The 144,179-nt window shown below is 40.4% G+C and overlaps 2 protein-coding genes, 1 long non-coding RNA gene, 1 other non-coding gene and 1 pseudogene across 4 annotated transcripts; 2 read left to right on the forward strand and 3 right to left on the reverse strand.

Annotated features, from left to right (window-relative positions):
- Nucleotides 1–6,799: 6,799 nt before the first annotated feature.
- MSH2 (mutS homolog 2) lies at nt 6,800–80,155 on the reverse strand. Its single transcript, XM_004264976.3, has 16 exons — nt 79,851–80,155; nt 74,828–74,982; nt 71,643–71,921; nt 70,250–70,396; nt 67,803–67,952; nt 67,003–67,136; nt 54,297–54,496; nt 35,793–35,902; nt 21,433–21,556; nt 19,824–19,974; nt 17,318–17,415; nt 14,029–14,274; nt 12,732–12,936; nt 11,247–11,494; nt 9,240–9,415; nt 6,800–7,252 (listed from the first exon to the last, which is right to left on the reverse strand). Exons 1-16 carry the CDS (start codon nt 80,059–80,061, stop codon nt 7,082–7,084), a joined length of 2,805 nt encoding a protein of 934 aa, XP_004265024.1. The 5' UTR covers nt 80,062–80,155; the 3' UTR covers nt 6,800–7,081.
- LOC125960886 (uncharacterized) lies at nt 9,987–17,189 on the forward strand. The gene is made up of 2 exons (XR_007471005.1): nt 9,987–10,289; nt 16,896–17,189. It is a non-coding gene; the product is annotated as an uncharacterized LOC125960886 (long non-coding RNA).
- Nucleotides 38,360–38,466, reverse strand: LOC117199514 (U6 spliceosomal RNA). Its single transcript, XR_004480762.1, has one exon. It is a non-coding gene; the product is annotated as a U6 spliceosomal RNA (small nuclear RNA).
- A 9,088-nt stretch (nt 80,156–89,243) lies between the features above and the next one.
- EPCAM (epithelial cell adhesion molecule) lies at nt 89,244–100,967 on the reverse strand. Its single transcript, XM_004264979.4, has 9 exons — nt 100,615–100,967; nt 97,400–97,507; nt 96,880–97,120; nt 95,887–95,952; nt 94,787–94,850; nt 93,853–93,954; nt 92,249–92,449; nt 90,484–90,528; nt 89,244–89,709 (listed from the first exon to the last, which is right to left on the reverse strand). The coding sequence occupies exons 1-9, from the start codon at nt 100,688–100,690 to the stop codon at nt 89,668–89,670; spliced, it is 945 nt and encodes a 314-aa protein (XP_004265027.1). The 5' UTR covers nt 100,691–100,967; the 3' UTR covers nt 89,244–89,667.
- Nucleotides 100,968–101,263: 296 nt separating this feature from the next.
- On the forward strand, nt 101,264–112,863 carry LOC101278292 (40S ribosomal protein S20-like; annotated as a pseudogene).
- Nucleotides 112,864–144,179: the final 31,316 nt, after the last annotated feature.

Genomic DNA, 144,179 nt, shown 5'->3' on the forward strand with positions numbered 1-144,179 from the left:
TCCTTTGGGGTATCAAGCCCCAGAGAGCAGCCATGTAGTTGCCATGAACCAGACGGGTGGCAGGGCCCCTGGTGGATGCTTCCTGCTGTGTCCACAGCCCCGAGAGAGAAGCCTTCCACGGGAGAACCAGCTTCCACAAGAGAACAGAAACAGTACTGCTTAATGTCTGCACCACAGCTCCCGTCTTCCTTAACTCCTGTTGCACTGCCGACATCACTCATTCTGACACTAAATAATATTTAGAAAGATTAAATTTGTCACATGCGCATCTCAGATTCCTAACAATATTTTAAGCCTTTAAATGCAAAGGAAAAAGGTACGGATTTTGGAGACACACTGCTTGGGGTTCAGACCCCAGCGCTGCCACTTACTGGCTGGGTGCCCGGGGCAAGTTACTCAACCTCTGGGCCTCGACGTTCTCATCTGTGAAGCGCAGGTAATAGAAGTACCCACCTTTCAGTATTGCTGAAGAGGACGGGTCTTTTGAGGAGCCCAGCACAGCACCTTGCCATTTTCAGATATTCACAAAGTATTTAATGTTGCCAAATCGCGCATCTACTTTGTAATATTAAGGATTCAATGCGGAAAGTCATTTTCATGATGGATTTGGCTGAGCCAAACAATGTTTAGCAACAAAACATCACATTAGAATTGATAATAAACATGAAGTCCTGATCATTATGTGAAGAAAAAACTGATAAAACACATCTTGCTAGATGGGCAATGCACCATAAAATTTCAGATTAGTGGCTGAACTGAAAGTAGTTGCACTGCCTTAATTAGATTTAACTATACTTAATCTGGTTTTTAAAACGTATTAAGATTATTCATAAAATTAAACTGCTAATTATAACAGATAAGTGTCAACAAAATTCTAGGAAATAAATGCAATAGTAATATTGTGATAATACAGTTTAATCCCTATGGTCTCATTTACTGGTTGATTCTGAACACTGAGGAATTCACTGCCATTGTTCTTTTGCTAGAATAAGAAATTGTCCACTGACAGAATTATCCTTTCTTCTAAATTTAACAAGTTTAGGGAGTTTATAATTTTCTCTCTTTGAGGTGAAGCAAAGGCAGCAGCAGTCTGGTCTTCTATTTACCAAGTCTAGAAATAGGATGGGAATGGTCCAGTGAAGGCCACCCAGCATCCAGTATCATTCATGCCACTCCTGAGTTCCCCACATAGCTGGATGAAAGATGTGTGTGGGCACTTGTTTGGACAAACCACACGCCAAAGCAAAAATATGCTAACATACATTGAATTTGGATCATGTTCTGAATGTGGTCTGACACAGGAAACACTGTTGCTTCCAGGACCGTGGGAAAGCTGCTGTGTCAAAGGCAAGGCGAGGGCTCCCCATTTTCCTCCTCAAAGAACAGGAGGCATTGCTACCTGCAATGAGACAGTGTCTGCAAGGGACTACTTCCTCTGGATACCCTGGCTCTGTACCACAATGTTCACAGACACCTGAAAGCTGGCCAAATAGGTAAATTCTGGAGCAGAATAATAAGAGAAAGCAGTGGCTCTGTCTGTCAAGGGAAGCGGAGTGGGGAGAACATCAGGCAGGAAACTATTATTTTAAGTTGGGCTCCACTTCCAGTTTTAGTCAGAAAATATGTGCAGCATTCTGGGCACTTTCGTCATCTCTCCCAGCCACACCCTATCTCCTTATCCCAAACACACTGACCGACCCTAGGAAGGCAATAATAGAGATTTCCTTTGTATATGAAAATTCTCTTTACTCATTTGTTCTTCCCCATAAGCTGATTAACACGGTTTAATTTATTTCAGACCAGACACTGGTTTTCCTTCTGACTATTCTGCACACCATCTTAATCAACAGAATATAACTAACAAGCTTAAAGAACCGCTCAGCACTGAATCAGCAGCTCATACCATATGCTGTGGGTAAAAACATACTTCCCAAAAAAGCTAAATGCAGAAAGACTAAGGATAGAAGATGCATTTAATACTCATGAAGTCTAACAGGATGTGCTTAGTATGTGGAACACTGAGATTTTACAGGGAAAAAGTTATTCTTTAAATATATCCTAAAACATCTTCCTTCTGTTCTAATTTTTACCCTCAAAAGAGTATTTTAAGGAAAAAAAATCTAACTACAAAAACAATTGCATCTTGGATGGATTCTTAGTGCTAACTTTTTTAAAATGCAAAAACGCCATGTATTTTCTCAGAAACGTGGTTATGTGGCCAACAGATTTCATGGTAACAGTATGGCTGAGTTCTAAATCTTGGATAATATTTTCGGCTTTATTCTGGTATTATCCAAGTTCGTGTTTGAGTGGAGAAGGAAAACCAAGCCACACTGCAATTAGAATTTTAAAATGCAACTGTCTTTTGACAGGTCAGAAATTAGTTTATCTTTTGCTTTACATCTACCATTCCAAAAGGAAGGAGGCCGGTTGCTTCATTAGCATATTCATGTAATAAGCACAGTTTAAGTCTGAAACATCTTAAACAACGGGTCTATTATGTTTTTTTCACTTTCAAAAACATCTTAGAACTAAACATTAAGTCTCTTTTAGAGAAATGAAAGCAGCCTGATTTATCAGAGCTTGAGAGACTACATGTTTTCTTAGAATCAACAGCTCCCCCCCCCTCCATTTCTCGTAGCCCTAACAACTAAAACCATGGGCTGATCTCCATTTTATACATGCTTTTGTACAGCAATCTAAAAACACGCGCTCATAGCTAACCAGGGGATAAAATATTTCACTAGAATTTTAAAATTGCCTTTTAAATTATATTAAAAAGTCTTCCGCTTATAAGCAGCTACATGATTTTGTTAAACCAATAAAAATGTCCACATTTAAATTTTTTCTCTGTTAAGTCTGCCTTCTACCCAAGCATTCGATAGCCAGAAAAGAAAAGCTGATGTATCTTACTCTAAATTATCAGTGATGAAAAACAGTGTGGTAAATCAAGATGAGCATTTTAAAGGGTTTACTGGCATTAAATTTTCATTTGTTCTCAAACCAAATTAAGCGCTTAACACATAATTGCAGAGTTTAGCAATAATCATAAAGCAAGCACCTGCATAACCACCACTCAGGTCAATAACCAGAATGCTGTAGCACCCCAGAAGCCCTCTAGAAGCCCCTCCCCATCAGCACCGCCACCACTCTCCCGACTTACATAGTCAAGTTCTTGCTTTTCTTTATCGTCTCACCCCCATGAATGCACCATTAAACAGTATTTTACCTATTCTTCAACTTCATATGATTGGGAGAAAAATGGTATTATTTGTTATGTGTCATTTCTTTTGCTTACTGTTTTTAAGACTCCATCTATGTTATTTTGTGTAGCTATAGTTTGGGTTGTTTCCAGTTTGGGTCTATCACAAATATTCTCGTATACCATCATCGTACAGTGTGTATACGTATCTCCACAGTATGCACCTAGGAGCAAAACTGCTGGGTCATATGTCTGTTTTCAACTTTACGAGCTAATTATTCTCACCAGCAGTGTTGTGCCACATCAACAAATACCACCAATAGTTGGTATTGTCACATTTTAAAGGACTGTCAATCTGATGGGGAGGGCAGAGTCAGGAAGATGTAACCCAGAATAGTTTTCATTTTCATTTTTCTGACTGGTGATTGAAGACCTTTTCATGTGTATGGATCATTTATATTTCTTCTCGGGTAAAGTGCCTGAACTTCTTTTAAAACAAGTTTTGTTGGAGAAAAGGGAACTCTTCCCTACACTGTTGGTGGGAATGTAAATTGGTACAACCATTAAGGAAAACAGTACGGAGATTCCTTAAAAAGCTAAAAATAGAGTTGCCATATGATCCAGCAATCCCACTCCTGGGCATATATCCAGAGAAAAATAATTCAAAAAGATACATGCACTCCAATGTTCATAGCAGCACTACTTACAAGTGCCAAGACATGGAAACAACCTAAATGTCCAACGACAGATGAATGGATAAAGGTGTTGTATATACAATGGAATACTACCTAACCATAAAAAAGAATGAAATAATGTCATTTGCAGCAATATGGATGGACCTAGAGATTATCATACTAAGTGAAGTCAGAGAAAGACAAATATCATATATCACTTACATGTAAAATCTAAAATATGATACAAATGAAATTATTTACAAAACAGAAACAGACTCACAGACACAGAAAACAAACTTATGGTTACCAGAGGGGAAAGGGCATGGGGGAGGGGTAAATTAGGAGTTTGGGATTAGCAGTTACAAACTACTGTATATAAAATACACAAACAACAAGGCCCCTACTGTATAGCACAGGGAACTAAATTCAATATCCTGTAATAAACCATAATGGAAAAGAATATAAAACAGAATATATAAATATTCTGTTTGAGTGGAGATATATATATATAAAAAACTCAATCACTTTGCTGTATACTAGAAACTAACACAACATTATAAATCAACTATACTTCAATAAAAATTTTAAAATTAAAAAATGTTTGAAATATAATTTACATTGTACAGTGCACCCATTTAAAGTGTATACTTCAATGGTTTTTAGGTATATTCACAGATATGTGCAACCATCACCAATTTTACAACATTTTCATCTGAAAAAGAAACCCCATATCCTTTAGCTATCACCTCCCTAGCCATCCATGCCCTGCCTGCCAGCCCTATGCTAATCTACCTTGTTTCTATACCTTTTCCTATTCTGGACTTTCACAAGAACGGAATTATATATTACGTCGGCTCTTGTGCCTGGCTTCTTCACTAATGTTTCCAAGGCTCATCCTAGCTTTAGCATATATCAGTCCTTCGTTCCTTTTATGGCCAATTAATAGTTTATTGTATGTGGCTTCCCTGGTGGCACAGGGGTTAAGAATCCACCTGCCAATGCAGGGGACACGGGTTCAAGCCCTGGTCTGGGAAGATCCGACATGTTGTGGAGCAACTGAGCCCGGGTGCCGCAACTAAGGGGTCCTCGTGCCTAAGAGCCCGTGCTCTGCAACAAAAGAAGCCACTGCAATGAGAAGCCCGCCCACCACAACAGAGTAGCCCCCGCTCGCCGCAATTAGAGAAAGCCCGCGCACAGCAACGAAGACCCAACACAGCCAAAGTAAAAATTAATTTAAAAAATAATAATTCTGCTATAAACATTTGTGCATACGTTTCTGTGTAAACATGTTTCTCTTGGATATATATCTAGGAATGGAAATACTGGGTCATCTGGTAACTCATATGTTTAACTGAGGAAATGCCAGACTTTTCCAAAAGTGACTGCACCATTTTACGTTTTCATAGCAGTGTAGGAGAGTTCCAATTCCTCCATATCCTCAATACTGGTTTATCTGATTTGATTTTAGTATCCTAATGGGTGTGAAGTAGTAGCTCACTGTGGTTTTTATGTGCATTTCCCTGATAACATCTTGCATCTTTTCATTTGCCTATTTGCATATGCAAATTTTCCTTGGAAAATTATCTATTCAGATCCTTTGCCTTTTAACTGGGTTGTCTTTTTGTTAATGAGTTGTATTAAGAATCGTGTCTGTTTAGTGATTTTTATAGTTCTTTCTATATCATGGATATAAATTCTTTGATATTTTATGTGGTACCAATATGTTCTCCCATTATGGATCTACAGTTGACCCTTGACCAACACTGGTCTGAACTCTGTGGGTCCATTTATACTTGGATTTTTTTCAATACATACTGCAATACTGCATGATCCACATTTGTTTTGAATCTATAGATGCAGAACTGTGTATATGAAGAGACTGTAAAGTTATATGTGGATTTTTGACTGTGCAGGGGGTCAGTGCCCCAGACCACTCGCTGTTCAAGGGTCAACCGTACTCTTAGAACTTTGTGATGCCTTTTTATGAAAATAGGTTCCTAATTTCAATATTGCTAAGTGTGTCAAACTTTATGAATGGTGTTTGTGACTTAAGAACTATCCTTCCCAAAACCAACTTCATATTTCCTATATTTTTATAGTCGTAAAAATATTTCTCTATTTTATTTTCTACAGAACTACAAACACTAAAACCTTGGTAGTGTTGCTTTGTACATTTAGGTAAAAAATTCACTGGAGTTGATTTTTCGTATAGAAAAATATGGATATGGAATAGGGATCCAATCTCATTTTGTTCCTATATGAATACCCTATCATCCCATCACCATTTATTAAAAAGGCTATCCTTTTCCTCCCATGTTCAGCAGGACCAGCCACTATACTCTTAACCTCTCCATCTCCCTGTAAAATACAAGTAGACTAAATCAGGGCTTCCCTGGTGGCGTAGTGGTTGAGAGTCCGCCTGCCGATGCAGGGGACACAGGTTCGTGCCCCAGTCCGGGAAGATCCCACATGCCGCGGAGCGGCTGGGCCCGTGAGCCATGGCTGCTGAGCCTGCACGTCAGAGCCTGTGCTCCGCAACGGGAGAGGCCACAACAGTGAGAGGCCCGCGTACCGCAAAAAAAAAAAAAAAAAGGTAGACTAAATCAGCATTCTCAATCTGAAAGATTTTGTTAAAACCCAGATTTCTAAATCTCATCACAAACTTGGGGTGGGAGAATGGCAGATGGGCTGGAAGATCACACTAGGACCCTGGATCTATAGTAAGTTCCTTGGCTAACGCATATGCAGCCAACCTGGCTCGTGCCAACAGATGGACACTGTGGGGAATCACTGGAAATGGGTTCCATGCTTCCTTCTAGCTTTAAGACCCCTTACTTTTTTACAAAGTCTCTGGGCTACTTGTTTCTTCCACACCATTCGGGAATATGTGTAAAAGTCTTATCACAAAGAAATACAACACATATCAAATTCTAAAAACTACATGATTTTATTTGTAAAATTCAACATATTGCCTACTATTGCCCATGTCCATTTAAGTATTCCTCAGTTACAGCTCTCATTTTTCAAAATAAAGATCTTTGAAAATATACTCAGGTAGAGCAAGGTATACTAAGTATTTTATTAACTTGATATCCCATGGACATCAATTGCTAACACTATGGAAAAAGGGTTAATATAAAACAGTACAAAAGCATTACAGACAACAGCTTATCAATACTATCTTCATTCCATTAGTGGAATTTACTCATGTAGTTACCTTTATTCTTGAAATTATTTCATTTACAAAACAATTATTCTTTGCTATCACTTCAGCTTTCAGCTGTTTTAACTTCATTACGATGTTTTCTTCTGACATTTCAGTAAAGGGCACTTGCTTCACCTTGGATAAAAACTCTTGAATAATTTTTTCACCTTGCTGAAAAACATGTGAACGTTTCATTAGTCTTTAAAATGACTTTTCTAAAAGTCACATTAAATAGTAATGAATTGTCCCATTATAATTTCAATCTAAACACTCCACCCAATATTTAAACAACATTCTTTAAGTTTTAAGTGTGCACCATCTAGAATTTATAGCAAAGACCTTAGTTGACTGTATTTCTTCATAGCAAGTCATTAAAAAGATATTTATAAATATATTTTCAGCTGCTAATGCCAAAGAAACTGAATATTTTAGTAGTTCCCAAATCCCTCAGCTTTTATAACTGATATATAAACTTAACCTTCTGGGGGAAAAAGAACTCAAGGTTTACAAACACTATAAGGTATAAACAGTCACTGAAAATTTAATACTCATACACACATGAGATGTTTCTTCTTTGTTTATTTTACTGCCTAGTTATTGCCATTCTAAAGAACGTGGTTATTGCTTGCTATGTGACCCGTGGGCTAATTCCTTAACACACATTCCTCATCCGTAAAATGGGGACAATAATATTACCAACCACACAGGGCTGTTGTGAGAATTAAAGAGTTAAAGCATGCAAAGTGCTAAGAACAGTGCCTGACAAAGGATATAATGTTTATTACTGCATGTGAAGCTGAACTGAAAAGTCTGCTTTTTACCAGGGAGCCAGTTAGTAATATGTACCTTAGAGGTGAAAGGTAGATAATCCAAATGATAAGATAGAGAAGAAACACATCTCTATTAAATAACAAGTGCCTCTTTTTCCCAAAAAATAAAATCTAGATTGAGTAACATCGATAATTCTGTTACATGTCTCCCTTAGCTTAAAATTTTTAAAAAATTCATTGTAATTAATATTATCAATGGTATATGACTTCTATTCTAATTGGGAATCATTTACATAAAGGAGCCTACCTAATCCTGGATCATGGATAGCTGTGGGGCTGATACCAAGACCGTTTCATATCCAGATGGCAACCTTCCCTACTTAAAACTAATAACAAGTTATAATACATATCTCCTGCTTGTATAGGTACAACAGATAAAACCTTACCTTTTAAGCCCCAAAATCATACACATCATCTATTATTGTAACATCATCTATCCTTCAAGTAAGAACAACAAAAAATTCACCAGGTAAAAGCTAACAATGTGGGCTTCCCTGGTGGCACAGTGGTTGAGAGTCCACCTGATGATGCAGGGGACACGGGTTGCTGCCCTGGTCCGGGAAGATCCCACATGCCGCGGAGCGGCTAGGCCCGTGAGCCATGGCCACTGAGCCTGCGCTCCACAATGGGAGAGGCCACAACAGTGAGAGGACTGCGTACAGCAAAAAAAAAAAAAGCTAACAATGTGACAAGAGGTTGTCACAATGCATAATCACAGTAAGTGTTGCCAGGACCTAGATGTAAATTAAGATTCTTTAATTTTTAAAAAATCCACTGGGCATATGCTTATACCTTTCTGTGTGAACATCTAAATTTCACCCACCACTCAGAAGGCCTAACTTAAGATCCACTGCTCCCACAAGAACTGAAACATCCTGCCCACAGAGAGCTTTCCTGAGTAAACATTTGTCATAATTCTCTATGACATGCTCACTATTACTACCTCCCCAACTAGTTTCTAAACAACTGGAGGGAAGGAACTGTGTTCATTTCTTCATCATCTTAGCTAAGCACTGAGTAAATATGTGATTTAACTGAACTCGATCTATTTGTTTACAAGTAATCAAAGATATGCGCATGGACCTCTATAACTCCTTTGAATTATGTATTTTAACCTATACTAATATTCCTATCCTCCTACTTTTGAAATCTGGTACTTGAGATGCTATCTTTCAATTGTACAGATGTGTGCAGTGGTGAAACCAAAATGATACAGACGGATTCTTTACAGTGCAAAGAAATGTAAGTGGAAACCAATAATGAATGTTCAATAAGTAAACAATAGAATCATACAGGAAAAAAACAACTACAAAAATAATTTGACAAACCTCTCTTTCCAGATAGCACCTCTTTGCGGCTGGTTCCATTTCATCATATTCCTGTGGTTTCCCAATATTCTGAAATTCCTCTAGTTCCAGGGCTTTTTGTTTAGCACACTCTATTACATGCCTGGGGAAATTAGCAAGCTCGGCAACATGAATCCCAAAACTCTGATCACAGACACCTGTAAGAAATTTGAGGCATGTGAGGGGCAGGGTAGGAAGAGACAGCAATTTATGCAAATGGAACTTACTTTCTCACTTTGTCATTAGGAAACTTAACTTTGTATTATTTCAAATACATTAGCCAAATGTTTCAGAGTAACTTAAGAAAATTTTAATTAAGCCTCCAGTGAAAAGTGGTTATGACTTGGCACACAGTGCTATATTTTATCCTCGACAAATGTAGTAGGAAAAACAAAAATAGCAGAGAAAAGCCTTGACAGATAGTCCTCAAAAGCCTAGACAAATATCTGAATCGGAAGAAAAATTAATCAACACAGTATCTCTGAGGTTTTCTCATTTCATAAGGGAGGAACTAAAGTACTGTGGGGAAAAAAAAGATAAATGTAAAGTGTCACTAATTAGAAGGAGTATTTAGTTCAAAATGTATTTCAAATGACAATGAAATTTTTGACCCAAATCTAGTCTAGTAAATTTTTAGACTAGGTATGTTAACTTCACCCACATTTGCAGAAAATAAACTGACTTAAGACATTCCTTCCAAATGTTAAATACCAGTGATGCTCACAGTGTTATCATGGAGCTCCCATTTTTGCCTCAACCGTAAATTTTCCTTTAGCCTAGTTATATATCCCATGCATTCTGGAGCTGGATATTCCGCACAGCTTAGAGAAACAAAAATAAAATAGAAGCAAGTGCTTGATAAACATCCACAGTGAAGGAGGAACCTGTTCCTATCGACTCCTAATTTCACCTGGTCTTTTTTAATACTTTGAACCCATTTCTTTTTTCTTTCTTTTTTTTTTTTTTTGTGGTATGCGGGCCTCTCACTGTTGTGGCCTCTCCCGTTGTGGAGCACAGGCTCCGGACGCGCAGGTGCAGCGGCCATGACTCACGGGCCCAGCCGCTCTGCGGCATGTGGGATCCTCCCGGACCAGGGCACGAACCCGTGTCCCCCGCATCGGCAGGCGGACTCCCAACCACTGTGCCACCAGGGAAGCCCTGAACCCATTTCTTTCTCACACAAAACACCTTTTAAAAGCAAAACCTCAACTTCATGCTAAATGCCATGTCCAACCAAGAGTATCTATATTCTCTATCAACAACAATGCAAACAGTAACTCAGAAGGATTCCTAAGAAGCATAAGCAACAAAGAATCAAAAATAATCTCATTTATCTGCAACCAACTGATGCAGAAAAATGCGTTCATGGAAAATCAGAGAGCCATCTGAAAAAGCTATTCTGATGACTGGTGAAATGTTAAAGCAATAAAAACTTTACAGTATGTTAATCTCATCAACGCAGTCATCTGATTAGCTGCCAGGTCCACTAATGACAAACTTTTCTCAAAGGATGAAATGCCAACAAATAAGTCATTCCTTACCTGATAACTACTAACAATTTCAAGGTTTCTGGAGACCCCAGCTTTAAATGAACCTGTTCTATAACACATTCTTAAAAATATAATCAGATGATTATGACAGTTTATTAAACAGTAACAGCTAGAGCCTCAGAACTTCAAAGCTTATTGTTACTATCAAGTAGCTAATTTGACAAGAAAACATGCTGCCATGGGAGGTAGAACAAAACCCCTGTGACGATGTTCAAAAGTGCAGATCATTCTTTCTGTGACCTTTTTAAAATGAGTGGTTCTACCATGACACATAGAAATATAGATAACACACCACGTCCCTGTCCCCAGTCTGTAAATTAAGAGGTAAATGTGTTCTGTAAAGACATCAATAATTCATCCTAATGCAGAATAAGGCAATTACTAATGATTCCAAGGATAGGAACACCAAATTTACAGTACACCAGTGGTATGCACTCACCTTTCTTCACCTGATAAAGCATAGTTAAGGTCTCTTCAGTAGTTAGTGCTGTGACATGTAGATTATTAACAGTTGGTATCTGATTGGCCAAGGCAGTAAGTTCATGAAAATGGGTTGCAAACATGCAAAAAGCACGGATCCTTGTTGCAATGTACTCTGATATAGCCCACGCTAACCCAAATCCGTCATAGGTAGAGGTTCCTCTTCCCAATTCATCTATGATTATTAAAGAATCTTTGGTTGCAGACCTGAAACACGTAATTATATGAAAATTTCCCATGATATAGCATGTGGTAATGCAAACAACAAAATTAAGGCAATACAATGGGAAAGATGTGCCACAAATGTAACAGATTAATTATCTTAATATATACAAAAATTCAATGAGGTCAATGAAAAGCACTAAAACTTCAGTAAGAAAATGGGCATGGACATGAACAAACAACTAACATAAGAGGAAACAAATGGTGAATAAATATTTTTTAAATTACCAATCTCATTAGCTGTAATCTAAGAATTTCCAAATAAAGCAGCTATCATTCATTTCTTAACAATCAAATCAGTCAAGATTAAAAAAAATAATTCCACAAGAAGATGGGACAAGGGTGTGGTGACACGAACACTCGCATACACGGCTGGTGGTCACGTGAATCTGTGTGCCTGCCACAGCCCTACCAGCACCAGATATTAGCATTTTATTTTCTCTTTAACCAAATGAAAGGAGGGGAACTTTTTTTTAATTAGAGAATTTGACAGTTCTTCATGTGCTTATTGGTCATTTCTTTCTTTCTCCATGAAATGCCACTGACACCTTTTGCTTATTTCTTTAATTTTTTAAGTTATGCATATTAACTTATTGACTAATTACTGAACATTTGTATTGCTTCTATAATTCCCCACAAACAATAATCAAAGCATAATTTATTAAGGATCTACTATATGCAAAGTACTTTAGAAGACTCCAAGAAATAGAAGGCATAGCCTCCCTGTCTTCAAAGAAGCTCCTAAAAATGAAATAAAGACAAGAGATTTCATAAACTCTAAAATTAAAAGCTAATAAATTACAGGCATGTCAAAGAGTTTGAAGAAACACCCATGACCTTAGGCACATGTGACAAGGAAAGTCATCAGAGAAGTAGAATTTCTGTCATTACGGGCCTGTAAAGAATAGAAAGGACTTGGGTAAACAGCAGGGAAGGACCATTCCGGGTAGTGTGAACAGCGTAAGCAAAAGCATGGCAGTGGGGAGATTCATAAGGTGAACAACTACCAGAAACCTTAAGAAGACAACATTAAAAATCAAAGAAGCTTTCCACAACTATCGCCAGTCACCCTTTTAAAATAATATAAAGTGCATAAAGCTCACAGGAAAACTATTAAACTAGATAAAAGATCACAGATGTTTTATAGATGAACCTGCAAATTTACTTTTCAAAGGACAGAGACATCCATTTCCATTTTCAGGAGACTGGGAAATGAACTCACCTGAGAATAGAAGCAGTTTCTAACATTTCAGCCATGAATGTGGAGACTCCTTTCAACTGACTGTCACCAGCCCCTACCCGGGCCAAGATACAGTCCACGATGGACACTTCTGCTGACTCACATGGCACAAAACACCCAATCTGGGCCATGAGAACTACCACCCCAGTCTGGCGAATATATGTTGATTTACCTCCCATGTTGGGACCTACAAAACATGATATCAACAAGCAAGATTATTAACTTATTTTTGCAACTAATAAATTGAATATTACTCCTAAATTGCACATCGGTGACTAATTACCTAGGTCATGTGATATGACATACAAGAAGCAGACCACAGGCTGCCCAAAGGCATGAACAGAGTTCCTGCCTTATACTAGTCCCTGAAACAATGCTATTTTCTCTTCAGACAAGCCTATGCTGTGCCCTTCTTCAAGAGGACCCATGAAAAATATATCTTACCTGTAATTTGACTATGGTCTAGAAAGAACATACAGACCACTTCCCCACAGCTCACAAAGCTGCCTGCAGGATAATTTTATGACATTCAGAAAACAGTACAGGCCTAACTGATTAATTAACTAAACACTATAATTCATTAATAAATGCATCTATCAGAGAATGAATCAGTATGATCAAGTCCTTCAAATCAAGTAAATTCCACACTAAAACCCAAAGACATGACCCTACTTTTGGAAAATGTGCAATTTACCAACTAATGGTGTTAGATTATATGAACAACTTGAAAATCCATTTGGGGAAATAAAATACAATCACTGACTGTTTCCCAAACACATTTGCCCAAAGACTCCTATCACCCCTGCACCCTAACACTTTTATTTTCTAGAATCTCGTTAAGATCTCTCAAAACCCTTTAGTTTGAGACAAGCTACCTTAGTCTATATACAAGTCTACTTTTTTCGAGTTTCACATGAATATAGTATCATGTCTTTTAAAGAATTGCTACCCTAAGCTGAGGTCATTCCAGCACCTAATTCTGTTTGACTTTCAATGACCTCACTATTGAAAGGTTTGGCCCAAAGGTAAGCTTGGAGGATGAAGAGATGTTCATTTTTAAATGCACTGAACCCCTGGAACAGAGGTTTCATTCTGTTCACATATATTCATTCATTCATTCATTCATATATTATTAATATACTACTAACTAGAATGAACAACGTTCTTTTTCTATCATCAAGGACTAGGATTTTCTTCATCAACTTAAAATATATTTCCACTCCAACATAATAAATGGGAAACATTACCCACAAAAAGCCCATAAACTAGGTTTTTTTACCAGTAATGATGTGGAACACCTGTTTATCTTTTTCAAAGTGAACATCATTAGGAATAAATGCAACTTCATCTTGAACTTCAACACAAGCATGTCTGGATGCTTTCAGTATAATTCTCCCTTGTCCTTTCTCCAAAATGACCGGCCGTACATATGGAACAGGTGCTCCATTGGACACGTGAGCAAAGCTGACAACAGCATCTAGCTGAGCTAACACATCATTTAGTGTCTGCATCGGTTCTACATAGCCTATATAAAAACAGAAAAGGTACACAGGAATATTGGATAAGAAAAAATACATATAAGCAGCTGTAAGAATAAATTCAACCCTCCTCCATTTGGGAATTCAAAAACCATTTCCTAATTTATATAATTTTTAAAAACTAACCGAGGTTTGCCATAACTAAACATGAAAGGAACACCTAAAACTTAACATGAGGTTAAAATGTGTTGTCACATTTTCCCTTACTATGAACAGATTTCAAAAATAGAGTATGATGCCCTCCCTTACCAAGATCCATTAAAATATAAAAGGTGCATAGACGCTTGGACTTCCCTGGTGGTGCAGTGGTTAAGAAACGGCCTGCCAATGCCGGGACACCGTTCAATCCCTGGTCCAGGAAGATCCCACATGCCGCAGAGCAACTAAGCCCATGTTCCACAACTACTAAAGGCGGCGTGCCTAGAGCCCGTGCTCCGCAACAAGAGAAGCCACCACAACGAGAAGGCTGCACACTGCAACGAAGAGTAGCCCCCAGCTCACGGCAACCAGAGAAACCCACACGCAGCAAAAGTTAACATCACCAATGATACGGCAAAAGACATCATGTGCCCCTTAATATGAATCCACAGACAACAGTAACTTCTGCGTATTCCAGACAAAACTGTATCACCTGAAAACAATCATGAGGAAACATCAGACAAACTCAAACTGAGAAATGTTCTACAAAATAAATGGCCTGTTCTCAAAAAAAAAAAAAAAAATGTGCATAGCTGCTTATATAAGGAAATGAGGTAGAGGTTAAAAAAAAAAACTAACAAGAAAAAGCTTCTATGGAAAAGCTTTCATGATATATTGATAAGGTAAGAAAAGCAGAGTGCAGTGATATGTGAGGCACAATTCTAAATTTTAAGAGTCTGAAACCAGGATGGCATTTCACAATTATCCTAAGAAACGTGCAAACACTAGGTAATAAGATATAATGTGACTGTCAAGATTGTCACTTGAGGTTTTTCTCCCATGCAGTTAAATTTTAGCATAAATTTAGTTCCATAACTGTTTCTTAAAACACTTTCAACAAGATTCCACTCTGCTAGAGCAGTAAAACTAAAAGCTATTACATACATTAAACAGTCCCTGACACATGCTAGGCAAAGCATGATTAGGCAATAAAAACGGTCAAAATTTTCAGAATAGATTCTAAAATTTTAATAGGTTGGAGGGGCTGGTATAACAGACACATGGCTCACACGGAACTATCACATGGACATCAATGTGTCAAAAGCTTCAAAAGACAATCAAGAGAACACTGTTTAGTTTTAGAAAAATACAACACTATCAGTTTAATCAAATGGCAGAAAATCTGACTAATCTCTGATTCCCTTGTTCCCCATAAAAGTGATAAAATATTTTTTGAAAATAAAAATTAACTTATGAATTTAAACCACTTTTAAATTTATTCCTGTTTTACCTAACATATTAAAAAGGGGGGGAGGGGGAGAGTTCATCATACTACCCTACCATATAGCAATAGGAACCTGTGAGAATTACTTAAATATTAGTGGAGTACTTACATAATTACTTTAACTCATAAAATTTCTAACATACCAACAAGAATAGGTTTATAATAAAAGAAAACCAAAAGCCTCTTAATCAAGAGTCTATATTTGGTATCTCACAACACCTGGCTCTTCACAGCATCACCTTTTCTGGTTTAAGAGCAAGATAAATTACAAAAATGATCTATTACATTTTTAATAAAGATAGTTTATAATGTGTATATTAGACCAAGAAGAGGTTTCATTTAAATTCAAGGTGAATCCAAATACAAAACCTTCAATTTAAATGTTAAAATCTAGCAGCTTTAACCTACTAGGTATTTAATGAATATTAGTTAATATTATTTTGGGGGAAGACTCCCAGTTTGAATATATGTAGTGTTTTTTAGGGTCCTTACAAATGCAATCTAGGCTAGGAACATAATTCAACTAGAAGATTACCATGCTACAGCAATCTGATACCACCAAGCAAAAATGTAATCTTTACAAATCTCATTCATCTCAACACAAATATATAAAGTATACTAAAACCCTTTAAAAGTTTTATGTTTCTTTCTGATTTACTATAAAAATTCATAATAGTAAAACAATTTACAGAATTATACATGCTTATACTTTTTAAATACTTACTACCCCTAAATAATCCAGCACACATAACCTGAGAACAAGGACATCTTCCTACTTAATCACTATGCACACCCAAGAAATGTGACACCAATATCATATTATCTCATATTAAACTTTGCCAATTTGTCCCAATAGTGTCCTTTACAGCTAGTCCCCAATTCCAACCCCTAGTACTGGATCCAATCAAGGATCATCCTCTGCCTTTGACTGTTCTGTCACTTTAAGTATCCTTTAATCTGGAACAGAACCTGCCCATTCCTTCTTTGCTTCCATGACACTGACATTTTTAAAGAGTGCAGGCCTTAAAAAGTATGTCCCACAATCTAAATTTATCCAATTTTTTTTCTTCTTGTTACTATTCAGGTTAAACATTTTTTTTTCTTTTTTCTTTTTTTTTTTGCGGTACGCGGGCTTCTCACTGTTGTGGCCTCTCCCGTTGTGGAGCACAGACTCCAGACGCGCAGGCTCAGCGGCCATGGCTCACGGGCCCAGCCGCTCCGCGGCATGTGGGATCTTCCCGGACCGGGGCACAAACCCATGTCCCCTGCATCGGCAGGCGGACTCTCAACCACTGCACCACCGGGGAAGCCCCAGGTTAAACATTTTTTTCAAGACTACTACAGGTATAACTTGGAGATATTGCAGGTTCAGTTCCAGACCACCGCAATAAAGGGAATATCACAATAAAGCAACATACAAATGTTCTGGTTTCACAGTGCACATAAAAGTTACATTTACACTATACTGTAGTCTATAAGCAATAACAAAAAAAGTATATACCTTAAATTAAAAAATACTTTATTGCTAAAAAATGCTAACCATCATTTGACAAGGTAGGGTTGCCACAAACCTTCAACATTTAATGTATTGGTTCTATTAGATTTACCTGAAGAAATATTGACAATTTCTTTAACAATGGCATCCTGGGCTTCCTCATATTCGGTTTTATTTTTGGTATACTCTTCATTGAGAGAAGTCAATTTACTGCAAATCAAGATAATGGTATTATTAAAAATATTAAAACATCTACTGGAGATAATGTGCACTATATAAAATATATCCAGAGTATTATCCTATAAAGCATCAAAACAATTAAAATCGAAATATCAGTAGAAAATGGGCAATTCATCAGGGGCGGATGTGGCTGGAATTCAGTGTATTAACATTTATGCTGTTTGGAATGGCCCAATGGCACCAATAGGATTCTTGCTATAACAATTATTCCCTTGAGTAAAATTCTGGTCTGTGACCTTTTCTAAAATATTTAAATGGAACCTAAAAAATAAAACAAATGAATGTATACAGCAAAACAGAAACAGACACAGATATAGAAAACAAACTAGTGGTTACCAGTGGGGAGAGGGGGAAATTAGGGATATAGGATTAAGAGACAGAAACTACTATGTATAAAATAGATAAGGCAACAAGGATATATTGTACAGCACAGGGAATTATAGCCATTATCTCATAATAACTTTTAATGGAGTATAAACTATAAATATACTGAATCACTATGCTGTATTCCTGAAACTAATATAATATTGTAAATCAGCTAAACTTCGATTAAAAAATAAATAACACACACCTCCACACACAGTTTCTCTCATTACTGTAGGAAACGGTCTTTGATACTGAAAGTTGTCGAAGTAAGGTAAATGTTTTGAAAACAATCTTACTGAGCAATTTGAAGAGTAAATGAAAATTAAAGGTTGAAATAAAAATTGCTGAAGATGAGAATAGACAAAAAATATTCACTGGTATCAAAGGAAGGGAATGAAATTAAAAACAAAAAGACAAGATGAGGCGGTCACAGAGGATACAAGAAAGAGGGGGAAGTACTTATCAGAAGGAGGGCGGTATTAGTCAATCAAGGCAATAACCGTGAACATGATGGAACCAGCGAATGCCATAACATGCATATACAGCTTGAGAACAGTACATTGGCACAAAAAGACTATGAAACAGGCAACTGGAAAGAATTAAAGGAAGAAAAGAAAGAAGCAAAGACATTATAAAAGTGAGACTGCTGTGTGACGGGGAGAGCTGACAGAGAGAAAAGAAGAGGTGGGCAGGAATCAGATTGTACGGGTTATAGTAAAGATTTAAAATTTTTCTGGATGACAGACACTGGAGGTTTTTAAGAAGGACAATTATATGATCTCAGAGCCAGATCCACAGCAAGCAATCTGTTGACAACAAGCAATGAATGAATGAACGAATGAATTTTTCACAACTTTTGGAACCACTGTGGTCAGTTCAACCTCTATATATATTTTGGCTTAGGTAAGACTGAACTTTTGAGGTGTTATAATCATCTTCCAGTCACCCATTGGTTAATTATGACATATATAAATTTCTTGAATCAGGGATATAGTGTGATTGAGAAACAGCAACTAATAAATTTGGCAACAGAAGATCCAGGTTAGAGTATCTATTGTTACTAGCTGTCCAATCCTGGGGAACTGGAGTTTCAGTTTCTCCATCTAAAAAGTGAGAGAACTTTAACCTGTCCTGTTTATCTCAGAGAGCTGTTATGAGAAACAAACTAAACAGACCGACTGTTTTCATTACTAGGTTGTCTGAACACCTAGAATAATGTCTACATGTAACAGACACTCAAAACACTTACTAAATAAATGGAAAGAGGATCATATATACAAAAGTTAGCTGTAAACACTAAGAATATTCAGGCGGGTGGGAGTAAGGCTGGCCATAAGTTCTAGAACATTACAGAAGAGAAAGGATAAATGCCCTCACTCTACCAGTCACAGAAGATTTTTAAATAATTCTTTTTTCACCCATGAATAATCTGCCTCAGGAACTTCCTAACATCAGCAAGAGAAAACGCAGAAAAAAACTGGTAAGATTTTTTACAACATGGAACACATTTTTTTTTTTAAAAAAAAGCTGTAGTCTAATGAATGGCCTTATTAAGGCTGGTAGACATCTCCCTAAACTAAATGATACAACCAACTGATATACCAGAAGAATTTAATGATCAAGGATAACAAAGTTTTCTTAGAAAAAATAAATGTGAAAATAACTAACAGATATGAAGGGGAACTAACTGTAATAGATATGGAAACATAAAATAAATGTAATACAATGTATTTCATACTGATAAAAGGATGGTAAGAGACATACATGAAAGAATAATCTTAAAAATAGACCCAAAGTGCCATTTCAGTCAATGAGGAAAAAATGAATTACTTAACAAGTGGTGTTGGGATAGCTGACCAACCTCTTGTAAGGGAAAAAAAGCTTCAATCTTATCTTATGCCTCATATTAAGAATAAATACGGTAAAACTTCCTTACCATAGAACATTCACATTTCATCAGAGAATAGTTTCATGGGACTAGTAAAGACTTAATTTAACATAGGCTTACAAACCTGTTCGTAAATTTAACACCATTCTTCTGGATATCTACTGTACTGAAATTTTTATTATTACGAAGGACTTTTTCTTCCTTGCATGTTACGCGAAAATAATATCCAAATTGTGTGTTGGAATCCAGTTTAATCTGTTTGCCAGGATCCAAGCCTTCATGACCAGGAAAAAAAAGAAAAAGTATGTCATAGATATCTACAGCCATTTTCAATGTAAGTGTTTAAAACACTTAAATCTAAATAGTGAAAAATACACTTTTATTACATGACAGCATACTGGAAATTATTAATATTATCCAACTGGGAAAGATGCACATGCTACTTCATTTACTTCACTCAAAAAACTACATGAAAATACTTAAACCCCCTTATTAATGTTAGCTTCTGATGCGGAGGCCTTTCTAGGTAAACGCAACCAAGGCTGCAGAGCACCAGCAGTGGGTAGCACACACTGTTCTAAGATGCTGTGGGCATGAGCGTAGATAAGAAATGGTCACTGTCCTTGAGGAGTTCTGCTGAGGGTTCTTAGTTAACCAAAGCATTTCTCTGGAACTAATATAGAGTATAATTAAAGAAAACAAATATACTTTCCCAACAAAAACTTGAGACTCTGACAATGAAGCCCTAGAAAAACTAGGACATATACTTAGTGTTAAGTGTAGGAAGCGTCACAAAACAAGCAATGACCAATCAGCTAGACTTCATGCACCTAAGATTTTTGAGTTTTTATGTTTGTCCTGTCCTCATAATCTCATTCATCATTGTGATCTTTAGACCCCAAACCAGAAGAGAGAGATACTGTCTACAAATTTATTTGCTAAAGCATGACTATGGAATGTTAGAAGCAGCAAACAACTAAAGACAGACCTCACTTGACCAGAGAGGAAAGAGACATAGAGAGAACATGGAGAGATCTATGAAATGAGGAGGGTAAATTTCAATATCCTTCAAGGCAAAGATTCTTAAATCTAGGATCTAGTTCATATAAGGACTCTCCAAGGAAACTATTTGTAAAAATTTTTATATATGTTGGTATGGGCATATACAAGAGTACTGCTGCTCTGAGGGGTCTTCTACTATGCTAAGATTTATTTGTTCAACATACATGTGAGAGATGCTCAGAACAAAGAGGTTTATAAATTCAGAGCAAAAGAGAACAAAACGGTGTGAGACTAATTAGGGAACTGATAATCCAGGGAATTTAAATCTAATAATTTTATTTTAAGTTGATATTAATGAAGTGCTTGGGAACCCCAAAGCCAAATCAATGAACTATTCCTAGTAGGATTAGGCTTATAGAGGAGGTAACATTTAAAACAGGTCTTATTTAAAAGACGCGATGCAAGGGCATGTAGGGTGATTTGTCTGGCAGGAACGTGGGATTAGGGAAATTAGTAAGAGAAGAATCTGAAGGGGAGGCCAGGCTCCAGATGTAAAGAACCCTGTATGTAGACTTTATGTGACTGTAATTTTATTCAGTAGAAAAGGGGGTTGGCACTTTAAACAAGGAAGTGGCACGATCAATTGTGTCTTCTAGGAAAGCAGTTCTGGCTCCAGTATGGATACTATGTAGACAAAAGAATTATTCAAACCTCCGAGAACCCATTCTTACCTAGTTCTCTAGCTGCACTTATTAATGTTGACTGCATCTTCTTTTCTAAGTCATCCATTATTTCTCTTAATTCACTCAAGTTAGGATCAAATGAAGGTTTTACAAGGAATTCATGGTTTTCCACCTGGAGACAGAACAAAGAGTAGCTAAATTTTATCAATGATGGGTAAAGATGGAAGTCATGAAAGTATTTTGCTTAATTTAAAATTCACTAATGTTTTGAGTTAAATGATTCACTATCCATAAGTTACTCAGTCACACTATAAGGAGATTCTATATATTAACAGATATAAAGAGTTCTGTTTATTAGGAGCTTAGATCTCTGGATATAGAAAAATTATTCATATGAAACATAGTGCTGATGATAATTTTGTCCCTAACAGTATTCATTATTTTTATTTATATTTTTCCCTAAGCAATATTTAAAGACTGTAACAGAATGTGTAGCTTTTGCCCAAATCAAGGATCCATCTTAGGAATCTCAAAAAGTTAGCTCTTGAAATCCCTTTTTGAAACAAAATGACTAAAACTTGGACAAATTATGAAAGAATATTTTTTAAAAAGAATGAATCCTATCCTTATAGACATTAAGAACTATTGAAAAGACCTAATTTTATGTAAAAATATAAGAGTCAGTTTTCTAAAACAAGATTTTTAAAACTTCAGTAAGTGAGACTGATATAAATTCCTCCCAATTACTATTCACTTAATCAGAGCACACCTTCTTCACATACCAAAATTGAACACCACAATAGGGAAATAAAATCACAATACAGAAAGCTAGCAAAAAAAGAGAATAAAACGTTAATCAAATAACTTTCTCAATTTAAACCAACAAAAGATTTAATTATATAATACACTAAAATTTAAAATTTCAAATAAACCTAATTTTTTAAAAGGCAAAAGATTTGTAAAAATAGCTTTGCAAAATATAAAAATGTAAAGGTTGACATTTTCTTTTATAAAACGGCACTTGTTTGCATGTATGAGAAAAACATCAAGTCATTAAATGGGCAGGCATAAAAACACACAACTCACAGATGAGAAAATAAGTAGTAAACTAAAGCCACAGAAAACTGCTAAAGCTCCATAATAATAAAACACATGAATATTTAAGCAACCTTAAGATATTATTCTATAGCTTTTTTTTTTTTTTGCAGTACGCGGGCCTCTCACTGTTGTGGCCTCTCCCGCTGCGGAGCACAGGCTCCGGACGCGCAGGCTCAGAGGCCACGGCTCACGGGCCCAGCCGCTCCATGGCATGTGGGATCTTCCCAGACCGGGGCACGAACCCGTGTCCCCTGCATCGGCAGGTGGACTCTCAACCACTGTGCCACCAGAGAAGCCTATAGCTATTTTTTTTAAGGAAAAAGAAAAACCCTATCACCAAATACTAATGAGGCTATAGTGAAATTAGTATACTCATTCATTTCTGGTGAGAATCTAAGTTGTTATAACCTTTAAAAAAGAAAAAGCAATATGAGACAAGACTCAGAGATATTTGTTATACTCTGACATAGCAATTCTACTCCTGGGAATTCAATCTAAGGAAATAATGCAACAGAAGCAAACAACACAGGGATGAATAAAATCTCTACAGATTTATCTGTTACAACAAGACCTGGAAATAACAGAACATCACAATATTTGCACAATCGTACATCACTAGAATATTATACAGTTATTTAAACAAACAATGAAGATGATCTAGAAACAAGGACCAAGACTTATGATAATCCAAGGAAAAAAATAATGCTACAATGGTGGATTGACAGTGTTACAGAACTGCCTTCTTCCAATGAAACTTAAAGAGAAGTGAGGCTGAGCCAGGCTTAGTTCCCATCCTCACTCCCACCTTCCAGAAATCCTCTGGTGAGTCAACAAAGCCCTGAGAAATCTCACTAAGAATCCCAACCTGGAGAGTAGAAAGTTGAGGGGTGCCCTTACAGTTTCCTTCCACAGATGGGGGAATACTATTCTGAAAATGCTGCTGGGAGACCCCAGTGAAGCAAGGGAAAGTGATGACTGAGCTCTAACTTAGTAAACACACCAAATGGAGTATCCTTCATTAATGCCTTACTCCTCCCAAACAATGGATAAGAAAATATACCACCCAACTAAGTGTTCTAACCTAGAACTGAGGTATTCTAACAAACACAACATAATGACCTCTACGAGTTGTCTTGCAGATTATCACCCACCTAGCTCCAGAAACACACACACCCATTACACCAGACTACACAAAGGAAATGGAACAAAATAAACCCAGGCTTAGAACTCCAAAACGGGATAATGAAATCAAGAAGCAAGATAAAAAGAATAAGGAAGGGAAGTTAGATCCTAGCAATATCATTAAAATACAAATAAATACAACATAACAAAGAAGAGGAGAGATACTGTTGAATCAAATTACCTGTACTGACATAGTAGAAAAGACTTGATATAATCAGAGAGAATTCACATGAAAGAGATTAAAGTCATTAGAGAGGAGAAAGTAAGTATGGAAGATACTAGAAATCTTCAAAAACTCCACTATCCTAGAAATACTAGATAAAATATTATAAGCACTTTTTCAAATAAGTGTACAGTTGAGTTAGGGAAAACTGTGTCTGAGCTCCTGCAAAGTGGAGAGTCCCCAGCATAGAGCAAGGCTGGGGGACCATGTTAAAAACGTACCTCATGAGATATGGTAACAATTAGGGAAATGTGCCTCTATCAGCCTGGGCCCCTGGAAAAGGGAAGGCGGGGGCAGAATCTCCTCTCTGACAATGTGTGACTAAAAGCCAGCCTTTACTATATATAAAATAGATAACTAATAAGAACCTACTGTCTAGCACAGGAAAGTCTACTCAGTACTCTGTAATGACCTATATGGGAAAAGAATCTAACAAAGAGTGGATATATGTATATGTATAACTGATTCACTTTGCTGTACAGCAGAAACTAACACAACACTGGAAATCAACTATACTCCAATAAAAATTAATTTTAAATAAATAACTAAATAAAAGCCTGCCTTCACTGGAGTTGGGATTTCAAATGTCTGCTGTATGTCTCAGCAGTGAAAAAGGCTGCTGGGTATGGCCATTTCTATTATCCCCTCCTTCTACAGTGACAGAACTGACAATTTTTCATGAGACACGTAGCTACTAAGAACAAAGACTACATTTTCCAGCTTTGCTTGCAGCTGGTGTGGGCATATAACTAAATTCTGACCAACAGAATGTGAGCAGGAATGATGTGTACCATTTCCAGAATGTGTCCTCCTCTTCCCCTTTAGTCCTCTCCCATTGGCTAGAATAAAGATAAGGTAGTAAGCCATCCTGGACCTTGAAGATGAAGGCAACACCCTAAGGATGCTAGAGAAGTAAAGGGGAGACAGGGTGCAGAGACAGTGGGGCTGCCCTGCCAGCCCTGTGCTGCTATGCCCACACTGTCGTGATAGAAAATGAAACCCCTATTCCTGTTTAAGCCACTGTTATCGATTTATTTGAGGTTTCTTTTTCAACAGCTAAATCTTTGCCCTAACAAATGTAGAAAGCTACAGGCTGAGAAATAAATGTGTTATTGGGTTAATTACATTTGTAGGGTATAAGGCAAAAGCAAATTTTATCTGAGAGGATATATGATTTGCCTGTATGATTTGCACAGAAGGAACCCAGATAAATGAGAATTCATAATCTAAACATACATAACAGACAAGGAAACAAGCCACCACGAGTAAGAGAGTCAAAAAAAAACAAAAACGGTAAGACTCAGCAGAAAGAAGGAACAGATTTAAATGCAAGAAATTTTCGAGATGGGATATTAAGAATGGGAATGGAACACCTGAGCAAAGAACAAGCTACTACTTTAAAAAAAAAAAAAAAAAGACTAGGCAGACTTAGAAATGAACCAAACAACCTCTATAAATGAAAAATATAATCATTAAAAAAAAACAAAACCCGGGCTTCCCGGGTGGGGCAGTGGTTAAGAATCCGCCTGCCAATGTAGGGGATATGGGTTCGAGCCCTGGCCCAGGAACATCCCACATGCCACGGAGCAACTAAGCCCATGGGCCACAACTACTGAGCCTGTGCTCTAGAGCCTGCACCACAACTACTGAGCCCAGGTGCTGCAACTACTGAAGCCCACCCGCCTAGAGCCCGTGCTCTGCAACAAGAGAAGCCACCACGAGAAGCCTGTGCACCGCAACAAAGAGTAGCCCCTGCTCGCCACAACTAGAGAAAGTCCACGCGCAGCAACGAAGACCCAACATAGCCAAAAATAAATATAAATAAGATAAATTTATTTTAAAAAACCCAATGGGATTGTTAAACAACATATTAGAGCTGAAGAATGAGACCATCTGAAATAATCACAAAGAGAGAAGCACAGACACGTGGCAGAAAAAGAATGCAAAAGTCTGACACATGTCTAATCATAGCTTTAGAAAAAAAGAGTAAACACAATAGTCAAAGAGATAATGACTAATAATTTTCCAGAACTAATAAAAGACATGAATTCTCTGATTAAGAAAACACAGCAAATCCAAATAGGAAAAATAAAAAAGAAATCCACTTTTGGGCCCAGTGTAGTAAAAGGAACCAATATCTGGGATCAAAACTTGTAAACAATAATAGTGCAAGCCAGCAGACAATGCAACACAATCTTACAGGTACTAAGGAAAAGTAGCTGTCAATGTGGAATTGTACACTCAGATAAAATATCCTTCAAGAACAAGGGTGACACCAAGCAGGGGTTCGGGGGTGGGATGAATTGGGAGATTGGGATTGACATATATACACTAATATGTATAAAATAGATAGCTAATAAGAACCTGCTATATAGCACAGGGAATTCTACTTCACTCCACTGTACAGTAGAAACTAACACAACATTGTAAAAACAACTATACCCCAATAAAAAAAAGAACAAGGGTGAAATACAGACATTTTCCAACAAACAAAATCTGACTAACAGACTCCCCCCCACCAATAAAGGAACTCCTAAAGAATATCCAGGAAGAAGAAATGAACAGCAAAGAAAATGGTAAGCAGATGGGCAAATCTTAACACTGACTATAGAGAAATCTAAGGGGTAAAAAAGATAGAACTAAAATATCAACCAGTAATGAAGAAATATAATCTGATCTAAGGTATTCTAAGGTCCTAGTATTCTGGGGGAGAAGTAAGAAGATGCTGATAACGTTTTCGACTTTGATGAGTTATGTATACACATTTTTTTAAAAAATTTGTGAAGAACTTCAAACCAGTGCATGTGTGATAGGATAGAGGAGGAGCATAAGAGGGAAAAATGGGAATTTTTAAAACCCAATCAACATAAAATTAAGAAAGAACAGGTAAGGGGAACCAGGAACGATAAGAATCACAAAATAATTCGGTAGAAATAAATCCAAATTGCCACTTTAAAAAAAGAGATTATCAAATTAAACTTTTTTTTTTTTTTTTGGCTGCTATGGGTCTTCGTTGCTGCATGCAGGCTTTCTCTAGTTGCGGCGAGCTGAGCCACTCTTTGATGCAGTGCACAGGCTTCTCACTGCGCTGGCTTCTCTTGTTGCAGAGCACAGGCTCCAGGCACGCGGGCTTCAGCAGTTGTAGCTCATGGGCCTAGTTGCTCCACGACATGTGGGATCTTCCCACACCAGGGATTAAACCCACTGCCAGGCAGATTCTTAACCAATGCACCACCAGAGAAGTCCCTATCAAATTAAATTTTTTTTAATTTTTTTAAAATTTATTTATTTCATTTATTTATTTTTGGCTGTGTTGGGTCTTTGTTGCTGCCACGGGCCCCCTCCAGTTGCGGCGAGCGGGGGCTACTCCTTGCTGAGGTGCACAGGCATCTCACCACGGTGGCCCCTCTTGTTGCGGCATGTGGGCTTCAGTAGTTGTGGCACACGGGCTCAGTAGTTGTGGCTCGTGGGCTCTAGAGTGCAGGCTCAGCAGTCATGGCACACGGGCTTAGTTGCTCCACGGCACGTGGGATCCTCCCGGACCAGGGCTCGAACCCATGTCCCCCGCACTGGCAGGCAGATTCTCAACCACTGTGCCACCAGGGAAGCCCTCAAATTAAATTTTAAAATAAATAAAATCCAGCTATAAGTTTTACCTAAACCAAAAAAACTCACAAAGGATGGGAAAAGATATACCATGTAAAAAACAAACAAGAAGGACTCTGGCACTGCTTTCTTATGATCAGACAAAATAAATCTGAGGCAAAAAGCATTACATAATAATAGCATTACTATTATTTAAATATCCCTAAGAATGATAAAGGTTCAACTGCCCACACACACACAAAAAATGACAGCTCTGTGCCTTGAAAACATATGAAGCAAAAATGTACTGAATTTATGAAGACATCCACATTTCTCTCAGTAACTCAGCAGATTAAAATTAGCAAGTATCCAGACAATGTGAACAAAACAACTAAAGCTTTATCTAATGGACATATAGAGAACTCTGCAACCAAAATTAGGGAGCACTCATAATCCACACACACATGGAGAAGTTTTATGAAACTGACACATACCAAGCTTGGAAATTTAAAAACTTACTTCTAAACAAAAACTTACTTCTAAACAAATGACAAACCAAAGAACAAATAAATGATAATGGAATAAAGGACTTAAAACTAAGTAAGAAATTGTACCTCTCAAAACGTATAGGATTCAGTCAGCTAAAACAACACAATGACAGGAAAGTATAATCTTAAGTGCTTACTAAAAAAGAAAAGGCTGGAAAAGTAGTGAACGCTCAACTAAAGAGGCTGAAAAGAGACCAAAATTAGATGAAATATATATGTAAGAATGGAAATTAATGGAAAAAAAGAAAAAACCCAAAGATCCAAAAGAGGATTTTAAAGGTCGATTTAGACAAGTTGATTCTCTAAAAAACAGACAAACTATGGAAAGGAAGAAGTGTCAAGGGAGGCACAAACAAATTATATTAAAAATAAACAGGAAATCTATCTGCAAATACAGCAGTCCTTTTAAAAATAATAAGCAATCACTATGAACAACTTTTAGCAATTGGAAAACTCAGAAATATACATCTACTAGAAATATATTCAGAATATAAATAGAACACTTACAACTCAACAACAGAAAGACAACACAATTTAAAAATGAGCAGGGCTTCGCTGGTGGCGCAGTGGTTGAGTGTCCGCCTGCCGATGCAGGGCACGCGGGTTCGTGCCCGGGTCCGGGAGGATCCCACGTGCCTCGGAGCGGCTGGGCCCGTGAGCCATGGCCGCTGAGCCTGCGCGTCCGGAGCCTGTGCTCTGCAACGGGAGGGGCCCCAGCAGTGAGAGGCCCGCGTACCGCAAAAAAATAAATAAATAAAAATAAAAATAAAAAAATAAAAATGAGCAAAGGATCTGAAGAGACATTTCTCCAAAGATATAAAATGATCAACAGGGACTTCCCTGGTGGCGCAGTGGTTAAGAATCCGCCTGCCAATGCAGGGGACACGGGGTCGAGCCCTGGTCTGGGAAGATCCCACATGCCGCGGAGCAACTTAGCCCGTGCGCCACAACTACTGAGCCTGCGCTGTAGAGCCTGCGAACCACAACTACTGAGCCCGCATGCTGCAACTACTGAAGCCCACGCGCCTAGAGCCCACACTCCACAACAAGAGAAGCCACAGCAATAAGAAGCCCATGCACCACAACGAAGAGTAGCCCCCCCCACCGCACTAGAGAAAACCCGTGCACAGCAACGAAAACCCAACGCAGCCAAAAATCAATCAATAAAATTTAAAAATAAAATAAAATGATCAACAAATACATGAAAAGATACTTATCATTAGACACCAGGGAAATGCAATTCAAAACCACAATCAAATACAACTTCATACCAACTAGGATGGCTATTAAAACAACAAAACAAACAAAAACCACAGAAAATAACAAGTATTAGCAAGAATGTGGAGAAACTGGAATCCTCATATATTGCTGGTGGGAATGATAAATGGTGCAGGGACTATGGAAAACAGTGTAGTGATTCCTCAAAAAGTTAAACATAAAATTACCATATGACTCAGCAATTTCACTCCTAGGTATATACCTAAAAGAACTGAACAAATACTTGTACATGACTGTTCAAAGCAGTACTATTCATAATAGCCAAAAAGTAGAAACAACCTTTAAGTCCATCAACAAGTGACTAGATAAACAAAATGTAGTATATACATATAATGGAATATTACTGAGTCATAAAAGAAGCCAGTCACAAAAGGTCACATATTGTATGATTCCATTTATAAAAAATGTCAAGAATTGTCAAGTCCATAGAGATGAAAAGTAATTAGTGGTTGCCAGCATCTAGGGAAATTGGGAAAAGTAAGTAACTGCTAATGGGTATGGGTTTTCTTTCGGTGGTAATGAAAATATTTTAGAACTAACTGGTAGTGGTTGCACAACAGTGTAAATGTACTAAATACCAATGAATAACACGCTTTAAATTGGTTAATTTTATGTAAATTCCCCTCCAAAAAATGCAATCATTGGAAAGAAAAAAAAAGGAAAAATGTATTTATGGATAGAAAGACTCAATGCTGAGAGGGAGGAGATATGGGGATATATGTATACGTACAGCTGATCCACTTTGTTATAAAGCAGAAACTAACACACCATTGTAAAGCAATTATACTCCAATAAAGATGTTAAATTAATTAATTAACTAATTTTAAAAAAGACTCAATGTTGTAATGATGTTGATTCTCCCCTAAGTTAATTATTAAATTAAATGCAATTTTAATCAAAATATTTAAGACAATATTATTTATAAAGTTTAGAAATAACCAATAGCACATATTAATGATATGATGAAAATATTAACATTAATGAAATGCATGAAAATTATAATAAACACCAATTTCAGGATAGCATGTAATTCTGTGGAGGGATGTATGCAAACAGGACTTTATAGTGTGCATACAAATGTTGATTATATTAGTATGACAAGTATTTTATAATCAAAATTTTAAACTTTTAAATACCTCAAAAAGGGGGAAAGTGGATGGAGAAATTAACAGGAGAAAGAATGTGGATAGAAAGAAGGGGAAAGGAAGGAAAAGGGGTGGGAAGAAAGAAGGAAAGAAAAAGAGGTCAAGACCCAGAGGGGGCCAGACAGAGGAAAGGCGGAAGGTGAAAGTGGGGAAAGATAAAGGGGTGAAGGAAAGGGAACAGGAACGAAGAATTCTTCAGGCATCCAGGCAGAGCAGATTACCTGGAATGCGGGGATGGGGAGGCGGGTGGGAGGACAGGGCGGTAGTAAATCAAAGTGATAACAGACATTTCATTGACATTGAATGTCAGAAGATAGTGGTGCATCACCATTAAAGTTTAGGAAAGCTGTAACTATAATAATAAAGATTTGCTCGAGAATAAAGCTAAAAGACAGATATGCTTATCAAGCATGAAATAATTCAAGGACTATAATATCCATCAACCTTTCTTTTTAAAAAACCCAAAACACCTGAAAAACAGATCTAGCCAAATAAAAGTGGAATCAAGCATTTTAAGGCCAGGAATGAAGAAGCCATGGTAAAAGGACATGGTAAGCACTGAATCCATTTACATATAAACATGAACATTAAACAGCCTGGAAATTGGAATTAAGGCTACAGACATGTTGTGCATATTTTAGCCCTGGCCACTGTAAAAATATAACTATTAATAAATACCAAGAGGTATGAAGGGAGTTCTACAGAAGCACATACAAGAGTGGTTAACTGCTCAACTTTCGGAGCAGGTAATTAATACTCCAAAATTGAAATATGTCCTTCAAAGAAATCTCCAATCTCCTCATATTTTTCCTAATGTAAGTTTCTTTAACCTATGTTTTAGATTATTTTCCCTCTCTTATGGTAAAAAATTATTCATCTGAAGTTCAACAATTCCCTCCCAGAATTTTTTTTTTCTGTTACACTGAAAACCATTAGGTTGGACCCTCTTAAAATTAGAAGTTACGTCTATAGTATAAGCTTATTTCTCTATCTATGCATCTGTCTGTACATAACCATAAAAAGACCATTAGCTGTACCATTAGCTGTGTCTCAATGGAGGCACTACTAGGATTTTGAGTGGGACAATACTTTATTGTAAGGGACTAAAACACAAAATTTCAACATCTGTCCTCTAAACCTTCAATACTGCCCATACTTGAGAAAAGACTAAATGTTAGTAACAGTTATTTCTGGGTGGTAGATGTGGAGGATATTTTTAACTACCATCTATCTCTCTACCTTTCTGCATTGTGTGAATGCTATTTTATATAGGTATCAGTTTTACAAAAACAGTGTTTTGTTTTTTATAGGACAACAATAAGAAAAAATGCCAACATTTTGACAGTTAATTCTAGATGGAAGAATATGAATACTTCCGTGTTTTGTATTTCTTTTTCGTTTCCGAGTACAAAAACTTTAAAGTATTTATATTTAATTTAAAGTTATAGTTAATTTAAAGTTATAAAGTATCTTTATAACTTACATATATTTATACAATAATGATATAGTTGTATGAGGATTATTTAATTGTGGTTTTTTAAAAACTATTTCAATTTCTTCTGTCCCAGTATTTTCAATAAAAATTTATCTAAAGTCATTACTTTTCCAATAGTAGATGAATTATCAGTAATAAGTGTATGTAAAAACTAAGATTCAAAGATAAAATGGTCCAAATACATACAGAAAGGTTTAAAAATTTAATACATCTCACTGAATCACCCAATAAACAAATATTGTTTACATTTTTGTGAAAAATCACTGTTTTTTTTGAACCCTGTCTTGGGGTAGTTTTGCTCTACATTTACTTCAAAAATGGAAAACCCGGGGCTTCCCTGGTGGCGCAGTGGTTGAGAGTCCGCCTACCGATGCAGGGGACCCGGGTTCGTGCCCCGGTCCGGGAAGATCCCACATGCCGCGGAGCGGCTGGGCCCGTGAGCCATGGCCGCTGAGCCTGCGCGTCCGGAGCCTGTGCTCCACAATGGGAGAGGCCACAGCACTGAGAGGCCCGCGTACCACAAAAAAAAAAAACAAAAACCTTTCTATAAGATTTATGGAAAGCAGCCACAAAAAACACCCAACGCATTTATATAAAAAGCTAAGCCTAGGAAAAAACAAAAATTAACCCAACCACTCATATAAATGACTGCTCGTCTCATCACATGAATTCCTAAGTGCACAGGTAGAAAATATGAAATCATACATGAAATGATTGATATCCTCTTGAGGTTTTCTCAAAGTGGTTCTGAGTCACGTAACTGAAATACCTAAATTCACTACAAATATCTACAATGACAGTGAAGGTTTGAATTCACCTCATAACCTGAGCTAAGTTTAAAAGTTTGTAACTGAGAATAAAGACAGAATCTTAGGAGACACTCCTGGTGGTCTTACAACAGTTATTTCCCTCCTTCTCCCTTCCCAGTAGTGCTCTTACTTTGTGTATCTCCAACTAGAGAAATAACCTACCCCTTGTATCTTAGGCCAAACATCCCATTCTATTTCTCTGGCCACAATCATTGCTTAAATAGTCCCATCAAGACAAACTTCAGGACTCTTTCTTGGAATATGGCATGAACTGCTACTGGTAGGTAGCCATCCTAGAGCCAAAAGAGGAACCAGCCTTAGGTCAAAATTTAAATCATAAAAAAATAGAAGAGATCAAGAAATTAGGTCCTTTGGATGGCCTCACAGAGCTGCTGAATAAAGCGACTCTAAATAAAGCCTACCGTATCTCTAGACTTAAAATTTCATGAGCCAAGGTATATTGAGAGTTTAGATTACCTGCAAAAATAAAGAGTCCTAACTGATATTAAGTTTAACCACAAATAATCTACTCAGAAAATTTTAAAAAAGCAAACCCATAACTCACATCTTACTGGCACAGTACTTAATGTTGAAGGGGTCCACAACATGTCACTGTGGCATAAAAATTATATTGAGATGAAAGCGTAAGAGCAGACTTTGTTTCTGAACTCTCTTATCTCCCTAAAAGCAGAGCCTCCCCAAAGAACTCAATTGTCGTTAAGTCCTTTCCCAGGGAGTTTCACAACCAGGGAAGTCAAAACTATCATATCTTCCATCTGTTCTCCAAAGAGCTCATTTATCTTTCCTAAAAGCCATTTGTTTTACAATAAGTGCCTTTTCTCCCACTCCCCTTCCCCTAATATTCCCAAATTCTAACAGCTTCCTTGAGTCACATTTTTCTGTGAACTCCAAGTCTGTTCTCTTGCTAAATTTTTTTTTTTTTTTGGTCAGTTTAATTACCAGTCCCCCAAACAATGAACCTAAGAAAGGAGAAGAAAAGTTTTCTTCCCCTACAAAATTAACTACTTAATATTCTACTTTCAGATTTAAAAACTGGGGCTTGTCGTATCTAAAGTGACAGCAATGAAATGAGGACAAATGACCTCTTCTTTTGCAGTCTATATCCAACCAATTATTGCACTGCTTACCTTCGCAATCCACTCTTCCCAGACATTTATAAAATCTTATAACGCTCTAATCCCATAGCGTCATTCAAGAGTGAACACTGACTACTATTTTACAGTCACAGCAAATTCTAGTTTAACAGATATGTGTCAAGTATTTCAGAGCAAAGTAAAAATCCTTAACCCACAATAAGGATAATACAATGGAGCTGAAGAAAGCACACCAGGCTGTTAACATTGTTCATCTGAAAAGAGGGAAGGAGAAAAATCAAGGACGGTCATTTTTGACTCTGTATTCCTTTCCATCATTTTGTTTCACTTGTTCTAATACTATATGTTCCATTTATAAGTAGAAATGCACTAAATAAAGAAAAACAGTTTAAAAATTTATATCCTGGTATTTTAAATCTCTTTCTGGAAAACTACCCACAAGCACACTAACCTACAAGTAAATGAAAAAGACTGCCCTATCACTGACAAAATATTACCAGAAAAGAAGCATTTATACCTACACACACACAGATGACACACACACACAAACACACGCACTCACACACATTCATGTGCTTCTAAAATCCAAAGATTTTAAACATCTGGATACTGCTGCCCCCTTCTTCCCAACAGGTGAGGATGTGGCCTTACCTGTGACTGGGCAGAGTTGGATATTTGTAAACATTCCTTTAAATGAAAGCAAGTAAATGTGTAGCTCTTGATGGTCAACAAAAACTCTGACTAAAATCGAGGTGGGAAAGCAAGAATTGAACTTTTCCATGTCATTACACCTATTTACACACTTGAAGGAACCCCGAGGCCAGGCAAAGCTCTGATGAAATGCTGCAGTTGATTTTGCCCTTTGTGGCCAGCTTTATTAGAAACTTCTAAGTTGCTATCTCCATGCCTTAATATTGTGGGTCTCAAACTTAATCATGTATCAGAATCACCTGGTGGGCTTGTTAAAACAGATTGCTGGGCTCCCAATGATCTAAAAGTTGGGCACCTAAAATCATTCCACTAACAGAAACATTACAGAGGAAACAAGAGCTAAAACACAAGTTTTCCTAAACAAAGGATGAATGATGCAAGTTTTCTGACTGTTTAACCTACAAGTAAATGGAAAAGGTTGTCCTATCACTGACAAATTACCAGAAAAGAGCATTTATACACACACACACACACACACACACGTGTGCTTCTAAAATCCAAAGAGCACAGAGTAAACGAGGTTTAATTTCTTTAAATTTCAGTTAATGATCCAGTAAAAACAAAATAAATCAACATCATATATGGCAAATGTTAACTCCACTTAATCCAGTTATCAAGAAGAATGCAAAGAATCTAACTATTCTTTAATAAGAACAATGTAAGCACATATTTCCTGCATGATTATATTTAACAGGAAAGTTAGTGTAAAAAATTTCAAAGTATTAGTATTTAGAGTCATGGTTAACTTTTTAGTATACAACTACTCAGGAGATACACCCATACTCTAACCTCCTCCCCCAAAGACCTTCTCTACGTGGAAAAAAAAACAAGAGAAGCTGACTTCTCTTACGTTCTATGTTTACCTCTATACCTTTCCCTTTTCCAGTGACTATAACTTTCCTTCTTTCTTGGAATTAAAACAAAACTCAGCTTGCACATGTGAAATCTTTTATTTATGAAATTTCCTTTAACCAGGCCACTTATGCCCAACATTCACTTCCTCTGTTAATCTTTCTTAATTTTCGTCCACTGAAATGATTGTTATTAAAAAAAAGTTTAAAAACCTTTTCCCATCACTTAATCTTACATCCACTGTCTCAAAGGTGCCTTACAAAAGTGCCGAAATTAAATATTAAAAAGAGAAATCTGGAAAGTTTTCTGATGTGCCTTTGCTTTTCAAAACTATTCTGCCGCTTGTTTTAAAGAGTATATTGCATACCTGATCCATATCTAAAGTTGTTTCTATCATTTCCTGAAACTTGGAGAAATCAGAACGAAGATCAATAAGAGGAGTCACAAAAACTGCCAACAACAATGCCTGATGTTTTCCTAAAAGAAAGCAAAAAGTAAATAAATAAATAAATAGGTCCTATATTAAAAATACAAAACTACAAATCATGAAAATTTGCAATAATGAGCAGCCTTTGATCCCAAAGGCACAAACTGTGTAGCAGATCTCTGAAGTTACTACTCACTCAGGTATCTTAATTCAAATGTGTTTAGTACTTATATAGTAAGGGAGATGATCTGGCACTCTAAGTTTCCTACTAATAAAACACTGCCTGCCCTGCATGTCTGTTAATCGCCTTCAGAAGAGGTACTATAGATGCAGAAACGTGACATTAATTACAACCAAATGAATAGCGTTTCTTTTTAGATTTAATAACCCAAAGTTGAAGTCATTAAAATAAAATATCTAACTTACCTTATAAATCCCCAATTTCCATTAATAATACAGTGCTCCAATTAACAGAGGTTAAATCAAGCCACAAGTAAATGGAACTTCGCTTGATGCTGTTCAAGAGCACATGCTGGGGAATTATGTGAGGAGAAGTAAGTGAAGCAACAGGGTCTATAGTGTAAAAGGCATGAGTAGAGAGACCTGGAAGCCAATCCCTGCTCTGGTATCTATGGCTCTGTGATATGGAACCTCCTTTTCCTTGTCTATTACAATGGGAGTAATAACAACAGCTACCTAGAAGATGAATAAATAAGACAACTATGCTTAGTATATATACAGTAATTGACACAACAGAAGCTCAGCAATAGTTACCACGCATTATTATTGGTTATAACACAAGGATTTTCTTCTGATCTCCAATAAATTCCCTTAGGAGAATGCTGCAAGTAATCTCTACCATACTGCATTTCACTCCAAAGCAACAATTCCCAACATTTTCCAGACGTATTGGTAGCTCTTGATTGAGAAAATGATGAAAACGTTATGATGGCAATCAGTAAAACTATTGAGAGAATTCATATTTTATTATTAATCACAACAGCATCTAGACATATTTAGAAAATAGTACATATGTGTGAAACATTAGACAGTCTATAAACAACTTTGCCCACATAATGTCTGTTGTGCTACAATGCCTGGTTCTTTATTCTGAATTAGCTCATATGCTATTGGTAAAGAGGGGAATGATGGCAGCAAAACATGGTGGTGGCACTGGTTCACGAATGATTTTTCCCCCAGCCCATTAATGTCTTGAAGAGATCAAGGGAAAGCTTTCACACAATTAAGAGTAAGCTTAGCAACATACAAAGACCTCAGAGTAGCCATTATACTTTCCACTATGTTAAGGTATGTGGAAAGGCTGAGTATAGATGAAGAGTACAAAAACATTTGCCACTGTTTAAAAAGAAATTTTTTATTCAACTGAATTCTATATACCCGGTTCAGATTTTTAACTTTGTTGAAACTGACATTTGAAGCAAATGCCCTCAAAGGGCATCTCGAAGGAGGAAATGAGCCCCAGACTTTAAAGCTGCAAAGTGTCACTTGATGCTGGCTACAAATGCAATGGAGATTTACGCAGGCTATTGTTTTTATTAAAGGTTAATGCTTTTGTTATTAATCACTTAAAATTTTTCGTATTTTGAGGTCTACCTTATCTCTATTTTTTTTCTGTAAGTTCTGTTTTCTAGCACATGACTTCGAAGAAGGTAAGGTTTTCCAAGAAAACACAAGTAGTATTATTACAGAAGTACCTGTATAAACTTCAGAACATGTCCTCTAGCCCCTCACACCTTGCTGCAGCTCTTCTCAGAGTTAAAGTCCCTTCCTCTGCTCACTTGTTCCATATCCTGCAAAGCCTTCAATAGCATCTTGAATTCCTTCCCCTACTTGTAATTTGTACTGAGTCCCAGTTGGCAATTTCCAACTGGGTTTTTTTTTCCCCCAATTGGTTATGGTTTTAATTAAAAATAACAGCTCTATTGAGATATAAATCATATACCAAACAATTCTCCATTTTAAAGTGTATGATTCAATGGTTTTTAGTATATTCACAGATTTGTGCAACCATCACCACCATCAATTTTCAAACTCTGTCACTGCCCTCAAAAGAAACAAGGAACCCTGTACCCATTAGCAGTAACTTACAATTTCCTTCCAACCTCCTGCCATTCCTCCAAGCCTAGGCAATCACTAATCCACCTTCTGAATCTATAAATTTGCCTATTCTGGTCTTTTCATATAAATGGATCACATTATACTGTGACGGCTTTTTTTCACTCAGCATAATGTTTTCAGGGTTCATCCATGTTGTATCATGCATCAGTACTTCATTACTTTTGACTGAGGAACAATATTCCATTGTATGGATATGCCACATTTTATTTATTCATTCATCAATTGATGGGCACCATTGGGTTGTTGTTGTTTTTTTAAAAATCATTTTTGGTTTATTTCTAGTAACAAAATAACATACTTTTCAGTACGATTGTTTTCAATTACAGAAGTACAGAAACTAAAATAAAATCTTAATAACACTATTACCTAAAAATATGGAACGCTTCACGAATTTGCATGTCATCCTTGCGCAGGGGCCATGCTAATCTTCTCTGTATCGTTCCAATTTTAGTGTATGTGCTGCCAAAGCGAGCATCACCATTGGGTTTTGATAAACTCCATCTTCCACTAGTTACCACAACCTAAAAAGCCTTACATGATCTATCCCAGGCTCTTAAACAGAGGTCCATAGATCCTTGAATTCAAGGTAGTACATAAACAAAGAAGAGAAGTAAATCCCATCTTCATTTTCTCTAACCTCTAACTGGAATCAAGCATTTTCTTCCATTGTTAATTAAGTAATAAACCACTGTAGTATCATCAGTACTTGTGTCTTTGTCATCAATTAAAATTCCAGATATATTTTCATATCATATTATAGTTTTTTGGAGATAACTTTAACATTTAAACTCATTAGTTCAAAATTAAAGAAGTTCGAACTTCACTCAGATCATGTTACTTGATGCATTAATAAAAAGGACTTATTTCTCAAGAATTTCTTTTATATTTTGATAAGTGTATTTCAATATAATTGGCTTCCTATTTAACTCTATGTGTTTTATTTTACGCATTTAAAAACACTATTCTGACAAGTGGTTCACAGACTTTATTAGAAGCCAAAAGGGTCCACAGCATGAAAAATGTTAAGAACCTTGGATAGGCCTCACCTCTCTGGCCTCACCTCCTAACATGCGTGCCCTTATTCTCTATCGCTATGCTTGACAACCCTAGCTTCCCTTCACTCCTTCAACAAGTCAAGCTATAGGTACTTATACTAGCTGGCCCCACTAGCCTCCCCTAGATCTTAACAGTGAGCTCTCTGTCATCATTTGAGATTCACCTGAGACAGCAATTCCATAGAGAGGCCATCCTTGACCACCATGTCCAGCATCTTCCTGGCCCAGTCAAGTCACTCTGTCACATCAAAATATTATGCTTTCTTTGTTGTACTTACTACTCTTTGAAATTCTTGCTCATTTCTCTCTCTCTCTCTACCCTTCCACTGTTACTGAACCTCCATAAGAAGAGGGACCTTATCTGTCGTATCTACCATTGTAGTTCCCAGAACAATGCATGGCACAAAGTAGGCAATGGATAACTCTATGCTGAATGAATGACATTATGAAGGGAGCAAGGGGCTTATGAAGCAACCAATCACAGGTCATTAGTTCTGATACATGCAACAGTCACCTAGGAAAAATACAAAAGATCACACTGGGAAATAACTGTTAGCTGCTGCTGCTTCTTTTTTTTTTTTTAATAATTTTTATTTTTTGGCCCTGGCATGCAGGATCTTAGCTCCCTGACCACGGATTGAACCTGCAGTGGAAGCACAGAGTCTTAACCACTGGACTGCTAAGGAAGTCCCTGTTAACTCCTTAAATGCATCAAAATGGGGAATATCTAAGCAATCAAATTCAATAATTTCACTAAGAACTCTAGATTCATTGTCAGCCCCTAAAGATTCATTTATAACTCGCTGAAGATTTCATTTTTGAGAATGCTGCTGAATATTCAATGGAGAAAAGACATTCTTCTTCAATAAATAGTGCTGGGAAGATTGGATATTCACATGTAAAAGAATGAAACTAGACCCTTATCTTGCACCACTTACAAAAAATTAACTTGAAATGGATTAAATACTTAAATTTGTTAAGACCTGAAAACATGAAACTCCTAGAAGAAAACATGGGGGAGAGACTTCCCTGGCGGTCCAGTAGTTAAGAATCCACCTTCCAATGCAGGCGACGTGGGTTCGATCCCTGGTGGGGGAACTAAGATCCCACATGCCGCAGGGCAACTAAAGCCTGTGCACTCTAGAGCCCACGTGCCACAACAAAGAACCCATGCACGGCAATGAAAGATCCCACATGCCACAGCGAAGGTGCTGCATGACACAACTAAGACCCAACACAGCCAATAAATAAATAAATAAATATTTTTTTAAAGAAAAAAGAAAACATGGGGGAGAAGCTCCTTGACATGGGTCTTGGCAATAATTTTTTGGATATAATACCCAAAGCACAAGTAATAAAATTAAAAATAAACGAGTGGGACTACATCAAACCAAAAAGCTTCTGCAGAGCAAAAGAAACAATTAACAAAGTGAAAAGCCAACCTATGGAAGGGGAGAAAATATTTGCAAAACATTTATCTGATAAGGCACTAATATCCAAAATAGATAAAAAACTAACAACACAACTCAATAGCAAAAAAACCCCAATTAATCCAATTTAAAAATGGGCAAAAGACATGAATAGACATTTTTCTAAAGAAGATATATGAATGGCCAACAGGTACATGAAGAGATGCTCAACATTAGGGAAATGCAAATCAAAACCACAATGAGATAACACTTCATGCCTGTTAGAATCGTCATCATCAAAAAGACAAGAGAACAAATGCTGGTGAGGATGTAGAGAAAAGGGAACACTTGAGCACTCTTGGTGGGACTGTAAACTGGTACAGCCACTATGGAAAACTGTGTATGGAGGATCCTCAAAAAATCAAAAATAGAACTGCCATATGATCCAGAAATTCCACTCCTGGGAATATAACCAAAGAAACCCAAAACACTAATCGGAAAAGGTATCTGCACCTCCCATGTTCATAGCAGCATTCTTTACAATAGCCAAGATATGGAAACAACCTAAGTATCCATCGATGGATAAAGGGATAAAGAAAATGTGGCGTGCACGCACACACACAGACACACACACACACACACACACACACACAAAATGGAATATTATTCAGCCATTAAAAAAAAAAGGAAATACTGCCATTTACAACAACATGAATGGACCTGGAGGGCATTATGCTAAGTGAAATAAGTCAGAGAAAGACAAACACTTTATTTTTTTTTTAATTAATTAATTTATTTATTTAATTTGGGCTGCATTGGGCCTTCATTGCTGCACGCAGGCTTTCTCTAGTTGCGGTGAGCAGGGGCTACTCTTTGTTGTGGTGTGCGGGCTTCTCATTGCAGTGGCTTCTCTTGTTGCAGAGCACAGGCTCTAGGCGTGTGGGCTTCAGTGGTTGTGGCCCCGGGCTCAATAGTTGTGGCTTGCGGGCTCTAGGGCGCAGGCTCAGTAGTTGTGGTGCTTGGGCTTAGTTGCTCCACAGCATGTGGGATCTTCCTGGACCAGGGCTCAAACCCGTGTCCCCTGCACTGGCAGGCGGATTCTTAACCACTGCACCACCAGGGAACTCCAGAAAGACAAATACTTTATGATCTCACTTATACATGAAATCTTAAAACAACAACAACAACAAAAACAACTCATAGTTAAAGGGATCAGATTTGTGGCTGGGAGGGGAGGGGGATTGGAGGAAGGTGGTCAAAAGCTACAAACTTCTAGTTACAAGATGAATAAGCACTGAGGATATAATGTACAGCATGACGACTACAGTTAACACTGCTGTATGATACGTATGAAAACTGTTAAGAGAGTAAGTAAATCCTCAGAATTCTCATCACAAGGAAAAATTTTAAAAGAATGCTGTTATGTGCCTCAGAAACTGCTGCAATGTTTAGGTCAATAAGCATAAGTACTTACAATTCTGTAACAACCCAAAGCATAATTTAATCACTATCAAACATTTCATCATCATTTACTATGATAAAAATTATAACAAATTTCAGGATAAACTGAAAGCCCATAAGTCTATCAAGAGTAAGTGGTTCAGGGACTTCCCTGGTGGTCCAGTGGTTAAGAATCCGCCTTCCAATGCACGGGACGCAGGTTTGATCCCTGGTCAGGGAACTAGGATCCCACATGCTGTGGGGTAACTGAGCACATGAGCCACAACTACTGAGCTCATGCGCTGCAACTACTGAGCCCGCACGCCACAACTAGAGAGAAGCCCACGCACCGCAAGGAAATATCCCGCATGCCGCAACGAAGAATCCGCGTGCAACTAAGACCCGATGCAGCCATAAATAAATAAATAAATAAATATTTAAATACTAAAAAAAAAAAGGTAAGTGGTTCATTAAATATACTCCTGGAATGATGCCCTGGCCAGCTTTAAATTTAAGCCTTAACTGGTGTATTAACACCATTTTGGGGACTTGTTTTCTCCATCTTGCCTATGTTCATGCTACTTAATCATCGATTGAGAGAAATGCTATGGAGACTATCCTTAGTGAATTTAGAAAGGCTAATTTTCAGGGGAATTCCCTGGCGGTCCAGTGGTTAGGACTCAGCGCTTTCACTCCTGGGGCCCGGGTTCAATCCCTGGTCAGGGAACTAGGAGCCCGCAAACCCCACGGCTACTTGTCAAGTGGCAAAAACACCAATGAAAACCACTTTGGCATGTGCACTGCCCCAAAATAAAATGTTGCACTTTCTTGATATACCACTTTAGAATTCTCCTTTTATGACATCTATCAAAATTATATTTTTGTGTGACAGTCATTGTCTAATGTCTGTTTCCCTCACATGCTATAAGGGCAGAGACTGTTTTGGGGTCCTATCACAGCCTCAGCAGCTAGCAGTGTCAGGAACACAGTGAGTACTCCAAGTGTTTGCTAAACCTTCTCGCTGTTTCTGCTTCTCCCTTATCTGCCCTAACAACCTCTGGGTACCAGTCCTTTGTTATGATGTAAGCAATGAATTAATCAATTTTTGCTAACATACCTTTATTAGTATAGACACTAAAGTAAAATAAAGAACACCGTAAGCTTTCAGGACCTCTTAAATAACAATGGTAAGACAAAGCATCTTGAACCCCTAGCACAACCATTCATCACTAAGTACTTTCCCATTCTTTTACTGCTTTTCAGTTTCCTTTCTGACACATTCTCTCTTCTACACTAAGTGGTATTTTCTCATTCTCCCAAAAGAAGTTTCTGAAGGCCTATTACATGTCAGAAGTTGGGCTGGAATACTTGTTCCCTGGGGACATACCGTACACTCAGGTGTCGGGGAGAGATGACACAGTCATTAAACTAATTACTAAGAAGGATGGCAAGTATGACGACAGGGAAATACAGGGTGCTTTGGAAACGCATAACTAGGACAGGAGTGTACTCAAATGTAGGTCTAGCCAAAGAAATGACTTTGAAGGTGAAAATCTAAAGATGAAGACAACAAAGCCAGGTGAGACAGGAAGGGATAAATGTCTGATTCTAAAGGAACAGCACATACAAAGGCCAAAGAGTGTGCAGTATATTTGAGATCTGGAGGATGTTCAAGTTCACTTGAACAGATGCAAAAAACAAATGCAGTTTGTTTTTTCAAATTGCAGACTTTTCTCCATCATAAATTTAATAAATCTTAGCATTTTTCATTGAAAAATGTCAAAGTACACTGTATTGTTGTTTCAGTTTTACATATTATTTCAGCTTATACAATTTATTATATAATTATTTCAGTTTTTATATATACCATGTATACATGTTGTTAAAACAGACAACAGGCCCCAAATGGAGTCGCTTATGCTAGGCCTCGTGTCCCCAAATCAAGGTTTACCTTAATTACAGTTTCGGCTCCCCCAGAAATGGAATCTTAAACCAGCCAATCAGGAATCACCTGATCAGCACCAGTTAGGTAATACACCTGACAGACCCCTACAATACCCTAAAGGAAAGTAATCTTACAATAACCAACCTGCTTTTTATAACTTCCTTGTTTCAGCTCCCTTCTGCCTATGAAAGTCTTTCATTTTGTACAGCTCTAGAGAGCTCCCTTCTATCTCCTGGATGGGATGCTGCCCAATTCATGAACTGTTCAATAAAGCCAATAAGATCTTTAAAATTCACTCAGTTGAATTCTGTTTTTTAACACTGCATAGACACACCCATGGGTATGCACTAAGTCAAATGAAAATGTGTATCTTACTGTGAGACATGGTCAAAAAAGTCTGAGAAACATTGGCAATGAGTCCTAGGAGAGAAAGGATAGACAGACAGATAGGCAGAGGCAACAATTTATGAGGGGCCTGTCAAACCCCAAAACAGCCCTGTCTCTGCCCTTATAGCACGTGAGGGAAACAGACATTAGACAAGTAATCGCACAAAAATATAAGGCAGTGAAATATAAGGGCAGTAAATATATAAAGGCAGTGAAAAACCCCTGAAGGGTTAACAAGACATTTATATTTTTATTTATAAATATATTTACATATTGAGAAAGACAGTTGGCTGAAGCAAAGAGAAAGGATTAGAAAGAGCCAAGACAAGAGACAGTAAAAGCATTAGGAGGCTGACAGTTAATTCAGGTAAGAAATGCTATAGCCTGGACTAGGGTGCTGGCAGTGGGATGGAAAGGTGTCCGAGGTGAAGAATATATATGATGCGATACCAACAGGACTTGGTGACTGAGTGAATGCAAAATGGGAGAGGCAACAGTTAAGGCTGATTCCCAAGGCTTAGACCACTGGGTAGATAATGGGGCCATTTACTGAGAGAGAGAAAACACCAAAAGCAGAGTTTAGAGGGAGGAATTCAGAGTAGACTTTGAAACATGTGTCCATATGAGAAATCCTCAGTCAGAATTCCCATTCAGTGATAATCAGGTAGTCCAACCAGCAGCAGTCCACTTTAGTCAGACCATGACTTCCCCAGCTCATCAGAGTATCAGCCCACCATTCTGCCTCATTATCTGTAAACTGACGGGCCCCTTCAGGCACGAGCTTGCAATGCCTGGTCTTATTCACCACAGGCAGACACCAACCACAGCACAGGCCCCCAACTTCCCACCACGAGAAGACTTTCCCAGATCTGTGTCTGGCAAAATTGAGGTTGCTGGGTAAATTGGCTGTAATTGCACCTAAATTATTGATACTCACTGGTAAACGTCTTCTCTCTCAAATCATTTACATTTTATTTAATGTAACTGAGAAGTAACTGGAAACGGCTGGCAAAATAATTAAGAAAAAGACACTAAGATTTTCTAATCAAGTTAAATGAGCAAGTAACACTAAAATCAAAATGAACTATAGGAGAGTTCTGGGTAACAGATATGAGGTGCCTCCCTACATGTGTCCTCCAGACACTAACTCAGGTCCAAGGCCTACCACTAGTCACAAATCTGCTGAATCAGACTTTCCAAATAGAATATGACCGGAAAAACCAACCTAAAGTCTAAATTAATTATCAAGTTAGTATTAACATCCTTGTTCTAGTAAATATTTTGGTAAATGATAATAAAAAGACATGAGTTTCAATTAACAAAGATTTAAAAATTTATTCTATGCCCATGTTCCCTTGACTAATATAACGTAATTTCCTTAACTCCAACCTAGAAGTTTTATGAAGTACAATTAAATTTTATCTGACCCTTTAAATATATTTATGAAATGGATTTAAAAATTCATGTAAGTGGGGCTTCCCTGGTGGCGCAGTGGTTGAGGGTCCGCCTGCCGATGTGGGGGACACGGGTTCGTGCCCTGGTCTGGGAGGATCCCGCGTGCCGCGGAGCGGCTGGGCCCTTGAGCCATGGCCGCTGAGCCTGCGCTCTGCAACGGGAGAGGCCGCGGCAGTGAGAGGCCCGCGTACCGCAAAAAAAAAAAAAAAAAAAAAAAAATTCATGTAAGTGGAAAAAAGGCTAGCAAGATGCTGCTAATGAAAGTTTACAGTATTCACACAAATATGAGGCTGGAGCCAAAACATTACCAAATTAGCAAAGAAGCCAACAGTTGAAATGCAATCAATCATGGTAAAAGATCAAAATAATTCAATCGCTCTGAATAACAACCTTTAGCACAAGGGCACCTCCGTTATTCCTCCACCACCAACAAGCCGCCCTATAGTTTTGGCCTCTTATCCTCCCTTATGGCCCCTGCCCTCTCTTCCTTTTCAGATTCTCGGGTCACGTCACCCCTTTTGTTGAGCACAGCCACCTGTTTCCGTTCCTTCATGTGCAGGTAATACTTTCCCTGACAATATACCTCATTTTCCTTTCTTACTATTGTCATTTTGACAAAACAGTAATTTTCTTTCCTATGCTGACTTTCTCTTCTGATTCCACTGATTAGTTATGAGTATCATTTTACACCATGCTAGTTAGTCTCTGTGAGATAAGAGAAAATGTACTGGTCTCTGCTCCTGGTTCCTGACACAGAGTTCCTAAAACCCTTGTAATTTCCTAAGTGACAAGAGCACTAGGAGCATCTCTTGTTCTAATAAGGTGACCCGAGATGAGCTCTTGAATGGGGGCTGGTCACCAGAAAGACCAAGCCATGATTAGGAGCTTGGAATTTTTAGCTCTACCCCCCACTCCCCCATTATCCAGAGAGGGGGGAAAGGGGCTGGAAATGGAGTTCATAATTGATCATGCCTACGTGAGGAAGCTTCCTAAAACCCCAGTAGTGGTGGCGGGGGGCATGTTCGGTCCAGAGAGCTTTCAGGAGGGCAAACACATCCACCAGCAGGGTGACGCAACTCAACTCTACAGGACAGAAGCTCCTGTGCTCAGGACCCCCCCGCCGCTCCGAGACTTGTGGTATCTCTTCATCTGGCTGTTCATCTGCATCCTTTATCAATAAACTGTTAAGTGTTAAGTAAGTGTTTCCCTGAGTTCAGTGAGCTGTTTTAGCAAATTGATTAAACCCAAGAAGGGGGTCATTGGGACCTCATCTGTAACTGGTTGGTCAGAAGTACAGGTAATACCCTGGGCTTGAGACTGGGTAGAGAGGTTGCAGGGTACCAGGCTTGTGGGATTGAACCCTTAACCTATGGAATCTGATGCTATTCCCAGGGAGACAGTGTCACAACTGAGTTAAACTGCAGAACATCCAGTCAGTGTCACAGGAAATCACTTGGTGTGGGGCAAAACCTCCACACATTTGGTGACCAGAAATGTAACTGATAAAGTTTCTGAGTGTTGTGCCTTGACCTCTTTTTTATCTTGTAAACTAGTTTTTATTGCACAGTTTTGCACAGGGATGCATATGTTGCATTATAACAGAACTGGCTGTATGCAAAAGTGTAACAGAATATATTGGTGGGGGCTTCCTTGGTGGCGCAGTTGTTGAGAGTCCGCCTGCCGATGCAGGGAGCGTGGGTTCGTGCCCTTGTCCGGGAGGATCCCACGTGCTGCGGAGCGGCTGGGCCCGCGAGCCGTGGCCGCTGGGCCTGCGCGTCCGGAGCCTGTGCTCCGCAACGGGAGAGATCGCGGCAGTGAGAGGCCCGCGTACCGTAAAAAAAAAAAAAAAAAAAAAAAAAAAACAGAATATATTGGTGGGATAAAAATGTTCTAATTGTACATTTAATAAATAAATAGTACTGATTTTACAATAGTAAAAATAGTACTAATTGTTAGTTGCCATAATTTAACCTCTATGACTTGACACTAACTGGGTAAGTCAATTATACTTCCATGAAAAAATAAATAAAATTAAGAAAAGAGATAAAAAACAAAAAAATTTTAAAGGGCAGTTTTACACATGTTAAATTAAATTAAATGTATAGGAAATACAAAAATACTACAATAAATAATGCATTTTACCTCACAAAAGACTTGAAGTTTGCTTGTGGAGGTGGACTTCCAAAAGGCTGCAGCTTGTAAGTTACTGTGAAATGGTGAGTCCTCTGAAGTGCAGTGAGTGCAAAGCTGTAACACCACATGCAAATGAGTGTGGCTCATGAACACATGGTGGATGTTGGAGGTGTGTGTCTGTGTACATTTTGTGTATGCCTACACTGCTCAGTTCAGCTGGGTGCAATTTTCTGCATTCACCCAGTGTTTCCCATGGGCAAAATGTGCATAAGCAACAAAAAATTCACATTATGCTCAAATTGTTTCCTAATATATGAACTACATTACAACAAGTCTTCCTTGTCAAAGAAAGTGTTAAGCATAACTGACCTTCTATAATTTTGCTTAAAGAATGAAACAACATAAAGCAAAATATTAATAATGGTTACCTCTGGATGGCAGAATAATTACTACAAAGAGTTTACCTTGCTTTTATAAACTGATAAAGACGAACTTTAAAGAAAATATCTCCAAAATACAAAATCCAACCAGATCTTAAATTGCAGCTTTATAGGCTAAACTTTAAAAAGTGCTACATTAGTAAAGCAGATTCCTTTTCAGAAATGCCAAATTGTTTTCATATTCTTATCTTCTATTTAGAAGGAAACTGAGCAATCAGGTTAAAAGGGGGGATTATTATTAGACTAACTTACTATGTTATTTAGGGTTAAAAAGCAATGGAGATAAGCAGAAGGTGCTATGGAAACCAGAAAACTGCATGAGGAGGGCAGAGAAAGCTTCACAGAAAGGGTGATATTTGAGCTCAATCTTAAATATTAGTAGGGTTCCATCACGTGGACAAGGTAGTGAAGGGCATTTAAGACAAAGGAAAAACATGGGGAAAAGCATAAAAAATCAGAGCAGTCTGGAGAACCAGTACAGTGAGGAGAAGAGTAGGTGAGGGAGTATAAGGGAGGCTGACTGAGAAGTAACAGCCAGCCAGGCACAGGAATGGGGCTTCTTCTGGTAGGTTATGGGAAACAAATTAATGTGTTCATAACCGAAAGTGAAGAAATGATATGATCAGACGTGCTAAGAAAGATTACTATGGGTTCACTGAGGAGGATGCAATGACCAGGGGAGGGAAAATAGCACATGTAAGGTTTTTAAATATACTGAAACAGAAAAGGATGATTACTTGGATGTGGGCAGAAGGAAGGGTTACATACCTCAGTGTGATAGCTGTTACAATAAAATTCATCAACAAAATCTAGATACTTAGAGTTGTTTTAAGCACTATCAGAAATTTGCTCCAAATGCAGAATACCATTGTTTTAGGTTGTGCCTCCATTTTTAAAAAAAATTTTATTGAACTATAGTTAATTTACAATGTTGTATTAATTTCTGTTATACAGCAAAATGACTCAGTTACATGTATATATTCTTTTTCATATTCTTTTGCATTATGGTTTATCACAGGATATTGAATATAGTTCCCTTTGCTATATAGTAGGACCTCATTTTTAATCCATTCTGTATATAATAGATTGCATCTGCTAACCCCAAACTCCCAATCCTTCCCTCCCCGACCTCCTTCCCCCTTGGCAACCACAAGTCTGTTCTCTATGTCTATGAATGTTTCTGTTTTGTAGATAGGTTAATTTACGTCGTATTTTAGATTCCATATATAAATGATATTATATGGTATTTGTCTTTCTCTTTCTGACTTACTTCGCTTAGTTTGATAAACTCTGGATCCATCCATGTTGCTGCAAATGTGTGTCTCAACTTTTCAATTTTAAAAGATAAGGAATAAGGGAGGCCAAGTACATTTTTCACATAGCCTTTTTTTTTAACAGGAGAAAGATAATTTAGAGTAGAGCTTTTATCACTCAATGCAAATCTACTTTCTAAACTGTTGCTGCCCTCTGCTGTCACTGAATTTACTTTTTTTCATTTTTTCCCCAGGAATAACATTAAAATAACATTAAACCTAGAGTTAATCAAAACCAAAACATCACAAGATGGCAGAATACACTCAATTTCTAGTAATATACAAATATATTTTTTAAAACTTTTAATGATTTTACTTTTAAGGAGAGTGCATCTGTTTTTTCCTCATAAATTAGCCTCAGTTTTGACTTTCTCCATGAAGTCAGTAGGCTAAGGAGCTATGCTGAACTCTGCAAAATGCCATTTTAAACTCAAGAGAGGCACATGAAAAGATGCTCAACATCACTAATCATCAAAAAATGCAAATCAAAACCACAATGGGACATCACCTCACACCTGTCAGAATGGCTATCATTAAAAAGACCACAAAAAAAAAAAAAAAAAAAAGACCACAAATAAGAAATTGTTGGCGAGGATGTAGAAAAAAGGGAACCCTCATAAACTGTTGGTGGGAGTGTAAACTGGTGCAGCCACTGTGAAAAACAGTATGGAAAAAAAATAACTTAACACAGAACTACCATGTGATCCAGCAATTCCACTCCTGGGTATATATCCGAAGAAAATGAAAACACTAATTCAAAAAGATACACAAATCCCAATATTCCTATCAGCATTATTTACAATTGCCAAGATATGGAAGGGACCTGTGTCCATCAACAGATTAATGGGCAGAGAAGATGTGTGTGTGTGTGTGTGTGTACATATACATACATATATATAAATATATATATGGAATATTACTCAGCCATAAAAAGGATGAAATTTTGCCATTTCCAACCACATGGATGGACCTGGAGGGTATGATGCTTAATGAAGTCAGACAGAGAAAGCCTAATACTGTATGTTATCATTTATATGCGGAATCTAAAAAATAAAACAAACAAATGAATATAATAAAACAAACAGATGCACAGATACAGAGGACAAGCTAGTGGTTACCACTGGGGAGAGAGAAGGGGGGAGGGGCAACACAGGGGTAGGGGATTAAGAGGTACAAACTACTATGGGTAAAATAAGTTACAAGGATATATTATACAGCATAGGGAATATAGCCAGTATTTTATAATAACTTTAAATGGAGTATAATCTATAAAAATACTGAATCACTATGTTGTACACCTGAAACTAATATTGTAAATCAACTCAAGAGAAATTAGTTAGGTTCCCAGTGACTAGGATATACCTAGATTCTCCAATGTTCCATGTTATTGAAAGAAAATACACAGCTCTAAGCACCACGAAACTTGGAACAGTCTTCCTCCTTTAATATTTTCTAGGCTGGGTGATTTCAAATACCTTAACTGGACATCAGTTATCAAACTGACAATGTAAAGCATTTGATTTACATAATGTTATGATATCTCACAGGTCTATATGTGATGATGTCTAATGGTATGATATCTCACAGGACTTATATTAAGTGTAACACCGAAAAAGTAGGGAATTACTGACTTGTTGAAAACTCTCAAGTACATTAATCTACACATATGCAGAGAGGTTCATGAAGAGAGCCAAGCCTTTCAAATCCAATTCCTAACTTCCATGCTTATCTCAGGGACTAAGAAAGATTCCCCAGAGAATATGAAGAGCAATATTTCTTACATTTTTTGGGGGGTGGTGGTGGTTTACATATACTTTTGAATATCTGATGAAACTTGCAGATCCTTTACCCCTCCAAAAATACATATACACAAAATTTTGCATAAAATTTCAGGATACTTTCAAGAACTCATTCAAAAATCCCAGGTTTAAAGTTTCAGGTACTGAGTGAAAAGGGGCCCAAAAATACAACTGGGGATTGTGGGGTGGGCGTGGGGTGACTACACTGAAGAGGATGGCAAAAAATAGAAGGATCTAGCAATTCCAGTTCTGGGTATATATCTAAAGGAAACAAAATCGTTATCTCGAAGAAATACCTGCACCCCCCACATTCACTGCAGCATCATTTACAACAGCCAAGACACGGAAACAACCTAAGTGTCCACCAGCGAAGGAATGGATAAAGAAACTGTGATACATATGTACAACGGAGTATCCTTCAACCATAAAGAAATCCTGCCATCTGCAACAACATGAATGGACCTTGACGGCATTATGTCAAGTGAGACAGGGAAAGTCAAATACTTTGTGATCTCACTTATATGTGGAATCTAATAAAACCAAACTCATAAACAGAAGAGACTGGTGGTTGCGAGAGGCAGGGGGTGGAGGAAATGGGTGAAGGTGGGCAAAAGGTACAAATTTCAAGTTATAAGATTTAAGTCCTGGCAAGGTAATGTACAACATGGTGACTGTAATTAAAAAACAAAAATAAGGGCTTCCCTGGTGGCGCAGTGGTTGAGAGTCCGCCTGCCGATGCAGGGGACATGGGTTCGTGCCCCCGTCCGGGAAGATCCCACATGCTGCGGAGCGGCTGGGCCCGTGAGCCATGGCCACTGAGCCTGCGCGTCCGGAGCCTGTGCCCCGCAACGGGAGAGGCCACAACAGTGAGAGGCCCGCGTACCACAAGAAAAATAAAAACAAAAAACAAAAACTGTATTGTATATTCGAAAAGCTGCTAAGAGATTAGACTTTAAAAGGTCTCATCATAAGAAAAAAAACTAAGTGAGGTGACGATGTTAACTTATTGTGGTGATCGGTTACATAGTATATATATATATATCAAATCGTGTTGTACACCTAAATTTATACAATGTTATATGTCAATTATATCTCAGTAGAACTGGGAGGAAAAAAAGCCTGTCACACTCACCAGTGAAACCTAGTAAGATAAAGACTGGACCGTGTTCACTGAATTTAGCAACAAGTCAGTCACTTAGCAAATGCCATTTCAGTACAGTGGTCAGGGCTAAAGCCAGTGGAGTGAATGGAATATGGAAATGTAGGCTTTCAGAAACTTCACTGAGTACAGGTACAAGAGGAGGACACAGGGACAAGGATGTCATGAGGGAAGAGATGTGAGAGAAATGTTTAAAACAGCTGATGTTAAGTGGTAAGAGTAAATTGTTTAGAGAGCCTATCTCCATGATTACATCCCTAACACCGGTCAATCCCCTTGTGCTTCCAAGTGATCCTGTTGGAATGAGGCCAGAGGAGACAATCAGAAAATGGTAGCAGTAGAAGATATTCATTTACAGGACGAGGAAATTGAGGCACAAAGGAGGGAAATTAAGCCACACTAAAGAAATGTGAAACAGAAAAGATTAAAGACCCATTTTCTTTAATTCCACTTTGGTGGGACTAAATTAAATTCTAGGGCATTTAAGCCTCATCAGTCTAATGAGGAGCCTTGACTAGAATAGCAATACTTTTCATACAGTGGTACTCTGAAACCATAAGCAGTTAGCTCTTCTTTTACACTCTGTTAGATAAATAAGAGGGAAGGTTACCATAAAATTTAAATTAAATCTATACTTATTTTGTACCAGTCATCATAGTTTTTTAAGTCTGCCTACAAAAAAATTCATAAAGCTTTCTCATAATATTGAAAGGTTTGTTTTCCATAGCTCTAAGAGATGTTGATTTTTAACTCTGAAACTTAAAATGCTTTATGTATTAGACATATAACTTTGTACTTACTAAAATATTTGTTGTAGAAATTAATGTTCACTTAAAGTTAAAAACTATGCTTGTAAGAGCAAGTTGATTTTATCCACCAATACTATATTGATTAACTAATATATGACTTTGCTTACTTTACTGTAGTAACTTCCCTCTGACTTCAACTGTTACCACCAAGACCTTCTGTCTTAACTTTCTTTCATAGGTGTACTGGAAAGGTTAATTCCAGCAGGCCTGGAATTAGCCTCCGGTATTTTCTTCAAGTTCCTGCATGGCAATGACCCCTGGTCAAGGCATGAAACATACTAATTGTGTTGTTTTGTAATCTCTCGTCCCAGGAGATTCAAGGTGGTTCATTCAGCTTAGCACCATGTGATCGATGATTTGCACTTGGTCTCACTGAGGCCCTAAGAGGGCTCTGCTGTAGAAACTAGTTACAGAACAGGAATACGCCCACAAGACCAGCAAAATATTAAGAAGCCCAGCAAGACTGTTTTAGGCTCCCTGGTTCCAGGGTGTTCTGCATACAATAATGGTCCCTGATCGGAGAAGGTGCACCTCACCAAGGACCTTTTTATAGGTACCTGCACCTGACCTCCCTGGCCCCCTTGCTGTGACAGCCTTTCGCTGTGATGCATTATCCTTACTTTAGTGCGGCTGCTAGACTGTATCCTTTTCCCGTAATAAACCATGTGTTTGTAAGCACTGTCATTTCGGGTCCTGTGAGTCTTTAGCAATCAAATCCTGTTTAACTGCCACTGTTAGTGCAAGACACCTATTAATAAACCTCGTAATCCTAATATTCATTTCTAAAAAACAAAAATTCTAAATTGTCTCATGACTTCTGCCTTCTGTGATACAGCCAGAGGGCAATACAAACCTATTAGGAAAACGTAAAGATGAGTCACCAGAACCAACTTTAAAAGGACAGAACATCTGCTAAGTATATTGAGAGTGAAGGAAAACAAAAACAAAATCATTTTATTACCTTCATATTTTTCCAGAGCGTGAATAACATTAGGGAGTTGATTTATACCCTGATAGAGTCGATAACAATCTTGTAAGTTTGCTGCTTGTCTTTGAAATTTCTTGGCAAGTCGGTTAAGATCTGGAAATCGACGAAGTAAATCTTCTTGTAAACTCTGCCTCAATTCTGCATCTTCTACAAAAGCTTCCACTAAATTTAATCTGAAATAAATTATACTAGAATTAATCTTAAATATTTTAGTGTGAAACTAAAATTTGGCAACTAGGTGCATGTCTCAACTCAAAAACTCCATGTAAGAAGCTTGAATCTATTCTGAAACGTTAGTTTTTTGTAGAGGATGGAAAGCTCCATAACACTGTGATGTAAGCAGTTTGTGATTAGTTAATAACCAAATTAATGTTTAGTTAAGTAGTATCATATGATACTGAAATATACCCAATTTTGTTTGCCTTTCATCAAATTGACATTTCTTAAATAGAGGAATCTCATTATTGGGACTGTTGATATTGACACATTATTGCACATGGAAACAATGATCTTTAATGAAACAGAAATACAATTCAAGAATGTTGCCAAATTCAATGCTTATTCTATCAGAAAGTCTTATAAATTCAAAATGTATTCTAAAATTACCTCATGATAGTACAAAGCCAAAATGATCTTTAATGAAACATCTTTAACGAAACAGAATTACAATTCAAGAATGTTGCCAAATTCAGTGCTTATTCTATCAGAAAGTCTTATAAATTCAAAATGCATTCTAAAATTACCTCATGATAGTAAAAGCCAAAATTTTCTAATTAAAAAACTGAAATAAGTTTATTGCTTCACAAAATCAATAAATAAAATCTTAGCTTGTTTCAAGAACTATAAAACACACAGCTTATATTGCTTTTGTAATTTATTGGAATCAGTGGCTTTCCATTTTTTTCCCTGTAATCCACAGCAAGAAATATAGTTTTACATCATGACCCAGCACACACATGCACAGATACTGTAGCGGGCAAAATAAGCCACCTCAAAACATGCCACTCTAGTGTCCATAAGGACTACTTTGGTCCTTAAAGACTATTTTTAGTTGAGGACAATTGAGAAGGAGCAGAAAGAAGGAAAGCTCTTTGCCTTCTCCCTATTTGCCCAAAAGCAGGACATAAATTTACCAAGGTGCTCCCCCTTCCTTCTTTACCAGGAAGGACAACAATTAATCTCAACTTTAGACCCTTAACAGCCTGGAGATGGCAACAGAGGAACGTACATAACCCTACCAGCTAGGCTTTCTCTACCTTTAGTTTCCATACATTTCCCTTCCCACAATTTGTAGCCCTAGGAACTCAAAGTCCTTTTCCTTTGTCTTGTCACTTCTCTGAAAATTTATTGTTCTTTTGCTAAGATGCTATATGAGCCCAAGTTCCAACTAACCCTAGAGTTACTCATCTCTGAGCGCTCCCACATGTAAGCATAAACATGTTTGTTTTTTCTCTTGTTAATCTGTCTTTTGTCAGTCCAATTCATAGGGCCACAGCCAAAGAACTAGGAGAGTAGTAGGAAAAAGAAACTTTCCTCCCTGACAACATATAATTAAAATAGGTTTTGCAAGACAAAACTTAACTCTTACTATATGTGGTGCACTCTTTTATTTTTCTCTTGTATTTAACTTTTCAAAAATGCTAGTTATCACCTGCTACACTAACTTCACAACCCACCACTGGGTCACAACATGCACTATGAAAAACTATGTAGTAGATGGTATTGAAGTAATAGCTGAAAGGTAAACTTTAACATTCAAAGGTAGGGGAAATGGCATGGGCACAGAAGACGATCCTAGGTTTAGAACGCTATCAGATGAACAACCATTTTCCTTACATTTGTAAATTATATGAGTAGTAAATTAATCCTCAAATTGCACAGGAACAGGAAAAGGAGCCAAATCAGCTTTCTAAATTTCTTAACTATTTACTGATCTCTTCATCAGCATTTACAATTCCTGCATCATCATAATGTTCATCTAGCATGTCATATGAAGGGAAAAATATGCTGTCCCTGTAGTTATCATATAATGACTACAAATATTAAAGCAAGATTTTGCAACCTTGGTATGTGGCAGCCTGGATGGGAGGGGAGCCTGAGGGAGAATGGATACATGTTTATGTATGGCTGAGTCGCTTTGCTGTGCACCTGAAACTATCACAATATTGTTAATCAGCTATACTCCGATATAAAGTAAAAAGTTAAAAAAAAAAAAAAGATTTTGCAACCTTGGCAATACTGACATTTAGGCTAGATAATTCTTTGCTGTGAGGGGTTGTTCTGTGCTGTTTAACAGCATCCCTGAATTCCACCCACTATACTCTTTCCAGAGTAACAACCCAAAATGTCTCCAGACACTGCCAAATGTCCCAGAGGCGGCGGGGGAGGGGAGGACAGCCCCTGGCTAGGCCACTGGTTTAAAGGACCTTGAATCACTTTAAAAGATGAAAGTAAAGAGAAAAATAACAAACTCTATAGAATGTCAAGATAATATTCAGGGAGTTGGTAGTAGATATATTTGTTGTAGCAAATGCCAAATTAGTGGGGAAATAATCTGCTACCAAGCTTGTATTACGAACCAGTCACAGGCTATATAAACAAGCAATTATTCAGGCACTCACTGCTCCAGAAAATATTTCTATGGCTTGTACTCTAGATTTTAAAAACAAAGCAAACAAAACTGAGTCAGGGATGCAGCCAAATCACAGCAAATTTGGGCCTTCCTAGCTAATCCTCTGGCTCTAACTGGGCTTCTCCAAGTTTGATCCAAGATTACCCATATTAAAATCACTTGGAGGTGGAATACAGAATCCCCAAGGTTGGGGCCCACCTGTGAAATTGCAATGAGCTTCTCAAGTGATTCTTCGGCCCAGAACAGTTTAAAAAAGTGAGTTCTAACAATCACAAGAAATTTCTGAGTTCTCATGATAAAACAGGAAGAGAAGTTTAAGGGGGTCAGGAAAAGGATGAAAGAAACCTGATGTTGGCTTCACCTACCTCATCTTTCTTTTCCTCTTCTTTTCCTAAAACTCCTTAGGCCGCTCTCCATAAATGGTAAGTATTCACAGAGAAGACATCTCTGATCTAGAATCTCCCTATGCTTCTTTCCTGTTCCACCAAGTATCTTATCACTGTTTCCTCTCAAGCTGACCACAGAATCATAAGTAACCAACATTGTTCAAGAGCATAAAGTTCCACAGAATAGAGAGCCCAGAAATAAACCCACACACCTACGGTCAATTAATCTTCAACCAAGGAGGCAAGAATATACAATGAGAAAAAGACAGTCTCTTCAGCAAGTGGTGTTAGGAAAGTTGGGACAGCCACATGTACATCAAAGAAGTTAAAACAGCCTCACACCACACACAAAAATAAACTCAAAATAGCTTAAAAGGGCTTCCCTGGTGGCGCAGTGGTGGAGAGTCCGCCTGCCGATGCAGGGGACACAGGTTCATGCCCTGGTCCGGGAAGATCCCACGTGCTGCGGAGCGGCTGGGCCCGTGAGCCATAGCCGCTGAGTCTGCGCGTCCGGAGCCTGTGCTCCGCAACGGGAGAGGCCACAGCAGTGAGAGGCCCGCATACCACAAAAAGAAAGGAAAAAAAAATAGCTTAAAGACTTAAACATAAGACATGATGCCATAAAACTCCTAGAAGAGATAATAATTTTGTAAAACATTCTCTGACATAAATCCTACCAATGTTTTCTTAGCTCAGTCTCCCAAGACAATAGAAATAAAAACAAAAATAACAAATGGGACCTAATCAAACTTAGAAGCTTTTGCACAGCAAAGGAAGCCACAAACAAAACGAAAAGACAACCTACAGATTGGGAGAAAATATTTGCAAACAATGTGACTGACAAGGGCTTAATTTCCAAAATGTACAAACAGCTCATACAACTCAACAACAAAAAAACAAACAACCCAGTCGAAAAATGGGCAGAATACCTAAATAGACATTTCTCCAAAGAAGACATACAGATGCCCAATAAGCACATGCAAAGATGCTCAACATCACTAATCATTAGAGAAATGCAAATCAAAACTACAATGAGGTATCACCTTACACCAGTCAGAATGGCCATCACTAAAAAAGTCTATAAGTAACAAATGTTGGAGAGGGTGTGGAGAAAAGGTGGGAATGAAAGTTGGTGCAGCCACTTGGAAAACAGTATGGAGGTTCCCCAGAAAACTAAAAATGGAATTACCATATGATCCAGCAATCCCATTCCTGGGCATATACCCAGACAAAACTATAATTCAAAAAGATACATGCACCCCCTATGTTCACAGCAGCACTATTCACAAGAGCCAAAACATGGAAGCAACCTAATGTCCATTGATGGATGAATGAATAAAGAAGATGTAGTACATATATATAATGGAATAATACTCAGGCATGAAAGAGAATGAAATAAAGCCATTTGCAGCAACATGGATGCAACTAGAGATTACCGTACTAAGTCAGTTAGAAAGAGAAAGACAAATACCGTATGATATCACTTATATGTGGAATCTAAAATATGACACAAATGAATCTATCTACAAAACAGCAACAGACTCATGGACATACAGAACAGACTTGTGGTTGCCAAGGGCAAGAGGGATTGAGTGGGAGGTTGGAGTTAGCAGATGTAAGCTATTATATATAGAACGGATAAACAACAAGGTCCTACTGTATAGCAAATGGAACTATATTCGATATCCTATGAGAAACCGTAATGGAAAAGAATATAAAAAAAGAATGTATATACATATATATAACTGAATCACCTTGCTGTACAGCAGAAATTAACACATTATAAATCAACTATACTTTAATTTAAAAAAAAAAAAAAGAGCATAAAGTTCCAGAAAGAGTATTAAGTAAAACAGCAAGGGAATGAAAAAGCTTCTAAAACACATAGCACAAGGCAAGATACACAGCCCCCTCAGTCTTTGGTCTGGATATCATTAAAAGTCTAATAATGGACTTCCCTGGGGGCGCAGTGGTTAGGAATCCGCCTGACAATGCAGGCAACACGGGTTCGAGCCCTGGTCCGGGAAGATTCCACATGCCACGAAGCAACTAAGCCCCCGTGCGCCACAACTACTGAGCCCACGTGCCACAACTAACTACTGAAGCCCGCGCAGGTAGAGCCCGTCCTTTGCAATGAGAAGCCACTGCAATAAGAAGCCCGTGCACCGCAGTGAAGAGTAGCCCCTGCTCACCGCAACTAGAGGAAGCCCGTGCGCAGCAACGAAGACCCAATGCAGCCAAAAATAAATAAATTTATTTTTTTAAAAAGTCTAATAAATTGCTAGTTTCACAAGTCTATTCGACATGCCATTTCAGAAATAATTACAGTATTAGTTTGTGCTCTGGCTAACAGAGGTTTTTTTAAAAAAAGACTGCTCTACTGTTTCCATGACAATCCCACTTTCAAATCACAACTTCAGAAGTACCAAAGTTAGTGTTGGCAAAACAGAGTATACCTGTCAATTCTACTCAAAATTACTCAGCTGTCACAATTTGATACATTAATGCAAAAGTTGACTGGAATACAAGATAATTTTTAGGGTCAGTTAATCTCTAAAATTCCAAAAGAATAAATTATAAAATTAGTCATGAAATTTTTGATATTTTAAAATCACCATTGTGTTCTTTAAAACCAGCACTTCTGATCTCTCACTGTAAAAACAGTTGACTGGAATTTCATGACAGCTTATTTATATGGCTGAGAACAAATCTGGTACCTAAATACAAGTTTTTGAGCCTCTTCTTTATCTGTTCTTCACATGGTTTAACGCAGACAGAACCACTCATTTGATACATTAAATAGCAGATAATCTGCTACATAGGCTTGAGAAAATTAAAAAAGAAAAAAGAGTATGGCAAAATGTAAGAGAAAGGAACATGCTTTCAAGGAATTTTCAATCTAGTGGAGGAGAAGGACATGTTGCATCTTACAGTTAGTGCTGAGTAACAACCAAGATACAAAATGCAATGAAATGTGATACAAGTAAGAAAGCAGAGAATTCCTATGGGAGCTGGGGAACCTCATTTTGGGGTATTTCATTTGCCTATATTCTAAATAGTTGGGATTTAAAGAGATAGGATCTTGAAGAAAATGCTTGGGTGGGGAGGGTGGAGCAGCAAGAGCAGAGACTTGAAGAGAGAACAGTACAGGATGCACTGGAAGAAAACTGAAGCAGAGAAGGAATAGGGAAAAAAACTATAACCAAGGCAAAATGGAAAGGTTGCCTTTGGAAAGGAAAGCATTATTTCCTCTTCTGAGAAAGAGCCAGGGAGTAAAAGACTGAAAATACAGGTACATTTTGAGATTGTAAGAATCAGGGAGGAGATCATCTGCTTACACGTAGGAGGCAGCTGAAGGGAAAATAAAAAATGTTGGTCATTGGTCACTGAAATGAGTCATGTAACAAAAGTAATACCAGGCAGCAGTGAAAACTAGATAGCTTGAAAGTACAGTGGAACCTTTTTTTTTTTTTTTTTTTTGCGGTACGCGGGCCTCTCACTGTTGTGGCCTCTCCCGTTGCGGAGCACAGGCTCCAGACGCGCAGGCTCAGTGGCCATGGCTCACGGGCCCAGCCGCTCCGCAGCATGTGGGATCTTCCCGGACCGCGGCACGAACCCGTGTCCCCTGCATCGGCAGGCGGACTCTCAACCACTGCGCCATCAGGGAAGCCCCAGAAACTTTTAATTGAGAAAGAAAGCTAAGGAGAGAGGGGCCAGTATGACAAAGAACCAATGGGGCAAGAAATTCTATGGCCCCCATGAAAGCACTGGAAAGAGGGTTGCCTTTGTGGTGCAGACTGGACAGGAAGGCAAATAAAATTCAAAGGGACTAGCAGATCAGCCCAGAGACCAGAAAAAAGGGGTTTCCACTAAACTCGATTTGGAAGCAGAGAAAATGGTGGAAAAGCAGTAGAGTGATAGCCCTCCTGTTCTTCCTCTGAGGCCAGAGCAATGCTTTGCTGTTTTAAAGAAACTGCACTCACTGTATGACCTCCAGACCTCTCTGTTTCTACAGAATACAGACTACTAACTAAAGACATCCTTGCACAAAAGGATACTTAATATAACCTGGAAAGAAGTCTAGGTCTAAGTCTTAATATAACCCTGGAAGTACACTGCCTCAAGAAGCATGATATATTATCACATAAGCACCACCACCATTTCTACATTTATAGGAACCACTTTTTTTTTAAATAAATTTATTTATTTTATTTATTATTTTTGGCTGTGTTGGGTCTTCGTTGCTGCACACGGGCTTTCTCTAGTTGCGGCGAGGGGGGGCTACTCTTCGTTGCGGTGCGCGGGCTTCTCATTGTGGTGGCTTCTCTTGTTGTGCAGCACAGGCTCTAGGCATGTGGGCTTCAGTAGTTGCAGCTTGCAGGCTCTAGAGCACAGGCTCAGTAGTTGTGGTGCACAGGCTTAGTTGCTCCGTGGCATGTGGGATCTTCCTGGACCAGGGCTCGAACCCGTGTCCCCTGCATTGGCAGGCGGATTCTCAACCACTGTGCCACCAGGGAAGCCCAGAACCACTTTTATTTGGAGATATATATTTCTAATAAGATTGCTACATTAATCATATTAAATGTCATAGAAAAAGAAATACTTAGTTTTGGGCTTCCCTGGTGGCGCAGTGGTTGGGAGTCTGCCTGCCAATGCAGGGGATGCGGGTTCGCGCCCTGGTCTGGGAAGATCCCACAAGCTGCAGAGAAACTGGGCCCGTGAGCCACAATTACTGAGCCTGCGCGTCTGGAGCCTGTGCTCTGCAACAATAGAGGCCGCGATAGTGAAAGGCCTGCGCACCGCGATGAAGAGTGGCCCCCCCTTGCCACAACTAGAGAAAGCCCTCGCACAGAAACGAAGACCCAACACAGCCATAAATAAATAAATAAATAATAATATCACCCCTGATTAAAAAAAAAAAGAAAAGAAATACTTAGTTTTAAACTAGAAGGCAATAAGAATACCAAATTCAACATATGCAAATGATATCATCAGCAATTTCACAAGTGAACTATTTCATATGCTAACATATATTCAATGTTCTTTAAAGAATTATAACTTTGAAAAAACATGGGAAAATTACCAAGGCTTCAGATGAATCTATGGAAAGACTAAAAAACAAAAACAAAAACAATCCCACAAGATTAAAAGTAACAGTAACAGTCCTAGTGTATGTGCAAACATGAGGACTCTTTGGACCTATCAGAAAATAAGTGCAAAAATAGTAATATGGACAGTGTTCTTATAATTCCTAATTTGATTGTTAGATAAAGCACAAAAGGAAGAAATACCCAGAAACTCACTTCTAAAAGGTAATAACGTATCAATTCTCTTTGGAGATTAAAGTATTTAAGCCATTAGCTAAAAAGTATTTGTAGTCTCAGTGCAAATAGGTTTTAATGAATGGAAAAATGAGCATTAGAACACACAACGCAATTCCATGGATATAACTTAAATAAAAGCCAAAATAGTACATTTCACTTCTGATGTTAATCCAACTTGGATCAAATTAAATACAATTGACAGAAACAAGAAATACAGTACAGGGACTTCCCTGGTGGCGCAGTGGTTAAGAATCCACCTGCTAATGGTCTGGGAAGATCCCACACGCCATGGAGCAACTAAGCCCATGCGCCACAACTACTGAGCCTGAGCTCTAAAGCCCACGAGCCACAACTACTGAGCCACGCACTGCGACTACTGAAGCCCGCACACCTAGAGCCCGTGCTCTGCAACAAGAAGTCACCACAATGAGAAGCCTGAGCACCGCAACAAAGAGCAGCCCCCGCTCGCCGCAACTAGAGAAAGCCTGCATGCAGCAACGAAGACCCAACGCAGCCAAAAGTAAATAAATAAAATAAATTTATATAAAAAAAAGAAATACAGTACAGCGTTTAAGGGCATGGGCTCTGGAGTCAGGCCAGCCTGGCTTTAAAGCCAGCCTCCATCACCACACAGCTAATGAACATGAGATGCTTAGCACAGTGCCAGGCAACCTGTCTTCTCTTCCTCCTAAGAGCCTGACAGTAACTTAAAATAATCCTATTTTCATCATTGTTCCTGAACCTAGCACTGGGCTATAGTCCTGGACAAGATGTATGCATCAAACTCAAAGATCTAGCCATAACTGTCCCTATGTCTGCTCTAATAAAAATAGAAGAAAAAGAGAAATCTTTCCTTTCCTTAACAGAATTCACCGCACAGCCACACACTTTAAAATTAACTCCTCACTTACTGTTTAAGAGGGTGGAGTAGAGATTTCCACCACTTTCTCTGTTAGAAAATCATCCCAAAACAATGACAGTAAAAAACAGAAAAAACTGGGGACTCCCCTGGTGGTCCACTGGTTAAGAAGCCGTCCTGCAATGCAGGGAACGCCGGTTCGATCCCTGGTCAGGGAACTAAGATCCCCCATGCCACAGGGCAACTAAGTCCGCATGCCACAACTAAGACCCGACGCAGCCAAAAAATAAATAAATATTAAAAAAGAAAAAACTTGATTCAGTGTGTAATCCTGAAGATCAATCTTAAATGCTTAGAGAGGGAGTTAATAGACTTGCCCTGAGAACCCCAGGAAGGCATTAACTAAAAAGCATGAGGTATCACAGCAGGTGGAATTGAGAAACGGTGATAAAAAAAAAAAAGAGACTGGGGCTTCCCTGGTGGCACAGTGGTTCAGAGTCCGCCTGCCGATGCAGGGGACACGGGTTCGTGCCCCGGTCTGGGAAGATCCCACATGCCGCTGAGCGGCTGGGCCCGTGAGCCATGGCCGCTGAGCCTGCGCACGGAGCCTGTGCTCCGCAACGGGAGAGGCCACAACAGTGAGAGGCCCGCGTACCACAAAAAAAAAAAAAAAGAGACTGTTCCAATGAAAGTCTGCCTTAAGGAGTATAACTTTTTCTTCCTGGTCTATGGAATTTCAGCATTTGGCTTTGAAAACCACAGGCCTTAGTAACTGCTGGTTAAAAAAAAAAATTCTCCCCAAGATAAAAAGGGGAAAATATTTCCTCTTATCTTAGTAGATCATATTTTGACTAATAAAGCCTTTCTCGCAAACGTTATTTCTAATTAATAAGCCTTATAAGGCCACCAGATTTTGGAAATTATTGCTATGTCCTATGAAAATAACCTTTACTTACAGTCAAAAAAAATTAATTTTGATATCTTGTCTTCTAAATAATTTGTTATTCTGGTAACAGTATGTAAGGTTTTTGAAGGGTTTAAATACATGCAGGCTCTAGTTGTTAAGCCGGAAGAGGACCACTGACAGGTGCCCTGTTCCCACAAGCCCAAAGTTAAAAATAAAACCAATGACCTAGATCTTGGGAATTATTTAAATTACCTAATATTTCTTTTAAGAAACAACTAAAAGATGAGAGAGAACGGACATAAACTTTTACTTGTTTAGGCACAGGCTTTCCATGGTAGGATACTCAAGAAACTGATTAAGACCAGTTGCTCCCAGGGCAGGTGTTGGCAATTCACAGAGAGTACAATAAGAAATGTGTCCCTGGAGCTGTGCAGAGGCCCTGAGAAAAGCGTACTGAGAAACTGGAAGACAAAAGTAAGAGACTCGTCACTGTATATCCTTCTGTTCTGTTGGACTTTTGACACACGTTAATGTAGTTACTTACTCACAAATAATTAAAATAAAAAATTGTAAACTGCCTTAATTACTTGCAAATATCCAATCCTTCCTATTTCTTATTTTATTTTATTTTTTTTTTGTGATATGCAAGCCTCTCACTGCTGTGGCCTCTCCCGTTGCAGAGCACAGGCTCCGGATGCACAGGCCCAGCGGCCACAGCTCACGGGCCCAGCCGCACCGCGGCATGTGGGATCTTCCCGGACCGGGGCACGAACCCGCGTCCCCTGCATCGGCAGGCGGACTCTCAACCACTGTGCCACCAGGGAAGCCCTATTTCTTATTTTAAGTTACTAAATTCCACTTTTCTTCCCCAACAAAACTACCTTCAGAAAGTTGCCTTAGCATTTCCATTTTTGCATTTTCAATGATATATCAACATACCCACGAATCACTGACTTCATAAGTTATTTTTATTGTAAGACCCTTGAGAATCCACAGGATCAACACTTAGCTTGGTAGTTATCTGCAGGGTGTCTTATGATACTGATCAACTATTTTACGTTTGCCTGGCATACACAGAGTCCCAAATAGTCAAGTGATCACCATGCTTTATACCATCAGAATTCAGTAGATATTCAACAAATTCTTGAACAATTTGACAACATCAAATCCATAAAAATACTGACTCTCTTTTACCTATCCTGGCAATATATCTTAATTTACCAAATCAAAAACATTAGGTATAGGGAGCAACTAAGCCTGTGCGCCACAACTACTGAAGCCTGCGCGCCTAGAGCCCGTGCTCTGCAACAAGAGAAGCCACCGCAATGAGAAACCCGCGCACCGCAAGGAAGAGTAGCCCCTGCTCGTCACAACTAGAGAAAGCCTGCACGCAGCAACGAAGATCCAAAGTAGCCAAAAAGAAATATTAATTAATTAATTAATTAATTTTTTAAAAAAACATTAGGTATACAATAAGGTCACATGAAAACCTAATTACTGAAAAAGGTAAAGTATATCCAGTCAATAAATTCTGTACTTATTAAAAATGCTGAATATGAACATAAAACAACACTAAAAAATGCTTATGATAATATAAGCACAAGTGGGAAAAAACAAGGGCACAAAACTATATTAGGATTACAATTATGTTTTTAAAAAGACTATCAAACATAACAGTGCACTATAGAAAATTATTTTATTTATATGCAGTTCAAAAACAGGCAAAACTAATTAATCTATGATGTTAGAAGGATAGTAATTACTCTTGAAATGAGGAGGGGTAGTAACTATCAGGATAATTGAGGGGAGTTTCTGGGATGCTAGTTATGTTGTTTCTTGACTTGTGTGTTATTACCAATGTGTTCACTTTGTGAAAATCCATCAAACTGCACATTTAGGAGTTGTGCTCTTATGCACAGTATACATCATTTAAGTTTTAAAACTTGTATCTAAAACAAAAGATAAAAATAAAACCTACTCCAATGCTAATTATATTAGGACAGCAGCATTATATAACTTTTATTTCCTCAATTTTGAAGATTTTCTGAAATACATTTAGGCTGCCTTAAATCCTTTCTAGAATAATAAAGCATAAGTGCTTCCTATGTGCCAGACCTTGTTCAAAGTACTTTATACACATTAGATCATCTAATCCTCAGAAAATCATCAAATCCTCATAACAACCCTAAGAAGTAGGTGTGTTATTACTGTCATTTCAAAAGGGAAGAAACTGCCACACAGAGGTTGAATAACACCCAATATAACACAGCTCCTAAGTGGTAGAGGCTTAACATGAACCAAGGTCATCCAGCTCCCAAGCTCATGCTGAGACATTATCCATAGCACCTCCCTAATAAAATTTTACTTTTTCATAGTGGAGGAAAAAAAAATAATTAAGAAAATAAGTTATTTAATCAATCTAAATCATTACTACTCTATTACTTTATTAGCTTTCTGTGCAGCTAGAGGCTAAAATATAGGTGCAAAATTGCATGTTACAATAAGTGGTATAATCATATGGAGTGACTGGAAGTTACTCAGAGCTTACAAAAGAATACACTAGTAATATACCTCTCTTCTATTCTGTTCTTGTCCATGAGAGGCTGCTTAATCCATTGGTTAACCAGTCTTTGTCCTTGAGGGGTTTTGCATTTATTCAGCAATGCAGCCAGAGACTGAGAGCCAGTAGTATCTTCAACGGAACCCTATTGAACAAAAAATAAAATAGAAAAATGGCATGCTCATTAGTGAAAACTTTACTATGCCATGAATAATGATTAAGTAATTTGGGGAACAAGAACACTTAACACTGGGAATTCCCTGGCAGTCCAGTGGTTAGGACTCTGTGCCAACACTGCCGAGGGCCTGGGTTTGATCCTTGGTCGGAGAACTAAAATCCCACAAGCCACACAGCCAAAAAAAATTTAAAAATAACCAACCCCTACACTACCCAAACTTGTAAAAACAAACAAACAAAAAACACTTAACATTCTTCAAATATTAAATAGAAATGTACACAAAGGTTCCTCATCCGAAAATCAAACTTTCAACCTGTTAATCTGATTTTCTGCTGTATATTTTTCCCCAAACCAAAACCACAAAATTACTGCAGTTCTAGACATAAAACTTCTTAGAATGTAATTTTTAAAAACTGCTATTAATATACAAAATTATTCATAAAACCAGGACAAATACTATTTATATAGCTTGCAATCAGAAAAATACAGTAATTCAAAACTATCTCTTTTAAGTATAATATTTTTAAATATTTAAGCTCCTTAGTAAGAGTCTTATATATATAGAGAGAGAGAGAGAGAGAGAGAAACATTTTTAACCACTCAACATTTTTAACCCAAGTATTTTTTTCTTACCTGGAAAAGGTTAAGGGCTCTGACTGCTGCAATATCCAATTTCATGTACTGGCTGAAGTCAAAAGTAGTCAGTTCAAACTGTCCAAAGTTTGAATCATCTGATAAGAGTTCTAGAAACTTGATTACTGCACACAATGAAGAAACTGCAACCTAAGATTAAGAATTTAAAATAAAAGATGACTATCACCAGAATTCCAGAGATTTTTTAAAAAAACAAATGGCAAGATGAAAATAAATTTCAAACACTATCATTTTCCCTGTTCTTTCCCAATCCAAAGCAAGAAAATCAAAGTTTAAATTTGATTTAAATTTGATTTAAGACTAAAAAATGATTTTCAGAAAGTGAAAATTTACTCTAACAGCAACATTATTTATAATAGCCAAAGTAGAAATTATGCAAATGTCCACCAAGAGTAAAATGGATACAGCCTGGCATGTTCACATTGTGGAATACTACACACAACAACAGATATAAGCACAAACAATCCACAACAATATGCGACAATATAGATAAATCTCACAAACACGATACTGAACAAATCAAACACAAGAGCATGAACTGTATGAGTCCATTTATATAAACTACAAAAATAGACCAAACTAATCCATACTGTCAGGTAAGAAGCAGGGTTACCCCCGGTGGAGGTAACAACTGGAAGAAAACAAAAAGGGTCTTTACGATCCTGATACTATTCTGTTTCATGGGTGCTGGTCATGTGGGTACTTATAATTTATGAAAATTTAGTTATACACTTATGATATATGCACTTTCCTATATGTGTATTTAAATAAAATGTTTAAATAAACTGCCTATATTACTACTACATAAAATAAAGAAGCTAAGGACATCAAACTGATAGCCCAATGACAAGTTCTACTTATACTCGATACCAGATTCATTGTGAATGTGCATATATTTCCTAATTGATAACACAGTCATCTATCTGCCTCTGCCAAACTCTAACAAATATATAAGGTTGTCACAAGAATCTCCTGCTACGTCACCACAAGGCACAGATGATAACACCTTTTAGTAGCCCTAAAAGCTTCTTCCCATTTTCAACGCTGAAGTAAGTTTCTCTAATACAGATCTGCCTTGACTTATGATGGGGTTACATCCCAATAAACGCATCATAAATGTAAAATGCATTTAATACACCTAACCTACTGAACATTGTAGCTTAGCCTCACCTACCTTAAATGTGCTCAGAGAATTACATTAGCCTATAGTTGGGCAAAATCATCTAACAGAAAGCCTATTTTATAATAAAGTTGAATAACTCAAAATTTACTGAATATTGTGCTGAAAGTGAAAAACAGAATGGTTCTATGGGGACAGCATGGTTGTAAGTGTATCGGCCATTTAACCCTTGTGATTGCGTGGCTGATTGGGAGCTGCTGCACGCTGCCCTGCCCAGCATCACGAGAGAATTGCACTGGTATTGTTAGCCCAGGAAAAGGTCAAAATGCGAAGTATAGATTCTTCTGAATGCATATCACTTTCGCACCATTGTAAAGTAAAAAAAAAATTGTAAGTTCAACCATCATAAGTCAGGGAACGTCTATATTGGGATTATTGCTCATACACAACTGCTTCTGATTCTGTCACACAAGAAAAGTAAAACAGGTAAACTTAGCTTATAAGGATCAAACTATCATGTGATAAGCAATCACTGCAAAATCATGATAGTAATAATAGTCTGCTTATTGTAGTTTGAAATCAATTTTCAAACTTATAAGCTAGAGCTTGCTCTTATTTAAATATACAATTCTTCATTTTACTTATCAGTGATCCACAAATAACCTGTCAAGAGTTTCTAATATTTTATCATAAAAATACATCCCTCAAACCATACTTGCCTCAAAGATTTGAAAAACTGAAGATAAACTTCAACCACTGAAAAATCCTATAAAAAGTTACATATTTTGCATATTCATTTCTACACTGAACATACATAACCAGTGCCAATTTTTGAATTGTTTAAATGTAACATGTATTATGCAATTATTATGCACTGTATATACTTTCACCCTTATTACTTCCTAATCTCCACAACGATCCTTTAAGACAGATAATGAAACTGAAGTAATTTATTAAAAACCCCACAGCTCGTACATTATAAAATTTTGATAGGTCTTTTTCCCCCTAAACAACTAAGCTACCTCACCTACTTAGGTGACAGTAATCAGGCTCTTTCAGGTGAAACCAATAAAACAATAAACTCTTCCTTACCCCAAGGATACATATTGTGTAAATATAATGAAATTATATTTAAGGTTATGTTTAAATTTTTCTAGTCAGTCCTTGAGTTTTTCACACGCTTCTTCATAGATTAAAATAAGCTTAAATATCAGTGATCTAGTTTAGGCTTTGAGATATAGATGACAGAAGCAGCCTTCTAAAAAGTCACTATTTAATGGTAAATTCACATTTGTAATCCACATACCTGATTCTCCATTTCTGGCAACACAGCACTATTCACCTGTTCTCCCTTTTTGCCTTTCAACAACCGGTTGAGGTCCTGATAAATATCTTTTGTGGAAAAGTCAGCTTTTTTTCTTTCTGTGATCAGAATTCCTCCTCTCTGAATAACCTATTTTACAAGAAATATTTTAAATTACTAGGAGAAAAGGAACAAGAAAAGCAATAAGGAATGCTGTATCACTGACAAATATAAAGTGACAACAGCTTAAAAATTATTAACCCACATTAAATTTTTATACAACATGCAAGAAGACACTGGTAATATATGTATTAACATGTATTTTTAAAATCTGTAAATGAAATTTTCATGGAAATTTAAAATTAGGCTCACATAAAGCTTTCAAAAAATAGTCTCAATAGTAAAAACTCTTAACAGAATAATACTTGTGGAAAGTTGCCTAAATACTGTTTATGCTAAAAATGCCCATCACAGATATGCTAACTCTCAAGTAGTTCTTATTGTATTTGAGGCTCATGAGAAGAAAAGAATCCTTGGGGGGAATACAACATCCCTTAAACATCTAAATAATAAACCATATATCTATACAAATAGCAAAATCGAACTTTGTTAAAATAAAAGAATCAGTAAAATAATAAGAGGCTAGGGCTTCCCTGGTGGCACAATGGTTAAGAATCTACCTGCCAATGCAGGGGACATGGGTTCAAGCCCTGGTCCGGGAAGATCCCACATGCCGCAAAGCAATAAGCCCGTGAGCCACAACTGCTGCGCTTGCGCTCTGGAGCCTGCGAGCCACAACTACTGAGGCTGCATACCACAACTACCGAAGCCTGTGTGCCTAGAGCCCGTGCTTCACAGCAAGAGAAGCCACCACGATGAGAAGCCAGAGCACCGCAACGAAGACCCAACGCAGTCAAAAATTAATTAAAATAATAATAATAATAGGCTAAAGTTCCACTTGAACTATTAAAAATTAATCCTGAAGAACTGCAACTTATTTGATATATCCAGGCTAAATACAGTCATAGTTTTTTTTTCTTTAATGGCCCTAAATCACCTCTTCCCCACCCTGCACCCCCCAACTGTGAAAGCACTCCTTTTATCAATTGTGATCTCTTTAAAATGGCACTGAGTTACTCTTTCGGGAGGTGGGGGGAGGGGGGATGATCTGAGGTAGAACAAGTCTTAAACAAGAAGCAGCTCCTTCTGAAGTCCTATTAAAGATACAAAGTTTCTATCAAAGATAAACATCAAGACATTCCTCAAAATCCTGTTGTGATTAGATTTAAAAGGTTTTGCCTTTAAATTTTTTTTCCTTCAGTAAAACAGTATTATGTTAATTTAGAGCCATTCCTAGCCTTGGATCCTCCTCTATCTCTACACTCCATTTCCTTACCTGCCTCAGTTTTCCCACGTCTCCAGCAGTCTCTCCTCCTGGTAAAACACATTCCTTTGGTCCAATCTGAATCAGGAGAGCCTCCAGATTGGAGAATTGATCATTATCAGGAAACTCACACAGTCCTAGCTTCCTCTGTATGGAGTCAACATACCCAACTCCAACCTGTCTTTGGCCATCAACTGTAGACATTTTAACACCCACAACACCAATGGAAGCTGACATATCGTTGTTACCAAAGAGAATGTCTTCAAACTGAGCAAGATTACCTGGAGAAGCCTAAGCAAAAATAAAGAAAAATTTTAAGAAACTGTTGAATGTACTTTAAAACTTTACTAACCAACAGAAATTACCCAACCTAGATGAATTTTATTAATGAAACGTTTTCTTACCAAAAAAATTACTTATAACCATATAGTCCAATTAATATTACCACATTTTCTATAAAGTATCCTCTCTACTTTTCCAATTAATTTCAGAACACTTGGGCACATCTAAAAATAACAGTATCAAAAGCGATTTTCAGTTTGAAATTTGGCATCTAAGTTTACACTCACTCACACAATCACTGAGGTACCCAAGGTGATAACCCTCTCAATGGTACGCCTAAATTTCTACACTCTGCCAAACTACCTACTGGTTGCACGTATCAGAATTTTCCCTGAGTAGTTATACCACATAGAAAAACAGTATTATTAGCTTAAATATTAACCTTGGATAGACATCTCTCTATATCAATGTATTTATTTGTAAAATGCAAAGATCTTCTAGATCAATGATTTCCAAATAAAGGGTCTTTGACCAATTTTTTTTTTTTTTTTGGGCTGTGCCGGGTCTTAGTTGCAGCACACGGGATCTTTGTTGCCACATGCAGGATCTTTGTTGAGGCATACAGGATCTTTAGTTGAGGCATGCGGGATCTTTTAGTTGCGGCATGCGGGATCTTTAGTTGTGACAGGTGGGATCTAGTTACCCGACCAGGGATCGAACCCGGGCCCCCTGCATTGAGAGTGCGGCGTCTTAACCACTGGACCACCAGAGAAGTTCCTGACCTATTTTCAAAATTTCAAAAAGATTAGAAATCTCTTTAAGACTGTACAAAGTAAGTAAAGGGTCAAGTTTCTTTGCTTTTGGCTCCACCTGTGTCAAGCTGGTGGGTAACAGTACTTCAACATGATCAGAAGCTAACAGGTTGCTGTTAATGTGAGGCATTTCTGGGGCAACTGATGGACCACAGTATGAAACATGAGATAGTCAGAAACAGTCCAAATGAGCACAGTGACAAGCCAAATTTAAGCAACCAGTAGCCATCAATAGTTCTCAAATGTCTTTAGCATCATAATCATGATAATCATTTATGTTTTCTCAATATGGTTCTGAATATCCTGTAACTATGTATGGATTATTGATTAAAATCTGGATCAAAAATGAAATGGAGGAAGTTCCCTGGCGGTCTAGCAGTCAAGACTTTGCACTTCCACTGCAGGGGGCTTGGGTTGAATCTCTGCGACCAAAAAAAAAAAAAAAAAAAGGAAAGCTAGTATTACCTGATACTCAAATTTAAAAAGCACTGATTCAATCACAAATATGAACATATTTTCACATACACGCTTTGGATTTACACGCACAGGTTATGCACACCTTAAAAAAACTCTCAAAAGTGAACTAGTAGCTAGCTTATCAAGTAAGATCCCACAAGCCGCACAGCAAGGCCAAAATTAAACAAACAAACAAACAAAAAGTCAATTATAGAGGTCAACTATCCTAAATATCACTAATACTTTACAATAGAATCAATAAGCTAAAAATTAAAAGATAAATCAGTTTTAGCAGTTTTAGATCTGAACTTCTTAAAATAAATATCAGGATGAAGATACTATCTTTTAACCTGATAAAGATACATATTTGAAGATTTTTTCCCCCCTGACCTAAAAGGTAGGGGTTAAAAACAATGCATCTCAAAGGATTCTGATGACACAAAGGAGTGAGGTATGATGGGCTGATAATCCAGTTAATCAGCTGAACTCATGATCCCACATTTTGGTGTTGTTACTAACTGAGCTCTGTGAAGAATGAGATAGAAAAACATCACTTTGCGGTACCCTCAATTTTCTATTAAAATCTTTCAAAATGTAGGATAAAACTATAAGTCCCACTTTTCTCAGTAAAGTAGCAATGAAAATTCCGAGGAAATTCCATAATAAAGAATAAATGATCTCAGATATAATCTTCAGTAAACGTCGACATTTACAAAGGCGGGGGGTGGTGACAGCAGGCAATATGGAAGGAATATTGAAGAATATTCTATTTGGGGCAACACCAACATCAAATGTTGAAATGTCGTATTAAACCTCACAAAAACCTTTCACAGGCCTTTCAGGTCAGAAAACATCTTAAAAACCTTCTAATTTTACTGTTTATAAAGAAACAGATACAGGAGAAGGCTGGGAAATTTGCCAAGGTCATGCAGAGGGACAGAGGAGAAATGAGATCAGCCAAATACAAGCCCAGAACACTGTCCCGCCTTACCACACATTTATTCCCTTTCAAGGATAAATCTCACCTCCCCAACATTTTAACCATTATCCAATATGTATGTGAAGGTATTGTGTGTGAACAAACAGAAACATGATTTTACAGACTAAAAATAAAGATAGTCCTTAAATAAAACAAAATAGTACCCCCATCTCCATGAAGGCATTAGAAGCACGTCAATAAGCCCTTCTAGGCACACCTAGGAATATGATCAGCATTAAACAAAGTTCCACACTTCTAAAAACATTACAGTCTAATGAAAGAGAAAGGAACATACAAATATCCAAACACATTACAAACGTGTATAAATAGATGTTTGGGATATGTAAATTTGTGTGATATTACTTCAGAAACAGTAAAATCAAATCTTCTTTAATGCTGGTATTCAACTTTATGTAAAGGCTATTTATTATTTAGGTTTTAGGGACAGTGACAAAGCTCAGAGTATTCATACTCATAATAAGGATTTACTGAATTTCTGAATTGCTATTAAACTGTTATGTTAAAAACCACATGCTAAAGAATATTAAAGTTTCTCACAACATTTTACTATCACAACCTGGCTAAAATATTAAACCAACACAGAATTCTCTCATGTTTTTATTTTGTCTACTCTTAAACACAACTAAATTTAAACGGAAGATATTTACCTTAAATGCCAAATACCAATCATTCTCCTTCGAGGCCTTACTTCCAGCTCTGTTCTTATAAACTTCAACTCTGTACTGACGAACTAGAAGAAGATCTTTTACAAAAGACTCAAAATTCATTTTACTAAGTACAACACTCTCCACAGTCTTTGCTCCTAAAGAAAAATATTAAAAATACATGTTACGGATTTGAGGATTTGAAGTCATAAGTGTTGAAGACCTAACACAATGCCTCCCCCCAAGCTATGTTGTTTTCCCAGTAATTCATTCACTCAATAAACTATTTATCAAGCACCTATTACATGTCCTAGATACTTTAGCAGATGAAGGGTATAAAATGGTGGATAGACATAACCCCCTGCACCTGTGGAGCCTACACATCAAAATAAAAAATTGAGAAGACACAAAGACAAAAGAATGAGTCAATATACATACAGCTAATGCTACTTGTCCTTTTTTATCATTTGTTTTTCACAAGTTTGAATAAAACTCTTATGTAATAACTACAATAGTATTTGTATAGGATTTTTTTCAAAAGGTCCATAAAAATAAATTAGTTATTATTCATTATAAAATGTTCTAGGTAACATAGTTCAAAACTTGGAGGTTCAGGGACTTCCCTGGCGGCCCAGTGGTTGGGACTTGGCCTTCCAATGCAGGGGGTGTGGGTTCGATCCCTGGTCAGGGAGGTGGGATCCCACATGGCTTGCGGCCAAAAAGCCAAAATACGGAACAGAAACAATATTGTAACAAATTCAATAAAGACTTTAGGGCTTCCCTGGTGGCGCAGTGGTTGAGAGTCCGCCTGCCAATGCAGGGGACACAGGCTCCGCGGAGCGGCTGGGCCCGTGAGCCATGGCTGCTGAGCCTGCGCGTCCGGAGCCTGTGCTCCGCAACGGGAGAGGCCACAACAGTGAGAGGCCCAAGTACCGCAAAAAAAAAAAAAAATCGTCCACATCAAAAAAAAAACGAAGGCTCAAAAAGGTACATCAAAAAGGAGACTTGCATTTCACCACTTTCCCCTACACATCCAGTTCACCACCCAAGTGTTATCACTTTATAGAATATATTTCCAAACATAGTCTAGGCACACACAAGCAAATATAAGGCATTGCTTTTTTCCTCTTTTACATAAATAATTGCACACTATACACACTGTACTGTATCTTTTTTTTTAACTTTGATATAGTATTTTGGAGATTGTTCCATCAGTACATAATCAGCTTCTTTCTATTTACAGTTGCAAACGTTCCAATGAACCTAAGGAATTTCTATAATTTAGCCTCTTCCCTATGGGTTGTTTCCAATCTTTGTTATTAAAACAGTGTTGCATGAATAACCTTGTATGTGCTTCACTCTCCAAATATCTGAGTGTATCTGTGAGACAAAGTCCTAAAACTGGATTTTATCAAAGGATATGTGTGATTTTTATAAATATTGCAGACTATCCCCCTTGGTTGGCTGCACCAATTAACACTACCACCCGTAAAGTATGAGTGCACCTATTTCCCCTATCCAGTCAACTGAGTTTTCGAACTTCCTGGCCTTCATCTTACATCACTGGTTCTCAACAGGGAAGATCTTGCTCCCTTAGCGGACAATTGTCAATGCCTGGGGGGCATTTAGGTTGTTACAACTGGGGAAAGGGAATAATAACACAATCTAGTAGGAAGAGGCAGGGATGTTGTTAAATGTGCACAGGACAGCCCCTCACAGTAACAAATTAATTCTTCGGTCCAAAATATGAATAGTGCCAAGGATGAAAAATTGTCTAAGACGGAATATAGTGTCTCACCTTAGTTCTGATTTGTAAATAACAATTTCTTTACAAAATAAATAAAATCACCCACATCATCAAATGGAATTAAAGTTCAATTTTCATATAATAATAGGTAATACAAATTATTCACTTAAAGGTAATTCAGACTATACTTGTAGATTATTCTGACAATTCTGGATCTTATGAAAGATTTAACCTAAATTTAACAATAGATCATATCAAGTACAAATATCAAATACAAATAAGCACAAAGATTAATTAAATGACATACTACAATTGTTTTGTACAGCAAAACGCAGCTGATACTTTCAATATCAGTTCACTAGTTATAAGTAGTGGACAAGAATCCCTGCTGCCTGTGTGCCACAACTACTGAGCCTGCACTCTAGAGCCCACGTGCTGCAACTACTGAAGCCTGCACGCCTAGAGCCCGTGCTCCACAAGATAAGCCACCACAATGTGAGAAGCCCACGCACCGCAACAAAGAGTAGGCCCCGCTCACCGCAACCAGAGAAAGTCCACGCACAGCAACAAAGACCCAACGCAGCCAAAAATAAAAATAAATAAATTTATATTAAAAAAAAAAAGGTTATCCTCCGAAGGATATTTCTCTCAAAGGACTGCTTGTGACACACTGGATGTTCCTGGTGAAGAGCCTGGCTGTATGCTTTAAGTCTGAAAGCTGGGAAGTAAGACTGAAGGGGAATTGGAAGAGAAAGCTACCCAGCCTCCACGTGGTGCAGAAAAAAAACCTCAGGTTGATACAAGATTCTCCTCTTCAAGAATAATTTGGAGCCCCCATCTTCATTCAGCTGATAATGTGTCTGCTTACATATGGGCACTGTGCCAGGTGCTGGGATTCTAAGGCAGAGACTGGTTAAGACAGAGTTCCTGCCCTCTGGGAGCTTTCAGTATATTGGCATAGAGTAAAATAAATGCTGTGTCTAAGGTAAGGAGAAGGTCCTAGGGCAAGGAACACATGAGAGGGGCAGCTAACCAGGCAGCCTTAAGATGGGAGTTAAGAAAGGCTTCCAAGAGGAGATGCTTCTAAGCTGAGTTCTGACAGCAAAAGAGGCAAAAGATAAGGAACTTCCTTTTTTAGGGACTCAGATTCCTATCTATAAATTGAAGCTAGGTACTAACCCACCTCACAGGGCTTTATTATAATAATTTTTTTTCTTTTTTTTTTTTTGCGGTACGCGGGCCTCTCACTGTTGTGGCCTCTCCCGTTGCGGAGCACAGGCTCCGGACGCGCAGGCTCAGCGGCCATGGCTCACGGGCCCAGCCGCTCCGCGGCATGTGGGATCTTCCCGGACCGGGGCACGAACCCGTGTCCCCTGCATCGGCAGGCGGACTCTCAACCACTGCGCCACCAGGGAAGCCCCTATAATAATGTTTTGATAGTTGTTGAAAAGTAAGAGAAAAGTAGCTAAAAGGATATGAATAAGTCTAAATGCCAAAAGAATGAACCAAAGAGAGAAGAAATGATCAACAGAAAAGCCATCTGTGAGACGAGGAGAGGGGATCCAGACCACAGCAAAAGGCTCATCTCTTCACTGGCACAACAGGGAAGGAGAGAATGGGTACAGACGACATTAAAAGTATTGGTTCAAGAAACAGCCCAAAAAAAAAAAAAAAGAAAAAAGAAACAGCCCAAATGTCCATCAACTAACGAATGGATTAAACAAAATATTGTATATCCATACAATGGAATATTTGGCAATAAAAAGAAATGAAGTACTGATAACACAGATGAACCTTAAAATGTTAAGTGAAAGAAATCAGTCACAAAAGACCAATGTTATAAGCAAATCTAGAGAGAGAAAGCAGATTAGCAGTTGCCTGGGTTTGGGAGGACTCAGGGGAAACGGAAAGTTCCTGCTAATGGGTACAGGGTTTCTCAAGACTCAGGTGAACTTTAACCTCTCTTGTAATGCCTCTTCTGATAGCTCCAGTCTTTGGCAATCCTGCCTCTGCCTCTTTGGCAACTTGTTATGGAGCATCCTCCATAGGTCTTCACCTGGAATTGGAATTACTTCTGCCTTGCTCTCCACTAGGGGGAGCTCTGTGAAGGTGGGGGATACTGCCTTTTTTTTTTTTTTTTTTTTTTTTTTGCAGTACGCGGGCCTCTCACTGTTGTGGCCTCTCCCGTTGCGGAGCACAGGCTCCGGACGCGCAGGCTCAGCAGCCATGGCTCACAGGCCTGGCCGCTCCGCGGCATGTGGGATCTTCCCGGACCGGAGCACGAACCCGTGTCCCCTGTGTCGGCAGGCGGACTCGCAACCACTGCGCCACCAGGGAAGCCCTGGGATACTGCCTTTTGATCTATGTACTCCCAGTGTCCATAACCCTGCCCGACAAGGCAGCACTCAATAAATGTCTATCTAATGAATGAAACAGCTTTTGTCAGTAACCTTCCATCTGCATATGGCAGAGGCAGGACTAAAACCCACAACTCCTTACTCCTCCTATTATGTTCATTCCTAGGAGCCAGGGATAAAAGAGATTCACATAAAACTCGATGTTCATAACATCTAACTACAAGAGGGTGAGAAGTTTGTAGCTTTCCAGGGAGAGATGATGCTAGAGAGATGGGGATGGGTTACCGAGGGCACTGAATGCCGAGCTGAGGCAGACATACATGACTAGCTCAAGGCCACACAGCTGGTAAGTGGAGGGGCTGCGACTTGAAGCCAGGCAATCTGGCTCCAGTTCGAGGTCCTGACCACTTGGCAATACTGCCTATTAACAGTAGACACTATAGGTCCCTGCGCTGAACAGCGATATAAATGACGTTCGCTAAACAGGCAAAATCACGCTGGCGACATAAATCGGTCTCCCTAACCCCCTTCTATTCTAAATCTCAATCCTGGACTGGCGTTTGTGATAAAGAGGTCTGGCGGCGTTTGTGATGATATCCACAGCGCCAAGGCTGGAGCGAGAAGCAGACACCCACGCGGACTGCAGCAAAATTAAATAGAACAATGTGTTAAAACGCCTCGCACGAAGCGATCGCTATTAGGTCTGATCCGGGGCAGCTCCGGAGGGACAGACTCAGGATGGAGGCAGGGCAGGGGGCGGGTGGCGCCCCATTCGGCCAGGCAGGGGCCGGAGCACGCGCAGTGGCCCCACGAGGCACCAGCGTCCCCGCCCCCGTGTCTCCCTGCCCGACACCCTCCCACTTCCTGAGAGAAGCCAACTCCGCGGGGTCCTCCCCTGAGCCCGCGCCGTCCCCGCCCTCACCTGCCGGCCCCATGTATTTGACCACCCCCTGGGTCTTGAACACCTCCCGGGCGGCCAGCAGCGCGTCCTCCCGGTGCGCCGTGTAGAAGTCGCCCCGGTCGAAGAGGCGCACCGTGGTGGTCGGCTTCTCCGGCATGCCCTGGAAGAAGCGCACGAAGCCGACCTCGGCCGCACTCTCCAGCTGCAGCGTCTCTTTCGGCTGCACCGCCATTTCGGAACCTCTCCGCCGCCTGCCTGATGGAACTGCGCGACCCCGCACCCACTAAGCTGTTTCCCGCCTCCCCTCCCTCGCCCCCCGTGAGGCGTCCGGCCTCTGAGGAGACACCCAATCAGCATCCAGCGCTGCGTTTCGGTGGGTGGGAGTGCGCCGCGACAGCCAATCATAATCGGACGCGGCCGAGCTTCCCGCGCACGCTGGTGACTCTGTCTATTGCGCATGCTTGAGCCTAGGTCGCAGGCCGCCGCGGCAGACACCCGTCCTTGAAAGAATACAGTTATCCGGGTTTTCTCGGCTGTACTGGTGTGGGTCCCAGGTGTATGGTTAGCTAGTTTAGGTGACCAGGTGGAAAGTTCTGGCAGGTTTTGAGTTTGTTATGTACCCGGAAGCAAGAGAGTGCAATCAGAAAGAAACTTGAAAACAAGGAAAAACTAGCCTTCCTCCCTATCACAGTATTTTTTTAACCTGTGCCCCTCTCTCTCCAACTGCCTCAGTTTTCGTTTTTAAGCAAATTGCCTGCATCAAGCTTACACGTTTCTTCTCCACAGCCTCCGTCCTGGCCAAATTCTCGTATCGTCCACTCCTTGATTGATTCATACATTCAAAAACAGAAGGCCTGCTATGCGCCAGACTTCTAGGATCTGAGGATCACTAGTAAAGAAGAGAAAAACCACTGCCTTTGTTGAACTTACATTCTAATGAATGGATTCAGATAATATCCTAAGTAAACTTAGAGTAAGTAAACTGCTAGAAGGTAAGTGTTTAGGTAAAAAAGATGGGGGGGTGATTTTTTTTTTTTAATGTTGAGCAAAGACTTGAAGGAGGTCAGGATACGTCCTGCACAGTTACCTGCCTTACAAAAGGTATTGCACTCTCCTGTTTGCTCACCCTTCCCCCATAAAAGCAGCCCCAAACCCTGATTCAGCGGCAGAATTACCCCGGGGGCTTTTCAAAGGTGTTCCTGGGCCCCACCCATACATAATGGGTTGGAATTTCTGAAGGTGGGATCTTGGGATCTGTAAGAAAGCTCCCTGGACATTCCTGACAATCAGCTCAGTTTAGAAACCACTTAATTCAAATAGTGTCAGAAGCAGAAAGTTTGAACCATCTGACTGCTGACTACATCTCCCACTTCCTGTAGTGCTCCCTCCTCTCACCCCAGCTCTGTGATCTGGAGCCATAAACTTCCCCTTACCTTTCAATACCTGTGGCTCTAACACAAACCTGTCCCTGTGCTCTGGAATGGGCTTGCCCTGCCCTTTGTGTAGCAAACTACTGGTCACTCTTCAGTCCTCAGGCCTGAAGTATGCCCAGTTCCCCCAGGTGTAATTAGTTGGATTATCTTCTGGAGTATGATTTTGTTCATATCTCTATTATATTTGCTGCATTGTTTTAGAAATATATGTTCAGGGACTTCCCTGGTGGCGCAGTGGTTAAGAATCTGCCTGCCAATGCAGGGGACACGGGTTCGAGTCCTGGTCTGGGAAAATCCTACATGCCGCGGAACAACTAAGCCCGCACACCACAGCTACTGAGCCTGCGCGTCTGGAGCCTGTGCTCCGCAACAAGAGAAGGCCGCGACAGTGAGAGGCCCGCGCACCGCGATGAAGAGTGGCCCCCGCTCACCGCAACTAGAGAAAGCCCTCGCACAGAAACGAAGACCCAACACAGCCAAAAATAAATAAATAAATTCATTTAAAATATATATATATATATCTTTTCTTTAAAGCCATGTGCACATATTAAATGTTTATGATTTCGAAAGTTATGTCAAATAGTTGTCTTATAGAAATTTTTTATATTTTCTAGTCCTACAGAGGAAACTATGAATTTCTAAAAATAACAGAAAAGAGGGATTTTGCAAAAATATAACTGGAAGACATGGTACAATATTATTGATAGGGTGCAATAAAATCATTACCACCAAATGGGTTTTAATTTTCTCATATTTTCCAAATTCATAATGACTGTTACCTACTTATAATCAGAGTAAGTAAGTATTGGGCAAAAAGGCACATGTACCTAACAAAGAGACTCTTCAAAGAAGTAATAATTAAGATTTTTAAACAACCAAAAATAGAAGTGTTTAGTAAATTTTAAAGTGTTTAACTTAATCGTTTTTTCTGTAACATCTTTATTGGAATATAATTGCTTTACAACGGTGTGCTATTTTCTGCTTTATAACAAAGTGAATCAGCTATACATATACATATATTCCCATATCTCCTCCCTCTTGCATCTTAACTTAATCTTAAAAATAAATTATTGCTAGCTCAGGGACTTCCTTGGTGGTACAGTGGTTAAGAATCCACCTGCCAATGCAGGGGACACGGGTTCAAGCCCTGGTCTGGGAAGATCCCACAAGCCGCGGAGCAACTAAGTCCGTGTGCCACAACTACTGAGTCCGAGTGCCACAACTACTGAGCCTGCACTCTAGAGCCTGCGAGCCACAACTACTGACCCCACGTGCCACAACTACTGAAGCCCACGCACCTAGATTCTATGCTTGGCCACAAGAGAAGCCACCGCAATGAGAAGCCCATGCACCACAACAAAGAGCAGCCCCCGCTCACTGCAACTATAGTAAGCCCGGGCGCAGCAATGAAGACCCAATGCAGCCAAAAATAAAATAAATAAATAAATTTATAAAAATAAATAAATTATTGTTAGCTCAGTTTTCTATGATAATATGCCCATGAGAAATTCATATTCAACACTAATTTTGCCACCACTTTTTAGTTTCTCAAATTTTTGTAATTTGGTTGTATTATTCCATTATTAAAAAATGACAATAAGTAAAGTGCTGTCAACAATGTCAGAAGCTGCAGTTTCAGAGAAAGGACGACTAAAAATGGCCCCTGGAGCTGAGTATTAAGACATCTTTTTCTTTTTTAAACAGCTTTATGGAGATATAATTTACATACTGCATAATTCATCCATTTAAAGTATGTAACTCAATGATTTTTGGTATATTAACAGGGTTGTATAACCATCACAACAATCTAATTTTAGAACATTTTGTCACTCCAAAAAGAAACTCCATACAAATTAGCAGTCACTCCCTATTTCCTACTCCCCCTATTTCCTGGCAACCACAGATCAACTTTCTGTCTCTATAAATTTGCCTTTTCTGGGCATTTCATATAAATGGAATCATACAATATAGGGTGTTTAGTGACTGGATTCTTTCACTAAGCGTAATGTTTTTAAATTTCATTCACGTCATAATATGTGTCAATACTTCACTCCTTTTTATTACCAAATAATGTATTATTGAATGGCTATACCACATTTTATCTATTCATTCATCAGGTGGTAGACATTTGGATTGTTTCCGCTTTTGGCCATCACGAACAATGCTGCTATGAACGTTCATTTACAAGTTCTTATATGGACAAATGTTTTTATTTCTCTTCGATATGTACCTAGAAGTGGGACTACTGTATCATACTTTTAATATATGTTTAGCTGTAGTCCTCATGTTAAACTATAACCCATATGTTTAACATGCTATGTTTAACATTTTGAGGAATTGTAAAACTTTTCCAAAATGCCTGCAACATTTTACATTCTCTTTAGCAATGTATAAGTGTTCCAGCTTTTCCACATCCTCACCCACACTTGTTGCTGTCTTTTTTTTTTTTTTTTTTTTTTTTTTTTTTTTTGCGGTACGCAGGCCTCTCACTGTTGTGGTCTCTCCCGTTGTGGAGCACAGGCTCCGGACGCGCAGGCTCAGTGGCCATGGCTCACGAGCCCAGCCGCTCCGCGGCATGTGGGATCTTCCCGGACCGGGGCACGAACCCGTGTCCCCTGCATCGGCAGGTGGACTCTCAACCACTGCGCCACCAGGGAAGCCCCTGTCTTTTTGATTCTAGCCATCTTAGTGGGTATGAATGGTATCTTATTGTGGTTTTGATTTTCATTTCCCTAATGACTAATGATATTGAGTATCTTTTCATGTGCTCTGTATGTTCTTCTGAGAAAATATTTGCAAATTATATATCTGACAAAGGACTCGTATTCAGAATACATAAAGACATCTTACATCTCAATAATAGAAAGATAAATAACCCAATTTAAAAGTGGGCAAATGATCTGAAGAAGTCATTGGTTTTTGAGAACGCTCTTTGGTTGGTTGATGTGGGCAACAGAAGCTCTATGGATTGAAATTTTCATTCTGAAAACAAAATGTGTTAGTTCTATTTAAGAGGTTTGTTAAGAAAGGAAAAGAGATAGAAATGGCAGCTTGTTAGGGAAGCAAGGTCAGTGGGAATTTTTAGAGGGGTTGGGGGGCCATGTTTTAGGATGATGGGAAATAACTGAAATTATGTTGTATCTACAGAAACCGCTGTGTTTATTGAGGAGGGAAAACTTTTTCTCTACTCTCTTAAGTTCAGTTACTGGTAGTATGTGAATTAAACTAATAAAAGACAGATTAATGGGGGGAAAGGCACAATTTTTATTAATATATACATGCACAGGAGTTCACAGAAAAGTAAGTATCAAAGAATCGGTTAGACTCAGGGTCTCATATATCCTCTTAACAAAGGAAAGAGGCTTTGGGCTTCCAGAGATGACAATTGTGGGGAAGTAACCAGGAAATATATGGGAGAACTAATGGAAGATAAGGGCTGTTGTAGTAAGGTCTAGTTATGCAAACTCATCTCAGTGTCAACTCTCTCTCTCTGGTGATGGGTCGGGGGAAACACCTTCACAAAGGGAATTTATGTCCTGATTTTAGGCAGATAAGTGGAGGGCAGAGAACTCTTTCTGCATCTGTTGATTCTCAATTGCCTTTAGCTCAAAAAAATCCTTATGCCAAAGTGGCATATTTGGGGGTAGCATATCCTGATCCCCTTCATATTGAAAGAAGTAGAAAGAGCTGAGACTAAAGTGTTAAGAAAGCCTTCATGGAAGGGAATCTTAAGCTGGGCCTTGACTAAGTAGAGGATATTCCAGATGTAAGAAAGAAGATAAGAATATAACCTTTCACACACCATTTTAAAGCAATTATACTCCAATAAAGATGTTAAAAAATATATAAACTTTAAAAATTGTGAATCACTATGTTGTACACCTGAAACTTATATAACATTGTACATCAACCATACCTCAATTTAAAAAAAAAAAGAAAAAAGGGCTTCCCTGGTGGCGCAGTGGTTGAGAGTCCGCCTGCCGATGCAAGGGACATGGGTTCGTGCCCCGGTCCGGGAAGATCCCACATGCCAAGGAGCGGCTGGGCCCGTGAGCCATGGCCGCTGGGCCTGCGTGTCCGGAGCCTGTGCTCCGCAATGGGAGAGGTCACAACAGTGAGAGGCCCGCGTACCGCAAAAAAAAAAAAAAAAAGAAAAGAAAGAACATAAGCAAAGGCATGGTCAAGCCCAAGCAAAGTATAAAAGGACTGGGGAACAGGAAAATTTGAGGAATGGGAAGGAAAATCTTGAATGCAGCAAAGTTGGATATATTGAAGTATAATGGGAAATAAGGTAGATTGTGACCATTTTCGTTGTTCTGGGAATAATACACAGGAAGGATTGAGAGTGAAGAGGAAGGAAGCCAGAAATTACATCTAGGCAAGTGGTAAAGTTTTGGAGCAGGGTATTGGCACTGGAGACAAAGGAGGAACCAAGAGAGGCCAGGCAGAGTGACCATAGCTAGAGGGCTGGGATCCCACTCGTGGAACACTCCTGTGGCTGCCATTGGTCTCACCCCATCGCTGCCCTTGAGAGTTTTCTCAACTGTTCTTTGTTTTCATCACAAGATTCCAAGTCCTAGGTGGAGGTGCCTGTACTCTGATGCTCAGAGCAGAGGGAGGATAACCACCCTTAAATTTCTGCAGAGGGAGTTGGAGAACTGGCTGCCAATACCACACACAGGAGGATTCTCCCCAAATGGAAGAGGAGATGGGAAGCTGGGCAGCCAAAAGGGGAAACAGCACCCAGTGCAGGGCCAGACTGGCAGGGGGAAGGGGCAGAAAAGTGCTATGATCAACTTTAGGCAAATAATTCTGGGAGCAACGTGGGATTTGGTTTAGAAAGGGAATAGATTGGTGGTGAAGAGATCAGTGAAAATGTGTAAGAGAGGCAAATTAGAGGCAGATTTATTCCTGAGGGAGAATCTCAGGGCCTGATGACTAAAAAAATGGAGAAGTTAAGAGAGAAAAAAGAACTTGGGACTTGGTACCTGGTGACAATGCCATTAACTGATTCTGAGAATATAAGAGTTCACTAGGGTTTTGGAGGAAGATGATGAGGTCATTAAAGGCTAGTTAAGTGAAACGTAGTTTAGTGTAGAACTCAGGGTGAATTACAAGAATGGAGATTGGGGCTTCCCTGGTGGCGCAGTGGTTGAGAATCTGCCTGCCAATGCAGGGGACACGGGGTTCGAGCCCTGGCCTGGGAAGATCCCACATGCCGCGGAGCAACTAGGCCTGTGAGCCACAACTACTAAGCCTGCGCGTCTGGAGCCTGTGCTCCGCAACAAGAGAGGCCGTGACAGTGAGAGGCCCGCGCACCGCGATGAAGAGTGGCCCCCGCTCGCTGCAACTAGAGAAAGCCCTCGCACAGAAACGAAGACCCAACACAGCCAAAAATAAATAAATAAATTTTTTATAAAAAAGAACGGAGATGGTATTTCTGTTATCATCAGGACTTGGATGGTAACTAAAGCAAGGGAATGATGAAATCCTCCCGGAAGAAAAAGAGAGGAAAAAATAGAAGAAAGGATAAATCCTGGGAACATCAGTATTTCAGAGTCAGCAGAAGAGAAAACAAAACAGAGGAGAGTAATGCCAGCGAAGCCAAAGAAGAAAATCTGTAGGCAACATACTGGGGTAGGATATGGGGCAGACATTGTGGTGATAAGCTGTGGAGAGATCAAATGATTCAATACCGGGGAAACTGGCAATTAGCTGGTCAGTGTTGACTTTTGGCAGGAGTAGCTTCAGAAGAGGTAGAACAGAAACTAGAGGGCACTGGGTTGAAGAGTTACTGATTTATTACCTCTTAGCTCCAAATTCACCCTTTGTGCATGCTCTGAAGCTTTGTCGGTAGAGGGCGCTGGAGAGACACTGCAAGAAGAAAGGGTATTGTTTCCCCTGTGGCACCTGCTGCTTCCCCAGTGCCCAGCTCCTGCAGCACCCAGGGCTTCTGCAGCCCTGGACAGCAGATGGCAGCTTCCCGGAACACCAATTGCTACACCCCAGCTATAAAAGGCAGCTTTATACAGTGCCGTAGGTGTCGGGCAGGACACCTCCCTATGAGGAGCTATCCCTCAGCACCCTAGAGCAGGCGTCAGCAAACTTTTTCTGTAAAGTACCAGAGTAATAGTTAGGCTTTGCATTCCACTGGCCCGGTCTGTTACAATTACTCAACTGCCCTTGTAGTGCAAATCAGCCACACACAACACATAAACAAATGAGTGTAGCTGTGCTCCAATAAAACTTTATGGACACAGATTTTTATTCCATGTAATTTTCACATATCATGAAATGTTCTTTAAATTTTTTCAACCATTTAAAATGCAAAAACCATCCGTAACTCCCAGACTGTTTAAAAACAGATGGCAGACCAGGCTGCAGGTTATAGTTTGATGACTCCTGCCCTTAAGAGCAAATTTTTCCAGTAGGTTCCACAAGAGAGATTTTCAAAAAGTTCTGCCAGTGCAGCACCACAGCAACTTCTCTGCTCTTTATCAAACCATAATGCCCTCTCCCACAAGGTCTGGATTCCAGCCCACGGTGTGGGGCTTGGCGGAAGAAGAGGGTCTCTTCTCTGGGTACTGTCTCAGCCCTGGGGTGGTGGCTGTTCCTTGTATCTGCTATTCTGTCTTTAAAGTTCTCATTACTTTCTACTACTAATTTTTGTTGCTGTGTAACAAATTACCACAAATTTAGCATCTTAAGACAATAAACATTTATCACCTCACTTTCTATAGGTCTGGAGTCCAAGCAAAGCGTGACTGGGTCTTTTCCTCAGGGTCTCGAGACTGCAGTGAAAATGTCACCAGGGTTGCTCTCATCAGGAGCTGAGGTCCTCTTCTGAGCTCACTGGTTGTTGACAGAATTCACTTCCATGGTTGAGGGACTGATGCCCTCAGCCACTAGGGTCGGCCTGCCATTTCCTGATAGGTGACTCTCTCCAAAACACAGCAGTTTGCTTTAAGGTTAACAGGAGAGCACGTCTATTTCTGCTTTTTGTCTCTTACTTTTAGGCACTCTTTTGTAATCTCCCTTTTAATTGAGTCAAGTGATGAGGGATCGTAACTGCATCTACAAAATCCCTTCACCTTTGCCATATAACAATCTCAGGGGTGATAGCCTATCATATTCACAGATCTTGCCTACACTCTAAGGGAAGAAATTACATAGAGCATATACATCATGGGTAAGAAATCTTAGGGGCCATCCTAGGATTTGCCTACTACGGAAGGGATAAAAATCATATCCCTTGTTTAAAACATAATGTTAAACATATGTTAAACATATGTTAAAAAACATATCCCAATGTTTAAATCTAGTTTTTATATTTTCTTTAATGTTCTTTTCGTAGTGTTTTTAAAAATTTCCTAAGAAAAGCAAAACATTTCAGGATACTTTAACTTCATATAAAATGTGTTTGTACCGTAATTATTCAGTTGAAAAAAATGGTGCTTCTAATTCAACCAACCATGGAATTCATGGTTCATAACATTCTCCATCAATTCTATTAAGTGTCTGTCAAAATGTCACTTTGACTAAAATAGAATCTTAGATGCATGCAGAATAAAATTGTTTGGTTTTTCTGTGTAGATGTTACATACTACAGGGACTTCCCTGGTGCTCCAGTGGGTAAGACTCTGTGCTCCCAATGCAGGGGGCCCAGGTTCAATCCCTGGTGGGGGAACTAGATCCTGCATGCCGCTAAGAAGTCCACATGCCACAGCTAAAGAGCCTGCGTGCCGCAACGAAGACCTGGCGCAGCCAAAATAGATAAATAAATAAATATTTTTTTAAAAAAGATGTTATTAAAAAAAAAAGTTACACACTGCAGGTTATAAATTTTATATTGAATATACATGATTATAAGGACTCATGCAAATTCTAATTTGTAGCTAGGATTCAGAGCATTTCTTAACCTATTATCTTATTTGTATACTATGAAATTTGATTCAATATGATTGAAATGAAGTTAGAAAAGTCATTTTTTAAATCTTTTATTTCATAGTTCATAAAAAACATTTATATGTACAAGACTCAAAGTAGACAGAAAGGCAGCTATTTAATCACAAACAGATGAGACAGTAGTCACTCAGACTCTACTGTGGAAGCATATTTAATGCATACCCTTCAATGTTAGGCATAAATAATTCAAACTATGCAGTTCAAATTCTGGGTTTTATATCAGATCTGCATATATATGATACTTGTGGTCAAACTTTAAGATTAGTAAAGTCAATTTCAAACTGCTTATATTTTGAGTACAGGTTTAACTGTTACAAATATATGATGTTAACTAACACAATAGTGGTCTTCAAAGATCTTCTCTTTGCCCCATGTTCATACGTTTGTAATCTGAGTCTGTTTGCTAATTTCCCTTCTTATAGTTACTCTTCAAATTAGTGTTATGCATTGAGTTCCCTATGCATTTCACCCATCTCCTTTATCTGAAATAGAGGGAAAAAGAAAAAATTAAAATAATTTTGGACCCAGTCTTTTGTTTATTCTGGAAATAGCTTAAAAAACAAAAAGGAACACAAGAAAATTCTCTTCCACATTTATGACTTAAATTTTTTTTAAAAAAGGTATATTACAAGGAAACACACATTAAGTACATGATCCAAATTGCTTTTTAGAGATAAGATGGCCAAAGTGACACAGAGAAGTAGCAGGTAAGCTAAATCTTTAAGAATGGGTAATATTTTCGGTAAATGTATACCATTTTTAAATATAGGAAGAACTAATTCATTTTCTATTTTGAATCTTTTACTTTATGGGTGAGGAAATTGAAGTTTAGAATTAAATGATTTGTCTGAGATCACACAATTATAGGCAGAACCGAGACAAGATGACAACTACTACGGATGGCAAACATCTTACTGTGCGGCAAGCATGGGATCGGCACTTTACACAGATTACTTTATTAAATCCTTACAATGGGTCTGTACTATTATCCCCGTTTTACAGATAAAGGAAACATGGAGGCTTAAGGGAAGTTAAATAACTTGCCTAGCCAATAAGTGGTCAGAATTCAATATAATCTGGCCTGCTATGGAACTCGTGCAAGAAAATTTAGCATTGTGAGACTCTCCCTAAGACCCTAAGGACTATACTATAAAGGGACTCAAGTGTAATTGAGACCTGTCAGTGTCTGGAAGGTATAGGGATTATTAGGAGTAAGAGATTAAAACAAGGGCCTTTTAATTAAATAATCCACTTACCTCAGCTTTCTCATATTTTGCCATTCTTTTCTTTCTGGAAACAACCTATATGGAAGAAAAATGATTACTATTTGAGGACTGCTACCCAAACAAAAAGTTAGTCTAAATTGACACATATGCTTTTAATGAACACAATTCTGATATGAACAAATTTAATTTTAAAATCTATCCGTAGACATTGTTTCTCAAATGCACTGAGAAAACAATGAATAATCTTGAGTGAAATGTAACAGCGTAGTGGGCATTCTTCCACATCTTTTTCCATCCTAACACAAATATATGAACATATGCATGTAAGTTTTAGGGGGTCTCAAAAAACAAATGGGATCATGCAGAGTATCATTTCCCTCTTTGCACAGCCTGTATCCACATCACAGGAATCCTTCCAGATCAAAAGCTATAGATTGAACTCCTCCTTTTTTTTTGAACTCCTTCTTTTTAATAGCCACTTTATTCCATGGCATGGATACCCCACAGTTTACTCATCCATCCTCCGCTGGATGTACACTCAGGTTGTTTCCAGATTCACCTTACTAGCAACGCTGGAATACATGACCTTGACCATGCTTCCTTATGTACTTGTGCTTTCATTTCTGTAGGACAATTAGATTTCTATGATGAACCTTTCATGTGTTTATCTGCCATCTGGAATTCCTTTTCTGTAAATTGTCTATTCACACCTGTTACCACTCTTTCTTTAGTTTCCTCATCATTTTCTAAGAACCCTTTATATAGTATGCATAATAATCTTTTGTTTTATGCATAGTGAATATTTTCCCCGAGCCTATCACTGACATTTTTTTCACTTCACAGTATCTCTGCCATACAAAATATTTAATTTCAATGAAGTCAAATATATACTTCTTCCTTCATGGATTCCAGATTTCCCACCTTACTTGGTTTCTTTTATCACAAGGTTGTACAACATCTCCTAAATTAATTTTGAGACTTACTTTATTCTTTAACATTTTGAACTATAACCCGTCTAGAATTTGTGTTTGAACATGGGTATACTGCCCAACTCCTTTCACGCTGCTGTGCTCCAAAACGTGCTATTCACACACAGTTGAGCAATACGGCCAGCCCTGGTGGGGTGAAACAGGAATCCAACTTTTGTTTTCTTCCAGATGGATAGCCAAGTGTGATAATGCTGCTGAACTGAAAATATAACTTCTCATATACCATCAAATCTATTTCTGAATTTGTTGTGTTGGTAAAATTTCCTGATGCTGAAGTACCCTTACATATCTAGAACAGATGCTGCTTGTTCAGGTGATACAGTCTTCTTCTGAAGCACTGCTAAGTTCAGTTTACATTAAATCTTTTATTTTGAACTGTTGCTTCACACTTATCCCTTTTAATTCTTTTTTATGCTAACATTAATTTGTGTTCTGTAGTTTCATCTCACTGAATGGTTTGGGAATTCAGGTTACTTTGCACTAACCCTGGCAACAGTGTTGAACTGCACTCCCATGTGCAGTGAGGACAACTGAAGGACGTTTGCTATTTGACAGCAATGTAACCAACCTGTGAGGTGCTCAGCTACAAGCTTTTCTCAGATCAGTATCCTTTCTTGCTTCATAAGGTTGACTATTTTATAAAAAGGGACCGGAAATGCAATAGATTCATTCAGCATAAAGGATTACAAAAAATGAAGACTTGGTTTCATTAACTTGTTTTGGCACACCGTTGTGGCTTTTTCATATTATCACCTTTTCTTCAAAGAAGAGACCCTGAAATGAAATTTTACTTGTCCTATGCTCACCAGCACAGCAATTCCAGCAGTAATTGCTACTGCCACAACCACAATGACAGCAATTATACCAGCTTGTAGACCCTGCATTGAAAATTCAGGTGGTTTTTCATCAACATAGTAAATTGAAGTTCGACTGGGATCCAGATCCAGTAGTTCCCCATTTACTCTCAGGTCCATCCTGTTGGACTGGAACAAGGATTCATCTTTAACCTACATTGAGAAGGAGAAAAGCAATTTAAAATAGTTAAGAAAACCTACCACGGCCACATAGAATTACGTGCCAATTATGTACCAAAAGAACTGCTGCCAAGAACCTTTACGGTTTTGGTGATAACAATCTCATCCATTGAAACAGAAGAAAGAAAAAACAAAAAATACCCACCACTTTAATGACAGGCAAATTTCAAACATATACAAAAGTAGAAAGAAGAGAATAATGAGATCCCATGTACCTGTTAAACTCAGATTCAATAACATCAACATATGGCCAACCTTATTTTATCTACTCTTCCTTCTATCCCTACCCCCCCAGCCTCTCCCAGCCTGGTTTTTTGTTTTGTTTGTTTGTTTTGTGGGGTTTTATTTTGTTTTGTTTTGCTGCATCGCTTGGCTTCCGGGATCTTAGTTCCCTGACCAGAGATCGAACTCAAGCCCTTGGCAGTGAAATCGCAGAGTCCTAACCACTGGACTGCCAGGGAATTCCTTGGCCTTGTTATTTTGAAGTGAATCCCAGATTTCATCAGGAAATAATTCACTTAAGGGACTTCCCTGGTGGTCCAGTGGTTAACACTCCATGCTTCCATTTCAGGGGGCACGGGTTCGATCTCTGGTCAGGGAACTAAGATCTCCCATGCTGTACAGCACAGCCAAAAAAACTTTTTAAAAAAGAACAAAGCCTCAGTGCCCCTGTGGTTACTATCAAGTGGTCTAACATACACGTAACTGAAATTCCAGGAGATGGGCTCAGGAAAAAAAAAAAAAAGAAAATAGCTCACTTCAGTATATTAAAGTTTAAACAAACATTTTAATCACACCAGTTACACAGCTTTTTTTTTTTTTTTTTTGCGGTACACGGGCCTCTCACTGTTGTGGCCTCTCCCGCCGAGGAGCACAGGCTCCGGACGCACAGGCTCAGCGGCCATGGCTCAAGGGCCCAGCCGCTCCGCGGCATGCGGGATCCTCCCGGACCGGGGCATGAACCTGTGTCCCCTGCATCAGCAGGCGGACTCTCCACCACTGCACCACCAGGGAAGCCCCACACAGCATTTTTTACATAGTCTCTTGTTAATGGAAATTATAGTAGGGGAAGGCTACACTCACAAACTAAATAACTGCCAGGGAGGTAGTAAGAATCATAGGAGAGAAGATATTCTAGGCAGAACAATGTGATAAAAAGGCATAAATATACAAGCAAGTAAGAAAGGGGTATAAGAAAGGTGAGTATGAACGACAAGGAGGACAAAATTAATTGCAGCATGAGAACCAGTTGGAGAACAGTTATTCATACAGTTGATCTAAAAGTAGAGAAACAGGTGAAAGATTTTGAAACCACTGAGGCATGATAGACATTACATTTCTAAACACAGGAATAAAATGAGGGAGATTATACTCACATCTTTTTCAAAATAATAAGCCACATCAGCTATGTCTACATCATTCTGAGTTTTCTGAGAAGAATTTTGTACCAGGTCAATAACGATAACATCATTCTCATACTGGGGGAAAAATTGAAAAATACAAATTAATATTACTATAACCGAAACTGTATGAAAATATCATTGTTCAATAATCGGAATATTCAGTGTTTGATTTTCTGTAATCTGCATGTGTCAGTGTTTCTTGCCATTAGTGGATAATTGGGTTTATCACTAATAATTTCAAAATCTTTGGGAGGTTTTAAAAATCTATCCGAAGGAATTAAAATAGCAATGCAACCAAAGATAATTATAATTTTCTTTTCAAAAGAGAATTTTTAAAAGATTTTAAACAAGATATTAAAGTACCTTATTTGGTTAGAACTACTTTAATGCTAAAATGCTAAAGAAATGCAATCCAAAACGCAGTGGCATTTACCATGTTCTGTTTTTAGGAAGGAAAAAAGTCTGTCCCTACCAAAAAGTCTTTTAAAAAATGACAGCAATTTTCTGCCTTGAAAGAGTTCCATCACACTATTCAAGCATTTTTCAGCCAAAGTTGAAAGAGTTAAGGAAGGGCTAACTGGTTAAAGACTAGCTCCTGAAACCAGAGAAAACAGGACTACGTAGCACCCTAAGTATTGCCAAAAACAACCACAGAGAAAGGTTTTCCAAGGTGTGAAGACTGGCATGTGTTAGGAATAGTAAGAGATACTACATTTTCTTTAAGGGTAAACTGAGGTTTTCAAAGACTACGGAAGGAAAACAATAACAGGGGATTTGCAGGATTAAGTGCCCAGGGCTTAAACTGTTATTCAAATGCAGTTTAACCACTATCAAAAATCATACCCAAACCAAACTATCCGACCAATTTTCTGTTAAAGCTCACTTGCTAAAAAAAAAAAAATCTTACCAGAATATTTGTGATATATTTTGGATCCAGTTGATAACGACTTGTGATTACCTCCTTGAGTGCACTGTAAATAAAAAATTTTATGCCATTTTGCAACTATCATCATAATAATTGATACAAAAACTGTTGAGTTCTAGTTTGACTAGAAACAGGATATTTACACAGTATCCAAGTATCTACCCACAGGTTATACTTATTAATTACAAAAAGGAAAGTGGTAACTCCATAGCAGAGAAACCTGGTGGACACCACCCTGACCAGTTAACATCGCTAGTAAAGGGACAAGCTGATGTTATGTGCCTCCCAATGTGAAGTACTGAGACGGACACAAGATCACTTTAAGTAGCTTTCCTGTCAAAAATGAATTACCTGTATTTAATTATGAGGAAACATGAGACAAATCCAAAATTGAGGGACATTCTATAAAACAATTTGCCCATACTCTTCAAAAAAATCAATGTCATGGTTTATAATTCAAATATTAATTAAAAATTTAAATTTTATTGGAGAAACAAGACAAAGAAATGCCAAAGCAATGTTCCATATTTAAAGAGACTGAACAGTCATAACAACTAAATGCATGATCTTAGACTGGGTCCTGGGTCAGAGGGGAAAAAATTGCCACAAAGGACATCGGGAAAACTGGCACGATGTGGTTTAACATTAAATTTCCTGAATTTGATAACTGTATAGTGGTTATGTAAGAGAATGCCTTTTGTTCCTAGGAAAAGATACACCACAGTATTTAGGGGTCAAGGTGCATGACATCTAGAACTTGCTCTCAAATGGTTCTGGGGAAATAATATTTATACATGCTCAGATATAGAAAGTACACACACATATGCATACACATATAAAAAGAAAATGTGGCAAAATGTTTACTGGTAAATCTGAGCGAAGGGTACTACAGGATACAATTGTACTACAATATACAATTCTTGCACCTCTATTTTTTTTTAAAAAGTTAAAAATATTATTTACAGTATTTTATTTTTCAGAAATATGAAAATGAATTGAGACTTGTTTTAGTTTATCTAATGGTGTGGGATGGAAGTTCTGAGTACCAACTGTGCAAACATAATGTATTTAATAGCACTTACGCCTGCAAACTTTGAACATCATAAGGTTTTTCTCTTGTCTTGTGTTTTAGTTCAATGATGATCCAGCTATAAAGTAAAAAGACAGTATTGATTGACCATAACAACTCAGCCTTTTATATTATTTTCTTAATATGCTAATACCCAAATTCCCAAGTGGAATTACAGGAGAATTAACAGAAAAAGGATCTATACAAAAGATATGCCCTTCATTTCTTCCTTGGCCCTCACACACATCATTCATAAAGAACTCAGGCTTTCTAACATGGACCCTCTGGCCTCTGGTCACCACACTCAAGATCACATATTACATATTCAAAACTAAATTTAATTAAATGAATCCAAAAAGCACGAAAACAAATAACATATAGGCAGCTAAGGCTTAGTTGGTCATGTTGGGTCACGTTCATGGGAAGAGACAAAAAGGCTCTGAGAGAAACAGAAAAGTGGCCACAAGGCTCCAGAAGACAGAAGTGGAGAGAGTGTCTGCCTTGGTCTTTCTAGTCCTTTCCAATAAAATCTTTTTGGCTTAAGCTAGCTGCAGTGTGTTTCTATTCCTTTCCATTACCTAATCCCTGAAACAGTCATACCTCGCTGAAGACACAATAAATGAGCAAATATATACATAACTTAAATCATTCATATACATTTAACACTAATCGTACTTTAAAATACTGAAGAGTGTTAAGTAAAAATAAATTAAGGAAAATTATGTTTAGTATGCTACCATAAGAAAAAAATTTAAAAATAAGAAAAACTACATTGCTAGTAAATTCACAGATCTCTGGAAGGTTATGGCATAAACTGATGACATCTGTTCTACGGAAGTAAACTGAGTAAATGGGGGATTGAGATGGGATGGGGGCTTGTCACTGTCCACTCTCTTCTATCTTTTGAATTCTAAATCACAAAATCATATTACATGTTCAAAACTAAATTTAATTAAACAAATCCGAAAAGCATGAAAACAAGTAATTTATAGGCAGCCCAACTCACAAGGTCCTCACTGGCTCGGAGCAGGATATTTCACTGTCCTTATCGGTTCTCCTGACCCCAGCAGTGTTCACACACCAGCACGTGGAGGTGCCATTGCACTGCTTGGCTTTAAAGAGCCCCTTGTCGTCACACTCGGGATCATAGAGCCCGTCATTATTCTGGATAGCGCCCTCTGGTTTCACTCTTCTCCCAGCCTTGGAGCCACTCATTTCTGCCTTCATCACCAAACATTTGGAAGCCACTGAAAAGAAAGCATCACGTCAAAGTGAAAAATAACTGCTGTTGTATGCTTAAGGAAAAAATTTAATTTACTCCAAACTTCCAGGGCCAAAGATTACCATAGACTTATAAGTTCCCAGGTTTACTTTCTAAATCATAAGAAACTTCAGAGATGAGATAATGTTGACAAAATAACATGATTCAGATTTAAGCCAATTAAACGCTTCCCGACTCAAGACAAATCAATTAAAGAAGTATAAGTCAAAATAAAACTTAAAGGTAATGAGGATATTCTACTCACATTTTGTGCAAATGACAGAATGTTGTGTACCGATTGAAGTACACTGGCACTGACCATGTGCATTCACAGAGCAGTTTGTGGTCAGTTTGTAGTTTTCACACACACATCCTGCAGGGGAAAAAAATCCACTTTAAAAATGAGGATCCAGGGCTTCCCTGGTGGCGCAGTGGTTGAGAGTCCGCTTGTCGATGCAGGGGACGCAGGTTCATGCCCTGGTCCGGGAAGATCCCACATGCCACGGAGCGGCTGGGCCCGTGAGCCATGGCCGATAAGCCTGCACGTCCGGAGCCTGTGCTCCGCAACGGGAGAGGCCACAACAGTGAGAGGCCCGCGTACCGCAAAAAAAAAAAAAAAAAAAAAAAAAAAAAAATGAGGATCCAACTGTCAACTCTGATGGTGGATCAGCTAAATTACGTTCTGACAATAATGCCCAAGTTACAGGAACATACAGCCTTAAAAAGTGGTCCTGAATGTGTCATTTTTCAGCTATAATTGGAGTGGCTGACACTATGCTAAATAGTTTGTACATATTATATAGACAGTCTAATTTGCATGCATTCCAATTTTTGTGCCTTAAACCAAGAATAAACCCTCCAAACAGCAGATTCAGCTTTGCCTTCATGATACTCCCAGACTCAGCTTCTTCCCTCCTCCTGTCCTGCTAGATAAACATTTGTCTGTCGGTCATGGAGTCTTTTCCCCAAAATCAACAACACACTAGTATACATAAAATAGATAACCAAGGGACTTCCCTGGCGGTCCAGTGGTTAAGACTCCACACTTCCAGTACAGGGGCCGTGGGTTTGATCCCTGGTCAGGGAACTAAGATTCCACATGCCACACGGCATGGCCAAAAATTCTTTTAATTTAAAAAGTAAAATAAAATAAAATAGATAACACGGACCTGCTGTATAGCACAGGGAACTCCACTCAATATTCTATAATAACCTATATGGGAAAAGAATGGATATATGTATAACTGAACCATTTTGCTGTACACCTGAAACACATTGTAAAATCAACTAGATCCCAATATATAATAAAAATTAACTTTAAAAAAGTACCAATTCTATGATCAGTGAATAACTCACATTACCTCCCTCTTCCCACCTCATTTTCTTAATAAGAGATGCTTCTTGAGACTTAATGGGAACATATTCAACCCTTGGACAATTTCGTATCTTAGAAAAATGATACTTTCAATTGAATTTGGAGGTACCTCCGGATGTGCGTTTCCTAACTAAATTAAATCCTAGAACCTGATTTTGAAAGTGCTATTAAGCAGCCCATCCTGGATATTGATGTCAATTTAATAGTTATATCTTCGACTATCTCAAAAGTTCATTTTTTTTTTTTTTTTTGCGGTACGCGGGCCTCTCACTGTTGTGCCCTCTCCCGTTGCGGAGCACAGGCTCCGGACGCGCAGGCTCAGCGGCCATGGCTCACGGGCCCAGCCGCTCCGCGGCATATGGGATCTTCCCGGACCAGGGCACGAACCCGTGTCCCCTGCATCGGCAGGCGGACTCTCAACCACTGCGCCACCAGGGAAGCCCTCAAAAGTTCATTTTAACTTCAAATAGCAAGCACATCTAATTTCTTCGTCTAGCTAAGAGTGCAATCTTTAAAAACAAAAACTAATTACAACAGACCAAAGAATTTATATATTGCTCCTTCATATCTCAAGTTGGCTTTAGTTTTTCCCTGTTTAAATTATAATCAATACGAACCACCTATATAATCTGTCCAGCACTAAACTCAGTATCGGGGTCATAAAAGGAGAAAGTATAGAGCGGTCCTCAAGGAGTTAAAATCTTATGCAGCACTACGCTATACCTGCTCAGAGCACATATTTATGCTTAAACAATGTGAAATTTAAAAGAGACCAATCAGACTTTCTGAACATACTCCTACAGCAGCTATCATCACTTTAAAGCAATTTAAAATTAAGTATTTGGCCTCAGACTGAAGTTGAAAAAACATGAGTTGATTAAACTGCATTATTTTGAAAGTGTAGTGAATTAGGCTGAGCCCTGCTGGTGAGACTACAAAAGCCTTTCCACAAAACTGTGGCTAACTGACACTTCACTGCTAGCCACGGCCTTACAAATAAATCAAGAGATGGCAGCCAAGATGTTTATTCCAGAGTAAGAAAAACTGGAATCAAACTACATGTCCAACATTAGGATAATGGTGCGACCTTCCAGGCTATAGACTGTTTTGCACCATTTAAATCATGCTTTTCAAGACTAAAGGAAACGGAAAACTCTGGATATTATGTAGGGGGAAAAAAATCAAGACATAAAACAATGTGTTTAGGTTTAGGGTAATATTTAGAGCAATATCTAAAAGAAAAAAATACCCAATTATTAATTATGGGATTCTCTTAACGTGGTTCCAATATGACTTTTTTTTTTTTTTTTTGCGGTACGCGGGCCTCTCACTGTTGTGGCCTCTCCCGTTGTGGAGCACAGGCTCCGGACGCGCAGGCTCAGCGGCCACGGCTCACGGGCCCAGCCGCTCCGCGGCATGTGGGATCTTCCCGGACCGGGGCACGAACCCGTGTCCCCTGCATCGGCAGGCGGACTCTCAACCACTGCGCCACCAGGGAAGCCCCAATATGACTTTTTTTTACTTTTTACGATTATCGATATATCTGGGTTCCCTACAATAAACTTGGCATTATTTATATGATCCTTGAAGAGAAAACATCCACACACCTCGTAGTTAAGGCCCTCCTCCCTGCGCACAGGTGCGTATTGGCCCAAGAGGCCTCACCACAGCCGCTAGTCCCCGCCCGAGACCCACATCCGGGGCCCACCGCAGGGGCCCGGGGAGGGGCGGGGCCGCAGGTCGCAGTTGCAGAGTCCCCTCCCGGCCCGGGCAGGTTTCCACTTCGCCAAAACCCCAGTGCGCAGGGGCCGAAGAAGGTGGGCGCGTCGAGGCGGCCGCAGCCGCTCTGCTCCCCGCCTGCCCCTGCGCCCCTGCCCCGGTCCATATCCCAAGAGAGGCGCGCAGAGCGCCAGGCGAGGCTGCTCCCTCCGGCCCGCGCGAGTGGGCGCCTTCCCGCTGCCTCCCACCCGCACAGAGCCTAGGCAGCCCCGCGCCGTCCGTCTCCGGGCGGAGAAGCGCGGCCGCCCGCCCAGTCCCCGCAGGTTACGTCTAGGGCGCCGAGGGCCGCCACCCCTTGGTCCTCCTAACCCCGCAACTCCGCTCACCTTCCTGGGCCGCGGCCACCGCCGCCGTCGCAGCGGCGAGCAGGAGCCCGAACGCAAGGACGTGGGGGGGCGCCATGTTGCGCGCGCCGAGGACAAGGGCGCGAGGGGCTCGAGGCGGGCCGGGGGCTCGCGGGAGGACGCGCGGACAGAGTAGGCCGCCGGGAGCCCGCTGGCCGGCGGGAAGGCGCGAGACCTGGGACGCGCGGGTCCGCGTCGGGAGGACGACAGCGAGGTGCCCCGGGGCCAGGAGCACGGTGCGAGCTGGCCGACGGGCTGCGCGCTTTGGACGCTCGGCGGGGCGGAGCAGACCTTCCAGACCTGGCGGCCCCGCCCCCGGCCCCTGCCCGCGGCTGCTCACCTCTGCCGGCCAGTTCTCGGCTATGAGTCACCGCCGGGAGGCGGGGGGAGGGAACAGACTCCCCTCCCCTCCCCCACTCGGAACGAGGCCGTTGGGATACCATCCACCCCCAGGTGCGCGCCGGGTTCGCCAGGTGCTTGCTCCTGCTGCCGGTAGGGGCGGGGAGGGTGGGAGCCTGGGTGGCCACGGAGAAAGTTTGAAAATACCGAGACTTCCTTTTTACCGGAGGGAGCACGGCTCTGAAACCTCGAAGAAATTGGACCTGGAGGAAAGAGTGAGGGGGCCGGGAGGATGAAGGCTGAAGGTAAAATGGAATACAAAGAGAAGCGGAAGACCGTCCCACGCACAATAAAAAAAAAGACCTTCGAGCTTTACCTGTACGTTTAATTGTACTCCTTTGAAACTAGAAAGAAAGGAGAATCTCCCTAGCTCTCGGGATGACAAACTCATGTGATCTTTATAATTATTCTCAATAATTCTTTTCTTTTTTTTTTTATAAGCCTTTTTAGCGCTTGAAGGTGTTCCCATAGAGCGAAATGCTGGAAACTGAGATTACCAGGGTCGATTCATATTAGAGAACAATGTTGATGAGTACTTCGAAAATAGAAGTAGAAACGAAGGACAATAATTTATTTCAGTGCAAATGAATTCAAATTACAACACGCTGTTGTTACACTCAAGTGTAGTGACTTGAAGCTTTTAATAATTATTAAAAGTATTAAGTGTTTTTAATGGTATTTTTGTTAGCTGTAATATTATTATGACCTGTTTTTAAAAGTCTTTTTTTTTTCAGTTTAAATCATCGGAGAAAGAGTTCAAAAGAGGAAAAGTGAACAGGCAATTTAAAGATTCAACTAAATTGGATTAATTTCTACAAATATATATCAAGTCATGGATTATGCTTTTATTGAGCAATAATTTAAGTGTGTTGTATCCGCCTATTGCCAGTTGATTAATGTAAATAATAACTTTGTTGCAGTAAATACCAGTATAATGTGAATTTTAGTTGGACGTTAAATAAGTTACTTAACTATTTGATTATTGACATATTAAGGAAATCCTATCAATATTTTAAATCTGTAAATCTGAGCTAGACCTAGTTCTGGAACTTGGTGATCTGTTCAAAAATTTCTTTAAATGAAAAGAATAGTACTATCAAGTCAGGAACAACTATCAACCAGATTTTTGTTATCTTCTGCATTTTGGATGTTTTCAAGAAGTTACACACTGCCAGCCCCCAAACTGCACACACTTTTCCCAAGAATAAAACTGGTTATTGTGGCTTTATTTGCAAAATGTTCCTTTGCCAGGTCTAAATCTGTTACCTACCTAATCAAGAAAAACCTCATCTTTTTATAACTTGACAGCTGTTTATTAAATGGTTCATTTCAATAATGTGAATTGAAAAAACATGATTATTAAATAAATGACAAAACGTCACACTAATCTGACTCATAGTATCTGAGTACACATCCAAGATATTATTTATTTTGATAGCTCTTTAACACCTTCTCAATTTGTCACTGCTCAAAATTGCTCTCATTTTATGCTTTGTGAATCTTTTTTAGTTCCAGTGCCATATTTAAGAACATTTCGTAAAATCTTGGTAAGATTTCCTACCTAAGTATATTCTTTAAATTGTTCTTAAAATTTACAGGTGTTGCTTTTTAATTTTCACAGTAGTCAGTTTGATATATACTTGACTAAGAAAAAATATGACACTACTAAAAATTGTATTTAAACTTTTCTGACCAAACTCTTGCAGTCCGTCAGTTAAGAACCCAATTAAAAAACCAACATCAGGGCTTCCCTGGTGGCGCAGTGGTTGAGAGTCCGCCTGCCAATGCAGGGGACGCGGGTTCGTGCCCCGGTCCGGGAAGATCCCACATGCCGCGGAGCGGCTGCGCCTGTGAGCCATGGCCGCTGAGCCTGCGCGTCCGGAGCCTGTGCTCCGCGACGGGAGAGGCCACAGCGGTGAGAGGCCCGCGTACCGCAAAAAAAAAAAAAAAAAAAAAAAACCAACATCAAAGCTAAAGAATGGATAGAAAAGGAGAGAAACTAGTTAAGAAAAGATATAATGGGTAGTGCAAAGTATTGCTAGGTTAGGGATTTTGGTTGTGACTTTCTCTTGAACGTTAAGAGATACTTCTAAATCAAAAAGATAACATGTTAAATATAAATAGTATTGGAGAAAAGTTAAGTATCATGTTCCTTAAAAAGAAACAATTAGGGGTACTATTTAAGAAAATTACTTATTTAATATTCTATAGTATAGTTTCTTCACATAGATTTTAGAGTGTGTGTGTGTGTATATGTGTGTAATATGGAAAATTTAATGAAACCTTAAATGGGATGAATGTTATTCTTGCAGATGGCTAGAGGAGAGTGTAATGTGTAAACATTTGCTATAAAGGGCTACTAGTTCTTAAAATTTTAGTTATTTCATGAATAATACATTAGTAGAAAACAAAAGTACATTATATAGAATGAAGAATGAAAGCTCTTTTTGACCACTATTCAGCAAACCCCTCTCTCCTAGATAATCCTTGTTAACAGTTTGGTATTCATACTACTTGTTCATTACTTCTCACATATCCTAAAGAACCTGGTTACATAGGATGTACTCTCTGCAGAGTGGGAGATATTATTTAGTTTGGTTTAGGTTTATAAAAATAGTCTGTATATTCAGAGTCCACCTTAATACGTATGCATATGTGTGCATAAATTTTTATCAAGTGTCATTATGTTTGTCATTAAAGTAAACTTTGTCTCCAAAGCAAAATGCCTAACCCCTACCATGAAAAAACCCTTTTCATATCTTTCTACCCCTGAAATTATTTTATAAAATACAAAGCACCACATAATAAGCACTTAGTATACTATTTAGTACATTAATATCAATATGTACATGCTTATTAAGTGATATCTATTATAATTAAAATAATACAGTAAAGTTTTACTTTTATCAAAGAAATGCATGTACATAGTATAAAAGTCAAGTAGTACTATAAAGTTTAAAAAATAAGAGCTTCCTTCCTGTCCTGATTCTTGTTCCTCCAGAGGCAACCACTTTCTTAAGGTGTCTTTCATCCCCAGCATATGGTCTGTCTTGGTGAATGTTCCATGTGCACTTGAAAAGAATAACAATTTTGTGAGGTGGAGTGTTCAGGTTGGTTGATGGTATTTTTCAGGTCTTGTAAATTCCTTTTGATTTTGTGACTACTTCTATCAGTTGTTGAGAGAAGAGATCCAGCCTTAGATTATACCATTAATGTGTTCTGTACTTGCTTTATCACATAGCTATCCATTTATCTACTCATCTGTCTTATTATTTTGATGCATTTCCAAGTCAACTGCAGGCTTCATTACACATTTTTCTCTAACTACTTCAGTACGTGTATCATTATGTAGAGATCAGTGTTTGCTTAGAGGGTTTTTTGGTGTGGTGAAAGAATAAGGAGAAAAAAAATGTAAGTGTAACATTAAATGAGTTTGACAAATTCATGCACCTGTGATATGGACTCTTATCAAGATAAATATAACCATCATTTTCAGAAAGTTCTATTTTTCTCTTTCAAATCAATCCCTGCTCCTTTCAGATGCAATCCTAATTCTGATTTTTTCCACCATAAATTAGTTTGCCTAGTCTAGCACTTAAGGCCAGCTTCATGGGTATACAACCTGCTCGGTCACATAGGACCCCATGCTTAGAAGGGCCCCATACTTGGTATAATGCTCTACTGTAACAATATTGAAATTCTTAATATTTTAATAAGGAACCCATATTTTCATTTTGTACCGGGCCCTGGAAATTATGTAGCCAAGGCAATGAGAGAAATAAGGTAGTAACCTGAGAGACATGAGGGCTCAAGGAAGGGTCTTATTAATCCGAGGGATAATATAACATGTTTCTATGGTGATGGAAGTGGTCCAGGAGAGAGGGGAGATTGACGAAATAGGGGAGATGTGGAATAACCAGAGGAGGGACAACATAGAGAAAGGGAGAGAGGAGAGAGGATGGGACCCAGAGTGGAGGGGTGAGCCCTTGAGAAGAGCAGGGACAGGTTTCCTACCGTAACAGAAGGATGGAGGCAGATGCAGATATACTAACTAATGTGGTGGAGAATGAAACTGTTCTGACCATTTTATTTTATCAAGGATGTATGAGGTGAGGTCACCAGCTGCAAGAAGGGTATGAGGATGAGGAGATATGAGTTATTTTAAATTTTATTTTGAAATAATTTTAGATTTTGTGAAAGAGATGAAAATATGGTATAGAGTTCCCATATGTCCTTTACCCAGTATCCCCTAGTGTTAGCATCTCACGTAACCATAAGAAGTTAACATTGGTACAATATTATTGACTAAACTGTTGACTTTATTGGGAATTTCCCAGTTTTTCCATTAATGATCTTTTACTGTTCCAGGAACCAATCTAAGGTCCCATATTTCATTAAGGCATCATATCTCCTTAGTGTCTACCAATCTGTGACAACTTCTCAGTCTTTCCTTTTCTCTCATGGCCTTGACACTTGTGAAGAGTATTTTGTATAGTACAGTTTTGTGGAATGTCCCTCAGTTGGGGTTTGTCTGAGGTTTTCTCATGAGTAGTCAGAGGTTATGTGTTTGGGGGAAGAATGCCACAGAGGTGTTACACATTGAATCATATCGGGGGTACAAGATATCAACATGATTTATTACTTGGATCATTTGTATAAGGTGGTGTCTGCCAGGTTTTCCCACTGTGAAGTTGCTACATTTCCATTTTCATACTCTATTCATTTGAGTCACTCTATCCAGCCCACACTCAAGGGGAGGAAAGTTAAGTATCACCTCCTGAATGATGAAGTATAAAAGAAACTGTGGACAGATGTTAAAACCATCAGGGCTTCCCTGGTGGCACAGTGGTTAAGAATCCACCTGCCAATGCAGGGAACAAGGGTTCGAGCCCTGGTCCGGGAAGATCCCACATGCCACGGAGCAACTAAGCCTGTGCACCACGACTACTGGGACTGCGCTCTAGAGCCCGTGAGCCACAGCTACTGGCCCGTGTGGCACAACTACTGAAGCCCGCGTGCCTAGAGCCCGTGCTCTGCAACAAGAGAAGCCACTGCAATGAGAAGCCTGTGCACTGCAACAAAGAGTAGCCCCGCTCGCGGCAACTAGAGAAAGCCCGTGCAGCAACAAAGACCCAACGCAGACAAAAAATAAATTAATAAATTAAATTAATTAATTTAAAACATCAGAGTTGGGGGTTTTTGTTTGCTTTTTTTTTTTTTTTTTTTTTTGGTCGGGGGTGGCCATGCCATGTGGCTTTCGGGATCTTAGTTCCCTGACAAGGGCCCAAACCAGCAGTGAAAGCACCTAGTCCTAACCACAGGACCACCAGGGAGTTCCCTGAAACCATCAGAATTTTAATAGATATTCTGGGGGAGATACTTTGAGGTTATGTAAACATTCTATTTTTCCTTAAAACTTTGCAATGTGGGAGATTTTGAGGAAAAACGGAGAAAGTCATTTTAGAGTGGGAAAGTGAACTTTCCCGGAAAACTTGATAGTATTTGCCAGGCAGTGTGCAGTGTCCATTTGAGGTTCATGATCACCAACTCAAAGTGAAATCTATCAACTACTTTGTGTGATTTCCTCTAGCAATGACCAGCTGCTTGGGTGCAGGCTCTGAGAAGGTAGGAAGTTGGGTTCAAAGAGAATGGGATATGACAGAAGAGAGAAGGACAAGATTGTTAGGGAAGATGTTTGCAGAAGTGGGATGAAAATGCTGGGCCATGGGACCTAAGCAGGGTTTGGAAGTGAAGACGAGAGGAGAGAAAAGCAGCTACCAGACAAGGTTGAAGGGCTGTGACAATGGGAGCTCTTGAGTAAGTGATGTGGAAGGACAGGAGGTGATAGGAGGGACTTCAAAGGAGCTGGATGTTTAGAAGGAGGAGAGGAAAGAAAGAATTTGGGAATGGCAAGCAGCACACCTACTATACCCGCTGGCCCTTAGGTGCCTGGGACATGAGTACCTCCTACTGAGAGGGCTGCTCGGGAGATGGGATAATCAGGGACCACCAGTTTCACTTACTGCCAGGAGATGGAGGGAATGTTCAAAGAAGAGGAGGTTACCAGGATGTTTGATGGGGACGGATCTGGAGTTGCAAAGGGAACAGTGGAAGAGTTCAGGGAGGGCAGGGAAGGGTTGGATCAGATTAAGTGATGAACTCAGGGATTCTGGGATGAGTGTCCGGTGTTGATGCTGGGTCTCCTAGAGGGCTTGTTTTCCTGGCAGTGACTGAGTCAAATGAGATATAAAGCATGACAGGATTAACCTGACAGGCTCTTGGAGGGAGATGGGAAATCAGCCCAGAGATGTGTGGATTTTGGATACTTAGTAGGAAGGTCCAGGAGCTTCAGGATGACTGCCCACACCCGCAGAGTGTAGTGGTGGTGACAGTCTTATGGGGAGGGGTGGCTGTGGTCTCTTGGAGAGTATGGTAACATAGGGGCTATGGAGTGACCAGTCTTAGCTCATAACCACCTGAATGATTGAGTCATGATCATTAACAAATATTGGGCATTTACTTTGTGTATGAGTAAATTCAACAGTGTAAAAAGAATACAGTGTTCTTAAAGACAGCTGAGAGAGGAATCAGTTGGTTCCAGAAATTGTATTCTGGCCTAGACAGAAGGAAATAAGAGTGTAACAAACAGAGATGGACCTTAACCTTTGCCTTATCCGTATCAGAGAGGGGTGGGGTCTTTATGATGGGTCATTTATGGTGTTGGCAACAGCCTTGATGAAACCTGAGAGCTTTTTTCAGTGTTTATGTTTAATGACATCTCTGAAGCAACCAAGTATACATACGCAATTCTGAGGAAGTTCCCTGTCCTGGTAACTAGACAGGGCCCAACAAGATAGTGGCCCCGGGTTCTCATGTTGCTGGTTGAGAATGAATGCATTGGCAGTTTACAAAGCATGATAAGGAAACAACAAAGGATAAAAATGCACACTTAGATTGCTTTCCTTTCTGGAATTATCTGTATGTCCCAATAGGGACTCCTGAGATGTCCCTAGAAAACCAAGATGTGTGATAAGAATGAACTAAATGTCACAAACTTAATTTCATTGGTACTTCTACTCAGGATGAGTGAATTACCAAGTGTCACAGTCCAGCTGAACCACATACAACACACATCACTGCATATAGTACTGACTCAGAATGTACTCGGTTTGATAATGTTCCAGGGAGTCTGGGCTGTCCCCTGTCCTAGTGCTAAGGATCAGCAGTCACTGAGAACCGAGTAAGAGGGAGAATGATTGCCTTGAACTGGTAGAAGGAAGTGAGAGGAGGAAACAACTAATGTGGATAGAGGAGAGGGGAGGGAGGGCATGTCATCTCTTTGTTGGTTCCCTGTTTGTAAAAAAAAAAAAGAAGGGGAACTGCCAGGAGTTTGTAGGGAAGTCTTGTGATAAAGTAATGACCACATTATCATTTCCACAAAAGATTTGTTAGGTGAACAAGCAGTAGGTTATAATAGGGGTGGTGTGATGATGGTGATGATACAAAGTCCTGTAGAGAACAAATCTACAGTTAGCATTTTCCCCTGTGGTCAGCTGCTGACAGAACTTGCTGGAATACAGCTAGGGGCTAATGCGTGGTGAGTTAAGTCACACAGTTGGAGTACTGTTAGGGACCAATTTTTATCTCCTCTTTGGTCAAAAAGACAGCCCGGAAAAAATAGCATGCGGGTCTAAATGCTGCCAATAGTTCAAAGAATATCTCAGACTGATGAAGGGTTAGTAAGCCATGTGAACATGGAGGACATCACACTCTGCTTCTATCCTTAGGTCCAAAGGGCTTTGTAGGAGAAAGCTGCAGGTGTGTTGAATGGAGATCGCTAACCAGTGGAATTTCACAAGTATGGATAAGCACACAGCTGTAGCTCAGCTTATATGCCATCCAAGCTAGTTCACCCCGTAGAAATAGGTCCATCTGAAAGCATAGGTAAATTCATTCGGAGGCATAAAGTGGGGGCAAAAATGCGAAAGCTGGCCAATGAGTAAGCCTGAAGGGGATCCAAAATGACCTAATGATATTTCAGAACCAATTGGAGGGGAGGGGAGGGGAGATTAAAATGATTCAGAACCAATTGGAGGGGAGATTAAAATGATTCTGTTTTAATCAACAATCAAACTGTGGGTCTCCATTCTGCTTCTGTGGAGATCCTGTTTCAGTAAGACAGAATTCTTAGGGTTCTCAGTCGATGAGTTTCCAGCTTCAGTGGTGAGACATAAACCCACACCGATAACTCCAGTGTGTAGAATTAATAGGATCTGGATTGGTCTGGCTACTACCCAGTTCTAGATCATTGTAAATGTTAATGAAACAGGCTGTTTTCTCTTTTTCAGCTTATTTTTTTGGATTCTTCTTACCCTCAAAAGTTTTCAGAGCCTTATTTGGCTCCTGGTCAGAAATCTTCCTTAGTGGTTTGTTAATTCAGCTGACCATTTAGAAAGGAAGAGAAGAGAAAATGAACATTCGGTACACACTCAAAAGATGCGTTCTTCACATTACCTTATTTAATCTTCACAGAGACTGTATCACTTATTTCCATTTTACAAGTGAGAGAACTGGTTAAACAAAGTTAAATAATGCCCCAAATCTCCTTAATGAATGGTGATGCCACGGCTGGCTTGACCCTAGATCTGTGACACCAAAACCTATACTCTTTCCCCACGTCATGTAGCTTCAGTGCTATCAACCCCAAAGCTTATGTCTTGGTTGTCAAAACTTAGAGAAATAAACATTTGTGTATCAGATAAGCTCGGGCACTTCATAACTTTGGATTAATTCCCAAAGGAGCTTGTAGTCAGGTGTTCATCTTTACAGGGGGCCTTCATTCTTTAAAACAAGATGTCATACTTTCTAACTGAGAGGCTATACAATATTTTGTACTTTGCTTATTTCTTGTAAAAACGCCCATAAGAATGAACATAATAAAGCAGCCAAGCCCTTACAACCATTGGAACCCTCCCTGTCTGCTTCCTGCTGGGGGTTGGTAGAGGAGAGAGGACCCTGTTTGTTAGCCATGGTCTTCCCACTGACTTTGGGAGGCTGCCGACTTCTGACTCCTACCCCACCCTAGCAGGAAACTTATAGAAAAAAAAAAAAAATTGGAATTATATATGTGGAGGCACTTGAGCATAGGTATGTTGCACATGGGCATGTATGTTTATGAACACATGGCTGAGAATTCAGAAGCTATATTGGTTGTGGGTCAAGGGCCACACCACATCGACCCATCTCCCCATGACTCTTGAGGGCTTGAGTTAATAAAGCCCCCTGGTTCCCTCCTAAATTGTTTCTCCTCTGCTCTCCTGCTTTGGTTCTCTTTGCAATTGCAATGAAATCAGCACTTATTTCTGAAAGTAGAACAGCCTGCAAAGAGCACTGACCCAGCTTCTAGTCACCACTCAGACAACGCTCTTGCACCAGTCATTTGTGCCTCTTGGTCAGATGGGAATTCACTCTAATACTTGGTTCATACCCAGCAGCGCTGTGTTACTTTGCCAAGGCTCTCTGCTATAGCTCCATTAGGGAGATGCACTTTGGCCCCGTTAGGCATTCCCGGCCCCACCCCACCGGTGCCCAGCCCAGTGGACTCCTGCTCTATGCTCCACCCCTCCTCTGTCACAGACGTGGTTGGGGTACTCCATGTAATCTGCACCCCAAAGTTGGATGTTAGGTTCTCTGACTCTTTCCCTGGACACAATCCTAGGCCCAAGCTCCCTGCTAGGAAACTATTAAAGACAATGTGCTAGTGAGTGACATCTCCAAGGTTAGATATTTACATTTTAATTCAGGCCTTCTGGAGGCAATTGTTATCCAAAAGAGGCAAGTGATGATAGGAATCTTAAGCATAGAAGCATGTCTTTGAGGGAGGTGTTTGAGGTAGCACGGTTTTTCCGTACCTGTCAAATCGCTGCCCTGAAGCACAGGGCTGGCTTGGCATTAAATTGTAACTTGTTTACTTAGTACATATATACTAAGTACTTAAATTATTTAAGTTATACAACACTGTACTAAGCTTTAATGGCATCCAAGGAGTAGGAAGAAAAAGAAAAAGAGCCTTTTCTCAAGAACCTCCAGCCCAGCTGGGAGAGATCAGACACACGTGAAGTTAAAAACTAAAGAGCTGCATATTAACACCAGACAATAATACTAGCGTACAACATTAAGCTTTCCAGAAGAAAGATACATTGCGGTACCCAAATCCATCATGAGACTGAGGTCTGGGGAGTTCATGAACTAATTTCCAGAAGAATCTTTCAGGAGAACTTAATTGCTTTTCTTTCAGGGCTCCAAAGTTCAGTCTGGATACTGACCTTCTCCTTAACAGCAAAGAGAATGATTCTTATTTGAACACATTCATGGCAGACCAATGGGTAAGCATTTCAGCTGAGAGAGCATTTTGGTTAATAATTAAGTACCATATTATTATATTTTAATTTCTCATGCAAGTCCAGTTTTAAGAAATTGTAACAATTTAGACCTTAAGCTACAATATTTCAATAATTTGTGAAATCATTGATTGGATATATGCATTAACCCACTGAATGCAGATGTCAACCCTAAAGTTTATGTCTAAGTCATGAAGACTAACAGAAATGTTTATTTGTGGGAATTCCCTGGTGGCGCAGTGGTTAAGAAGACTCTGTGCTCCCAGTGCAGAGGGCCCAGGTTCGATCCCTGGTCAGGGAACTAGATCCCACATGTGTGCCGCCACTAAGAGTTTGCATGCCACAGCTCAGATTTTGCATGCTACAACTAAGAAGCCCGCCAACCGCAACCAAGGAGCACACGTGCCACAACTAAGGAGCAGCCTGCTGCACTAAGACCCAGCACAGCCAAATAAATAAAATAAATATTTTAAAAAAAGAAATGTTTATTTGTGTATCAGATAAACTTTGGCACTTACTAACTTCCGGCTGATTCCAAAAGAAGCTTGTAATTGAATGCTCATCTTTACAGGGGACCTTCCTTCTTTGAAATGGGTGTTAAGTGTTACCATTACTGCCTCCATTTTATAAATGCATGCAGGGCAGTCAGGTAGCTTCCCAAGAGTAGAGAGAGTGGTAGAGCATAGCAGAGCCAGGCTGGAACCCAGGGAACTACACCACTTCCCCATGAGCTAGCTCTGCCCAAGATAGATGACCGGCTGGTAGAAGCACAGTTTCCTAACTGATGCTGCTAACTTATGCATCTCCAGTAGATGGGTAGAGGTGAAGGTGGCATCAGCCGCCTGCTGGGCAGTCAGCTTTACTTGATGGATCTCACCTCCACATGGACTTCAGCTTCCCCTCAAACCTATGTGGGTCAAAAAACCCCCAAAAAACAAAAAACAAAACTGGCTCTTTGAGGAAGACACGATCGCCCATCACTGCTGCAACGGAGCCCCGGACTGCCCGCTTCTCTGACTCACCGCTGTTCGCTCTCGCACAAGGAGTTGGTCAGGAAGCCTCGCCAAAGCCTTGGCTTTTAAAGATACCAGAAAGAGTCCGGTGGAGCCAGAGGTGGAGAATTCACCGAATTAAAATTATTCTAACCAGCTGCAATGTGAAGTCTTTGGAGAAGGTCTGTGCTAACCTGATCAGAGGTGCAAAGAAAAACAATCTCAAAGTGAAAGGACCCGTTCGGATGCCTACCAAGACTCTGAGAATAACTACAAGGAAAACTCCTTGTGGTAAATGTTCTAAGACTTGGGATCGTTTTCAGTTGAGGATCCACAAGCGACTCATTAACTTGCACAGTCCTTCTAAGATTGACAAGCAGATTACTTCCATCAGTATTGAGCCAGGAGTCGAGGCTGAAGTCACCATTGCAGATGCTTAAACCAACCTTTTTAATATATTGATAATCAGATGTTAAAAAAACTCCAAACTGATTTATAATTATGAAAATAACACATGCTTGGAGGAATATATAAAAGCATAAAGAAGAAAATCATTAAAAAAGAAGAAAACCATAATCACTCATAAATCCACATATACTTTTTTTCTAGAATATTTGCTTGTATTCATATTTAGAATGCTATAGAACATGTAATTTAAAAAATTAGATCACATGGTATATAGTGTTTATTTTTTTTATTTAGTCTTCGTTGTGGTGTGCAGGCTTCTCATTGCAGTGGCTTCTCTTGTTGGTGGAGCACGGGCTCTAGGTGCGTGGGCTTCAGTAGTTGTGGCACGCAGGCTCAGTAGTTGTGGCTCACGGGCTCTATAGAGCGCAGGCTCAGTAGTTGTGGTGCACTCCGTGGCATGTGGCATCTTGCTCCATGGCATGTGGTATCTTCCTGGACAAGGGCTCAAACCTGTGTCCCCTGCATTGGGAGGCAGATTCTTAACCACTGCAACACCAGGGAAGCCCTGGTATATAGTTTTATACACTGAATATTTAACATTATATCATAAATATTTTCCATGCCATTAATTATTCTTCAAAAACATGATTTTAAAAAATTATTGCATAATCTTCCATTGTATGAATATGCTATAATTAAGCAATAACTTCCTTATTCTTAGACATTTAGGTTGCTTTTTTTTTTTTCAGTATGAGATGGCAAGACAAATATATTTGCATATAAACCTTTACATATATTTCTCTTTTCTTCATAGGATGGATTCTTGAAATGGAATTAGTGAGTAAGAGGGTGAGAGCATTTTTAGCCCCTTGATACTTATTTACAAATTGCTTTTCTGAAAGTTATTCTATTTAAGCTTCTTCCTGCTGGGCATGAGTGTGTGATTCATTGGACCCTCATTTTCACTGACTATTACCATCTTTTTTTTTTTTAATGTATATACTATTTTTTAAAATAAATTTGTTTATTTATTTTTGGCTGCGCTGGGTCTTCGTTGCTGCGTGCGGGCTTTCTCTAGTAGCGGTGAGCGGGGGCTACTCTTCGTTGTGGTGCGCGGGCATCTCATTGCGGTGGCTTATTGCGGAGCATGGGCTCTAGATGTGCGGGCTTCAGTAGTTGTGGCACACAGGTTCAGTAGTTGTGGCGCATGGGCTTAGTAATTCGCGGCATGTGGTATCTTCCTGGACCAGGGCTCGAACCAATGTCGCCTGCATTGGCAGGTGGATTCTTAACCACTGTGCCACCAGGGAAGTCTGACTATTACCATCTTTTAAATCTTTGCCAATTTGATAGGCAAAAAAATAGTACCTAATCACTGTTTTAATTTGTATTTTTTGATAACAAATGATGTTAATTTATTAACTATTACACTTTCTTTTTTTTATACTATGTGTAGGTGTACTTTGTATATTTTCTGTTGAAATCTTAGTGGTTTTTAAAATAAATTTTTATAAGCACTGGGTGAAGGAGGGGGAATTGGATGCAGGTGGTCAAAAGGTACAAAATTCCAGTTATGAAACTGAGCAGTACCCTGTAGGGTCTTCCTGGGGAGGGACCACCCCCCGTATCCCCTACCTCTTGTTTGTAGAAGAGCTTTAGCCTCCTAGGCTTTCCCCAAATTCCAAACAGCAGATTTAATCAGAGACATGAGAAAATGCAGAAACAAAGGAAAACAGTTAAGTGAGACAAAATAGTAATAGTGTAGCCATAAAACAAAGTCAGGGACCTTTAGTTCCTCCTCAGGGGCTACAGATAATTTTCTGAGACATATCCTTGAGTTGTTTTGCAGATACTAAAACCCCCACCAGGTGGAAGAAATTAACTGCATGCTAACCACCAGCACGTAGACCCTAGACAAATTGGAGCCAGAAGGTTGATGATTGAGATTACTGAAACATAACCCTGTTACTTCACCATCAACCAGTCAGAGAACTGTGCACAAGCTGATCACATACACCTCAACCCTCTCCCTCATACTGTCTTTATTTTTCTTTTTTTATAAATTTATTTATTTATGGCTGCATTGGGTCTTCGCTGCTATGCACGGGCTTTCTCTAGTTGCAGAGAGTGGGGGCTACTCTTCATTGAGTTGCACGGGCTTCTCATTGTGGTGGCTTTTCTTGTTGCAGAGCACGGGCTCTAGGTGCGCGGGCTTCAGTAGTTGTGGCACACGGGCTCAGTAGTTGTGGGTTGTGGGCTCTAGAGCGCAGGCTCAGTAGTTGTGGCGCATGGGTTTAGTTGCTCCGTGGCATATGGGATCTTCCTGGACCAGGGCTTGAACCTGTGTCCCCTGCATTGGTGGGTGATCCTTAACCAATGCACCACCAGGGAAGTCCTCTCATACTGTCTTTAAAAATCCTTCCCTAAAAGCCACTGGGAAGTTTGGGTCTCCTGAGCATAAGCTACCTGTTCTCCTTGCTTGGCACCCTGCAATAAACGCTGTACTTTCCTTTACCACAACCTGGTGTCAGTAGATTGGCTCTACTGTGCATCAGGTGAGCAGACCCAAGCTGGGTAACCGTTATAAGATAAATAAGTACTAGCTATATAATTACAACATGATTAATATAATTAATACTGGTCTATGTTATATATGAAAGTTAAGAGAGTAAATCCTAAGATTTCTCATCACAAGGAAAATATTTTTTCTCTTATTTTGTATCATATAAAGTGATGGATGGTCACTAAACTTATTGTGGTAATCATTTAATGATATATGTAAGTCAAATCATGCTTATACCTTAAACTTATACAGTGCTGTATGTCAATTACATCTCAATAAACCTGGAAGAAAAAAATTTGTAAGCACTTAGGTGAAAACTCTTTGTCATATTTATAGACAAGTGTTCTTCCCAGTTTATTGTTTGACTTGTAATTTATGATTTTTTTATTTACAGAAGATTTATATTTTCATGTGATCACATCTATCAGCCATTTCAGGTTTTTTTTCTTCTATTACTGTTATGCTTAGAAAGAGATTTCCTATTCAGAAAACAAATAACTATTTGATGAATTTTTCTCCTAGTTTTTAAAAATGATTTAAAAAAAAGTTTTTAAAAATAATAATAGTATAAAAATGATTTTATTATTTGCAGTAATTCTTTAACTCATATGAACTTAATCTTGGGGCATGGCATGAGGTCAAGACCTTAAATTAATATATTTTTAAAATAAAATATATTTCCAATATCATTAAATGAATTACCCATTTCATTCCAAGAGACTCATGATGCTTGTCTTATTAGTAAGTTCTGGTCTTAGTCTAATGGCATTTTACTAATTTCCATTCACTTGAATATAACTCTACATTCCTTTTGCATTTTTATTTATATACTAGCTATTTTTATCCAATAGTAAAATTCTTGACTGAAGAGGTTTTCTTTTCACATAATCATTTGTCTTTCCAATCAACGTTTACTGGATTCACCACAGTGCTGGGCACTGGGGATCTTAAGATGGACAAGACATGGTCAACCTGCTCAAAGACTTCATAGTCAGGATGAAGGCAGGTCAAGATGACTACAGTAGAAGGTAAGTAGTGTGGTTTACAAATGTGAAGGTGCTATGAGAGCACAGTGAAGGCTTTACAAAGGAGAGGGTGCTCAAATTGTCCTGAAGATGAACAGGAATTTGTCAGGTCAACAAGTGGGGAAAGGGCGTTCGGAACAGAAGGAACAGCTCTACAAAGGTCTAAAGATGGGGAAACTGTGTGACAAATTTGGGAAGCTAATAGTAGTTTAGCTTCCCAAACTGAGTAAAAGGTGCATACAGGGAGATGATGAGAGATGGATGAAGTAAAGGCCAGATGTTAAGGGAGTTTGATTTTATCTAAGTGATGACTAATCCTGAGAGTGGTGAGGTCAGATGCGTGGAAAAATTCCTTTGGTAGTGCTACAGAGGATAGATTGGAGGGGCAGAGGACTAAGGCAGGGAGACCATAAAAAAGGGTAGAGCAAACAAGGGCTTGAACTGATACTGATGGGGAGAAAGTCCCAGAGAAGAGGGTACAGACCTATGAGGTGCCTGGGAGATAGAGTCAACAGGATGTAGGAGATAAGAACAAGACAGCAGTTTAGGATGAGTCTAGTTTTCTAGACGTGGTGACAAGGGAAATGGCTGTGTCATTTACAGAATCAAGGAGTGAAGGGGAGGGAGCAGGTTTGGAGGTGGGTTCTAAGAAGAGGATGAGTTCATATTTGAGTCTGAGTTGTTTGTTGTACATCGAGGTACAGCTATTTAGAGCACTGTTCTAAATACACGTTTGGAGCTAAGAAGAAAGTTTTCGGATGGATATATGGATAGATATTAGAGTCATCAATACCTAAGGTCATAATTGAAATTGTAAGTTTGTATGAATTAATCAGCCAGGAAGAGAAGAAAAGAAAGCTGAGACTGGATCTCTAGGAACATCAATTTGAGGGACAGATGGAAGAACCAGAGTTCTTAAAAGATTACTGAGGGCTTCCTTGGTGGCGTAGTGGTTAAGAATCTGCCTGCCATGCAGGGGACACGGGTTCAAGCCCTGGTCCGGGAAGATCCCACATGCCGCAGAGCAACTAAGCCCGTGTGCCACAACTACTGAGCCTGCGCTCTAGAGCCTGTGAGCCACAACTACTGAAGCCTGTGTGCCTAGACCCCATGCTCTGCAACAAGAGAATCCACAGCAATGAGAAAAGCCTGCACACCACAACGAAGAGTAACCCCCACTCGCTGCAACTAGAGAAGGCCTGTGTGCAGCAATGAAGACGGAACAGAGCCAAAAAAAAAAAAAAAGAAAGAAACTCCATTAAAAAAAAAAAAAAAGATTATTGAGAAGAAACAATCAGAGGATTAAAGTACCAGAACAGGGAGTTCCCTGGCAGTCCAGTGGTTGGGACTCTGTGCTTTCACTGCCGAGTGTGTGGGTTCAATCCTCGTCAGGCACGGCAAAAAACATTAAAAATAAATAAAGTACCAGAAGAGAGTGGTGTTGTAGAAACTTGGGCAGAGAAGTTTTCGAAAGGGAGGAACAGTTGAAAGAAACTAATGGGCAGAGTTCAAGCTAAAACAAGAACTAAAATTGTCCATCGTGTTTGGCCACCCCCAGAGGTTGCGGTGATCTTAGCAAGAGAAGTTTCACTGGAGTGTTGGAGGCAGAATGTAGAGGAGGTGGAAATGAATGGGAGAGGAAGGGCGGTGGCAGCGAGTACAGCCTTTCCCTGACCTTGGAGTGAAAACTGGAGGAAGATACACTTTAGGTCTACAGACATTTATTTGAGAGCCTACTATGCATCTATCATCAGGCTACAAACACCGGGAGGGTGAGGAAGGGAGAGAGTGATGGGCACAGTCGTTGCCATTGAAAAGTGCTCATGCTAGTGAAAGAGACAATAATTATACACTTTTATAAAGGCTGGGGTAGAGGGAGAAATAGGGTAATGGAGACCTCCAAGGAGGAACAGAGAAGAGGTTGAAGGTGTGTGGGAGTGCTTGGTGTGAGACGAAGGTCCCTTAGTGAAGGGACCCGGCATCAAGCTGTATCCTGGTCTCCTCTAGCCACCCCTTCCTATATCCACTCATGTACCCGTTAGACTCTTTCTGTACACAACAACCAGAGTAATCTTACAAAACACAAATCTGATTGCCCCACCTCCATTCCATTGGCCTTCCATTGCTCTAAGAATGAAATCCGAATTCCTAAGTGCCTCGTGGTTTGGTCCTGCCTGCCTGTCCAGCCTCGTGGAGCCCCTGTCATTCTAGTCTTCTCTCTGCTCCTCCCTTGCACGCTGTGCTCTCCCTTGGCCCTCCCCAATTCTGCAGGGCTTTGCCAGTGCTCTGTTCCCTGTCCAAAACGTCCTGGCTCCTCAGTTTTGTCTAATTAATACCTACTTATCCTTCAGACATCAGCACAATCATGGTTTCCTCAAAGGAACCCTGACTGATCCTACCAAATAGGTCAGATCCTCCTAGAGTCCTAAGTAGCTCTCCTTTATTGTACTTTTTACAGATGTAGTTCTGTACTGGGGGATTATTTGAATAACGTCCATCTCTCACAGCAGACCATGGGTTCTGTGATGCAAGGACCAGCAATTAGTGCAGTGCATTATTTATGTAGACAATAAATATGTGATGAATGAACGAGGGTCCTCATAAGAAATACACACGGAAAGGTATGTGGCTAGCAAAGGAATCCAGTGTTATAAGTGAGACTTTGGCCTCGAAATTCAGGTTCTAGGAAGATGCAGTAAGCAAAGACAGAAAATATGAAAAACTACTTTTGCTTGGGGTCAGGGTAACCTCAAGTCAAGAATCAAAACAGGCCTGTCTTTCCTCCTTCCCTGCTAATTTCTTACCTAAACCTTGGCTCATCCCACTCCAAGAGAGGAAAGGTCAGTGATTCAAGAGTGTGATAACCCCAGCAACAACCATGGTGTTTGCTCTCAGGTCAAGAGTGATATTTTTTCAAGATAGGTGAAATTTGAGCATATTTGGTGGCTGAGAGGGAGGAGTGGAGGAAGAAGGGGAAGATATAGGAAAGAGTGGTGGTTAATGCAGCTACTGCAGAGTAACCATAACTGCCTTATCCACATCTGGCCTTGCTGGACACTGCTGGAGGAAAACCACATCCCAGAACAGTTTGGTGCAAATGGCTGGATGCACACAGGGTTGGTGGTTTATAGACCTGATGTTTCAAATGGACAGGAGTGAAGATATTGTCAAAGTAAAATTTGGGGGACTTCCCTGGTGGTCCAGTGGCTAAGACTCCACGCTCCCGATGCAGGGGACCCAGTTTTGATCCCTGGTCAGGGAACTAGATCCCACATGCCGCAATTAAGAGTTCACATGCCACAGCTGAAGATCCCACACGCTGCAACGAAGATTCCGTGTGCCGCAACTGAGACCCGGTGCAGCCAAATAAATAAATTCTTTTTTTAAAAAGTAAAATTTTCAAAATTTAAAAACATGATTCTGACACAAATATGAAACAAACACGTGTCAAAGGTTCATCAATTAATGAATGAACCAGTGAGATGGTAAAGATTGTTCTAAGAACACTGAGAAACTGGGTATTTATAAACAAACGAACAAACAAAATGCTAGAATATGTTTGCTAAGTTAGATACAAAAGTGGTTGATGGCCAACAGGGCAACAAACCCATAGTTTATCTTTCCCACTGGACAGAAATCATTTGCATCTCTATTGGACAACAATCTAAGTTAAGTGTAACTTCACTTAAGTGTAAGTTAACGTGTAACTTCACAGTGCCTGGGATGTAATCAATAGTAAATAGCAAAGTCAATCTTGGATTTTTTCTTCTAGATAACTAAATAATCATGGGTAAGCCTGTTAAACCATGCTTAACATGGAAAGGACATGTAGTCATCCTCTTGCCTAGTCTCCAAGTTTGGAAATTGTTTTTTAACGGCATTGAAGCTGCTGGCAAGAAAGTCATTCAGGCGGTCTTCTATGAGATGCAGACTGGAGAAGAGATAAAGGGAAGCCAGAAGAAGGCTATGGACTGAGAAAAAAAGGAGCAGTCAAGGGCAGACAGTCTAGATCGGGTCCAGGAGCAGATGTAGTGAGGGGAAGGTAAGTAAGAGCATTTGTGCTGGGAGATGTAGAGGTGGAGCAGTTCCAGGGGTTTTCAGAGTCCAGGACTGCTGGGTTTTAAATCTAAGGAGCTAGGAGGCTAGGTTTTATGTTGGATGCACTGCCTACTGCCTACAAGGAATATTGACTTCTAGTTCTTCCTGAATCAGTCAAGATTTGAACAGAGAAGCAGAAACTTTATGAATGATACAGAATAGGCAATGTATTATAAGGATTATATAGAATTACATAATTGTGGAAACTGGTGGAAGACAGCAAGGCTGTTGCCAGTGTATCTAGTGTTTAGCCTTCAGGCTCTATGGGTCACCATACTGACAGTCAGAAAAGAGAGCTGGACTTGAATGAGAGCAAGGACAACGGGAACTCATGAGGACAAACTAAAACCCAGGCCTGATGTTCACAACTTCCAATCTTGATGCTACGGGTGCCCTGCCAGAGATGTTGTCACCTTCACCTGGAGCCACACGTACTTGACCCGGACCGTGGAGAAGCTAAGGGAGATCTGGCGGGAGCTGGCAAAGCTGCGGACTGGATGTTGCCTCATGCCTATGAACTACTAGCAGAGCATGTGAACTGCCTCAGTGCCTGGTGCCCCACACCTGCCTTCAGAGAATGAAAAACACGGCTGCTGCTCCATATACATCTTCCAAATACCACACAAATTTCTCTTGTAGCCAACACATACCTAGAATATACAGGGAAGGGAATTCTGGGAACCATAGTTCCAGCTCAACTAAGTTGACACAAAACAAAGCCATACATGCTCTCAACACCAAGCACAGTGCCTGAGATCAGCCTCCACACAGAGGGTGCCCAGTAAATTGTGGGCTTTTGTTATCAAAGTACCTTTAAAACAAACTGCAGATAACTGCAAAAACATGGATGCATCTCAAGAATATTATACTAAGCAGTAAAAGCCAGATTAAAACAGGACATACTGTATGATTCCCTTTACATGGAATTCTAGTACAGGCAAAATCAATCTAAAGTGATAGAAATCAGAACAAAGTTGCCTTGGACAGGGGTGGGATTGGGAGGGGAGTGACTCGGAAAGGGCACAAGGAAATTTGGGTGGGGGTGGGTAATGGAAATGTTCTTTATTTTGATAGAGGTGTGAGTTACACTACTGTATGCATTTGTCAAACCTCCCTGAACTGGGACTTCCCTGGTGGCGCAGTGGTAAGAATCTGCCTGCCAATGCAGGGGACACGGGTTCGAGCTCTGGTCTGGGAAGATCCCGCATGCCGCAGAGCAACTAAGCCCGTGCGCCACAACTACTGAGCCGGCACTCTAGAGCCCACGAGCCACAACTATTGGGACCACGTGCCACAACTACTGAAGCCCACGCGCCTAGAGCCCGTGCTCCGCAACAAGAGAAGCCCCCGCAATGAGAAGCCCGCACAATGCAAAAAAGAGTAGCCCCAGCTCTCTGCAACTAGAGAAAGCCCACACACAGCAATGAAGACCCAACGCAGCCATAAATAAATAAATAAATTTACTAAAAAAAAAAATACGTTGACAGATTTGGGATGAGAGAAATGTCCTAAAATTAGATAGTGGTGATGGTTGTAACTCCATAAACTTACTAAAACTCATTGAAATGTATGCTTAAGTTAATTTATGGTGTGTAGATTATACCACAATAAAGATGCTTAAACAAAACAAAACAAAAAAACCTCCCTGAACCTTACCCCTAAGATCTGTGCATTTTATTGTTTGTAAATTGTATCTCAATTTCAAAAAAGTGAAAAGTAAAGGAAAATGGCGTCCTTAGAGCTAATGACAGACTAATAAGCAACCAAAGAAAACATATGACGCGCCGTTTCCTTATATCTGCCTACCGGGCCGTTTCGAGAACCTGACCTCATCAATGGACATCCTCACTCTAAGATTGGAAAAGGATTAGAAGAGCCTGCAACTCCAAGATTCCTCTCCATCGGCCAGAAGATAAATCAGAGGGGAAGAGAGCAGATGGGAAACCAAGACAAAACCACTAATAAAAAGACTAGGCAGATAAACTCAACATCGAGCTGTAGAACTGGGATTTTTATTCCTTTTCTCCAAAATTTAATTTCATAGTCTGTTCAACAGAGATATGATTTCTAAACTGCATCTCGCTCTCAGTATGCGTGGGGCGGGCGGCCGGGAGGGGGCAGGGGGAGAAGAGAGTGAGGAGAAACTCACAAACACTCCAAATAATGAATATCGTCATCAATTTGAAGCTAGAGGAAATAGTTTCACCATACCCAGAGGAAATGGATTCCACGGCCATGCAGGGACCTGAATCTCAGTCCCGCTTTCCCGACCTGTTCTAGTCTGGCCTCATTATCATGATGTTTGCATTTTTCTGAACAACATCAACTAACAAATAAAAGATCTCCTTTCCCACCACTTGGCTTTTCGGTGACACTCATTTGCACAGTTTCTCTTCTGTAACCTGTCGGCCGGGGCACAGGGAACGTAAGGCACAAACGCTCAGATGGTGGCAGTGAGAGGAGATTTGCTCAGAGCTCCCGGGCGCGTGGGAGGGGAGACCCTGAGGGTAGGAGAGACCGGAAGGGAGGGGCGAGGCTCGAGCTTGTCACGAAAGTCTTTCTCGTCAGCTCTGTGGTCTCAGAACGGCGAACAGACTGGAGGAGCAGGGACCCTTAAGGATCCTCACAGCCTTTACAGACTCGAGTCCTCTTACCAGCTTGGGTTAATTTTTAACTTCCTTGGGGTGAGATCAAAAACAAAGGCAGAAACTCTCACCCGAGGGCTGGTTTCTACAGCTCTTTGTCCTCAAGTCTCCTCCCGTCTCCTTTGTCTCCAGGCCCCGGGGAGGCTGAGAGAAGGGTCACGTGGCACAAATGGAGCCGTGTGCCTCGCAGTCCCCTGGGATCCCTGCAGAGACCAGGATTCCTAGTCTTTCAGGCAGCAGCCCCCTTTTTGTCATTTTCCTTTTGTTTTTTCGTCGATGTGGCTCTGTGTCCACAACCCTGGGATTCCCTCACCCTCCAGTATCCAATTTCATAGATTTCAGTGTTTTTAAGGTCAGTGGAAACTTTTTTTAAAAAGCAACATCAAGCTAATCTATCCTTACTGCAGAAAGCAAGCTTAGTTCTATTTCTGCATAAAACTGCCACTAGCTAGTAGTTCTCAGATCTTGAAAGATGGGCGCCTCTTTACTTGTAGGAAATGCATGAGATCAAGGTGCTTTTAAAAAACAACCAGTCACTCAGGATCCTTCCCTTCCCTTTCTAGGATGATATCACTATTTTTAAGTCTCCTTCATATATCACCCAAATAACAGAGGTATAAAGAATTATCTCCCTGGGATGTTGTTTTTACACTGGTGAAGTTGCATGACACGTATTTCATTAAAACTTTTTCCCCTTTTCATGACTGAGATGTCAAATCTTAGAGTCAGCCTGGGTAATTTTATACAGGAAAATGACCCTTCACCACTGTACACCCCTGTGCTAAGGGACCTGGGAGATGTCAGATAAATATTTATGAATGAATGAAGAGCAGTGGAACAAAAGAGGAAGCTGGTGATATCTAAAACGGGAGGATTTCTCCTAATCAAGAATTGAGTATTGGGCTGCAACGGGAAAGGCCACAGCAGTGAGAGGCCCGCGTACCACAAAAAAAAAAAAAAAAGAATTGAGTGTCAATAAAGGTACACCTTTTCCTTTTCGCTTAGCTAATTACTGGGGAAATTTTCAGAGAAAAATATTATTGGACATAGAGGAAGTTTTAGGAAACTGAAAAGCCTTTAGACCCCAGAACTGCTGGGATCCCAGGCCTTACGGTGCAGACAAGGCAGTGGTATTGACCTTGGTCCATCCTGCTCACAGGCTCAGAGTGGACACAGCTACTGATTATTTTATGTCTAGAAGAATTAAGTGGCTGCAGTATTCTCACCTTAAAAAGTTGTCATCAACCTGGGGAAGGGGTAAAGGGGGCTTGGTGTTTAGAACCCAACCAGTCCTGACCACCACTTTCTGCTATGGGCAAGAGGGAAGACAGAAACATTTGGTAAAATGTTGCCCAAAGCATCTCTCCTAGACTCCTGGCTGCTCTGGGGAGATAGTACTGGTTGCTCTGTTGACCACACAGACCTAAGTCCAAATTCTGCCTGTGTCCTGAGGTGTAGAGTCTGATAAAAGAAAAGTAGACACTGTGGGGCATGGTGTTAAGCTGTAAAGAAAACTCAGCCAATTCGTTTCAACCTTGGAGATTTAGTTGAATGAGAGCTGCTCCTGTGAAGACCAAAGACAAGGGGATTGGGGGTGGGGGGCAATGGCTGCAAAGTTGCCCATAGAAGAGGGATCCATGGTTCAGGACTGGTTGGTCTCATGGGAGCTTGGCATGGCCAATTGCTGGGCCTCAGGTGCACTTGTTGAGGCTGATAGTACAGTTCCAAGTGCGCCATCGAGCTGCTTTTCTGCTGATACTGACCCATTTTTTTTTTCTGGAAGCAGTCACTCCGGGTCCTTCTTTAGGAGCCCTGACTGCCTGTGATCTTACACTTTCCAGGCACGGCAGCATCCTGCAGCAGGCAGGTCCGAATGCACAGGCTCGAGATATTAAAATTCACTTTATCAAACACTCAGCCTTATTGATATTTGGAGCTGGATCATTGTTGCAGGGGGGCTGTTCTGTAGGATTGTGGGGTAGTAGGAGATTTTGTAACATCCTGGCCTCTAGCCACTAGATGCCAGTAGCATCCCCCAAACGTGACAATCCAAATGTCTCTTGACATTGCCAAATGTCCCTCGATGGCAAAATTGCCCCCAGTTGAGAGCCACTGCCTCAGACAAGTTACCTTCAGTGAAATTCTTCAGAGAGTCTATTGTGATGATGGGTATTAGTTCAACCAGCTACCAGAACAAAACCAAGAAACTTAATGTCAGTACATGCTGAGTTTAAGAGTGTTCCTGCCCAGTTTTACCTTGGATAAATCTAAGGGTCAGTCAGCTTGGGGTCCTAGGCTTTAGAGGGTCTTGCTCTAGGCCTATCCCAGCCATGTCCCTTCCCATGGGACAAGGGACCAACAGGGCCAAGGGAATATGCCCACTGGGGCCTTCGCCTCGCTTCCGGACCACATTCTGGCACGTCAAAATTCCTTTCTCAAAACGGTCAAGTTTGCTTTCAAGGCTGACATGGTCTCTTCTCTGGGTCCCTTTTCCAGACCTGTGGGCCATGCTACTGAAGAGGCCCACCTGGGGCCAAGGAGTGTCACTTATTGGCAGTGTGGATAGAGCTTGGACAAGCAGGCTGTATTTTTACCCTGGAAACTGCAAATGTCAGACAAGGGCCTGTCCCCTCCTTCTTACACCACCATCTCTCGAAGAAAACGTAGTAGTTAAGGGATCATTCATTAGCAGTTGCACATCCCCCCATACCTTCTCCACTTCGCCACCTTCCTCGTCCTCTGCAGAAGATGGTGAGGAACATTGACTTTGAGTGGAAAACCAGGTAGAAAAAGAAGAGAAGATTCTAAGAGACCAAAGAATTGCCCCTGATCAAGCAGGGGCTGTACAGCTTTATTCCTCTCCACAGAGCGGACAACACTACCTTATTGGTGGTGAAACACTCCCCGGAAAAACACCAGCATTCCTGGCAGATTTGCTTTCCCCTGTTGGTCTCTGATCACCTCATAAGACTGGTGTCTCCTCTGGGCTGTGGACTCCACAGTCAGGCATTATTTGGTGACATCTCTTCCACCCCCTCCTCCCCCTCTGAGGAGGGGCTGGCTGATCGTCTTCCAGGTGGAATGAATCACTCTCTTGATTTGGAGCCTCTACAGCCTGTTAGTCACACTTTGATTAATCACTCATGGATTCCGTTACACCTTGCACTCAGAGGAGTCCTGTTAGAAAGAGCTCCTCACAGACAGAGGGCATGTGACGCCTCCGGCTTTTCCCCAGTGGGCCTAGCACAGGGCCTCACACACTGCTGCTCAGGCCCACTCACTGAATCAGTTAACTTTAAAATTCGACCTGGTGGGGATTAAAGTCACTGAGTTTTATGGGAAAACCAGTCCAACCAGTTCCCTCCTTCATGGCTCTTATATCCTAAGGCTGGTTTATTTTGTCAGCTTAGAGCCCTGCTTTCAGCATTCTCTTCACACCTGGGCCCCCAGAGCTTTTTAAGCTTATAAAGACTAGGGACTGGACTTCCCTGCTGGCACAGTGGTTAGAATCTGCCTGCCAATGCAGGGGACACGGGTTCGAGCCCTGGTCTGGGAAGATCCCACATGCCGAGGAGCAACTAAGCCCGTGTGCCACAACTACTGAGCCCATGTGCTGCAACTACTGAAGCCCTCACGCCTAGAGCCTGTGCTCCACAACAAGAGAAGCCACTACAATGAGAAGCCCGCACACCGCAACAAAGAATGGCCCCGCTCGCCGCAACAAAGACCGCGCACAGCAACAAAGACCCAACACAGCCAAAAATAAATAAATAAATTAATTAATTTTAAAAAAAAGAAAATGGGGCTTCCCTGGTGGCACAGTGGTTGAGAGTCCACCTGCCGATGCAGGGGACCCAGGTTTGTGCCCCTGTCTGGGAGGATCCCACATGCCGCGGAGCGGCTGGTCTCGTGAGCCATGGCCGCTGGGCCTGCACGTCCGGAGCCTGTGCTCCGCAATAGGAGAGGCCACAACAGTGAGAGGCCCACATACCGCAAAAAAAAAAAAAAAAGTGTATTTAAAAAAAAATTTTAATGTTAAAAAAAAAAAGACTGGGGACGTCAGGGAAAAGAAAGTTTTAGAGATTATATTAGTTTCCTAGGGCTGCTGTACAAAGTATCACAAACTTGGAGACTTAAAATAATAGAAACGCAGAGAAAGACAAATATCATATGACATCACATATGTGGAATCTAAAAAAAATGATACGTATTTACAAAACAGAAATAGACTCACAGACAGAAAACAAACTTGTGGTTACCAAGAGGAAGGGGAGGGGTAAGGAAAAACTGGGAATTTGGGATTAGCAGATATACACTACTATATATAAAATAGATAATCAACAAGGACCTACAGTATAGCCCAGGGAACCATATTCACTATCTTATAATACACCTGAAACATTGCGAATCAACTATACTTCAACTCAAAAACAAGAAAAAAAATAGAAATGTTTTCTCTCATGGTTCTGGAGGCTAGAAGTCCAAAATCAAGGTGTGGGCAGGGCCGTGCTGCCTCTGAGGATCATAGGGGAGGGTCCCTCCCAACCTCCTCCAGCTGCTGTAGTGCTGGCAACCCTTGGTGTTCCTTGGCTTATAGATGTAAACACTCCATTCTCTGCCTCCACTGTCACATGGCATTTTCCCTGCATGTCCAAATTTCCCTCTTTTTATAAGGACACCAGTCACTGGATTTCGGGCCCGCCCTAATCTAGTCTGACCTCATCTTAACTTGTTTACACCTGCGAAAACCCTATTTCCAAATAAGGTCACATTCACAGGTCCAGGGGTGTTAGAACTTGAACATATCTTTTTAGGGGACATAATTCTACCCATTACAGGGATAAAAGAGCTTAATTCCCACAGCCTTTGGTAAAACTCTGTCTTGGAGCATGTATGGCTCTAAGTCTATGTGAGTTTGTTCTCCCATCTTCTCTCTCCATGTGAGGCTTTGCCAGCTAGAACCCATGATTTGAATCCCAGTTCCATATGTGCAACCTTGGCTAAACCACGTATCCTAGGATACTTTCAAATGTTACTATACACCTCCATGTAAAATGTAAGTACCTCACAACAAAGTATTTCCATTTCTTCTCTCCCATCCTTTAAGCTAGTGTGATCACACATTTTACTTCGACATATGTTATAAACCCCATAAGACATTGTTATTACTTTTTACTTCAAATAGTATCAAACTTGGGAACATTTTGGCGATTCTTTTTTTTTTTTAATTTTATTTTATATTATAGTTGATTTACAATGTTGTGTTAGTTTCAGGTGTACAGCAAAGTGAATCAGTTATACACATACATATGTCCATTCTTTTTCAGATTCTTTTCCCACATAGGTTATTACAGAATATTGAGTAGAGTTCCTGTGCTCTACAGTGGGTCCTTGTTGATTATCTGTTTTATATATAGCAGTGTTTTTTAAATTTTATTTTATATTAGAGTATAGTTGATTTACAATGGCGATTCCCTTCTTCAAATTTTTTTTTGTGCCTTCTCTTGTTTTGGGGAGGCTCCAATTATGTTAGATCACTTGATATTGTCCCACAGATCACTTAGGCTCTGTTCAGTTTTTAAAGTCTTTTTTTTCCCTCTGTTCCACTTTCACTGGTTTATTTTTCTGTGTCTCAAGTTCAGTAATCTTGTTTGTTTTTTTTTTCTTTTGTAGTATATAGTCTACTGTTAGTTCCATCTCTAGAAGTTCCATTTGTTTTTGTTTTTAAGATTTTTTTGATGTGGACCACTTTTAAAGTCTTGAATTTGTTACAATATTGTTCTGTTTTATGTTTTGATTTTTTTGGCCCCCGAGGCATGTGGGATCTTAGCTCCCTGACCAGGGATCAAACCCACACCCCCTGCAATTGGAAGGCAAAATCTTAACCACTGGACCACCAGGGAAGTCCCCCATTTGGGTTTTTTAAAAGTATCTTCCATTTCTCTTCTGTGTGTTCATGTTTTCATGGAGTTTCACTCCTCATGTATATCCTACTGTTCAGCAAAGATTCAAGGGGATCCCCAAACCCTTTCTCCTTTGTAACCCCACCCTCCCTGGAATTCAGCCCCACTAATTCCAGCTACCCTCAATCCCCGGCCCCTGAACTCTGATTCTCTCCTCTACTCAGCAAGACCACTGGGCTCTCCCTGTGCCATGGTCTAGAATGTGCCTCCAGGCAGAACCAGGGCAATGGTAGGTCTCACTTCCTTTGTTTCCTTCTCTTAGGGATCACAGACTTGTGCTGCCTGTCGTCCAATGTCTAACAACATTTGTCTTATATATTTTTGTCTAGTTTTCTGGTTGTTTACAGTGAGAGGGTAATTCTGATTCCTGTAACTCCACCGTGGGCCAGAAGTGAAAGTTCTGGGTAAATTATTTAACCTCTCTGAGCCCAAGTTTCTTCTTCTATAGAACAGAGCCAATGATTTGTATATCGCAGAGATAATATGAAGATTAAATGAGATAATACATGCTTAGAGTAGTAGCTGCCGTTTGCAGAGTGTTTAGTATGCGCCAGGCCTCACTCTAAGTAACTCATATTATGTATCTCACGTATATTTGAACTTCACAACAACTCTGAATGAAAGACATTATTAACCCCATTACATAGATGAGAAAGTTTAAGTAAATTGTCCACGGTCAAATACGTGATAAAGGCAGAACTGGAACCCTTCTTATTTCAAAGTCCATATTAACCTATGGGTTATAAGAGCTTGAGGCAGTGCCTGGCACATAGTAGGAATCTGAGAATTCAGGTGTTAGAGTCCCCCTTTATTATCCTCCCTGATACCTGGACGCTCAAGGGCTGTAGAACTGTAAGAGATGCCCAAGTTTATACCGGGAAATCCAATTTCTAGTATCGAGTCGTTTCTCTCCGCATCTCCCTCAGGATGTTCTCTCTTACAGAGCTGTCAAATCCGTCGACTTTCTTTGCCTCCCGTGCCACCCTTCCGGTACAGGGGACTGTCCTCTGCCTGGTTTCCCTGCACCTACTCTGGTCTCTCTAACTTATTCTTCTCCTCGTAGGCCAAGAGAGTCTTTCAAAACGCAAACCTAATTAGGTCTCCTTCCTATTTAAACTCTTTAGAGAACCATTAGAAAGTCTGAGAGTCACAGGGTATGTACGGTTTGGCCTCCACCTGGTTCTCCAGCCACCTCTCACACTGCACTTGCCCTCAGTCTCCCGGCCACACACTGTCCTGTTGTCATTTCCCTAAATATGCCATCACGCATCTGGGTTCTTTCCTTACCTTTCCCTGTGTGTCAGTAGAATGAATTGCCATTCTAATAAAAATGTCTAGGTTGTTCTAATTTCTGTTTTGGTTTTTTTTTTTTTGCGGTACACGGGCCTCTCACTGTTGTGGCCTCTCCCGTTGCGGAGCACAGGCTCCGGACGCGCAGGCTCAGCGGCCATGGCTCACAGGCCCAGCCGCTCCGCGGCATGTGGGATCTTCCTGGACCGGGGCACGAACCTGCGTCCCCTGCATCGGCAGGCGGACTCTCAACCACTGCGCCACCAGGGAAGCCCTACTTTCTGTTTTCAACCTGAGACTAATCCCCTAGGGCTTGCAACGCTTACGTCTGGATGGCCATCCAGGCAGGCTATTAAGCCTTGGTCCTTATGCTGACCCCTGCCACAGAATTCACAATGTTCTAATTGGCCTCATTAACTTGATAGGAAAACATTGGCTCCTGAGTGAGGCTTATCATCATGCAAATGCAAGTTTCACAAAATGGCCCTAGAATTATCAACTCAAAATGTTTCTACAAAGCACAGATTGATGGCCATGATTAACTCTTTTCTTATACCAGAGAAGTCCTGGAAGTTTCTTCCAGCCTGTTTGTTCCCAGATAGAATGAATCTGCTCTTCTGCCTTCAGGGCTGCTGTGGGACCTAATGAGACAGGGTCCATAAATGGCTTTGACCTCCTTGGTGAGAGCCAGGGCAGATGTAAATATTACAGCTGAAGTTTGAATGGGAGTGTGTCATAAAGTCTGGCATCACCCTTTCAAGCATGCAGTGTTGCTCAGTGGACTGGGACTATTGAAGTGGCCCATTAAAAGTTCATGACAGGGCTTCCCTGGTGGCGCGCTGGTTGAGAGTCCGCCTGCTGATGCAGGGGACACGGGTTCGTGCCCCGGTCCAGGAGGATCCCATATGCCGCGGAGCGGCTGGGCCCGTGAGCCATGGCTGCTGAGCCTGCGCGTCCGGAGCCTGTGCTCCGCAATAGGAGAGGCCACAACAGTGAGAGGCCCGTGTACCGCAAAAAAAAAAAAAAAAAAGTTCAGGAGAAAAACATGGAGAGGGAAGGTAGCTCCTGGGAGGAGGGGGTGGAAAGCTTCACAAGGGATCATGGGTTCTTTGACTGTCCCCTCTTCAGAGTTTAGCCCAGTGTGGAATATACAGGAGCTGCTCTGGATGGAATGAGCTCAGGATCACTTGCAGAGGTTATCAGAGGTGATTCTGTGCTCAGAACAGACAACAGGGAATGCAGCCTCCGTGATGAGATCACCTGGGGTTCTGTGAAAGAGACAGTATTTGGCAGAGGTGGTGGCTTTCCAAACCTGGCTGGGTGTGTCTGGCCCTGTATTATCTGGTTAGATTCAAGGTTGGCTTCAGTGAGGGGTGAAGAGGCAGCTACCTCTGTGGTGGTCTCGTCCACTTAAATATGTCTCTGCCCAAAGCTAGGATTCCCACTTTTAGACTTTAATTCCTTTGTGTATTTTCCCCTTGTTACAATGTGAACACATTACGTTTAGTTACAGACATGATTAAGAAAGAGTTTGGAAGCCATGACTGTCACCCCCCTGGAAAGCTGGGTCCGGAGCTAGGAGGCAGGATCTCAGGTTAGAGCAGCAGGTGCTTCAGGGACCAGAGATTCAGATTCAGACTCTACTTAGCTTGACCTGCCTTCAAGGTATGATTGATGTCAGGTGTGCTGGGAAAGCTCTCTGTCCCCTGAAATGTTTTCCCCACCTGCTCACCGACTCCTGACATTCCTTTTAACAGGGAGCTAAGACTTGCATTACAGAACTAAAGAGCAAGCTGAAAATGACTGTGAGAGGAGAGAGAGGGTATACATGACATTGAAGGAGACAAAGAAAGTCCAGTTCGCCCTGGCCTGGCAGGGCAGGGGGTTGGTGATGGAGGTGTGTAGGATGGTATAATTTTGCTCAAGGCCATCCAACGAAGAAAATTTTTTTCCCTCATGACAGCCACAGAATCATTCCAGAATTTCTTTAAGTTTTCCGAGAACTGGGAAACAGAAGAAAATAAGGCCTTTTCTTTTACACAAGTAACTAAGAATGTGAGGGGGGTGGGGAGTGAGGAGGGGACTCAAATTCTTTGTCTAAATTCTTTAATAGTTCTCAGACTGCCCCTTTGAAACGTAGTACTCCCTCTGCTGGCTACAGTGGGTATAGCTCATCAAAACCAAAGATGAGGGCTTCCCTGGTGGCGCAGTGGTTGAGGGTCCGCCTGCCGATGCAGGGAACATGGGTTCGTGCCCCGGTCCGGGAAGATCCCACATGCCGCGGAGCGGCTGGGCCCGTGAGCCATGGCCGCTGAGCCTGCGCGTCCAGAGCCTGTGCTCCGCAACGGGAGAGGCCAAAACAGTGAGAGGCCCGAGTACCGCAAAAAAAACAAAACAAAACAAAACAAACCCAAAGATGACTCCCAAGTCCTTTTCCCACAATCTAGGGAAGACTGATGCATTGACCCTCCACATGAGGTGGGAGAGAAATCAAATGTGGAATGGTTTTCCCATCACCACGCCCCCTCAGAAATCACCCCTTAGTGTTTTTTGGGTTTGCATTTAAACAGGTATATCTAGCTTCTCCAGCCTGTGCTTAGCAAAATAGGTCACATTGGTATAAATGTTCAAACAACAGTGGCTCCAAACCCCACCCACCTGATTGCAGGGTCTTGGCCACCTCCCAAAGCCTCCCTCAGAGCCTCGGCAGTGCTCTCAGGGGCTAGAGACACATGGTCTGGGGCTGTGGGCACCAGGGAGAGTCCGCCGTGCCCTTCTCGCTGGCTCCTGGCTCTACAAAGCCTCTTGGCCAGTTAAGCCCTTTGAAGGGACTTTCCTGCTACACCACTGACTGCGGCCCAGGCACTGCTGATTCTCCACTCTGCCACAGTTCCATTCCGGCTGGTGCCAGTTTCTGTGCAGACATAGGAAGAAGGGGCCCAGCAGAGATTTGGGATTTATTCAGATATACTTGTATGACTAAATAACTCAACTTAAATGCTCTCATTTGCCTGGTGTTATGTTTGGGTATTAAGCCTCCATGCTTAGGGGCTTTCTTTCATTCTTGGGAATTTCCCACAAACCAATTCTGAAATCACAGTGAAAACTTCCCTAGTATTTTCTATTTCTTTGTAATGTTTAACTCAAAATCTGCTTTTCTTTTCTTCAGAGGCCTTCAGAACTTTCCATAATGAAGAGTGGTTGCTATACATCAAATCCCTTAGGTTGAGAAATGGAGCCTAAAAGAAAAGATGTTCCCAGCAGGGCTCTCCAGTAATCAGTGGCGTCAAGTACTAGGGTTAAATTTCACCTTGGGGGGCTTCCCTGGTGGCGCAGTGGTTGAGAGTCCGCCTGCCGATGCAGGGGACACGGGTTCGTGCCCGGGTCCGGGAGGATCCCACGTGCCTCGGAGCGGCTGGGCCCGTGAGCCATGGCTGCTGAGCCTACGCGTCCGGAGTCTGTGCTCCGCAACGGGAGAGGCCACAACAGTGAGAGGCCGGCATACCGAAAAAAAAAAATTTTCACCTTGGGGAGAAAAAAAGAAAGTATGTATGGTTTATAGAGCTTTCTCAAAGCACACTGGGAAACATGAAACAGGGGTCTGATTTCAGAGGCTGGCAAATGGAAGCATATCCAATTTCTAAAAGCAAATAAAATGCAAGTTATTACTTGTGACACAAACAACCCAAACTCCCAAGACCCTGAGGTGCTGTTTAGCCTCTGGAAGAAGCTGAGGAAGTGGCAGTGATCCAAGTGTGAAGATGCTCGACCACAGCTCGTCAGGCCGTCGCTGAAGTTTTATTATTAGAGTGGGAAGCTTCATGCCTCTCCTAATGCCAGTCTCAGAACCCATCTCAGCTCTGATAGGAGCAAGTGGGGAAAGAGACTTTGCTGAGAACACAAACTGAAAGATGTGTGCCTTGAAAGCCATAGCCATGGGTGTGTAACCATTGCAGTCACAGTAACACATGCTCAGAAGGGCTCCAGGCTCAAAGGGGTCCCACATTTGGGGTTAATGCTCTGTGGCCACTGTCTTGAAGCTTTCACCTTTAATCACTTTAAGAATTATTAAAGAAGATAATTTTAAGAATACTTTCACCATTCTTAATGACATTATCTTTGAATTTTATGTTTTGTATGTGAAGTCTGATGGGCCAATGAGCCCGGGCTTGGAGCCTCATGCATGCAAGGTCTGCTTCTTGCTGCCTCTCTGCCTCCCTGCGATGGGTCCTTGGCTGTCTGTTCCCTGCTCTCTGGCTCCCTGGGCCCTGCCTGGCTTCCTCCCCTCTGCTGCCTCCACCTGGGTACAGGCACAGGGAGAATTGCGGTTGAGCACGTGTGCCCTGCAGTACCTCGGGGAGAGGCTTAGTGGCAGCCTTCCCTACCCTGGGCTGTCAGTGCCACAGTGCATTTGACAGGCAGCAGCAGAGGTGAGCCTCTCACCCACCCCCGATCCAGGTACCAAGCATGTCCTGGCACAGAGATTTAATCCTCTGGGGCTTTCCCACCCACAGCAGGGCATGTCAGTCTGGTGGCTGGAGGAGGAATCCCAGAGCTGGAGCAATCAGGGGGCAGCCACTCCCACCCCACCCCAGTGCCTGTGAGGGTCTACACTCATTTTACAAATATCCCTGTGTCCGAGGAAGAAGCAGAACAGTATAGAGCAAATAAGAAACACCATGAGAAGGTGAGAGAGACCATGGAAGAAAGAAAAAAGTTTCATATTTAGTGACTTTAATGGCACTTTTCCTCTGCTTTTTGAACAAGGGACCCTGTATTTTCACTTTGCAGTGGGATTCATCAGTTAGGGAGCTGGCCCTGGCTGTGGCAGAGGGTAGGGACCATCCTTCTGTTTCTGTCTATATGGCATCTGAAGTTCCTGTGTCCTTATTAAAGCTGATTTATCAACTTCTCTAGGGGTGGGGGGTCACACAGGTAGCCACTGACAACCTGAGAATAATGAATGAGAAGAAATATTTGCTGAATAAATTGCTGGATAAACAAAGGAACGAATAAAACAAACAAAGGAAAACCACAAGGCATAAATGTGTGATGGGCTCAAATTATAATCCCCGTAGGGTTGTTGGCCTTAGAACAGAAAGCAAAGGCTAAGCAGGAAAAATCTGTGGCATAGAGAGCTCCTGAGGGCTCTGGGGGGAGGGCGGCTCCTGCATCTCACTGCAGAGGCTGCTCTGGGCAGTCCAGATCCTTGACTGGTCAGTCTGCTACAATTCCCTACACACTGCTTTCATGCTGATGTCTAGAAGACATTCATACCGTACAGCAATTAAGACCCTGTGATGAGGGGAGCCTTGATGTGGCCAATAATTGCTGAGAACCTGAAAGCAATTCCTCATTTGCGAGTCAGTGGGCAGTCAGTGGGGTGTGGACTCCGTGCATGACGTGGGGGCATCCTGATTAAATGTCAGCCACATTCTCTGTGCCCTGAGCAACTTGGAATTATTATAGCTTGAGATTTTTGGAGACAAATCAACAGAGACTCATAATGTGCCGGTATTTCCTCCCAGGAAGAGGGTAGAACCTAGGGAACCACAGGTGAAGGGAGCCAGACCTGGATTAAAGCAACCCTGAAAGGCAAAGCCTTCTGTATGCTTTTTAGGATGCTTAGGGGTGAAAAGAGTGGAGTCTAACAAAAACACTCCGGAGTCCATTATTTGTATCATTCAAAGTATAAAAGAAATATGGAAACTCCTTTACTTAGAAACTTCCACCTTCCAATCATGCAGATACCACAAGCTATAAGCGAGAGCAAAAGCACGTGAGAAAAGGCAACCCTCCTACACTACTGGTGAGAATGTAAATTAGCACAGCCACTATGGAAAACAGTATGGAGGTTCCTTAAAAAACTAAAATTAGAGTTACCATATGATCCTGCAATCCCACTCCTGGGCATATATCTGGAAAAAAATGAAAACATTAATTCAAAAAGATACATGTGCCCCAGTGTTCATAGCAGCACTATTTACTGCAGTAGGCAAGACGTGGAAGTAACCCAAGTGCCCATCGACAGACAATTGGATTAAAAAGAGGTCATATACACACACACACACACACACACACACACACACACACACACACACAATGGAATATTACTCAGCCATAAAAAAGAATAAAAGACTGCCCTATGCAGCAACATGGATGACCTAGAGAATATTATGCTTAGGAAAATAAGTCAGAGAAAGACAAATACTATATGATACCACTTACGTGTGGGATCTAAAAAAAATAATACAAACATATGTATATACAAAACAGAAATAGACTCAAAGACATAGAAAACAGACTTGTGGTTCACAAACGGGATTGGGAGGTAGGGAGAGACAAATTAGCAGTATGGTATATACAGATACAAACGACTATACGTAAAATAGATAAGCAACAAGGATCTTACTGTGCAGCACAGGGAAGTATACCCATTATCCTATAGTAACCTATAATGGAATATAATCTGCAAAAATACTGAATCACTATGCTGTACACCTGAAACAAACACGATACTGTGAATCAACTGTACCTCAAGTTTTAAAAATTGAAAAGAAAGAGAAAAAGCACATTACCTCTGCCCGTCTCTACAGATGGTGTCAGTCACTGACTCCCAGGAGAGTGGAGGTGGGAACTAGCTGGCATTCTCAGCTTGTTCTAGAAGCCCAGGGCTAAGCATATTGTCTTCTTGTGCTAACCCAGGGGCGAGTGCGAGCTGGAAGGAGAGCCTTCGGGACACGTGCACGGTCCAGCTCCTTGTGCTCTGTAATCACAAGAGAGACCAGCGCAGCACTGTCTTCTTAGCAAACGGCAGAGAGCGCACGTATCTGACACAAGTGGGAGGGATTGTGAGTCTGGGTCCTGAAGAAGGAATATTAAAGTAGAAAAAGTTCCCCTTTCAAAAAAAAAAGCAAGCAGGGCTTCCCTGGTGGCACAGTGGTTAAGAATCTGCCTGCCAAATGCAGGGGACATGGGTTCCAGCCCTGGTCCGGGAAGATCCCACGTGCCACAGAGCAACTAAGCTTGTGCACCACAGCTACTGAGCCTGCGCTCTAGAACCCGCGAACCACAACTATTGAAGCCTACGCGCCTAGAGCCCGTGCTTTGCAACAAGAGAAGCCATTTCAATGAGAAGTCCGTACACCACAAGGAAGAGTAGCCACCACTCGCTGCACCTAGAGAAAGCCTGCGTGCAGCAACGAAGACCCAACGCAGCCAAAAATAAAAAATAAATAAACTAAAGAAAAAAACAACAAGCAAACCAAAAAACCTGGCCTCCACCAACAGGTGATTCTCCCGGGTTCTTGGCTTTCAAGTTGTCTCCCTGGCTTAGCTGTGGCCAATAATTGCTGAGAACCTGAAAGCAATTCCTCATTTGCGAGTCAGTGGGCAGATTTTTTAAGTGAAAAAGAAAAGTGCAGGTAAAGCCCCTCTTCTTCTTTCTGCTTATTAGGATCATTTCTGTATGTTTCCCTTCCAAGAACTTTCCAAGAGAAGCCAATGGCTTCTTAGCCCCGAAAAGCAGATCTGAAAAGGCCTTGAAGATGGAGAAAGAGAAGCAGGGGGCATAAGGGCTTAAGATGACACAGGCAGCTGGGAGCTGGTGAGCTGGGCTGGGAGGAAAATGATATCATAACCACAGCTGGCATTCACTGAGTACTCCTGGTGCCACATGCTGTTCTATGTGAGTCAGGTTTAATCTTCACTGTTAAGACACACATTATAGCACAGAGACCATGAGCAGCATGTCCAAGATATACACAGCTTAATGACAGCATAGCCAGTGGTTAAACCTTAAGAGTCTGATTCCAGAATCTGTGCTTTTAATGCCAAGATGAGAAGCCGAGGATCCAGGCTGTGGCCAGAAGTCCAGGTGGTGGGGTTGTGAAGGAAGACAGTCCCTGGGGTTGCAGAGGGCCTTCTGGTTCCCTTACTCAGGAGGATCTGGGGTTTCACAGACCAGTAAGCTCCCCTCACATTGAGTAGTTATTTTTTATTTTGTCATGTAAAAACATTTAAAAAATCTTCTAAAGTCATTTCATAAAATAGTAAAATAAAGTAAATGTAATTTCAGTGTAAAGGACACAGTCTCAGAATACAGGCCACCCGGTACGTTGAATAAATCTCCCTTTGTCAAAGCCTCCCTCCATTTTCCTTATTTTTCTCATCTCACTGTGGTCTGGTGAAAACGTCCCCATGGGTGATAAGTGTCTCAGGACCCTCATCTGGGACCACTGTGGGGCCTCGTTTGATCCTTATAAAGTAGGCAAAGTAGGCAGAGAAAGTCTTATTAACCCCTACTTCATTAATGAAGAAACCAAAGCCCAGAGAAGTTAAGAAATTTGTCTAAGGACACACAGTTAAAAAATGGCAGGTCCAGGTTACAAACCCACGCTTTATTTATTTTTTTAATTAATTAATTTATTGATTTATGTTTGGCTGTGTTGGGTCTTTGTTGCAGTGCACAGGCTTCTCATGGCAGTGGCTTCTCTTGTTGTGGAGCACAGGCTCTAGGCGCGTGGGCTCAGTTGTTGTGTGCACGGGCTTAGTTGCTCCATGGCACGTGGGATCTTCCCGGACCAGGGCTCGAACCCGTGTCGCCTGCATTGGCAGGCGGATTCTTAACCACTGTGCCACCAGGGAAGTCCCCAAACCCAGGTTTTTATACTCCAGGTCCAGTGTTCTTTGCTTGTGTACCTCAAACCATTTACCAGATGAACTGACTGACCAGCAAAGTGACTCCTGTGTGAGGACCTGAACACTCAGAAAGAGAGAGAGGATTGATAAGTGTTGTTTCCATTGACAGGACCAGAATATGAGTGCCTCTGTCTGAGAGGCAGCCTCTGGCTTCAGGAAAAGACGCGAAGTCCCTTTGGGGTAAAGAAGGAGGATATATTCTCTTTCATCCCCAGACCCAGGCTACCATAGGGCTGGTCACACCGGCTGGCAAGAAACCCTTGCAGCTTAGTTAGAAGTGGGAGTATGGTTTTGAATGTCAGTTTTTATTTAATAGGATTTTACCGTGGAAAGTAGGGAGGAGGGGAGGAAAGGGAAACAAATCTCAGACACAGCTTGATAGGATGCTACTGGGAGAAGGCGAAAAGGGATAGAGTCCAGAAAAGACTGGATGGAGGTACCTTGGGCAGTGATGGGGGGAGGGGGGCAGCAAGAGGGTGCTTGTCCCCGGGGGCAGGCAGGGTATGTGGGTGGGTGGCAGGGAGGCAGGAGCAATGAATGTGGTTTTCCACTGTTCTTCTGGTCAAGGCCACACTACTGACTATGGCTCCCAGTGCCTAATGGCCTGGCTCCTGCCCACTGCTCTCGTGTTACCACCATCACTCTTGATTTCTGTGCACCAAAGATGCTGCATGAGATCCCAGCTCAGGACTCTGAACATGCTGTTCCTGCTTCTGGGAATGCCCTTTTTTAAAAAACAAACAAACAACAGTACTTACTAATGCCTACTCATTCTTTGGTGACTTCCCTGACTCTTGTCTACCAGGTGGAGGGGTAGACAGCCCAGAGCCACACGGGCCCACCTTCAAAAGCTGTGAACATTTAAATGTGTGCTATGTGCACAGAGCCTAGGGGCAGCACCTCAGCCAGCAGGGTGCTTGTGAGGCCCATGGCAGCACCGAGGAACACACATATCTTGTCCTGGGTGGAGTCAGCACCCTGAACCTTTCCTTCGTATCTGTTACAGTCTATAATTACGTATCCGGGTGATTGTCTGGTTAATGTCCTTTCTTCACTTAATAGTCAGCTGCTTGACGGCAGGGCTTAATTTTTGTTTTTTGTTTTTTGCTGGCCATTGTATGTACAGCCCAGTCTGGAGCCAGGGGCCTGGATGGTGCCCTCTATGCTACATGTTGAATGAATTCCTTCCTTCCTTGTTTTGCTGAGGGCTGCCTGTCTGTGAAGCTGGCATGTTGCTTTAAAACTCACATAATTCTTGGGGGTGGGGTGGGAGGGCTTGGAGGTCATGGCCATGTCTAGAAAACTGTTCCCAGGCTACTCAGTGTTGTGTTTTCTTCCTAGCCCACGGTTCCCATTGGGTTTGAGGTCCTCCAGTACTGGGGACAACTGAGCCTGTCACTTGCTGGCCAGGATGAGAAGGTGGCTCTCGTGAGAGGCATGTGCTGGGTGGGCATGAGTTGTCAGCTCTGATAGTGTAGGACTAAGGAGACTTCTAACCTGTGGGACATGGTGTGGGGAAGGATCAGGGCCCTGGCACCGGGCAGACCTGTCATTCCCCCATTTAGCCACTAAGGGGCACTGTTGCTCCACAGGGAAGAGCCAAGTTGGCGGGAGCTGACCCCAGTGGAGTAACCAGGTGAAAGTGATGACATTACCTCGCATTTCCTGAGCACCACTGATGTGCTAGGCACTGTGAACGCTCTAACTCCATAGTCATGAAAGAGAGGGATGATGAAATCTATTTTACAGACAAGGTAAAGAGGTGAACAGTATCAGAGAGATTGAATGACTTTTTCAATGGCCGAGCCAGCATTCAAACTCAAGCCTGCCCAAATCGAAAATCCAGGGCCTTCCCGTCCCTCCCCTCACACCCACCTGAACTCCCTCGGTCATGATGCCAAATCTCAGTCAAGCTTGTTCTCATAGCAGCCACCTACCAGGGCTGCTGCCCACAGCACAAATTTCTCTCACTCAGCTGATTGCATTTAGCCAATTTTGATTATCCGGATTAACATAGGGACCACTGACTGGGGTGTAAAATTTTAAATTGGGTTATTAAAATGATTTATTTGAATCCAGAGACCATTATTCTGCGTGTGTCTTGGGGAGGGGGAGAAAACAGATTTGCCCTTCCAGAGCCCTCTCTTCTGGTCTCATTCTGCAATCCCTCTTCCTCTAGCCCCACCAGCACTCACACAGCTGCCAGAGAACTTTCCTGAAGATTTGATCAGATGCCTCTCTCACTACTGTCCTTCAGTGGCCCCTGTAGCTTCCAGGAGAAAGGCCCATTCCTTATCCAGAACCCAGGGTTTTTCCTTCATGAGCTGGAATCTTTCTTAATCCCCCTCACCCCAACTCGCTCACAAGCATGGACCCTCAGCTCCAGCCCCTGAGTCCAAGCACCTCGGTGTCCCTCAGAGCTGCAGTCTCCCCAATGCAAGCAGGAACAATGAGACTTCCCACCAGGTGGTTGTGGGGATGAAATGACACCTGTAAACCTGCTGCCACAGTGCTGACTCGCCTAGCAACTCATTAATATTCCTCGCCTTCCCTTTCTCAGCCCTGGGAAACGTGCAAGGACAATGCAGCCTGCAAAGACAAGTTTAGATGTATAATGAATGCTCCATACAGGGCCATCCCTGGGTAAACATTTCCAGACCCAGGCAAATGTCATCAGGGGTGGTATTTTGCTCAAACCGATGCTAAGGAAGGCATTTCCTGTACAGTTTTTTCTCCTGTGCCCAAGGTGAGCTCCTAGGTGATTCAAACACCATCTGGATGCTAAACTCCTTGAGGGCAGGAGTAGGGTTGTGAACCTCTGAGGATCTTCTCAGGCCCAACACAGCACCAGGTCTTTACTGGCATCTCCAAGAATGCTAGTTGGCCGATTAATTTTTGACTGGGTGTGTGCAAAGCTGTAGGGTCAGGCAGGTTATTTCGGGGCATCATTGTCTGAAACAGAAACACCATTGTTTTAAGAGCCTGTTGAAGCCCAGAAGAAATACAGTACTTTCTTCTTCCTGTTGCAGAAGCTGACGGTTTAAAACCACAGGGCTTTGTTTCTTTTTAATTAATTTTTATTGGAGTATAGTTGATTGACAATGTTGTGTTAGTTTCTACTGTACAGCAAAGTGAATCAGTTATGTATATGCATATATTCACTCTTTTTTAGATTCTTCCCCCATATAGGTCAATACAGAGTACTGAGTAGTGTTCCCTGTGCGATACAGTACGTCCTTATTGGTTATCTATTTTATGTACAGTAGTGTGTATATGTCAATCCCAATCTCCCAGTTTATCCCTCCCCCCGCCTTTCCCCCTTGGTAACCATAAGTTTGTTTTCTACATCTGTGACTCTATTTCTGTTTTGTAAACATGTTCATTTGCACCTTTTTTCTTTTTTTTGGTCACGCCACATGGCTTGAGGGATCTTAGTTCCCTGACCAGGGATTGAACCCTGGCCCTCAGCAGTGAGAGCCAGGAGTCCTGACCACTGGACCACAAGGGAATTCCCTGTACCATTTTTTTAGATTTCATATATAAGTGATATCATATTATATTTTTCTTTCTCTGACTTACTTCACTCAGTATGACCATCTCTAGGTCCATCCATATTGCTGCAAATGGCAGTATTTCATTCTTTTTTGTGGCTGAGTAATATTCCATTGTATATATGTACCACATCTTCTTTATCCATTCATCAATCGATGGACATTTGGATTGCTTCCATGCCCTGGCTGTTGTAAATAGTGATGCAATGAACACTGAGGTGCATGTATCTTTTCAGATTATGGTTTTCTCCATATATATGCCCAGGAGTGGGTTTGCTGGCTTATATGGTAGCTCTATTTTTAGTTTTTAAACGAACCTCCATAGTGGCTGTACCAATTTACATTCCCACCAACAGTGCAAGAGGGTTCCCTTTTCTCCACACCCTCTCCAGCATTTATCGTTTGTACATTTTTTGATGATGGCCATTCTGACCTGTGTCAGGTGATACCTCATTGTAGTTTTGATTTGCATTTCTCTAATAATTAGTGATGTTGAGCATCTTTTCATGTCCTTTTTGGCCATCTAAAGTCACAGGACTTTAGACCAAGAAAGCCATGAATCTGACCAACAAGTCACTGGATTTGAGCACATTGGACTGGCTGGGCTGCCCATGCTCGGACGCGGACATCGGCAGGACCCACCCCTGGGGTTCTGAGCATCCGAGGGTAGCCTCAGCCCACCCTCTCCTCCTATTTCTCAGTTTAATCTTCTTATTCCGAAGTTCAAAGAGATGTAAATGACCCTTAGACAAAGCCTAGGTTCCAGAAACTCTCTAAACCAGGCTGACCTGGATCATGGAACTCAGCCTCTTCCAGGAAGGGTCCCACCGGATCAGATGAGAAGTGGGGATTCCTCAGCCCAGACTCGCCTGATTCCACCCAATCTCAGTCTCGTCCTCAGGGTTCCAGCCTCCCGCCATCCACTGCCACATTGAACCTATCTGTTCTGGGTTTGCATGTCAGGTAAATTTTCTGATCAATATGCATTTGCCTACTCCTATACCATGTCTAAGGCAACTTTGATATTGGTTGGTCTGCTTCTCCCAATCTCAATTCATCAAATGCCCTTTGAACATTTAAAGACGTTATATGTAGATTATTTTTGCTTTCAGTTATCTCAGAAACTGTCTTTTATATGGCATTTAAACTATCTGGGTGGTCTTATCTACTTTACCTCCGTTAGAGCCACAGGAAAAACTGACTGTAAGAGATGGGGACTCTCAAGAGACTTGTCCAAGTTTACGCTGAAAGGTAGTGATGGGCAGGACCTCCGGCTCTGTGTCAGCAGCCCTCCCAGCGAGAGTTCTGTCCACGCTCTGTAGTACCCCCAAAGGGTTACATGCAAAGACATGGCTGCTGCAGCTGGCAAAGAAGAAGCGTCCATGGCAACTCGCACATGTGGGCAGGTGGGTGTGGCCAGGGACAGCGGAACCAGGCAAGGAACTCCGGAGTGGGAGGCTGCTGAAGAACTGAGATTTCTGAGTCCCTGAAAAGCTCCCCAGATCCCAAATAC

The sequence above is a fragment of the Orcinus orca genome, chromosome 13 (genome assembly GCF_937001465.1).
Source record: "Orcinus orca chromosome 13, mOrcOrc1.1, whole genome shotgun sequence".
In the NCBI taxonomy this organism is placed as follows: Eukaryota; Metazoa; Chordata; class Mammalia; order Artiodactyla; family Delphinidae; genus Orcinus; species Orcinus orca.

What these genes read in the sequence shown, in the direction of transcription:
- MSH2 (XM_004264976.3), bottom strand. Translation starts at nt 80,061, where the DNA reads ATGGCGGTGCAGCCGAAAGAGACGCTGCAGCTGGAGAGTGCGGCCGAG. An exon ending in ACGTGGGAAAACTGAGGCAG is followed by an intron (nt 70,397 to 71,642) that starts GTAAGGAAATGG and finishes CTTGTAAAATAG; the next exon opens with GTTATTCAGAGAGGAGGAAT. An exon ending in GGTGCTATCTGGAAAGAGAG is followed by an intron (nt 7,253 to 9,239) that starts GTTTGTCAAATT and finishes CATGTTTTTCAG; the next exon opens with CAAGGTGAAAAAATTATTCA.
- EPCAM (XM_004264979.4), bottom strand. Translation starts at nt 100,690, where the DNA reads ATGGCGCCCCCCCACGTCCTTGCGTTCGGGCTCCTGCTCGCCGCTGCG. An exon ending in GATGTTCAAAGTTTGCAGGC is followed by an intron (nt 94,851 to 95,886) that starts GTAAGTGCTATT and finishes TTTTATTTACAG; the next exon opens with TGCACTCAAGGAGGTAATCA. An exon ending in AATATATCACAAATATTCTG is followed by an intron (nt 93,955 to 94,786) that starts GTAAGATTTTTT and finishes TTTTTCCCCCAG; the next exon opens with TATGAGAATGATGTTATCGT.